The sequence below is a fragment of the Copidosoma floridanum genome, unplaced genomic scaffold, assembly GCF_036245765.1.
Source record: "Copidosoma floridanum isolate Cflo_tuat_1 unplaced genomic scaffold, Cflo_Japanese_pri ptg000020l, whole genome shotgun sequence".
Taxonomy (NCBI): Eukaryota; Metazoa; Arthropoda; class Insecta; order Hymenoptera; family Encyrtidae; genus Copidosoma; species Copidosoma floridanum.
Window position 1 is genome coordinate 28,489,758 of NW_028321897.1, and position 108,125 is coordinate 28,597,882.

Below are 108,125 nucleotides of genomic sequence, written 5' to 3' on the forward strand. Positions count from 1 at the left end.
GTCCCGCGCGCCAGGTACTTTGGGTGCGCCGCGCGCCCAAAACAGGCATGCGGCGCGACCAAGAAAGTGAGTGCACGGCGTGACTGTATTCGGTGGCGCAGGGCGCAGGGCGCAGGGCGCCCAACTTTTTTCCAGTGGCCTTTGTTGCCTGATGGAAAAAGAGGTATAGATAATAGGTCTGCTCACTTGCTCAGTCTGTTCACTCAATTTGAGTTTAGCGGAACAGTAGAGCCCCCTTTTCAATATGAACGTTCACATTGAATTAAGCAAAAAATGTCTATGTGAACAGCTCCTCTATTTTTTCATTCTTCCTTGCTCTCATTCCCGTTATTTCCTTATTCCCTGCTCTTATTGCGTGAAAAGGCCCATCCATAGGTCTTAACAAATCATAGATCATTTGAACTGGAACCTTTAATTTAATAATGCATCGAAATCTATATCCAACAAGAATACTTATACTTAATGAAATAAAATTAATAGAAAGATTAGTCATAAGTATTTAAATACTGTCTTTCGTAAAGATTAGTAATCTTATTAAAGTTTTACTGATTTCTATAACAGTTTGTCATATTGTTTTAACTTAGTGAAACGGACAATGAGTGTTAAATCAAATCAAGAATCATATGCAGGATTTCAAACTTTAAGAAATGAGCAACGTATCATGATAAGCAAAATATCCGAAATGGAAGCAGAGTTAAATGAACACAAGTACATTGTTTTACAATTTTGCCTAATTATATTGCTTTCTTAAGAATGTTACTTGTTGCACTGGGTCTATTCGCACCAAGGTCACTTCAATACGTAGACATTATGCAGTACAGATAACACCCAAATGGTGTGGAGAAAGCATCATTGTTATAAACGTAAATATTATAAATTGCAAGCCCTATATCTACGTAAACGCGGATATAGCTGTATTGATATCTACACATCAACGTTAACTTTATGCGAATAGACACAGGGCACTAGTTATTTATCCCAAGTACCAGGGTCCTTAGTGCTACCTTCTAACGTTCAGTTTTTTTACACGTGGGTATAAATATAGTAATTTTTATTATGGATATTTCATTCTGAGCTAAAGAATATTGCTTTTAGGTCATTTACATGCCATAAGTTTTTATGTAATAGTTGCTCTATTGAGTGGTGGCCTGCAAAAATAAAATAAAAACTAAATAATTTGCTTCTTGCAATCAATACAAATGATAAATATTTCAATATGCACAACCCATAAACTTCTTGAGTTGTTATTTTTTTGAATGTTAGCTGTAATGTTCTGGTAAAAGTGTAGCTTACGACTCCTTACAAGAAGTTATAGCTTCAGAACTTGCAGTGCTACCAATCTAATACAGCGCGAGAAATTCAAAATCACCAATGTGATAAATTTGAATGTTAATGACGAATCAAAAGAAAACTCCTTCTCCACCTGTAAAACTTTTTTTTCTTGTTCACCCATGGTTCACCTACAGTAATAGTTTGGTAATGACTCAGCTTCGCTTGCTCGAGAGCTGTGTTAAAAATAAACAAATCCTATTAAGTACTGACAGAATTACCGACCGCATATTTACATTCAAATTTACCGCCTTCATAATTTAGAATTTTCTGCGTTGTCATGTTGGCAGCACTGCGAGTTCTGTAGTCAACTTCTCGTAAGGAGTTGTTAAGTACACATCCGCCAATGTTCTCAACACTAACATAATTCAAAAAAACTTTTTGCTTTTTGATTACAATTTTCTTAATTATTTTCTTTGAATTTAAAAGCTTGTCGACAAAACGGTACTACTTATGGTTTTGGAATTGCATAGGTACACTTATTCAGCACCGTGCACTGTATACCATGAGCTATGCATGAAACAAAATTTCACATACAATGCATGTTGGAAAATTGTGTTATTAGTTGCAGAATGGCTTATTTTGACCCCAGATATTTTATCAATACCTCACATCGACAAAAATGGCTCCTGTGTGATAAAAAGTAAGCATTCACATCGACGGTTAGGTAAAAGACAGAGCCAACTCAGATACTTGGTGAAAAAGGAGCCAACTCGAAATTTGGGTTGAAAAAGGAGCCAACTCAGGTTCGGGTTGAAGAAGCAGCCAACTCGGGAGTAATTTTTTTTCATCAAGTTTTGTTGTGGTAGCACTGAAATTCACAGTAGGTATACCTATATAAACGAACAAAGATTTTCCATTAATCCAATGGTTGAGAAAAATAATTTATGTTATTGTAATAGAGCGTACTACACTTATTAAAATATGTGCTTTTTATACGTTATTTTTTTATCTGTTCTTATGTTCGCCTCTCAAATCTGATTTAATAATACCATGGTCATCCTTTATTTTATTTTAACAAAGCATACAATACAAAAATTCAATTAAATAATAAAAAAAAAATCTTAGAGATATGTGCCAGAGTGGTGTCATCCCACAAGAATATCACAGTTTTTATGAAAGTATTATGAAGTAGCGCGCCGCATTGACATACATTTAGTGTATTAATAGTAGAGACAAATTAAAGATTACAATAACTGTTCATGCTACAGTTCACAAAAAAAAACATTTGTATTGTTAACACAAGTTCTTTTTATTTAACACGATGTTTGAAAATAAAAAAGTATTTAAAAATTTTTTGAAGAACATTTAAAATGATTTACGTCCATAGTCTGATCATAGAATTACGTCTAATCGCAGCAGACTTGTAAAGTACATAATTTTATGAGTGTAGCACACTCTATTACAATAACATAAATTATTGTTCTGAACCATTGGATTGATGGAAAATCTTTGTTCGCTTATATAGGTATACCTATTTTGTGAATTTCAGTGCTACCACGACAAAACTTGATGAAAAAAAATTACTCCCGAGTTGGCTGCTTCTTCAATCCGAACCTGAGTTGGCTCCTTTTTCAACCCAAATTTCGAGTTGGCTCCTTTTTGACCAAGTATCTGAGTTGGCTCTGTCTTTTACCCAACCGTCGATATACACTAGACGGATAGATATTCGCGACCCCTACAACACAAGGTCCTTATGCTGTAAGGGTCATCGCGATTATCTGTCTTCTAGTACACATATCCTGTTCCGATTGTCATACATTAAGGGAGTTCTATCGGTAACAGAATTAACAATGAGAAATTTATAAAAATTTATTAACAAATAAATGAAGTCATAAAAATGACACTGTGAAAATTTGAAGGCACGAGGATTTCTAGGAGCCGAGTAATTGATATTTTTATATTAAGCTAATTTTTACCTGTAGACTTATGGGCTGTCGTCTTTTTCAGCACTTCTATTGCCTTTATCTCATCTATTAACGAAGAATATTTAATGAAAATTTTACCAATGATAAAAAAAGTATCTAATGATCGTATTTAATTTTATTGAACATCTTGAGGTTACTTACTAATGAGGAAAGAGATTAATTAATACGGAAGGTCAAAACTATAAAAGATTGTGTTATCACTGGAGAGTGAGAAAGACAGACGACACAAAACTATAGAGGGCTTCACAAGACTATAGCGAGGAATTGAACCTCCGTAAAGTGGCTCCAGCGCCTATTGCCGTATCAAAATAGGGAGACTGAAAATTAATCATTATTTTCTTTAAAATATGGTATAAAATTATCATAGAGACTGTTGTAAGCCATATTCTACATTTTATCTGTTACTTTAGTGAGTAAATATAAAAAAAAACAAAAAAGTTTTATGCTGCCCTAAATGATGAACTGTTACGGTACGCTCCTAAGTTCAAGAATGTGGCAACATTGCTCAGCTGTAGTCATACCTATATATAAATATGTACTCTGCAGAATGCAGACAGCTGAGAGCTGATTTGCACTCGCAACTGTATACTTAGTCTCCGATTATTTAAAGATTTTGTTCGATAACAAGACACTTTTTTTATTTCATCGAAAACTACGTAATAATATATACAAGATAGTATATTTTTTACACCTTACGGGTTCTTTATATAAGTGCAGCAGTAGGTTGTGTATCGCGTAAGCTTGCTTTTCCTATCTAACCCGTCTTGAAACTACGACTTTGTAAGCATGATTTCTTACAATTTTCATCGTCAACCTTAATTTTTTTTATACGAATAGAAAGATGGGAATTCAAAGAATATAATTCAATTTTATTAACCTCGGTTGGGTTGTTTATAATTTTAACATTCAGGCCACTGGAGCCACCTTAAGCACTATGGTGCGCGGTTATGTGTACCTGTAACCTCTCAGTCAAAAATTTATAGCTATTAACATGCCTATAATTTATAGCTATAATTATAGCTATAACTACCTATAAAACAGCTGTAATAATGTATAAAATTCAGCTATAAATATAGCTATAAATTACAGCTGTAATCTTTTCACAAATTTTGAATAAAAATTAGTTTAAAATCAGATTTTTTCAACATATATCGATCAGTACAAATGGTATCATCCGTTTGATAACAGTAAAACTGAGGGCCTGAAGTATTTTCAAATAAGTAGAAAAAAAAACAAGAAATCGTATACAATTTCAAGTTTTTTAAAAATTGCTTTAAAATAGTAAAGTAAAGTGAAAGAAAGTGGTGTATCTCATAAAATATAAGGATTTGTCATAAATTACAAGGTATTTTTTTTAACTTTGTTGTGCAATAAAATGCATTTTAAAAACCACGTGATTCAATTATAATGGTATGTTTTGAAGAAATACGCGATAATGTAAGTCGAAACCACTTGGTTTATACTGTAAGATCACACAGTTTTGTTTGCTTAACAAAGTTTTTTTGATAATCAATAATTTAAAATGTTTGGTACTGGGCATAAATACATTACATCTTACACTTTAACAAGTACGCAAATCTTATCGATGTCTTCTGTAAGAACGATTGCATCTGTTTCTTCAATTTGTTGTACTAATTGCATATCTACATACAACTTATTAAAATTTTTGTATTTACTTTATTGCACAGCATCACTTCTAAATGTCTTTCATGATCTACAGTGAAAGCAACTATTCGAATATATTCGCCATTTTTTAGTTTCGCAAAGAAGTTGTTAGACCTCTTTTAATTTTTAAATGTGACTCGTACAAACATTTTGTTTTTACCAAGATTTTGTTTGATAACAAGACACTTTTCTCATTTCATCGAAAACTACGTAATAATATATACAAGATAGTATATTTTTTACACCTTACGGGTTCTTTATATAAGTGCAGCAGTAGGTTGTGTATTGCGTAAGCTTGCTTTTCCTATCTAACCTGTCTTGAAACTACGACTTTGTAAGCATGATTTCTTACAATTTTCATCGTCAACCTTAATTTTTTTTATACGAATAGAAAGATGGGAATTCAAAGAATATAATTTAGTTTTATTAACCTCGGTTGGGTTGTTTATAATTTTAACATTCAGGCCACTGGAGCCACCTTAAGCACTATGGTGCGTGGTTATGTGTACCTGTAACCTCTCAGTCAAAAATTTATAGCTATTAACATGCCTATAATTTATAGCTATAATTATAGCTATAACTACCTATAAAACAGCTGTAATAATGTATAAAATTCAGCTATAAATATAGCTATAAATTACAGCTGTAATTTTTTCACAAATTTAGTAACAAATAAAAATTAGTTTAAAATCAGATTTTTTCAACATATACCGATCAGTACAAATGGTATCATCCATTTGATAACAGTAAAACTGAGGGCCTGAAGTATTTTCGAATAAGTAGAAAAAAAACAAGAAATCGTATACAATTTCAAGTTTTTAAAAAATTGTTTAAAAATACTTTAGGCCCTCAGTTTTACTGTTATCACACGGATGATACCGTCTATACTTTTCGATATATATTAAAAAAATCTGATTTTAAACTAATTATTAATTAAAAATTTGTGTAAAGAATACAGCTGTAATTTATAGCTATATTTATAGCTGAATTTTATACATTATTATAGCTGTTTTATAGGTAGTTATAGTTATAATTATAGCTATAATTTATAGATATAATTATAGCTATAAATTTTTAACAGAGCTAGCTGCCTCATACTTATTAACACTATTGTAGTCGAAGGTCCTACGCATACATGCCTAGTATTAACAATTATTTCAAATATTACCACTTGATTAGGGTAAAATGATTTTATTATAAAAATACTACAAAATTAAAGATTAAATAGTACATAATATATAAGATGTATGCAATGTGAGTCTTATTAAACCAGTTTAATTTATCCTACATAGTGTCAATTTGTACTAAATCCAGGTAATTACGTAAATAGTGTTAATAATTAAAGATATATTATGAGTTGCATTACGTAAAAATTAACAATGTTCATAAACATACTAACATGTTTTCTTACAAATACGTAATGATAAAAAATACGTCAAATTTGGTTTTTACCGACCAGTTAAAAATTTATAGCTATTATTACGCCTATATGTTGTAGCTTTAATTATACTTATAATGACTTAGAAAACAGCTTAAATTATCTGTAAAATACAACTATATTGGAGATATAAATTTTGCTCAAATGTTTAATAAATGTTGGTCTCAAATTTGATTTTTTAAAGATATATCGATCAGTACAGGTGCAATCATCCGTATGATAGCATAAAAACTGAGAGCCTGAAGTATTTTTGAATAAGTATAGAAAAAACAATTATTAACGATTTTAAGTTTTTTAAAAATTGTTTAAAAACACTCTACGCCATCATTTTTTATGTTTTCACATGCCTTATAAGAGCCGTATTGATTCGTATGCCTTAGAAAAAATCTGATTCAAAACCAACTTTTGTTTTAAGGGAATTCACTCGTACCCAACCTTTTTGGCGCATAAAATCAGCTGTGTATGTAACCTGTATGACTGTATAAACAGATATAACGTGACGTACTAACAGTAGCTGTCAAAGGAGAATTATTTTATTCACTAATTTATTGCTTATTCCATAAGCCATGAACGAAGATGAGACTGTAGCTACGTAATCACGAAATTTTTAGCTACTTTCAAAAAAATTTCCAATCAAATCTTGATGTCGATTATCCAGATATTGCAGGTTATGTATCAAAACAGTACTGATTCTTAGAAGACTGCACGTTAAAAGTTAAAAAATAAAATTATCAACATCTCACTTTATACGCTATAAAGAGACTTGAAATTTGAATCAAAGGTTTTTCTACACTAATTCATCTCTGTTAAAAGTATTATCAATACATTGACGTTAATTTTCTTAGCAAGTGAACTTCCTAAAAATTTGAAGATTTTTTTCTTACCGAGCACCAGGAGACGTTAAATAGTAAACGCACCACGTTCCGAGGTTAACAAATGCCCTATATTTCAAATTAACCATTTATTCATGTGAAAGCTGGGACACTCTTAACCTCACTCACTAGGTGCGTAATGTACTATTTATTGCTATATTTTACAAGCAGGAGAGAGCGGAGCGCTATCCATCACGCGGGTTACTCCATCATCCTGATTTTTTTTATTGATAAAGCTTATTTCAATGTCATTTCTTTAGGAAGTACCTTTCTACGATGTTGACTTCAAACGTTTTCAGAAGTTAGATGAAAAATCTTCATCAACTTTTTAAAATTTTGAGCCAGAAGTAATTGTTGGACAAAAGTGTTTATATACTGACCAAATAATATGGATTTTAATCCTATATTAACTGTCTCTAATACATCTGAAAGTTCAATCGTCAATACAAAATATTACTCAAGATTTCATTAGTCGATGTATAATTAAAGGATCAAGAAAGCATTGCCGTATGATTAATATTTCAATCGTTTGAAATCAAATAGGAAGTATAGGAAGAATTAGTGAGACTCGCTCGTCACAGTACTTGTATTTTTATGACATCGTGTTCAGAACTTGATGACTTATTAATGCTTATTCAGAAATAGGGCTTTCACCTTGAATATACATTTAATCACATAACAAAAAATTTTTTGGAACGTTGAAAGAGGGGCTTGCAAATATGGTTTAATAATACAGATAACTCATGAATAAATTTATTACTTTGTTTTCAAATAAATAACGAACGGTCATTACATAGTCCCATGTTTCGAACCCTAATTTTTTCACATATTATGTATTACATATATGATGTATCATGTAAATAACAATTTATACGGATTTCCTTACTATAACAAGCTAAGTGAAAGAAAGTGGTGTATCTCATAAAATATAAGGATTTGTCGTAAATTACAAGGTATTTTTTTTAAACTTTGTTGTGCAATAAAATGCATTTTAAAAACCACGTGATTCAATTATAATGGTATGTTTTGAAGAAATACGCGATAATGTAAGTCAAAACCACTTGGTTTATACTGTAAGATCACACAGTTTTGTTTGCTGTTGTAAGCCATATTCTACATTTTATCTGTTACTTTAGTGAGTAAATATAAAAAAAACAATAAAAATTCATGCTGCCCTAATTGATGGACTGTTACGGTACGCTCCTAAGTTCAAGAATGTGGCAACATTGCTCAGCTGTAGTCATACCTATATATATGTACTCTGCAGAATGCAGACAGCTGTGAGCTGATTTGCACTCGCAACTGTATACTTAGTCTCCGATTATTTAAAGATTTTGTTCGATAACAAGACACTTTTTTTATTTCATCGAAAACTACATAATAATATATACAAGATAGTATATTTTTTACACCTTACGGGTTCTTTATATAAGTGCAGCAGTAGGTTGTGTATCGCGTAAGCTTGCTTTTCCTATCTAACCCGTCTTAAAACTACGACTTTGTAAGCATGATTTCTTACAATTTTCATCGTCAACCTTAATTTTTTTTATACGAATAGAAAGATGGGAATTCAAAGAATATAATTTAATTTTATTAACCTCGGTTGGGTTATTTATAATTTTAACATTCAGGCCACTGGAGCCACCTTCAGCACAGTAACACTATGGTGCGCGGTTATGTGTACCTGTAACCTCTCAGTCAAAAATTTATAGCTATTAACATGCCTATAATTTATAGCTATAATTATTGCTATAACTACCTATAAAACAGCTGTAATAATGTATAAAATTCAGCTATAAATATAGCTATAAATTACAGCTGTAATCTTTTCACAAATTTTGAATAAAAATTAGTTTAAAATCAGATTTTTTCAACATATATCGATCAGTACAAATGGTATCATCCGTTTGATAACAGTAAAACTGAGGGCCTGAAGTATTTTCGAATAAGTAGAAAAGAAAACAAGAAATCGTATACAATTTCAAGTTTTTTAAAAATTGCTTAAAAATAGTAAAGTAAAGTGAAAGAAAGTGGTGTATCTCATAAAATATAAGGATTTGTCGTAAATTACAAGGTACTTTTTTTTTAACTTTGTTGTGCAATAAAATGCATTTTAAAAACCACGTGATTCAATTATAATGGTATGTTTTGAAGAAATACGCGATAATGTAAGTCGAAACCACTTGGTTTATACTGTAAGATCACACAGTTTTGTTTGCTTAACAAAGTTTTTTTGATAATCAATAATTTAAAATGTTTGGTACTGGGCATAAATACATTACATCTTACACTTTAACAAGTACGCAAATCTTATCGATGTCTTCTGTAAGAACGATTGCATCTGTTTCTTCAATTTGTTGTACTAATTGCATATCTACATACAACTTATTAAAATTTTTGTATTTACTTTATTGCACAGCATCACTTCTAAATGTCTTTCATGATCTACAGTGAAAGCAACTATTCGAATATATTCGCCATTTTTTAGTTTCGCAAAGAAGTTGTTAGACCTCTTTTAATTTTTAAATGTGACTCGTACAAACATTTTGTTTTTACCATTTTATATTAAATAGTAGCCTGACATGACAAATTTTAGTTGTTAGTATAAGGCACTTAGTTTTGTGTACTCCATTTTTTAAGCCCAACTATTTGACACCCATATTATGGGAGTCGCAAAAACATATGTAATTCACCGTTTTGTATTGACCACCACATTGAATGGACATTGGCGTTTTGCTTACTATCATCATTAAATATACTACATATTAAACCCATTTATTTAATACACATTTTTTGAGAGTGCATGAAGATGAAGCTTGTTTGCCATATTGTACCGACCGCTATATTATATTTCTAATGACGCCACACATTTTATTGTAGGAATAAGACAGCTCTAGATAATATCTGTAAAAGGATAGTTGCCATAAATTAGACAATATCCCCGTAGCTACGACAAAACTTATTAATAGATGATGTTTTTTTCCGATGCATATGGGGTTGAAAAATTAAAAAAAACATACAGCTCAAACGACTAGAAATTATTTGAAATGAAAAAATAACAAGCTTCTAGGAGAACTTTTTTCAAAAATCTCAGCTGAGATCTCAGGTGGTTTCTCAGCTGTGTTTTTGGCATGAGATTTCATATAAGAACTCAGCTGAGAATCATTGAAGACAGGGTGGTCATATCAGCACTATAGGTTACCATCTATATGGACATGATCAAAAAGTTGTTTTGCTGGTCTCATATATGTATATCTGCTTTGGCAGGATTAGTATTTTTTCTATATCGTGTAACACGTTAGCCGGGGATTACGACTAACGTGTGTTTGTTTTGTTTTATAACGTTATCGGAGATTTATAAAAGGGGATTGTGCAGCGCCGCGCCGCGTGCAGCAATAAGTAGCGCAGTGCAGCTATCGTGATTAAATAGCTTTTTTTTAATCATGAACACTCACTAACCGGACACTGGGGCACGACGCTATCACAGCTGCACTCGGCGCCGCCCAAGCCAAGGCACGACAACAAATCGTCCTTAGTGGCTAAATGCTCATTTATTAAAATTGAATCTTAACTGTTATTGAATTTACACTTGTAGTACACGGCACACCACAACGGCGACGATTCCGATGTTGTGGCTTGTTATTGCCACAGATTCGTAAACAAGGTGTCGTTCACCTAGTACTCGCGATAGGGGATTCGGGCTGACTCTATAATATGGTACAAGGGAAGGGTAATGAGGGACGACTACTCTCACGCACTCAATGCACTACACCAACACAGTATGCGTTCACCTACCGGGCTACTGCTGCAGTGAAGCACTTAGCGATGCTCCTGGCGATGCTATGAGCGTCGAGGGCACCGGGGAACTTGGATGACCGTGTGAGGCTGGCTCGTGTGTGAGTGTGTGGCGCTGAGGTCTCGGCTGTGCAACGTCACGGCAATTTGGTAGGCGAGAGTCTGCTGCCGCCATGTCGAGCTGCTCCGGTGCTAGCCCCGCAACGAGCTCAAGTGTCTGTCCTTGTCTCGCCGCGTAGGCGCACCGTATGCTATGCGGCCCAGCACACACTATCAGCCAACAAAGGACCACACATAGACCACCTCTATTACATTCCTGCTCCCGGAACACCAACACACCGATAGCTGCCATTCGCATATTCATTCCGTTAGTAGGTCACGCACACATCACCAAGGTACTGGTATAGGGTGATGGAAGGAGAGTCAGACCGAGCTCTATGGTCACTCTCAATGCTACGGCATACGTGCCTGATACCGGAATTTCGTCCGCTACAGCAAGCCACATGCAGGAGGGAAAGAGCTACCTCTAAGACTCTCACCATTTATTGTCGGTGACGAGGATTCCGTGACGTGTTTGGATGTACGTCCAATTTGCCACGTCACAATCTTTACTTATGTTTGGCCACCAGAAGTGCCCTTAAGCTAGACCTTCCATTTTTACGATTCCAAAATGACCGTTATGTAGTTCTTGCAAAATCATACTTCGTTATTCTTTCGGTATTACAACTTGATAGTTTCGCATCGGTACCCCCCTGTTCTAAAGTAAATTCACGCGGATTAATAACACTATGTTTCTTTCGCCGTAAAATTTTTTTTGTTTTTTAATATAGCCATTACATGTTGTCATTCGCGATCCTTATGAACTCTTTCTAACATGTTATTTGCATCAGCCGGTAGAGTTTCAAAGGTATTCACAAAGAAATCAATGGTATCGATGTCTTTTTTCGCGCTAATTACAGGTAGTCTAGATAGTCCATCTGCATTGCCATTGTTCTCCGATTTCTTGTACTTAATAGTGTATTCAAAACAATGTAGAAAAATTGCCTCATGTTGATTTTCATTGCACTGTAACGTAAAACAACTTTGTCTTTTGCAAAAATTTGTAAAAGTAAGTAGTTTGTGATCCGTAATTAATGTAAATTTGTTTTGGTAAAGGTATTAATGAAATTTTTCAATAGCATAAACAATGGCATACGCTTCTTTATTTATCTGAATATATTTTCTCTCTGTTGTATTAAACTTTTGAGAAATGTATTGTATTGGCGTTTCAGTCCTATCACGGAAACGTTGTGATAACACTGCCTCGACACGGTATGGGCTCGCATCCGTTGCCAGTACGAGAGATGAGTTTGGGTCATAATACGTGAAACATTGTTTACTGATGAAAGCTTTCTTTGCTTCAAGAGAAGCTTTTTCCTGGTGGTTTGGCCACGTAACTTTATTTTGTGTGTAAAAGTTCATACAAAGGTACTAAAATTAAGGTGGCTTAAGCGATTTTTATCGGCTTTATCAAAACCTCTGAAATTCTGGAATTACATTGATAAATAATGCCAAATTCATTTGCGATAAGAAAATACTGTGGTCAACGACTTAATTTTTTCGCAAATTGGTACTGGAAATTCACCAATATAACACCTACTCTTATGGACAGTAGTCACAAAATCTGGGCTTAAGAAAAACAGGTTTAACGTTTTTTTTAGTATCAATGACGCTTGAATATCTTGTATTGCGCTTCTTTTTTTGTTCGTAATTTTTTTGTATTTATTTAATAATTTCTCGATTAACATTTTTTTTGCGCTTCTTAAATATCTACTTGTAAAATTGAATCAAATAAAGTATTCGTCCCGTTTTCTCTAATAATTTTTAAAATCCATTCACGTCCTATCAGTGGCGTGTCTATAAAGCTAGCGTAGCCAAGTCATAAGGCCATAATTGATTTTTTTGCCATAGCCGTTTCCGAAACACAATAACAATGGTCCTGCTGACTTAAAACTTAAGTCAGCGCAGCTAACGCGATGTCTCTGGATCTGTTACACTTATCAAAACGGGCTTTAGGGCATAATTTTTTGCTAATTATTTGCTACATTTCTGGCAAAGAATTAATTTTGTTGCTGCTACGATCATCGAGTAACAATGGTCCTGCTGACTCGAGGCTGAAGCCAGCATAGCCACCGCTGTATTTCTTGACCTGTAGCATCAATTTAAATGAGATCTAAGGGATATTCTTTTGCTAGTTATTTAGAAACAGTTATAATAAAAAATGCATACTACTAAGTGGCTAAGAAGCTAATGAGGTTTAATTTTCAACAGAAAATCCAGCCATAAATAGCGTAATACAATTATTCTATAGTAAATGTTAATTATTTTAACAGTATGGTTAAACTCAAATCTGTTTTGACCCTCTAGCCCATCTATACTGTTTTGCACAAATGGCTCTTTGTTTCAGTTTCTAATTTAACTGCTTTATAAAATATGTATGTCAGACTCCTCCAAAACAGTATACCACTTTTAAAGGATATCAAAAATACAAAATTTCAGAAATTCATTTGATCTGATACTTAATTCGTGTATGCTTTTAAGACTGACAATGCCGTAGATCTGAAAATCGAGAATCTTGCAGTTACGTACATAAGCTAGTTCTTATAATTCATTAATTTATTGAACAAAATTTAATGCAAATTATGTGTACATAAAAATCTTGTTTCGTATGAATAAAATCGTGGAATTTCTCACTATTTGAAAGTAAATTTAATTACTTTGGTATAATTGTTTTATTATATGTATGTACAATAGTGTAAAAATAATATATACCGAAGAAAATAATCTTTTACTTTTATCATCTTCAAAAAAACATATGATTTTTTCAAATGTTTAAGTAGACAGAGATTTTTAAATCTTTTTATGGTTATTGTACAGTGCTTTTGAGAAAACACAGTCAATTAACGATATCATGAGTTACACTTTAAGATGAATATTTACATAAAAAATTGTAAGTTATATCGTCGTAAGTTTGATATTTATATCGTTAGAAAAGAGCTTAAGAAGCTATTTTTGCAAACTTTTATTTATCTTATTTTAAAAATAATTCATCATTATTTTAATTATTTACTTCAACCAAAAAAGTAACTCATTAAATATTTAATTTCGAAAAATGAGAGATACGATGCCATAACTGTTAATTTGTTTTTGTACTTATTTGATTAAGATAATAGCGTTAAAGCAGTGTTTGTACGTTTGTATAGTCTTTAAAATTATGAGTCAATGCTCTAATTAGTTATACACAAGTACTTATCACTATTTTTGTTACTTTTATACTTTCTCTAAAAAATTTAAAGGTGTTTAGGACCTTAATAAGTTTGAGATTGAGATTCAATGCATTTATAGTACATTATTTACCTAGGTAGTAAAAATACTTGTGATCTGGGACATTATTCATTTCTCTCTCTAAGTGAATAATATACTATTAAATAGGTTGGTTTGGCCGAAAAAAAGAAATTAGTTTTTGTTGTTTGTTAATGTAGTCTGATGTAGTGATTGGAGATGTTTTTTTACAAAATGCCATGAAAAGTATAATAATTTTAATAACCTTTTAATAACATTATAATGCTGATGCCTTTGCCGATTCGACTTAAGTACGAGTAAGTTGCTCGATACGTCAAAATTCTCTTCAATGTTAACATAAGGTAGTCTGCTATAATTTTTTTACTTTGTATAATGTTAAGACATTAATCATAATTTTTGATATTTTATTTATTTTTTAAATCAAGCCTAAAAAGATCGATGCACCTGTCGACGAAACGTTGCAAAAAAAAAAGGAAATGTGTTTTTCTCATTCAAACCTTGCCCCTAAAGATAGTACAAAAAAAAAAAAAAAAAAAAAAACAAAAAAATTAAACGTTACACAGTTGCTTTTAAATTCTTAACATTTATTAACAATCTTGGTACTATTTTAGAATTCTCAGATCTAAAAACTGAATGGTTCGCAGTATCATTAAATTCCATCCAACTAGTGTTACCTCTTCGGTAAGAAAAAGCCGTATAGTGCCCATAACGTCCATGTGAATTATTATTTACAAATCTTAACATCCTACCACTCGTACCACGATATGCATCTGCACCAACTAGTGATAGCTTTTCTTGCTTAATCAATGGATTTTTCAAAATTTTAGGAAACTCTGATAATTTTAATTCTTAATTGTCTTCATAATTATTGAAGACATAAAAAATAATTGTATTACCTGTAAAAATATAAATAAAATTGTTATTATATAATTCGTTGTATTTCAGATAGTTTAAAAATTGTTAATTAAAATTTATCAGTGGAGATTATTTGAGCTATCCCGGTTATCAAATTAATTATGGTTTAAGACTACACACTCTCATAATAAACTTATGTTACAAAGTATCTAATATATTGTAAATAACTTTTCTCTTTCGTAAAATTATAAGACATTTTGTATATCAAACATGCCTTAAAATAGTAGTGATCGCCCTGGATGAAATACGCACCAGTGACGAAAACGACTGTTATGTACCGTAGGCGCAAAGTACGATAAACGTGCCCGAAGGGCGAGGTTGCATATTCGTGCCCGAGTTGCAAACAATATTTTTCCTACCAAAGGTGCAAAGTGCTGTTTTGCACCTATCGGTATACTTTTTTTATATTATAGTGCTTCTTCTATCTCCGGCTACTATACAGGGCACTACTCTGGGCACTTAGCACTTGGGAGAAGAAAGGGGAGAAGGATGGGAGGCCTCCCATTACTGGGAGAGGGTAGGGGTAAATTAGGCAATTTCAAGGGCAATTTGCTGCGAGAGGTCGCCTAATCCCTCCTCAAGGAGCATTGCGTGGTGAAAAAGCACACGTAAAAATTTACAGAGTTACTTGTCCGAAAAAGTTGCACTGGCCGTGAATCAAACCGCGGTTTCCCGCGTTGCCGACCCACGACCTAGCCGACTGGACCACTGCGCGCTCCACCTATTGGTATACTTCAAGTCCACTTATCACTTGGTGCCCTGGGGCGGAAAGTACTTTAAGCCAGTAGGATCATAAAGTATGCAAAGTGCAGCCCTAGGTGGTAGAGGCCTTGAAACCTGAGCGTGACGGCTTGCCGTGTGTCGACTTCAAAGTTGACTTGTTTTCCGTTGACCAAGAGTGTTTTAAAAAAATTTTCTCGTCCGTCTTCTGTTTCAACACCCAGTACTTCTATGCAATCCGTACCCACCGCTGTCTCTTCTTCTTCCATTGTATGTAGTAAATTTTTTGTCTTGCAGTATACTTTTGCTAAATGTCCTTGTTTACCACAGAAATTGCATTAGATAGTCATTAGCAACTTGCACGTATTGGCTTAATGATTAAAACCGCACTGACAACATTTGAAATTCTTCGAATTAAAATCTCTACTTGTAGTTTTATTGTTGAGAGTGTAAACTTGCTTGCTCTTCAATCATGACTTTGACTCGACTTCAGTTGTCATGTACGCTGATTGTAATTACCTGTACTTGTGTTAGTGTTGTTAACTTTTATCGTATTTTGATGGAACGTGTTTGCTTCTTTTTCGGATAGTTTCATTGCTAATGCTATTTGTAAAGTCTTTGTAAAAGTTACCTTTTTTGTTTCTAAAAGTAGGCCTTGAATTCGGCGATTTGATTCGTACAGCGGTTTTTTGAAAACTTCCGAAATTGCATGTTAGACTCATCTTTGTAAGAGTATTTGCGTAACTTTTTGTATCTTCTCCTGGTAACTGCCTTCTGCTTGTAAATTTGAAATGTTCCGCGATCTCGAGTACTGCTGGGGTGTATATAACTCTTTTAATTTTTCTTTCAGGCTATCGTATGATTTTTCGTAACGATTTTCCGTGCCAATATTATTGCACGAATTATTGAATGCGGTTTCACCTATGTGATGTAGTAGATGCGGAACCTTTTCTTCTGGTGTTAGCTTCATGATTGTGAAAACTTCTTCCAGTCTCTGTAGCCATCAGCACAATCCTAAAGTTCCTGGGACGATAGGCTTTACGTGTAATTATAGGGACTGCATGTACGGATTTGGCCTTGAAGGCAATCCCGAAATCGTACCCCCACTGGGCACTTTTAGAACGATTGGTCATGATTAGAAAAGGTAATTATTATGAATTCAAGCTTCCGGCTCCATTCACCAGGTGGCCAACCCTTAAACGTCGCTTCTCTACAAGCATATGGAAATCAATTTATAGCACTGTCCTTTTCTAATCACGATCAATCGTTCTCAAAGCGCTCAGTGGGGGCGCGATTTCGGAATTGCTCTCACTAACGGAATTTTCCCTCATTTCTATATGGAGGAGATGTGGGGTGGCCAGCAGGGCTCAGTGGGCCTTGGGTTATTATTTTTTTTTGTTAAAATATCATTTACTGTATTCAAATTTTCCTTTATTTTTCAGGGTAGTGGTGGGGCTGCAGAGGGTGCATTAGGGGGGGGGGGTAGTGTGAAAAGCCCCGCCCTTACAACTTTACAATATAAGAAGTTATATATATAATAGTTTTCCCATAACCATCGAAAACAAAATGAGTAACGGTAGTGCCCCACCCTTTCCTAATTAGAGATGTTTTACAGGCAATGATAGCTATATATTATAAGTGTGATTATGGCTAGGAATTTTTTACTGAGGCAAGCCCTTCTAAGAGTCTGTATGCTTAGGGGTCTGTAATCTGATGTGCCTGCATAATTACGTAAGCATAAGCTAACGCGTAAGCGTGAATCAATGATTTTAATTCTCATTGTCCGTAAAACCTTTTCTTCCCCAGCCTTGAAAAGTACTCGAGTTAAAATAGTCAATAAAAATACCAGTGCGAGGGGAACGCGATCGACAAACGCGTGTCAGTTGCATAATATAACTTCTGGCACGTGTGGTGTACATAACTTCTCGAGACAACGTGCGCAGGTAAAGGGGTTTCAAATCATGTGATGTGGATCTAGGAAGACCCCGATCTTAACTGACACACGCACTCGCACAAGTGCACATCACGAGATTACGTAGTTTGTTTGAATTAAAACTTCACATATTTTGTAGATAAGCAGTCATGGGACTGTTGATAGAAGTTATGCTTTTTTGCCATAGTAAAAATATTAAATTAAATAAAAACAAAAGATAATTTCGTGCCAGTGAAAGGAATACGTGTATATTAGTCCGGTCGTTAATTTTTTTTTTCCCTCTGTAAGACTCGGGCCGAGAAAAAATTGGTTCTAAAGGTCTCAAAAGCTAATCGCGTACAGAATTTAAATTTTTCATCTGTCTTACAGCACTTGAAGTAGTACGAGTGAATTATCTTATTTGATAAAAAATAATCCCTCAAAATTACAAAAAGATTAGTTTTTCGAGTTTAAATTGGTTCACAACTTTCACAAAATAATAAAAACTGCCAAAATTGACCATTTTTGGACATATAATTACAGTGCTTCTAATAGTCCTAGAAACTGATTTTCGGAGCTTAAATTGCAGGTATTTGTAATACCTACATATATTGCTACTTGAACAATATTGCACAATAACATGTTGGTAAAAGCTCAATAAAATAAGCATTTAGTTTCATAAATTACGAAAACATTAAGTTCACGCGATGTATATACACATATGCTCGGTTTAAATTTATGATGTAGGAATCACCGGTAGAACCAACTAATATTGATTAGATATTGCAGAAATAAAAATAAAGGTAGGAAAAAAAATAATGGTAGAAGCTGAAGCATACAACCGTATCAAATATGGCTCTAAACTGTAAAGGATCAGTGGAGTTCCCTCCAACCGACAATTTCTCGCTACCACTAGAATCGTCGAGTTAGTGAACACATGCGTTGTAGTATTATGTATTTTGGGTAAACTTCGGCATAGTTTAGTGATCTCTAGAGTATTAAAAGTTTTGGCGCGTCATTCACGCATTTAAGAAACACAAAATCAAGACGATTGAAAAAGTGCGGATTATTTCGTTGCACTAGAATTCTGTATGTTGCCTTGAACACGATTAAAAAGCCACTGGATAGGTTAAACAGTATTGAAATGTATGAGAACGCTTTACTAACAACTAATAGATACTACACTTATTATACTTTCAAACGACAATAATAATAATATGGCTAGCCATCCAGCATCACGAAACTTCTTCATGTAGCTTTTCATATTTTTATTGTACACTCAACCTTCTCAGACAGTGACGCAAGAACACTAGTAAACAATTCTAACATTCTAAAAAACGAAATAGAATTTAATTTTAACATGCGATATTGTATCTATTACAAAGTTTCTGTAGGAGGACGCAAATTGAACGTGATCGCGTATTAATTGTATTGGGAAAATAGGCTGTTTGTTAATATTTTTTTGAGGTACCCCACATACATAGGGTAAAAAAAACATTAAAATCAAGCCCGTACTTTTCGAGTTATGTATTTTTTCATAGTACCGCCGATTTAAAGCCGCATATTCTCTTTCAAGCACTCGCTCGCTCGATTTTAGCCAGCTTAACAGAGAGGCTTCCCCCACCATGCGTCCTTTCTCTTTTACTGGCTCACCTCTGCGCCCAACGCCACAAACTTACCCTCTTTTACAATGCATTTTTGGAGGGCTTAAAATGATAGTTGTGTCGTACAAAAACATCTGCAGAATATATATCGCTTCGAAAAATTAATTTAGACCATTTTTGACGACTGCAATTTTTGAGAATTAATTTTTTTTACATTTTTGCAAATTGTAGCAGGATTTGAAAAAATTTGTTAACGAAATTTTTAATAAAGTTAGATATAACAAATACCTACAATTTCAGTCCCGAAATAGCTTCTAGGACTATTAGAAGGTCTGTAATTTAATATCCAAAAATGGCCATTTTCGGTGGTTTGTATTATTTCGTGAGGAAACTTGTAAACTGATTTGAACTAAAAAAAATTTATTTTTTGTCTTTTTAAGCGCTATTTCAGACTATTTTTTGTTATGCATCAAAAATTGCCAAAAACCATTTTTATGGACCTTTTTAACTGTTTTTCACATGGATTCCGTAAAAGTTTGCTCTTACGAAATATACTCAGCTATTTCTGCTAGTTGCTTCATAATTCTACCATAAAAAACGTGGATAGAGGATTGTGTTAACAGTATGGGGTAAAATACGTTAACTTGCCTGTACTTAAGTTTTTTTAAATTTATTTTAAAAAACAGCTTCAAATGTTTATCTTTTATGAAAGTCATAAATGTTGAAAAATTTTTATTTCAGAATTTTTTTTTTTTATGTATTTAAAGCTGCTGAGTCAAATGGTACCATTTGTTTTTAGGTTGGTATCGGAGAAAAATAGTTACAAGCAAAAATTTGCGAAAATCTCGAAGAAGTGTGTATTTTTTTCGCAATTTTTTAATTTAGACGCATAAAAAAGTGAAGAAAGCATTTTTTTCAGAAATATATTGTCTTATCTATTTTAAACCGCTTAATGGAAGGACACCAGTTTTAATTTGAATAGTGTGGAAAAAAGTTACACTTAAAAATAGACGAAAAATTTAAATATAAACGTGTTTTTCACGCAGAAAATAAATTAGTTAAGTTTCTAAAAATGTAAAATCACTGACTAATATTTATTAAATTGTATGATAGTTATTGATTTGAGATATAGTTTTAAAAGGAACCAAAGATTTATACGTAAAAAAATAAGACTGCATTTAAGAAAAAAAAACCGTCGACACAAATAATCCTAATTTGTTAAAAATAAAACAAGGTACATGTAATTACATATTAACTATAGAACGTATCTAATTGAATATTTACTAAAGTATAAGAATTTCGATGAGCTTATGCTCACGAAGACGTATAAAAATGACCACACTGTTAACTTTGACACTAAGTAACTAAATTCATACTATTCCCAGAGATAAGTAAAGAGATTGCTAACACCAATGCTACGAGGTGAGACAACTTTTGGCACTGATCGGGGCAACCCTCCATGGCCAGCCGTCGAACCGGGCGTCCATTTTACAAGAGTGTGAGACTCGTATCGAACAGCGTGCGCCTACAAGAAGAGGAGTAGATTCTCGTGGAAATTAGCATATAGGTGCACACTTTAGAGACACGTTGAAGGGGTGTACCGAATGTGTGTCTACGAGGAGAGGAGTGGAAATGTTGACTATAGCTATATATCTGATCGCACAGCCAAAGTAAGCGACGACACGAGTTTTTCTCTTTTAACTGCAACCGAGTAAATCGCATATATATTGAACTGACTCTTCCTCTCCCGCTCTTGCATCAATGTTGTCTTATCAGTAATTTGGTAAACTAATACTTATTGTTAGCAAGGACATTTCGTAATTTCATAATAATACAATCATTTCTAAGGATATGAGTGCAATTCTTACATTTTAAAACTCCCAAGAAATCATTAACATTCAACGTAAGAGAAAAAAAATCCGAAGGCACAAGAAAATTTACACATAACTCCCTGAACATTTATTTTCCTTTTTTTGTTATAAAAAAAGTCTAGGTATAGCAGCTATACTTATTGTATTAATTAAATATATAATTTCAATTTTAATTGTATTATGTTGATTCTAGACCAAAGTTTTTATTAGCGTATGTAGATATCAAAACTTAATACCTTTGAAAATTACTTAACAAAAATCTGAACGGTAATGAAAAACAGATCTTATAGATCGAGATTAATTTTTTGATTAGTAGTTAAAGCTGTTTTCTTGCTCTTGCCTACTGTGAAAAACTGCATGTTGAAATTTTTATTAGTAAAAACATTTAATAAGTACAATAAAAAATGTTTTTGTGAAATTAATAATTTTTTTAAAATCCTAAATCAGTTATTCAACTTATTTATAATTTCAGACTGAAAAAAGAATAATAAACAGCATTTCCATCAATAATTAAACAAAATCATTTGGCAAGTTTCTACAGCATAAAAATTTTTCCAATGTATTTTATTAATTTGTTAATAAAAAAAAGTTTATAGTAGTGCGCGAAAAAACGGCTTCAGCTAATAATCAAAAAATCAATCTCGATCTATAAGATCTGTTTTCCATTACTGTTCAGATTTTTGTTTAGTAATTCTCAAAGGTAGAAAGTTTTGATTTCTACATACGCTAATTAAAACTGTGGTCTAGAATCAACATAATACAATTAAAATTGAAATTATATATTTAATTAATACAATAAGTACAGCTGCTATATCTATACTTTTTTATGACAAAAGACGGAAAATAAATGTTTAGGGAGTTATGTGTAAGTTTTCTTGTGCCTTCGGATTTTTGTCTCTTACGTTGAATGTTAATGATTTCTGGGGAGTTTTAAAATGTAATAATTGCACTCATATCCTTAAAAATTATTGTATTATTATTAAACTACGAAATGCACGGAAAAAACTTTTGAACGTACAGAGCCCAGTTACGCAGGCTAGAGAAGTTCAAATCGCTTTGAACTCCTACTGCACAAGTGTACAGGCCGCCTTGACTCGAAGATCGAGTCACACGAGTTCAAAACAGCGTTCAACTGAGACTGCACAACCATGCGTTGGAGCAAGTTCCTTAATAGCGTTGTAGCGTTTTTTGCAACGGTTTTGTTGAGCTTCGTGGATTGATGTAGAATTTAATACTTACTAAATTGCGTGTATTATCGATACCACATGCTCCCTCTGAGGCCATTAACTAATGCATTCCATCTCTTTTGCTTATTTTACATTTTTTCAATAAAGTTGCCAGTTTTGCAGTGATAACTGGTTTAGTAGTCTTTTTAAAGTAAGTAAACTTTCACAGTCTTGAGATTCAAATTCTAGACCAGGAAACTCATTCAACTCTTTTATGAATAAAATACAATGTTAACTAGTAACAAACCATTCGTAAAAACTGGTATCTGCTGATAAATAGAATGTACGAACCTTTCGTCGCTATTTTATGAGGATTTATATTTTGTGATTTTGATGGAATATCGCCTGGTTTGTCCTTATGAGCGATAATCGAAGCTTTATCCTTTTTATAACTAACATGTTCACAGTCTACTTCCATTGGTGATTCCTCACTTGTGCGCGTGTCAGTTCTTAGAGTACTAGAGCTACTGGCATCAAAAGTATTTTGCAGACCTCAACAATTATGTGTATGCATTATTATAATCAAACTCTTTACAATAAAAATGACTAAAAAAAAGATCATACTTTAAGATTCATAATAAGACATAACAAGTGTATAATTCTTTGAAAAAAAAGGATTCATAGAAAACGTTTTTGTTACAGCAAAGGATGTTATTTATGAATATTTTAAAGATGAACAAAATTATTACCTCATTGATTAAGTAAAAACTGTTGTTGTATTGTATTCATCCATTATTGTTTCTAGTACGTCTGCGTGATCGATATTAAACAAAATTTTTATACTTTTATCGTACTTTTCTTCACTTATTATTTGGGTGTCTGATTTGCATTTTGCATTTTTGTATTTTCTTTATCTTTCATACTCAGTTTTCAATTTAGCAACAACACACTTTTTATCTTCTTGCGTAAGAATGCGAGCTTTTTTCCAAATAATGATGCACTTTCAAATAGTCAATTTCACACTTTCACATAAAGTCTTTCAGTACCTTCGTAGGTTACAGAATAATACAGCTAAAACTTGCTTATGACAAAAGAAATATGGGCCACAATGCGAAAGTCGATTTCAAAAGATTAATCATTTACGGGAATACCAGTGTTTAGAAGGAGGGAGCAGGCCTGGTTCCGGAGGATAAAGCTACGCGCTGCTCAAACTTTAACAGTAAGTTAAACAAAGATCATTTGCAAGGGACGCTTCCCAGCTACAAGACCCGAGTTCTCTCCCACGTTCAGGGCTGGTCTTGGCCAGCAGCACTTTCAGAGGGTGCGACGTGTTTAACACACAGACTCTATGGGCGGCCTGCTTGTATGATCTCACTCTCTCGGAGCGGCTTTGAGCTATCAACGCTTTGCTTTTCACCTAGAAATTACCAAACCAAGCCGCTCCCTGGCTGAGATGTTCGAAAACCTAGGTTTATTTGTGTTAAACAGAAGGAACCAGGCCAAGACTCAGAGTAACTTTACATATGTTGGAGGCTTAGGAGCCAGCACTGTTGACTTAATATGAGCTAGATGTGTAGATGTCTCTCCACTCGTTGACTTTAAGGTTCTAGGCATGGGATCCTCACATCATCTCCCGCTAGCGGTTCATTTACAGTCTGAAAGCACTCTGATAGGTACGGCTTCATCGACAAATGCTACAGCAAAAAGACTAAAATGGGATGCATCAAAAAGTATCGAGTTAAAAAACGCCCCATGCTCGAGAAGAGCCCCGGAGCTGCGAGGCATAAAAATTAACAACGAAACACTACTAAACGAGATCTGGAAAGTGGCACGCGAGCTAAGTATGGAACAGGTCTCCCGCGTTGGTGAAAGTGAACCCTACTACTTCAAAGATAAATCGTGGTATGACAATGAATGCAGAAGTTAAAAAAAGGAAAAAGAGGGCCTATCTAACGTGAAGACGGTCGCATGTAAAAAAAACTTGATTAATTCGTACTTCTTCGAACATTGCACACGTGCGGAATAGCTGGATAATGTTTTTGATTGTGCTGAGATACGTCTGATACGCAGGGCAACGCATGAGGCATTTTGGATGCCATTGGAGAATGTCTGACAAGTGCATGATTATCAAATCTGGCTAGGTGGAATTACTGGTCGTACGCAAATGATTAGAGACGTGTTCGGTAGTCTCGGTACGCATAGTCCATAACACAGGGGCACGTTAGATGGCACCTTAACATACCTGATGTATATGCATAATTATGAGATTAAAATGCAAGGCAGCTACGGTAGCGTAGTAATAGGCTTAATATCGCCAGATTATACTATCGTAACTAAGAATTGGTCCGCTTACAAGTGCATACACAAGTTAAGCAAGGCATCGCCCAAGATTTTCATGTTATAGGCGTGCCATATTCGGGGCTTATACGAGCTACGTTGACATGCCCTGCTTGGTTGTATGGGTGTAGTCCAGGTGATGATCGAGATCGTATTTCCTTTATCCCAGGACGAACTAGTAAAAATCCTAAATTCTCTAAAAAGTTTGACAGTGTGAATTGTCTACTCGATAGTGGTTTGCCAGGTAAAGCTAAGGTATACCAATGCACTGGTTTTTACGATAGGATCCGATACTATTAAAAAATAGCTGAGACTGCAAATAATCTTAAATATCACCTTAAATATTCTTAGCTATTCTAGAATCCTAAGAATTTTCTTAAAATACGAAATCACGATAGATGGCACTAGGGTTCGTCGGCGTTCAAGGGCACCAGAAAATTTTCTCACTGTGAACGCAGCCTATCGGCAGTGGTTGTACCACAGAAACTAAGAGCACCACTTAGTATTCAAGGAGTCTCTACTCAAACATAGGAAGCTAACAAAGAATAAGAAAAAAAACTTTATCCGTAACCAACACCTTTGTCTTGCTAGAATAAGAGACCCTCAAAGCTTTTGGTCTGCTGTTAAGCGGCTAAGGCCGCGAAGTTCGACTCCTTGCCAGCTGCAAATACAAAAATACAAAAGAGTGCTACAAAACCTGTACTCTAGAGCGCATATTCAAGTGAAGCTAAATTCCAGACCCAAATCAGATATGATTAAAGTCATGGAGGGTGTGCTGCAGGGGGATACTCTAAGCTCCACTCTCTTCTCACTACTCCTATATGACATCCTTGACTTTTTCAAACAGGCAAGGCATACGTCAATCGACAAAAACACCGAAATTCTGCTATTCGCCGACGATCTGATTATAACAGCAGCGAACCACTCTGACCTGCAAAGCAAACTTAACACACTGGCGCTATTCTGTAAAAATAACAGTCTGACTGTCAATACAAAGAAAATCTAAATACTAATATTCAAGAACACAGGCAAAATCAAAAGGAAAAAGCCCTTCAAGTTTATGGAGCAGCAGTTGGAAGAGGTCAAGGAATTCACATATTTGGGTGTAACATTCTCATCTTCGGGCTCCTTTGCAACCAGTAGAATGCTTACTAAAGAGAGAACTGCACTTGGCTCTGCCTGGCAGATTCTGTGCAATGGACACAAAAACAGCTGGTTGGCAAGTAGAAAGCTTTTTGACGCTCTTGTCACCTCTACTACACTGTACGGTTCTGGCATTTGGGGACTATTCCAGGCCAAGGAGGCGTATTCATGTACTATTCCTAAAAAAAATATTATTGCTCCAAAACAGCACACCAGAATACACCTTGCGCTTAGTGATAGGCAGTATCAGCCTCCAACCGAAAATAGTGAAGAGAGCGATGATGCTTTGGTCCAAACTTCTCGCATCTGACCCTACCAGCTACCTAAGAAGAGCCAACGAAAACTTAAGAGCTCTAGATACCCTGCATAATAACAAACTCAAACTCGATTAGTTTAGCCTTCTGAATCATGTCCTTCTCAGATGCAAATATGATTATCTAACCGATACGACTGATCACAAAGAAGTACTACTGGCCACCCCCACCGTCAAAACTGCGCTCTCATCAATGTGCTATCTAGAAGATGTCAATAGAGCATTGAAGTCCATGTACTGCCGTCCATTCAAAGAGCTCAAGAATCTAGAAAACGTTAATGTCGAAGTATACCTCTCTTCCAATGTACCAGGACAGTTTTTTAGGCTGTTTGCCTTCTGCCGTTTAGCTGTCAGCCACACGCTTCGCTTACATACAAAAAAAGCCAGAACCAAGTACATCAAAGTATTCAGTCTTATCAGCTTCCTTGGATATTATAGCACGTACAATGGGCCCAATTTGTATTATTTTCTCACTGAGGCTACAAAGTTAAGATCTCTGATGGATTGAAATCTTTCTAACTGTTATTCATATTTTTATGTCATTTTAGCGTATTGAATATACAGTAAACTTTAGATCAAATACTGTTTGACATGTATATGTGTAACTTTATAAAATTAGATTGTATACAACTATCATATCCTAGACTACTTCTTATGTATTTGAGCTCTGGTGGAATTGTAACGGGTCTTGACCTGGCTAAAGTTAGAAAATAACAAAAGTAATAATAATAATGATAACAATAACAATAATAATAGGAATAGTAATAATAATAATAATAATAATAATAATAATAATAATAATAATAATAATAATAATAATAATAAAGTATATTTACTGTTGACAACCAATTTTATCATCTGGATGGTAAAACTCACAGTCAATAGTACATAACGCATTACGTTATTCTACACTTATTTCTGGATGGCAAATTTTTTTTAGTTTGTAATTACTTTTCTTTCCGTACGGTATTACATATGACATTACAAATTCCAAACCTTGTACGTATTGTAATATATAAAACCATATGTAATACCATATGACTTTTCTAAACGAATTACTCAAAGAATTCTGTCATCCTTTTATCAGGTGGGTTAAAAACGACGTGATTCCTAGAGGACGCCCAAATCCATAAAAACAGTTGTCAGAAATCATTTTCTCAAACAATTTGGCCATCGTGCCCTAGATGAAATTTATTCTATAATATTTGACATAAGATTTATCACCTTTTTTGTGGATTGGTATAATATATAATAATTTTTAGTACTAAGGCATATAGCCCACTGATAATGAACAGTTTGAAAACAGTAGGAAAGACTCAGCAACAGCAGCTGCGCATTTCTTTACAAATGATGCCAAACAACGATTCGGGTTCTTATTGCTATCATTTTTAAAAGCATTTTTTGTCTTGCAGATGTTATCAATTGTCAGTGACAGGGAGCTGAAACACCTAAGATCCGGCGTGGCAATGTTGCCTGCAGGAGGCATACCATTATTTCTACTGTGGTAAATTAAATCAAAATAATTCGAAAACAAATTCGCTTTTTCTACCACAGCTGCAGCAGTGTGCCCCTATAATTAATGTTCGCTGGTAACCTATCACCACTTTTAAGATTATTTACATATTTCCGTAAGCATTGACCTCTGGCCAACTATCGCAAGCTCTATATTATAACTACACGAGTCACACTGCAGTACCTCCTTCTTCACAATCGTTACTGTAAACATCGACTATTACATATTCTAATAAGTTAAACCATTCTGTGTTTGCTTTTCTGTAGCCTTTTAGTTATATCTGCCAAATATATCAGTTTAAAACTTGACTAGCTTCTCCCTTGCATACGTTTTATTCTTATTTTATGCCCACAGAACATACAAAAACAAATTTAATTTTTAATATTGTAAGACAGTTTTTGTAAGGATACTTGTTCTGTCAATTATTTCAATATTAGCTAGTTTAACACGTCAAATTAGTCCATAAGTTGTATCATTCATACTATACCAGTTACATTTGTTACATCTTAGAGGACTCTAAAAACAAATATTATCTCTTAAGAATTAAAATATCTCAGTCGACACGAATTATATACCTTATGTATTAACTTCAGTGTCGAATTTAATGGTTAATATAAGAAACTAATACAAGATTATGACCTTATTTTCAGGATTGTGATCGACACATTGAAAAACATTAATCCTACAAGGAAGTGCTACAGAATGATTGGTGGAATCTTATGTGAACGGACAGTCGAAGAAATAATGCCTGCCTTAGTTTCAAATAAAGAACAGGTAAGTCTTGGTTCTACGGTTAAAGTAGTTTAAACAAAATAAATTTGTATGAGTCTAAAATCAATAGTCTTAGGAGTCTCAAATCGATCGTTACTTTCTGAAGTAGATGTCACGTATATACGTATATACCATAAATGTACATATTAATACATATTTGTATGATACTGATTTTTCTGTTTTTAAAAAATTATAGGATCAATTGACAATCAATAGTTCTATATTTAATAATAATCACGACGAAATTTATCTGTTAACTGAAATAGAAGCTTTGGTAAAACACATGATGACTCTGTTGGTGGCGTGCCTTCCTACAGATCTTGATGACCGGAGTTCAAATCATACTCTAGACAAAAATGTTCATAAAAAAATGAGATTCTTTTCTGGATGCGATTTCAGCTTCAATAATCCTACCGATTTATACCTCACCGTTTTGCCTACCGATATCAAACTAAGGCATAACTAAATATACTACATAAGGAGTGGTGTTGGCTCAGTGGTAAGCGTGCTTGTTACTGATACAACGCAGTTCTAGGGGTCGTGGGTTCGATTCCCGCTGAATGCAGATTTTTTCAAAAACTGTTTTCATCGGGAAAAGTTCCTATGTCACCCCGGCTGTTTCGGGGCGGGTTTTTCCGTGGGATTTTCCTTCAGAGTAATTTCAGGGTTTTTTCCTTGCCCCACAGGTTTTCGAGCCTGCATGAATGCGAAACAGTGTTAGGGCTATATGTAGGGATTAGTGGACCCGATGCCAGGCGTCGGGCAGGGATCGCCGGCCTTACCGGCGAGGAGTGGTCCCTGAAACATGGGGCTTCTCCGGGGATGCTAATTAGCCTGGATCTGATGCTTCGGCAAAGAGCACCGGCTTAACCGGCGAGGAGTGGACGTCCTGGAATAATGGAGTCTTCTCCGGGGAGAGGCTACACAGTGGCGAGTGGACCCGATGTACCATTGGTGCAGAGAGTGTCAGATTAACTGGCACGGTGTTCCACCGGAGATACTCACACATGCCCATGGATTTAGGTAGGATATGAGAAAAAGATTTGAAAATGGGTGTGGTAATACACCCCCACACATAGGTGGTGAGTGGATGGCCCCTGCGACTAGGCCAATAGGCTGTCGTGGTAATCTGGTAGAGAAAAAAAAAAATATATATACTACATGGTGTCAAAATAGCCATATATAATCCCCTGGGGCGATGATGAATATTCATATATAAAAAAAGGTTAGGTATGTTTAATGTGTTTAAAAAAAATTTTTTGTAAACTTTTAAAAGTTTCAGGAAATTAAAATAAATTATATTTTTTTCAATTAAAGAATTAGCCTTGTGAAGTTCTGAAATAAAAATCTAGAAAACGTCTGGTATTTTTCGGTACAGTATACTTTCAGTTTGATAATCGTACTATCACACTGTCTAGTACGCATGAATTAATAAAATAAAACTGAGCAACTTTTATTTTTAACTTGTACTGTATGAAAACCTCACATCATACTGACAAGTAAGTTTAAAAATGAAACATAAAATTTATCGAGTCATTGAAAGTAACTATGTGATACGTTGCAGATTTAAACTTCTAGTTGATGTTACACCAACGTTTTTACAAATTATTATAATATTTTGTCAGAAATTAACATATTTTATAATACGTACAAATGTCCGTAACTCAATGACCATAGTTTATTTTTCAAACGAAATTCTTACTTACGTTACATCCAATAAAATTTATTTGTCAATAATTCGTTCTTTAGCATGGATAAAACAATCTTGAGGACTAAGTTACAGTTACTAGTTAAACGCGTGTTTCTTAGTTGGTGAATGAAATCAAATATAAAAGAATAATCAACTGAAGTACTAAAAATAAACTCTAAAATTTTTTGATTTATAAAGTTTTAATAACTAAGTTTATTAAAAATAATTAAAAACTTTTGATTTGTTTCACTATTTATTTTTACTATAAGTAAGACTGACAACTGTTTTGGCAGTTAAGCAATCGTCAAAGATTTGACATTTATTGAATGTAAAAGTGGTGTAATCAACAATATGTATATATATATAAATGATAAGGCGAATATTAATAAATTATTTCTAGGGAACGGTATCATGAAGAATGTAAATGTCAGAAGCGTCGTACTAAATACAGTTACTAATGGCATTATCTATTGTCGATAAAAGAGAAAAGTTAAGTTGATCGTTAGTTATGAATTTATTTTGTCTCTGTGCTCTAACAATCTCTATCGTTTTTAATAAATTTAACTTAAGGCTTTTGAGTGCTTTATGTAACAGTTTTATATTATTTACATATGTAAAATGTGCTTGTGAGTTAAAATGTTCACTGAAACCAGTCGGGCTCGTATTATTGTAAATAGATTTAACATGTTCATCAATACGTGTAGACAGGGTGCACCCTGTTTGTCCTATGTACATAGCATCACAATCTGAGCATTTAATTGAATATACTCCACTTTTCTCCAAAATACCAGATTTGTCTTAATTATTAACTAAAATGGTTTTTATGTTGTGTTTATTGACTGAAATTGGATTTATTTTGTGTCTTTTTAATAATTTATCAGTTTTTTCCGAGTCCATGGGAACATAATTTAACATGTGGATTTTTTTGTTTTCCGGCAACATTGGATAAAAGTGTTTAAGTACGAGTATTTTGCGTGTTTTTTCAATTAGACTATCTATTATAGTTTTGCCGTATCCATTATTTGTTGCTAGGCATTTTGATTATTGTACCTCTCTCTTGTAGTGATCTTTTCGTAAAGGTATCGACAATAATGTATGTGTTACGTCGGCGCAACGTTTTATTCGAGTCTAAGCTTTCGCTTAATAACTCGGGACTCGCACTAGGTGCGTAGGTGGGATGAAGGTAGTTATATTTCTTGTCTGAGTACTTGAAAGGGGGCGAGGACGGCCGTTTTGGTTAAATCGACGCGGTTGTCGAGCAATAATCCGATGCACTCGTTCGCGGCGCGCCTCGGATTTATCGAGAATACCTGGTGTAATGTGTCGAATAGTATCGTGTTCGCGATCTAGAGGTTACCAGTACCGTAACGAGCTATGGTAGTTACACTCTAGAGGTTACGCAAGGGGGTAAAATGGTTTAAGTTCGCGACCGGTCTAGGATCCACCAGTACCATCCGGAGTAAATGTGATTGCCCTAGACTTTACATGAGGAATAATTCTTCTATTTCATTTCGTAGCGTGGTATTTACCGATACCAAATTTCGAACTCTAACAAAAACACGTCCACGTTGAAACCGAGAGGGAAAAAGAAAAGGACTTGCCACTTTAGTATTTAAATTTGACTTACTTTTATTTTCGGTATGAAACATACAGTGGAGTGAACCAGCGCGAGGTGTCCGAGATCGAAGATTTAAAACCGCACTCGTGGAGGACCGTAAGATAGTAGAGGTGGACTCTAGCTATCTAGTCAACCGTTTGAGGGTGAAATTGAACTGTGTCTGTTCTGTGCCTCCAGGCCCTTTTTATAAGGAGTAGCGGACCTCGACCACGCGCTGGCTGGAAAACGACGCAGAAAAGCTTGCCGCCGAAAATTTTGGGGGAAAAGACAGTAGCCCAAGATCTCATTGGCTGGAGTTGCTCTAGTTTAGTCATTCAAAATTGGCACTTCCCACCTCTGACTAGCTTTCCTACATGCGTCAAGAGAGGGGAAGGTGATTCACTCACTTGCACCCTTCCTTTCTCTTTTACATCAAGATCTTACAGATTTTCCATGTTATTTAATATTAACCTTAGTATAACATAATGCTAGAATTTACTTAGACTAATCATTGTTCGTTCATTCAATCAAATTTATTGCAAAAAGAGCGGTGAAAATCGCCCAATATTTCATGTAGGTATTGACTGAATAATCGTTCACTGCGTTGCTATATTAATAATAGGGTTAGTAATGATAATTTTTACACATTAATAACTATAATAGTTGCTAGAGTTACCAGATACATTTATCGAACAAGTTCGTAGTTGGAAAGAGTAATTGTTAACAGCGGTCCAACCATTCATCTCTGAAGCAGCTGTAGTTGTGTTCCAAACACTAATCAGGTGTTTGTCGTGACCCATTGTTTGTAAACTTAACTAAGCTTGTCGGACATTTTAATTTATTGTTAGCTACGAATATATTTTGAAATGTTAGTAGTGGGATCAATTCTAATTCCCCTTTTGTTTTCTCTTTGGAGAGCATATCGGCACGTGGTGCCCTAGGGATTTGAAAATTCCATTACTTATATTGGCTCGGTCGTACAACCTCTCTCTCTCGATATATCTAAATCAAGAAAAGAGGGAGGAGCTATTGTTGACTGATGGCTCAATTTTTCCGCTTTCCTTTACATATTGAAAAGTAGCAGCATTTGTCCGGATTACAAATATTAGGTTTTTGCGAATGGTATAAAAATTCTATGGTGCAAGAGGGTAGCTTGGCAACTCATGTATCAAAAATGAGCGAAAACTAATAATGTCGCTTTGTTAGGTTTATAGTAGTTAACATTATTATTTATATTGTGGTTGCTCATCAACTATACATTAGTTTAATCCACTTGTCTTAGTTCTTATCTGCCGGTGCATCTGTTTCTAGCTAATCTTTTGCATCTGTTAGTTCTTTAAAGTTATTTTATTATTTTACGCTTTGAAAAGTATTTTATTTAATTTCTTTTCGGGTCAGCATGGGCCAGCATGCATGTATGTGAGTCATGCATGGTCGTAGTACCTTAGCTACGAGCAGTCTTGTAGGTGATTTCCCTCTTTTCAGATGCACATTGGCCCCTGCGTTTAGTGTTCTAAAATCGGCACGGAAAGTTTTGAAGAAAGGGGAAAAAAATTAATGTGGGTACGCCGATGTTACATGTGTACAAAATAATAAAAAACACTTAATTCAACTTTGACGTACTGTTTTTAATCATGTAGCACTAGAGTGTCAGTAAACATTGATTTTTTATAATTTTGATATACTTATTCATCAATACTAAGTGTTATTTCTAAGTCGAAAAAATTCAAACTATTACCATTTCCTATTTCAATCGTAATATTAATACTGGGTATAAAATTATTTATGCAATTAAGAAATCTCTTCAACGCTCACTCTGTCCCTCTACAAACGCAGAAGACATCATCCACATATCGTGCCCAATGTAGAACACTATCTACGAGAGGTATGGCAGAATTGAAAATGAGATCCTCTATATGCGACATGAAGATTTCGCTAAGAAAAGGAGAGAGTGAGGAGTCCATTGGTAGACCATTAAGATGTTTATAAAATTTTTTATTAAATTTGAAGTATCTTTGTTTAAGACAAATGTTAACTAAATCTAAAATTTCTTGCTTAAAAGTTGAACATAAAAAACTGTTTTTACTGATCAAGTTTTCAACTATGGTTTTCAGTTGGTATGTGGAGATAGAAGGAAACAAATTCACAACATCGAATGAAATTAATTTTGTTCTATGTGGTATTCTGATGTTCTTCGTAGTATTAACTAACTGGCTTGTATTTTTAATACTGTATTTTGGTTGAAATTTGAAAAGAGAAGAAAGTACTTTATGAAGTTCTTTAGCGAGTAGATGTGATGGTGCATTAGTGTAAGATACGATGGGTTTCAAGGGTATATTTTCTTGGTGTATTTTTGGTAAGCTGTATCGTTTTTATGCCACAGGATTCATAACACTTGACATGTTTATACTGTTTTTACCTAAAACATTATGACACTTCTTTATACTAGACTTGCGCTGTGCAGTGGGGTGATGGCGGCTCACCTAAGTGGCTCATTATGGTGCGCCAAACGCGATGGACCGCTATTTTATTATTAATGTTTAACATGCTTGCTCATGGCTAATTGAAGCGGCATTTGAAAATCCTGTAGATAAACTCTTAACAAACAAAAGCGTTTTTGAAAAATGAAGCTACATTGCGCCAAAACTTTTTTATGGTCATTTTACGGAAGGACTTTTTTTTAGTTTTTGTAGCAAATCGCGAAGAGTTTACAACCGATCTTGATGAAATTTGGTATATATGTTGAGGGCTACAATACCTACCTTGTTTCTTAATTGGAGCTCTTCATATTCATTCAAATGCAAGTTGTTGAATTTTAAAAAATGGCCGAATATGACAGTTTTTGGCAATTTTGGAGAAAACGGCTTAACCGATTAGAGCTCAACATGACTTATTCTTTTTGTCTTGAAATTGCGCAACTTTTTTGTATTTAATAGTTTTTTGTACGATTTTTAGTTTTTTGTCTCAGAGCACAAAATTTGTTTTGGAAACTTTTACCATCTTTTTAGGGGCCTTTGCTGAACTTTTCAGGTGTTTTAAAGTAGTACAATTTGTCATAAACATAAAAAAATAGCGATAACAATTTTTTCATGATACCATTAATTTGCTGATCCAAAAAGCTAATTTTATCACTCTATATACGTTACTTATATGCGTGTGTATGTGTATTAGCTTTAAGGTTAATACTTCATAATATGCTGACACACACCGTGACCAGTCTCGTTGAAAGAATGCATGTATTGAAATTGTACGTTATATATATGTCTTCATAAATTGTATTGTATGTATGAATGAATATAGTTGACTTGCGCATTGATTGCCCATTTTTAATCATGTATACAAATTTAAAAATTGTATTTAACAAATCATTCTCATTCATTTAAAATTTATTGTAAAATCTCCAAAAAGATTATTTGCAGAATTTGTAAACTTATTTGCCACACGTAAACTTGTATTGTGTGTTTCTTTTATTAATGATGCAAGCTTGCACCATCGCTAATTCAAACATCTCAATCACGCTTGTCAGAAGAATGCGATTAGTACTGTTCTATTGTTATTTTCTAATGCATAAAATCATGACATGAAACATCGTGCAAGCCTGTTTTTTTGTCAACGCAGTCTGCAAGAATAGTACTCATTGGTTAACCTAATCCAACCAAAAGCCTCTTTTACTTGCTCTTACATTATAAAAAAGCACTATCAAGAGGAAAACTCGTTTTTTTAACGTCTGTCACCTGTCCTCCAAAGTTTTAGTCAACTCTTGACTCCCACAACTCGTGAGTATCTTTTACACGTAAGGCATAACGTGTTGGCTGAGGCAACTTAGGTCCATTTCCAGGACACCACTTGTCTCGGGCTACGCTAAGGAGTGAGGTACAGCGAAGGAGGCCCGCCGGAAGCAGTTCCGGCGATAGCAGAGAAAGCAGAAACCGCAACGTCTTTCTGACCACAAACTCATTCGTGTAGTTCAAGAGACCACTAAAAATTACTTTGCGAAGCATTAGGGAACTATGAAGCAATAGTGACATTAATCATCGATATATGTAAGTTAATCATCAGTAATGTAATAAATACCAAACCTTGTTAGAGTGACCTAAGTTAATTGTGTTTGAGTTGAGAGATTGCTTTTAAATTGTTTTAATAAAATAATACATTAATTAAAATGTCGTTAACAGTGAATTCGTTACTCATCTATCCCTTGGCAGAAGTATCAGACCTGAGTCTAATTGGTATTACCTAAGACTTTCCAACATACCTACCAGGCTTATCAGATACAGGTTGAATAGATCTTTCAGAAGTCTTGTATATTTAAGACACTTTCTAATCCTGTCAGATTCAGAGCGCATAGGTCTATCTGACGTCTGGTTTTTATAACAGACTTTTAAGATTTATCAGATCCAAATCTTATAGTGCTATCAAACGTCCTGTATTTGTAATATGCTTGATCTTATGGCATGTTATACAAAGTATACATCTGCTTCTACTACAAGATTTAAGTTTTAGTTTACTCTATACTTGTTTCTTAAATTGTGTTAGTCTGATTAGCTGACGAAAATTCTGCTGTGAAAGTTTTCGCAGCGTGCATTTTGTTACCTACCCTTACAAGGGTGGTATTCTGTAACTTCACTAACCCACTACCTCGTCAGATGTTACAGTTAATGTCACATGACAACCAATGAATAAGGAGCCATTAAATTAAGAAGTTGCATAGATATTTACTAAGGTATGTACTATACGTACTAATACACGTGAATATTTATCGTCATGAATATCAATTCTTTTTACGAAGAATAAGTTAAATTCCATTGATATATCTTCGTATATTATAAAGTGATTTAAGAGAGTCATTTTTCACAACTGACTCCCAAATCCCCTCCACCAATTCTCAGCCCCCCTCAGCCTCCCCTAAGCTCCCCTAGTGAGTAGGGTGAAATTATTACAGTTGTTACAAAATTTTTTTTAGGTTTAATTTTCAGTTAGCCCCCCTCCATTCCTTCACAACTACCCCTCAGCCCCCTGCTCATTTTTGATAAGCCCCTCAGCGCTCTCTAAATAAGGTCAAATTCTATCCCTTTCAACTATGTTTTTATTGGGTTAAATTTCCCCCCCCTCCCTCATGCCCTCATAATTTTATAATGCAATAACCCAATAACTTAATAAGACTTCCTTACAGATTAAAAAAAATTCCTTCAGCTATTAGCAAACTCTTTAAATAAAGAATATTATACCAGTAATCATGTCATTTTTAGTTTGATTACTTTTTGCACACCCGCGCTCAGCTCTCTTTACATTTTTTGAGGAAATCTCTTCTCACGATTTCTAAACAGCCACTTATTACCTCTCTGTGGCCCCAGATCATTATTTTTTATTTGAATGTAATAATTATTTTATCTGTATTATGTTAGCACATTTCCATATTGTCAGTCATTACTTAATTTTTATTAAGTTGAATTTTTGTTTAGTGCTTTTCCGCCCCCTCTCATAACGTTGTAACCTAATAACTGGGTAATCCAACACAATTAAAAAAAATTCCCTTTAGTCACTCTTTAACCGCCTCTCTAAATAAAGTAAAATTATCTCGGTTTTCATGTCATTTCTATTTATATGACTATTTGCTCCTTCTGTCTCAGCTCTTTCAATAGTTTTAAATAAGCTCCTAATTTCTAGCATGTAAGCACACTTCCACACCACCGTTAAGGTAAAGCTATGGCGTGCTGGTTTTCTTTTTTTCTTGAATTTTGTATAAGCTTATTAATTGCATTATTACACATGTACGAAAATATGATATTTAATTTTTATACTTGACCAATAACAACGAATGAACTTGCAGAATATTTAAACCGTGGGCCTTGCTGGAAGCCCTATTTACCACGGAAAGATAGAAATTGTTTTTGTTGAAATATGTCCATGGATGCGTAGTGTCATAAAACAATATTTAAATAATAATTCATTGATTTAAAACGTTTATTTATTTTTTCAATGATTTGTACAAGAATATTTCGTACAATTTCATACTTTTGCAAACGTAAAAAAATTTAATTTATTCTATCTACTTTAGATTAGTTAACGTCAAAAATCTCTTTCTAAACAATATTTTCTATTTCTTAATTATTTTCACGTTCTATTAAAATGTAAATTTCATTTTTATTTTGTATCTTAATTATGCGACGTATAACTGACCATGTGAAAACAGTGGTTTTTTCAAATATAATCTTATATTATTGAAACTTTGACCTTGAGATATTTTGATAGTCATTAAAAACGCTAAGACAAAAGGGAATTGTTTTCTGTATAAAATTAAATGTAATGATGAATTTCCTGTATAAATAGATATTTTTAATATAAAAACTCTCTTTCTCGTTTTTTATCTAGTTATAATTTTTGCGTCAATTTTGTATTTAAGTAATTTGATTATTTTAAATCTTGTACCGTTACATAAGCCATCAACTATACTTGAATTTCGTTTTAGCATAACAATTTTTCCAATTTTTAAAGTAAGCTCATATACGGTGGTAATTGGTATGGCCTTCACAAATATTGTTTAGAAATTCAATGGGTAAATTTATATAATTATTATTACCGGATTTGTTAACACTTATTAATTAGTAATTAACAAGTGTTTGTAAGTAGTATGATCTATGCTGTGATATGTGTTTATTTCTTCTTTTACATGATTTAGAATCTTATTATCTAAAATATAAGTATATTCGTTATAAGAAGTCAGTATAACGGTATTTATTAAAAACTTAATATCTTTATCAAAAATATTGGAACAAACATCATTTGTTTTCCATTTATTTAGTACTTAAAATGATTCAATTTTTTCTTCTCCAATGTCTTACAATAATTTTTAAAATGTTTAGTCAATTGAATGAATATTGATATTGAGTTTTAGAATACGAAACAATGACCAAAGGTGTAATGATTAAATACTGTCTTGTATAATTATGCTTCTATTACTATTTTTTTAAACTGGAAGAATCTGTCTGAAATCGCTTTCTAAAACAACGAATTTATGACTAAAACGAATAGTTGTACCACATAAATCACGTAATGTTCTTTTAACTATTTCTAAGGCTTTTTTGGGATCATAGAAGCCTAGTCCCATGTAATTAAATCAACTTCTTATTTTTTTTTTAATTCAAATTCTAAGAACGATTTTTTTACATTTTTTAAGTCTAATGGTAAACGAAATGTTCCATGATTGGTCATTCCTTTTAGAATTAATATTGATGCTGTACTAGTCCGTGCCATAGATAAAAAATTTTTTCCACTCGAAATTAAATAATAATTAAATGTTTTATATAGTAATATTTTTCCTGACTTTTGAGAAAAAGAAAAATAAAAAAAAATACAATAGGGATATTGGACACAGTATCATGAAAAAAACGCGAATTTCCCTTATTTTATAGGGGGGCTGCGAGGGAGGCTTTGAAAATTGTGTGGGGTGACTGCGGGGTGGTTCAGTGGGCCTACGGCTATCATCTTGTTGGGTTAAAATATTATACGTAGTAATCGTATTTTGCCTTATTTTGTGGGACGGTTGTGGGGGGGGGGGGGGGTTCCGCGTTGAGCGGAGCGCAGGGGGGCTGAGTATTGTGGAAATTCCCTCCTTTATAACTATACAATATAGGTATATATGTTATGACGTCCTTTCTAATACATGCCTACGTGCGTGCCTTTATATTTGAAGTAGAAATTCAAGTGGAACAGATAAACAAGTCTTCGATCCATCATAAGTTCACAAGGCCACATGCAAAATAAGGGAACATACGTTTGTTTTTTATATTTTATGTAAATCTGTATCCCCACTAAAACTTCTTTACCACCCCTTAGCCCTCCCACCAACCCAACCAATTATTGAGAACTCCACCACCAATTATGTCATGGTTTATAATGTACGGAATGCTTATACGAGCCAGATAATTTTTTTTCTTAATTTGTTACCTCATACAACTATTCAATTATCAATAGGGATTCCAAATTTATTAGCTGTTTTATAAATATTTTTAAAATGCATATTATTTTGCTTTTAATAATATCAATTTTTTTTTCTGTTGGTACAGCGTCAGTCAATATTATTTTTCTTCACAACACAAACATTCTCTTGTTCTTAATTTTATTCGTATGTACAACATAATAAAAGGAACCTTGTAGGTTAATATATTAGAATATAATTTAATTCATTGCCAGAACGTCAAACTAGGTTAAAAGAAGACAAGGTGTGCTCACTTAACAAACAAATTTCAAGAATTTCAATAGACATATAAAGGATAGATTTCTAGTTTCGAGTAGGCTTACCTTAAATTAAATTGAAGTAGAGAACAGAACTGTTTTTCTGCGTGAGCTTTATTACCTATATCTTAAATAAGCAGTCCACTCTACTCTTCAATTGTCCCTAAAAGCAGCATCTTAATGTTTCCTCAGCCTCCATCGCGGATCATCTCTTGCCGAGTATTATCGAGAAATTCAGTAGTTCTTCTAAACTGGTCACATTTACTTTCACATTTTTTTGCGTGCTTAACAATCAATGGCAGTATTTCAAGGTTTTGTAAAATAAAAATGCAAACTTTGTTCAGAAAAAATTTTATAGTTGTAGCATAATTTTTGAGTGGGTGATTGGCACGTGGAGCGTGCAGGGGTAGACCTACACTAATGTATGTGTATATATATACCTCCTATTTTATTGACTACAAGCATATCTCAGGTAGAGCTGCCAATGCCGGAGCTCAGTACCAAATTTTCCAGCGTAAAATCATGAAATCTGACGGAGATTTTTTTAAACCACATATTTGCTGTAAGAGTGACGACAGCCAGCGCTAGTCGGTAATTTTTTGCAACGCTGGCTAAATAAAAGACGGCTTCTGCGATACCAAATCTAGAAAATATATTTATTAATATTGATATAATTTATGTATGGTTGAGCAAAAGTTCTTAAAAAATGAATGGGCAATCTTCTTGACTACAAATAATATGTGAAGTGATTTAAGTGCATCTATATATCGTACGCCATGCAAAAATTCAAACAAGCTTACTTTTTGTATCATTTGGGCAGTCATACATCTAAAATTTGATGTCATGTTTTTTTCTGGTAGCAGCATCGAGACTGTTTTTCTCGACTTTGTTATGGGCTTATGTTATACACCTACTAAAATCACTTCATATATTCTTTGTAGTCAAGAAGATTGCCCACATCATCTTTTAATAACACTTGCTCATCTACATAGAAATGATATTATCATGAATATTTTTCTAGATTTGGCATCGCAGATGTTGTTCACTATCCAGCCAGCGTTGCAAAAAATTGCCGACTAAAGTGCTGGTTTCCTTCACTCTCACAGCGAATAGCTTTCCAACAGCCTGCCAACAAATAACGTAAAATTCGACCATTTTCACCATTAATTTGACATTTCTAATACTTTTGCGAAATCCCTCACAGCCCATCCTTAGTCCCCCCTGCAGCCCCCACACCATTTTTTTGTCCCCCCACAACCCCCTACGTACAAAATATTAATAATTCCTATTTTCTATCTAGTAATTTATACATAATTAAAAAAAATAATTCTTCTCACCTATTTTTACGCCGCCAAAGAGGCAAATAGAACTTTATTTACAAATAAATGAAATATTAATCTTTATTTTTATAATTATATTGATTAATAACATATTTAAAATTGTAATTTTATAATTGTCAAATTGTTTTGATATATTGATAAGTATAGAGTTCTCGGTGCATTTAACTTTTTTTGTGTAACTATTATTTTAAAATATTAAAACGTACATTATTTATTAAATGTATTTATATGATATGATACAGATGCATACACAAATAAAAACATAACATAAATGTTTAATAATATGAATCGTGGAAGAATCGCCCAAATTTAAAGAGGTTAAGTAAACAACCTATTAAATTCAGATGTATCATTACCACAAAGATGAAGAACTCCTCTTTTGAAATTTTAAACTAGGAAAATAATTTAAAGTGTATATACTTTTTTGTGTACGACAAATTTATAGGTTAAAATTAACGCTAAAGCATAAGCAGCAATTTTAATGATTTTAATTCGATAACGTAGCTTTTTGTAACTTTCTTGGAACAACGATTAGTTTTTCTCCTAATTTATAACCAAAAATTATTTTCTACGTAGAAAGATAACTCAGATATTTTTAATACTAGATAATCAAACTAAAAAGATGGTTATTTTCTACAAATGTATCAGGAGTTTACTATTGCACCATATTTTTTAAGCTTTTATATAAAAATTAGTACAGCGTCCACATTATTTATCATCCTAATTTAAAGAACCCGTCCGTCTCTTACCTATTTCCTCAACGTATACGTGTCATAAAATAATTGTTAATGATTTTCAATTTTATAAATGAATAAAAAAATATTAAATTCTACAACTGCAGTTTAAAACATTTTTTATAATAAAATAAATCAAAAGTAAAGACATTTTATTACGTAAACGTTTCTTTCCAAACAATATTTTTATATTTCTCTCTTTTTTTACTTGAATAAATATAGTATTCACGTCATTATGGAACAAAGTACTAACATGAGTGCTTGAAGGGTGAAGGTTTTGTTAAATATAAGTGTTGGAAATGAGAGCGACCGACAGTAGGCCCGGTTTTTGTATACATTGTGTACACTTGTAGTCTCTGTCGGCTCAACGCTCTGTGCGTGTGCGCTTGGTCGACTTGGCGCGCTGCAGGTGTGTGTGTGCGTATTCACGTGGCAAGCTTTGTATACTGTAAGCGCCAGATTATACTCAGCTCTCGTCGAAGAAAGACTCTCTTAATTTACGTTGCCAAACTCTAGCATTCAAAGGTGCATACATCACCTTAAATGCTAGTGTAAATCTTCTGATTAACTCTTGCAATACAGTGGACAAAACTCAGTTGTGCAGTGCAGTGCACTTAGTGCTTTGTTTAAGTTGCTTATTGCATAATTTGCAGACCGGCTCAAATAGTTAATCTCATCGAACTACCAGTGATTATCAACAGCAAGACTCAGTGAAACTCTTGTGTATTTCCACAGACAGTAATTGTGCATTTTTTAACAGACAGTGGTTTATAGTTAATCAATATTTCAATTAGTTATACTCTATCAGTGCTTTCATTTTCACATTTATTTCGTGTAACTTTCAAACTCTCTTGCGAGCTCAAGGCCAGTGCGTGTTTACATATTGTGTTATTCAACTTGACTCTTTTCTTTCTACATTCTTCACCTTTATATATTTCTATAGTTCGTTGCTTTAAGACTATAGACAGTATTTATTTTCTCCTGTATAATTTTGACCTTTACAATTTTTGTGAATATTAACTGTGTTTTCTTGGCCTTTGAGTGACATTAAAAGTTGTTATTTTTATGCTGTTTAATTTTATTGTGTTTTATTGTGTCTTCCCAATCACCCTATCCGAGCCTAGTGTGTGCTAACTCATACGCCTCGTACAATAAGCTTATATCAAAATTTTGACCTTGAGGTTTGTCTATTTTCATAGCAAATGCCATAATAATTGAAAACTGCTAACGATACAAAATAAAAAGTAATGTTGATGTGTTTCCTGCCTTAAAATTTTTTTTTTGAATGACGACTATTTGCAATTTTTTTTTTCGTTAATATTTCTCTTTCTATGTTATACTTTAATGATTTTGTGTTTAATAATCGTGTTCCATTACAAAGTCACATCTGATATATTTAAATTTTTGAGTAACATCACTATTATACCAATTTTTGGGTTTAGTTGAATAGGTGATAATCCTTTACGAATATTTTTTTAAATTTCCCTCTAGAAAATTTGTATGAATTTTTTCTTCTAACTTATCAACTCCTTTATAAGTTGCGTTACCCATACTATGGTAAGTTTTAATTCCTTCATGTAATTTTTCAAGAACTGTATTATTTAAATATCAGGTGTACTCGCTATGCGATATTAGTACAACACTGTTCATTGAACAATCGTTGACAGAAAATATGTGAGAACATACATCATTCAATACCCCTATTTTTCGTAGTATTAAAAGTTTCTATGTCGACTTTCCCTTCCCCCATTTCCAATAATAATTTTGAAAATCTTTTAACGTGAGAACAAATTTTCATTTCTAATTAAAAAATTTAAAATTAATTTAATTAAAAAGAAGATTTAATAGTTCTTGTGATTATACTTTTTCTGTTACTGTTTCCTATTGCAGGGAGAATTTGATAAAAATGGCCTCCTAAAATAAACAATTGATTCCCAAAATATTTTTTAGTATAACATGAATCTCTTAATGTTCTGCCGCCTACTATTTCCAATGGTTTTTTTAGAATTATTGAAGCATCATCCTAAATAATTAAATTAACTTATCTCAATTCTTTTATATCCAATTGGAATTTCCAAATGCATTTTCTGTAATATTATCATCTAAAGAAAATCTCAAAGTTCTAAGATTTGTCATCCCCGTTGAAAGAAAAATTGATGCCATGCTAATCTATCTCTTTAAATGTTTTCCGAAATTAATAACCAAGCAAAAAATTGTCTTAATTAATGTAGAAACATAATAATGGTTGCTTATTTAAAAATGTCATCTATTTTTTCATGATTATCTATTAAACTCATTGTAATTGCAGTATTTTTGAACGTTAAATATCGTATTCCTTTATTTGATGCAATATCTTTGAACGATGTTGAACCAGTTACTTCATTTAATACAAGTTTTTAATAATGTCTTTCCCAATCTTTTGGAGATACGATACTTTATCTACGTATGATAGCATTGTTTATTACGTTTTCGCTTATTTCCCAAAATTTTCAATTTATTATTGCAAATGCAGTATTATCAACTGTTCAGATTCTTTGTATATTTTGCAAAGTCATCATGTTAATTTAATTTAAGACAAGATGTTGACGGTGTTTCGCAGTTTTTTTGTAATAATTTCAACTTCAAATACATGTTTTCGTTTGTTTTCAAGGTGAAGAGCTAAATTTAAACTCTATGACTTCTACCTAAAATTGGAAATTCTTGCGATGTTTAAGCTATTTCTATCGTACCTACATGTCAATATGAGTATTTACTTTGTCAAATATTACTTCGTCTTCGTCTTTTCAGTTTTTTATTTTAATACATGCTCTGGCACGACCTTTATGTATGTAGTCACAAATGTATTTTATGATTTGAATAGATGAATGGAACAGGGCATTAATATGACATTGACATTTCGTTAACTAAAATTTATTGTGTGGATTGGTTCGTGAAGTGCGCAGAGAGACGAAGCTCCACTAGTATGTATGGGTCATTTCACAAAAACTGCGATATTCCATGAAGCCTATGTTAAAAAAGGATGGATTGAATTATTTTAATTTGGAATTTTTTTTAAATGCTGCAAATCAATTTTCCCTGAATATTTTTTCGCGATTAAGTCGAAACAATTTCTTACGTTTCCGTAAGATTAAAAAAAAACAGGCCCAAATGTCAGTACCGTAAAGTAAAGCATTTAAAATTTTTATTTTTTACGGCTTCTAGTGCCTAGACGTTGAGTTTTTAATTTTGTTACAATGTACTATCTCAAAGTTTGAGGTGTTGAGCCCCTAATCTAATAGCTTAGAACCTTTAAAAAATGTTTGCTTTTAAGAATGGGACGTTTTACTTGTAAAGCCTGCTTTTGACACTTTTGAATTGCGCGCTACCAATAATTTTTAGACATTTAAAATTAATTGTTTTTACTTAACTCATCAGAGTGTACGAAAACACTGTCAAACTTTTTTAGACCCAAATTTTAATGTGGCTATTTGGAGTGTCGTCAAAAATAAAGAGCGTTTTTCACGATAAAATCAGCGGTCATTACCATAATGCTCCTAATCTCGGAGGAATTTAAAATTATCTACTAGATGACTATAGCGTACGAAGAGGTCTACGGTGCAGATGTGACAATCGGAACTTCGTTGAATAGTTCGTACTCGGAGCTTTACAATCGCCAAAAAAGTACCGTTACGGCAATGACTGGTCTGTCATTACTGTAACGCTCTTTTGAAATTAAAAAAAATATGCATTTAAATTAACATACGTTTTTAATAAATGATTGTAGAAATAGGCCCATGAGTCTCTAATTATTTGGAACCTTACATAACTTGAAAAAAAAAAAAAATTTCTGTACCTTAAATTGAAAAAATCTTAATCAGGGCGTAAAAAAATCGCAGTTATTGTGAAAGATTCCGCACACATTTGTAAGGCTCCACCCCTATGCGCCCTCTGTGCTAACAACCTACTCCTTTAACCTAAAAAAAAGTTTGTGCATTTAATATGTGAAATAGAAATATGTATGAATTGGAATTGGATTTCAGACTAATGACTTGAAGAAAATGTGTAACAGAAGTAAATTTTATAAATAGTACCCAGTAGGTTAAATAACCGATTCGTCTGAGCGAAACTTTGCAAGGGGCCCGCCCCGTGCTCGCTGCACGTGCCAACCCTCCACTACTCTAACTTAAACAAGTAATCTTTCCATTTAATGTATAAAATAGAAGCATACACGAAATGACTTATGGATTATTAAAACTTATAATTTTCAAAACTGACTGTTATAAATTAATAATCCTGAGAAACTATGTAACTAAAGTAATTTATTTATTTTAATTTGCTGACCCCACCACCATACACCACACCACCAAAAAGATTTTTTTAGTTTCAATTCTTTATTTTACACTTAATTCTCCTGAAAAAAAAAAATTTTTTCCTTAAGAATGGAACCAGTGATTTTTTTGCTCACTAGCCGAGTACCTCACTCACTCTGCTCCAAGCAATCCCTGTCATATAAAAACTTTTTCTTTTATTTATAGCAGGGTTCGTAACGTATCTTTCATTTTTATATTTATTTACTATTTATTAATTCGTCAGGTTTGATTATATATTATATCAATTAATAAGTTATTCATTTTATTGATTTTTCTTTTATATTTCATTGAATCATTCTTTCTAAAATTTAAAAATGGACAATTTTTAGCTTTTCTGTATATTAATTAATATTTACTCAAGTCTTATTGATTTGTTACTTAGAAAAAATAAATGAACGTTTGTTGATACAATTTTTTTATTTTCTTTTGGACTTTTCAGAAAAATTTCTAGAAGTTTAAAAATTTTTTTTTCTAGTTGTGGTTTATTCATACAAGGTTTTAGTAATACATTAAGTTATTTTTATTTCATTTTATTCTTTCACAATCTGTCGTTCAAGACTAACGAGATTTTTTAAATCAAGGACTTCCCAACAGTTAGCAATGTAAATGTTTAGAGAGGTGAAAGGAGCGCAAAGATGCAGCAACTCTGACAATTACTTTCGTCTTTATGGATGCACCTTGTTGAAAGATTATGATTATCATTTAACCCTGCCTTTAATGTAGAACTGGAGGTTGTGGGCTGCAGTCTCACGCTGTTTTACAGGCTGCGGGACTAGCTAGCAGTCAAACTATTTGTTTGTTTATAGGAAAGAAAAGTTGAAAAGTTTAAAAAAATATGCGGGTCAATGCACCTTTCTTTCTTCTAGCAGCTTCGGGTAAATTGGGTTAATAGTTCAAATAGTTTTGACTTTCTTTGACTTGTTTTGAGTATATTTATTTCAAATTACTCTTACAAAAAGATTAAGGAAAGAAAGAAACAGTGAGTCACTCTTTAGCAAGTAACTGAAATAATTAAGTACTTCACTCGATGATTGGCAGCGAGCTTTTAATTAAAATGCTGTGCCAAGAAATGGGATTTGCTCAAAATTTTCGTTGAAACTTCTGTCTTACATATTATGGAGCTGGCATTTGCCATGTATTTAGTGTTAGTGGCTCGCTTCAAATGTCACTTACACTTCCGAGAGCCACGAAGAACACAGTCAGCTTTGTTAGGAGACAACTTTTGTTAAGGATGACTCTTTAAAAAGCCTTAAAATTTTACTATTAGGAAAGAGAAAAATAAATTTATTTATGTAAGTCATCACTTAACAGTCTTTTATTTTTAAAAATATCGGCGCGTCGTCCTTGGTAAATACATTTAAAAAAATAGTCTAAGTTGACGCAAGAAGTGCATCACGGTAAATTAAATACTTCAGATATTTTTTTAATGTATTCACTTTTATCCCTTCCTTTTTGGAACTATTTTTACCTTTTATGTGGATATCTATCAGAAATAATCCTTAGTAAACATATTAATGCTATAAAATCAAACATTTTTTAACAATTATTCATCACAGGTTACATCAATCTGTTTTCGTTCTCCGTATACGTATTAGTATTCGTGTTTTCTAATTTTTCTATCTTCAAATCTTTAGGTTGCTGAGTCATGCAAAATACTATTGTGCTTCGTATGTCTTCTGCCCATTTAGAATTTTCTTATGTTACATGAACGGGAATAACATCTTCTCGTTTTTGTTTTTTGGTTTGAAAATAGATATCCTCCATCGAATATAAAAGAATTTAAAAATATAATTGACACTGTCAGGTTTTCTTAATAATCACACTTATCGTCTATCCTTTATGATTTGCTCTTACAAATCGTAATGTTAGAGCAGTTTCTTCTTAATGACTATCTGCAGGGGCTTCTACAGTTGTGGTCAATTTATGGCACTATTCGAAGTTACTTTGCTGCTTTTTCGGTCTCTTTAAGTCAACTTAAGATCGCCTCGTTGCTCGAGTAACCCATAGCACAAGGTTCCTGTTCTATTGACTGAACTACTCCGTAGCTTTTAAGAATTTCTTTTAGCATTAGTTGGCTGTAACTTCCCCGCAATAATATGCTAAGTTGGCGTCCAGTAGCCATTGCTTTGACAATTTTTTGGTTTTGATTGTTTATAATAATTGTATTTCTCTAAGTGTAATTAATGCCCATTTTATGTGCTTGATTAAATAAGTGTGAGTTTAATGTGTAAGACATGCCGTTCAAGTTTATTCTGTACATGTTAGTGAATAAAAGTTGTGCTTGGGTTTTTGCCTCGGAAAACATGGTGATTTTATATAAATTGTTTTGAACTAAATCTATTACTTTAAAACTTGAGCGTTCATTACTCATTTAAATATTTAAAGTATTTACATAAAAATTAATATTTTAAAATACTATAAATCTAGATGTGTGATATTAGATATTGTTCCTTTTTTTTACGTGATGCTAATAATTGCACTGAATATAAATTTGGTCATATTTTTTATAAAGCTTGAAATTAAATCTTAAAACTGTGTCTTTTTTTGACGTAGGAGGAAGCTTGTTGACTGTTAGAGTTCTATTATTGGGTTCATTTTCTCCTACTGTTAATTTTGTCTCGTAAAGCGATGATTTTGTCAAAAGTCGGCCTTGTTTCTGAATTTGGTGTACATCGTTGTCTTTTGTATATAATAACATGTGTTTGATATGTCCTTAACTTAACTTTTCGTTGACAGAGTAAGTTAATTCTATGTTCATTTCGTATTTTGCGCTCCTTATAATAGGTTCGGCGTATTTCGTGCGATTTTTGGGTTTATCGTTTTGTTATGCTCGAATAGCCCCTTTAAAATCCAAATATTTTATACATCCTGGGAATAGTCTTTTTCTTCAATCCCTAACGATATAACAATATTTCAGTGTTCTAAATCAAAAGAAATTGTCAAAGAAATCTCTTTCACTTTTCTTTTTTTCTATATTTCATGGCAGAAGACACATAAGTCTTTCTAGATCAATGTTTGGTATATCATTTTTATCAGTTCTTCGGTGATGTTGGTAAAAAAATCTTTTTGGTTTGGCAAGAGTGAATTTCATCTTAAAAGTTCAAAGTGTCTGAATTTTTTTTTCTTTATGTAGTATTTTATCCGGCTTTTTAAAAAATGAGTAACCAGCGTAAGTAGTGGTTATTGTTCGATGTGTACGATTATGTCAATCCGAAAGTACGTACATTTCCTTGATGTTTCCTTTATTCTATGATTGTTCAATAACTTTATGTGACAAATGATCTATGTTGACTTGAGCCTTTAGTGTTATTTTATTGTCGAAGTTCATTTTAGAGCCTGAAAGAAAATTAGTATCAAATTACTATCGATTTATAATTCTATTTCCAACTTTTGGGGTGTAAAGCGTGGAAGTGTCAAACTTCGTGTCTTTATTATAAGTCGTGTTTCAAATGATTTAGATATTTTTGATTTCTTCTCAATTTTGACACAGAGTTCAGTTGATTCGTGTTCTTTTGGTTCTTATTTTACAGATACTCGGTGTTCTGTATTCAGTAGAGTGACAGTGTGTTTTACAAATTTTTCCGAGATACTTCGTTTAACAGTCTTAAAACAACTTCTTGCTGTGTTAATAGTTATTGCTATTATAATTTTGATGACAACAGCTTTATTGACATTACGTATTTAAATTGAAAGAGAAGTTTGATTTTTCTCCAATTTGTGGGTTTGTATTTTCTCCATTTGGTTTATTATGTCTTGTACATTTATTTTTTTATGTATCCATGCTTGTTAATTATAATTTAGTTCTCAAATCAAGTTTAGAGTGTCATTAAAGACACTGGAGTCTTTTAAGGATTTATGTAATACATTAAAGTTCAAGTTCACTTTTACCTGATAGGTACATTGCATCTGAGTGATGATCTTCTGTTCACTTGGTAAGGTTAGTTTGTGTGGTTTTTCCGTACACTTATCCTTTATTCGTAAAAGACCTATACCTTTTACTTTTTTTTTAAACCATTTTATTAGGACAGAGAATGCTTAACTATCCTTCATTAAGTGTCGAAAATAACCATACATTATCAGCTGGTACGTAAATACATTAATTTTTCATTTTTGGTGTAAATATAATTTCACAGTGCTCAAATACTTCTATTCTGCTTCAGATCATGATAGCATAAGAATTTCACGTTCGCTCATAGAATAGGGTTCTGTTTATTGTTCTAAAGCTAAGCATATAGAATCTTATACTGTTTTATCACATGTAATTAAACATAACTTAGTTTAATCGTTGTTGCGAAGTATGGTCTATCGCTATTGCTAAGTAAGGATGCGATGGTTTTATGTAGGGAAATCCATTTTGTCCGGGTTAAGGTATCATGACTAGATGTAGTGTTATGGAGTGCGCGTACGATGCAAATAGACGAGGCAGCATCTCTTCACTTTGACCAGGCCGGTGTTTCTCGGATATCCTTGGCGACACCACCTATAATCTAATGCTTAGGTCTCGTCTGTCGGAAATCGCTGGGACCGAGTGTCGTAGCGACCGTTGTCGTTGCTCCTTGTGACAACCGTAACACGCTGTATAAGGGGAAAAGGAACCAACTTAATGGAAGCACTAGATAGTAATTTTACACAAACAAGTAATATTTTCAAAGAAAGATAGAAAACACAAAAGGTCACTCGCGCGCGCGCGTGTGTGTCTGTATGTGTGTGTGTGTAAGAACGTTGATGGTGGATGCTTGGCGTGATCGCAGCGAAAAAATTGCGGTACAGGCTGATGCACGTGGGTTAACAAGGGCCGCTGCCCTCTACAACAATCTACCGGCTGGCACGTATATACAGTGTCATTAGTGTGAAGATGCTGTTTTTAAGACGCTCTCTCCCCTGGTAGCTGTGGCGTTATCAGAGAGCACTATTTCGAGTCAGCAGACGTCCTTACTGACCAAGATGTAGAACTGCTGCTATTGGCTCATCACCTTGCTGACCTTGAGCCTGACGTCACCTGATCTTTCAGCAAGGCCAGGAACAAAGAGACTAGACCCAGTACTGCACCTGAATGTCGCGCCAATTAACACGAGTGTTGCAAAAATCGCAATCGAAACAACAACGAAAAAACAAAATCGCAGAGAAAAGCCTCAGGCCTGCTTGCAGGCCCAAGCTAATCAGCCGCTCTCTTAGCCGTTTCTTCTTTTCCCCTCTTTTTTTCTAAACCCTTTCCTATCTATTCCTTTTAACTTTTTGCATCTGTTACCTACTTACCTACACTACTGGTGGTGGCCTCACAGTGTCTCACCGTGACAGTAGTCTTTATAGATCATAAAGAGTTCGATCTACGAGTGGCAAGTGTAATAGTACCATGTTTCCTTGATGCAAAACATCTAATTTGCTTAAAGTGCTTACTTTGCTAGCATAAAGATTCTTCATTAGTACTACAAATTATAGGTTTTATATATTGTATATTATATATTGTGCTAGGTTCTGTACATCCTGGACTACGATTATAAATATTTTTGGAGAAATTACGTTAGATGTGCTTGAAGCCTTGAAAGATTATGCAAGATGCCAACGCCAATCAGATCTTCGTGGAAACAAATAGGATAATCTAAGGTAGCCTTCGTTCTAAAAAAAGTTGATAATTGTATCAGCTATCTGTCGAAGGTAAAATTTTGTCCTGAAGTTAATGTGTTAGCAACTTGTTTTAAAATATACATATGGCGTTTTGTAGTGTTATATAGTACCTTAAAGGACAGGAATCACATGTAAAAATAGTGATTTTTGAAGTTATACTTCTGTAGGTGCGATATGCGTGTGAGTAAACCAACGATTTCAGATTGCTGGCCTTGAGAAAAAGTGTGACGGAAGTGGATTTTGTGTCTTACTCCCTCTCCGCCCTTTCCTCTTCACGTACTTTCGGTCTCCTGCGCAGAACACCACACCACATATTTTGAATTTAGTGAATTTTCTTTTTTTTTCTTTTATCCAATTAAAAAAAAAAAAATAATAAAAATTCTGACCTCCTGCACACTAATCGAGGCTCATACCCACTCTGCTACGAGTGGTCCCTACTATGAAAATACAATACAGCATTTTATCGTGTCGTTAGTAACTTATTTATCATGTGAATTCTTATTTATCATATGCTTGTTCATTTGATTTAATTTAAAATTACATTGATAAGCAATCAATTTAATAAATTAATATTTCTAGTTCAAAATTTTTTTGAAACTTACAAATTATTATATTTTAGCAGAGCAGCTTTCTTATGTATTGAAAATATATATTTATTTACTTATTATTAATTTCTTACTTTTATAATGAATAAATAATTGTTTATACAATTTTTCATATTTTTTCAAAGTTTTTAAAATCCGAAAAAAAATGTTTTGTACTGTATTAATACAGTAATTAATTTTTATTGCGTTTTATTTTTTCACAATTTTGCCATTTGTGATTAGGGTGGCTTTTTGACTTTACGGCGTTTTTCACATAGTTACCGGGGGAAAAGCTCAAAGCAGTGCGAGGAGAGCAAATATATGCAGCACGTTAGCAAACGTTTTTCTCATGTGAATATACTCATGTACATTCTTTTACACATATTTGATCCCTCCTTTCTAAGTTTATTTGAAAATCAATTTGTGGACCTATTTAAAATTTTAATATATTTATTTAAAAGTAATTTTTTATACCGAAGAGATAAAAAGATCTCTACAGATCATATAAATGCAATTTTACGTGATTTTTCTGTTAAGTTACATGTTAAATTGCGATTTTTAAAAATTAAACTTATAAAAAAGGGTACAATCTGAAATTTTTTTCGGGTAATTTTTATACTGTTTCGAAAATATGTTTGACGTAAATAATCTCTGTCCAAAAAACCTTTGTGTGATAAACGTCTTGAAGCGATATTTCTTAGCATGTAATACTACCCTATTGAAATAAGTAGTACTGCAGGATGATTAAAAAAATTTTAAGATACAATAATATTTTATGTATTTAATATGGACTAGGAATAAGAGTGTGATCGTATGTGACAGGTGTGGTGACATTAGAGATGTAATCAGTGTAAGCAGTAGAAAGTTGTTTTAAAATTATCGGAATATTAGTTAACAGTGCACAGTCTTGCACTGGCCAGCCTGTATTCGATGGCCCGGACGAAGAAAAGATTAGCTCAGATTTCTCTATGTTACTTTAAAAGGCAAAATCTGAGCTAAGCTTTTCTTCGTCTGGGCCGTCCATATTATTTATACTGTATTGTGCCGTAAATTATTGTTTCTGATAGTTAATTTAGTAAATATTAAAACATTAATTGAAACCATACCTAATCAACGTAGGTATACTTATTCTCAGTAGAATTGCACCACCTTCATACACAATATTGTTTCATAGAAGGTATTTTTACACTCATGGTTAGATTATTTGCCATGTAATTTCATGGAAGTACAACTGCATACTTGAGTACCCAAGCACCCACCTACCACTGGTTTCTCTCGATCATGAATTTTCGAAGCGTCAGAGTAAATGAAAGAGGCTGGTTAAATTAGGTCAAGCAATGAGCGATATTATTGCAAACTGCGTTAACAGCAAAACAGTAGGCTTGCACGATGAGGCTTTATGTTATGATTTTATGTATTACAAAATGGCAGTACAACTGTACCAATTGCATTTTTCTGACAGGTGCAATTAAGATTTTTGGATCCGTGACGATACAAGCTCGCATGAACAATAAAAGTAACACCAAATACATGGGTAAGTGAATGAATGTACTAAAATAATTCGTTGACTACAATTTTTAAATTGGTGTACATTATTAGAAATGGACAATTATCGCGTGAGTAAATTATTAATTTTGACATAGAATACAATTTATGGATTCAAACATATAACGTACAATTTCAATACAAACATGTATTTTTATATTATAAAACATTCACTTGGAAGCTAATACACACACATGCATATTACTGACGTATAAGCTCCACTTGTCAGATGATCTTATGTACACACACATTAGGTCTCGTATTGATTTGACGAATGAATTGCATTTCATAGTGTGATATGTCTCTGTAAACTTGGGATGAAACAAAGTAAAAGCTTAAAATTTAGCCAAATTGCATCTGTTGGTAACTTTAATGATTTACTAAAGTTAGGAAGTTGTAATATAGACTATTGATATAATTGGTCTTTAAGTATTTGAGAACTCTTATCTTGTACTTCGGTCCATTGAAATTTTTTGTCCTTTTTTAATAACTTTGACAGTGGCTCTGCTATTTTTGAAAAGTCTTTAATTTAATATCCGCAGTATTTTGAAGAATTGTCTAATATTTTTCATAGTTTTTTGTTGGGGAAGTTTCTGAACGACTTATTTTTTTTTTTTTTTATCTAGTTAAATTTTTCGTTGACCTACAGTATGCCCAAGGAATATTACTTTTTTTCGCAAAAACTAAACTTTATCTGGCTGGAGAACTATATTCGCTGTTCTCACCAAGTCGAAAAGTATCCTAACTCTACGGTTGTGATCTACTAAATCTTTTGCGTAAATAATAATTTCATCTCACTACACGAACTTTTTTACATTTAACAAGCCTCTTAATATGAGATCCATTAGTTGCTGGAACGTGGCAAGGGCATTTTTGGGCATTCGTCTGTATTGGTAATGTCCATGGGGTGTCGTAAATGATGTTTTATACTTATTATATTCAGCCATAGAAATTTTTTGGAATCTTCTTGCCAAGTTAAAAACTGAAAAATACACGTATCTTATCAACTGGTCCATAAAATCTGTAAGTAGGCAATTCGCTTTGAGCACAATTCTGAAATCACGCCCCCACTGGGCACTTTAAGAACGGTTGGTCGTGATTAGAAAATTTAATTATTATGAAATCAAGCTTTCGGCTCCATTCGACAGGTGGCCAATCCTTAAACGTCGCTTCCCTACAAGCTTATGGAAATCAATTCATAGTACTGTCCTTTTCTAATCACGACCAATCGTTCTCCAAGTGCCCAGTGGTGAAGCGACTTCGGAATTGCGCTCAAAGCAAATAGATACGCATTTCTTTTATCAAATTTTCGGAAATCAATTACTACCCCCCGTCTTGAATTTCTATGGCTATCAGTTTTCTGGTAATAATCCAGACCTTAATTATGCTGTGATGACGAAGGCTGAATTATTTCGTCATCAAGTTTTTCTGCTACGTGTTCTTTTGAAACTTTTATATGTACCGGTGGGTGACATTAATCGGCATGTTATTTTCAGTCAGAGTTTCGTATGCAACGAGATTGGTACAGGGTAAAGATTCTCCCGATAACAATAAGATATCTGGGAATTTAGAAATCAGTCGATAAACTCAGTCTTGTTTTTCTATTTTAAATTTACTGAGATGAACAAGTCTTAAGCTCTTTTATTCTATCTTGTTTGTTTTTAATTATTGGTCTCTCATTTTTGCTACTTGTATCAGGGTGAAAGTCAGATGCAGTGTATTCGAAAGGTATAACTTTTCTTGGATCTACTTTAAGGAGGTTTGGGAGTTTTATTCAGGGAGGCGAGAAACGGGGTGTCCCCCCTGCCCGCGCAGCTAGGCCCCCTTTATCGTGCGTCTCCTCTTGCACTCTAAAAACTTGAAACTGTACGACTGTAACTGATTACATTTTTGAAAAGTGCCTGGCAAGGCTTGATTTTTTTTGTCGAGTATCTTCCTTTTGTACCAAGGTATCTATGAAAACGTTTATTTTCAATTCCAACACATTTAGAATACACCTTAATTTCAATTAAAAGGTAAACCTAACCTTGCTCTCTCATAAGAGACCGTGTTAAACTGTCAGTATTTCATAATTTTTTTCTCGAAAATCTCCCCTGGTGAAAAATCTGAAAAAATTTATGGGCACTTCTAATATGCTCAAATTCAAGACATATTTTTTTTGGCACGTTTCTCCATTTTGAACTTTTCTCCCAAAACTCCTTAATAGTAACACCATCGTCTTTAGTGTTTATTGTCATAACATTACATTGGCAGTTCTCATTTCTTACTATTCCTTCCCTTTGATACACATCATCATGTCCTACTTTTACAAAAAGTTAGTGTCCTTCAATTGACATGGTATTTATTTAATTAATTCTTACTATTTGATGTGTCCGCTTCTGTATCGTATATTGACTTAATTTATTAATTTCTTTTTGTTCCTTATTAGGGAAATGTTATTCCACACTAAAAGTATTTTTACTTTGTTAACGGACATCAGGTTTGGAGTATATATTGGTCGTCTAATTTATTATTTTTGTTGTATATGCCACTTTCATTAATTTTATTATCAGCAGATTTCATAAAATTATGATCCCTCTCTGATAGAATCAATTTGTCATATTCATCTCGAAAATGAATATCGGTTTTAATGTCTCGAAATTTTTCTTATTTAGGTATATTTGACTTTTTGGGTCGGCCTACGATGTATTCGTCATAAAATTTTTGTTGGTCAATTTTATTCCTAAGACACTCTGTGTCTTTGTTAGTATTAAGGGTAGTAGCTAAAATTTTATCTTCCTGTGCTTGTTTCTTCAGTTTTATTGCCATCTGTTTTTTTTTTTCATTCCTTTCTAATTGCTCTATTTCTTCAAATATTTTGAAAAAGAAATGGGACTCATTACGTCATCATCTGATACTATAGCATCATGATCATACGATGATGTAGCTCGTCATCCTTTACAAAAGTTTTGACCTAACAGACCGCCATTTTTATTGGAAAAACAGTTAGGGATAGCAAAAAAAATTGTGGGTTTTGCTTGTATAGTTGTATACGCTGTTTCTTTAGTTAAATCTGGGTAAGGTGTAATTCCGGTGAGATTAATAATTTAACTAGTTTCTACACTTGAATATAGGCGCAACCGATCTTATGTAATCAAGTTTGTGGTAGAACCATTATCGAGCATAAATGTGAGAAAGCAATTTTTTACTTCCGGGACAGACAACCTTATGCTTGTAGGCTCATCGTCTCCGTCAAGTCCCTGTCATGTACCGATGTGGACGGTTTCGATTCTGTTGTGTTGTTTTCATGACTTGTGCTGAAACATTCAGTGCAGGGCTTGAATTTCATCTTTGGACTTTCATCTTCAAACAACGATTGGGGTAAGACGCCTAAAAGCTTAAATAATGTCACAAACGGTCATCTCCTGGTTAGTACTGATTTTAAAAACTCTGATTTTTATAAGTAGGTTAAAGACTCTGTGGGTTATAATTATTATTTTGGAAGTACCTATTATCATTTTAACCTCTGCTTCGACATTCTTATTGATTCCTAGGATTACAATCAGCATTTTTTTTTGTATAGTAATCGTTAGGTTTTTTATTATTATATCGTCCAAAATTATGGAGTTTCTTGCCTGATTTTGAAAACAGTTAATTAATCATCAAAATGGATATTTACATCACATAAATCACGTTATGTTCTTTCAACTATTTCTAAGGCTTTTTTTGGGTTTATAGAAGCCTCGACTCATATAATTAAATCTACTTTAATTTTTTTTTCAGATTCAAATTCCAAGAACAAACTTTCTTCATTGTTTTTTGTCTAATGGTAAACGAAATGTTCTATGACTGGTCATTCCTTTCGGAAGTAATATTGATACTATACCAGTCCATGCCATAGATAGAACTTTTTTTTCACGAGAAACGAAATAACAAAATAACGTTTTGTATAGAAATGTTTTTCTTGAACCTTCTAGGCCATTAATAAAACAATTTTTTACCTGTTTTTTTACATATAATTATGAAAATCGTGATTAAGTCTTCATTCAGTTCATTATTCATTAAATCAAACATTTAAGTACAAAAAAAACAATTTATTTTATGGTACCGTTTTCTTTTATATCAATTTTTGTTGGTGTGGGTAAATTGAAATTTTCACATAATTTGTCTTCTAATTATAAAATTTCATTTAGATGAAAAAGTGCACGATTTTGATTATTGTGTATAAAATATTCCATAAAATGATTTTGTATGTTTTCCAAATTTTCTCTCTTTGGATGTTTTCTGAAATTAGAAACCAAGCAATAAATTATTGTAACTGATATGGTTACATAACAATACTGGCTTCTTTGAAAATATCATCCATTTGGCTATCGTGTTCTATTGAACCCGTTGCTATTGCAGTATTCTTAAATGTTGGATATATTATCTTATTCAATGTTTTTAAATTCTTAGATAATCTTGATCCGTTTACTTTATTAAGTATAAATTTTAAATAAACCTTTCATGATCTTTAGGAGATACTATGTTTAATCTTCGTATTGGTGTATTTAATCTTGTATTTTTTCGTTTTTGACAAATTTTGAGTTACTTACTGTAAATATAATACTTTCGAATCTTAACATATTTTATTGATCTCGCAAAATCATCAACTTTGTTTCATTTAAACCATGCTGTGCGTGAGCTTTGCCATTTTTCTGTTGTCTTTCAATTTTATTTTCTTCAAAAATAAGTTTTTGTTTATTTTCTAAATAAATTGCCAAATTAAATACTTTGTAACTTTTACCACTAATTGGGAATCCTTGTAATCTTTAGGCAGCTTCCGTTAGACTTAAGTATCGACCATAAACATTATTTTTAATTTCATCTTAAATTTTTTGGATATTTTCTGTGATTAGAAATGAGGCGAAAAATTGTCTTATAAGTTTATAAAACGGTAGTTATTTAATTTACACTACTTCTGTTTTGACTCTTAAACTACTTTACAAGGATTTTTTTAGTTTTTAAGCAGATCCTTGATTCAAAATGTCCGCTATTGAAGCAGGACTAAGAAAACTTATCTCTTTGGTAAGCAAATTCAAGGTAGGAGTTAATAAACTGCTTCAGTTTGCAAATCTTTGGGGGTATATCTATATCTTTAGTCTAAGAAACTACTAATCTTCATTCTTTTACAATTATTTTATACATAATGTTATTTTATTGTTTTTATTTTATTTTGATGTCAGTAAAACTGTTTTTTTGTTCATTTTATCGTTTATTCATCAATGTATCATTTTTTTCATTTCTCATTTATGACGAAATACTGCATATACTATGCTTTTCGCAAAGGCACAGCATATACACGTTCGCGCACACTTCACTGTATAGGGTGTTCCATGTCATTCATTAACATGCCCATTCGGCATGTGTTTATTGTTCCTAAGAAAATAATAATAAAGCATAATAGAATAAACAAACAAACAGCTAAAGACAAGAACTACGATCTGCTACAAGTTATGTTGAATAATTATGATTACTATTTAACCCTGCGTTCAATTTAGAACTTAAAGTTGTAGACAGCTTGAGGTGAATTAAGTTAACATTTTCAATACCTTTGCTACCTTTGACTTGTTTTGAGTTGATTTATTTTAAATTACTTGTATAAGAACACAAACAAAGAAAAGAACAGTAAGTTACTCTTTAGCAAATTACTTTGGTAAGTAAGTACTTCACTCAATTAGTGACAGCGGGTTACTGACTAAAAATCTGCGCGAAGAATTGCGCCTTGCTTGAAGCTTTTGTCAAAAATTCTTTGTCTCACATATTATGGAGCAAGCACTTGCTGACTTCATGTATTCAGGCTTAGCAGCTCGCTTCGGTTGTTATTGATACTTTCAAGAGCCACGAAGTACACAATCAACTTTGTTAGAGGACGACTTTTGTTAAGGATGACTCTGTTAAGAGCCTTGAAATATTATAATGGAGGAAGTGAAAAATACGTTTATTTGTGCAAATTTTTTCTCAACTTACTTATATACAAGTATTTATGCATACTCTACCTCTTCTTTCCTATTTAATTAAACTAACTACTTGTGCATCGATTTGAAAATTTTATTAGTTTATCTTATAGTGGTCTATCATATAAAAAAAATAAGAGAATTATTACAGATTATTTCCTTATAATTACAACTTTGTATGATTCTTCCGTAATGTTTCATGTTGAATTGAAATTTTTTTAAATTTAACGTACAAAAAACAGTACAGTTTAACGATCTGAAATTTTTTTAAGATCTTTACGCTACAACGAATATAAGTAAGAATAATATCTATAAATAACTTTTGTGTGATAAGCATCCTTTAGCGTCATTCACTGGTATGTAAAACTATTCTATCAAAGATATAGCGATACTTAAAATTTTTTTTCCAAGACTTTTACATATGTACAATCGAACTCTCAAATTCTATCAAATGACTTATTGGACCCAAATATCATAGGCGTTTTTAAAATGTCTACGTACTATAGGGCATAAATCTTTCTTTATTAGCATACATCTCAGATGGGTGGCGAAAAACAATAAGAAATGCTGCAAGGCAGCTTTTACTAAATTTTTTTTTTCCAGATCACGTAGAAAGGAGTAGCATTTAACGCAAATTTGTGTGATAGGACAGTGGGATGTCACGGGGTGGCGAGGGGTAGGGCAAGGCGACTAGTATGCATAGACCCAAAAAAACTGTATAACATAAGAATATATATATATATATATAGAGCTTCGATGGCTCAGTGGTGAGCGTGCTAGCTTCCTAGCTGGAGGTACTCTCGACAGGTCACACAGTGGGATAAGCTGATATTTTTTGCTTCAAAACTACTTGTGAACTCTAGTCTACTGTCTGTATTACACATACTTATGGCAGAATTTTAGGATACGTGCCAAATAGATTTGGAGAACTCTCAAAAGGTTTTGTTTTATCAAACGTAAGAAGAAAAAAGTATTCCCGTAGGACAGTTATGTAATGTGTTTGCTAAGTAGAAGAGTTTTTATCGTAAATATAAGTGATTAGTAAATATTGGCAAGTAAGTATTGTGTAGTTTCTTGGTGCTTGTAACATACAGTTGCTGCCGATAGGTTCAACAATTATTTAAAATATCGTAGGAAACTTGACAATTCAAATTTATTGCATGAAGAGTGAACGTTTTTATCCGTCTATTAAATTCAGAAAAGTACATTCATTCTTTGATTTTTCTAATGCTTAAAGTTATAAAGCTACAGTTACAAGTAAAAAAGAACCTTAACCGCGACGTTATCCTGGTGAAACATTAATTGTAATGACAATTAGTCTCGTCATAACCTTACTTGTGCAAATTTGGGCTTACGAAAACGTATATAACTTAAATAAACATAAGTATACTTCAAATATTTGTAGTTTAAAGACTAAATAACAATATTCTATTTGATTCCATTTGTATTCCTTACACATCGATATTTTGTGAATAAGAAAAAATATGAGCTAAACAGAATCGCTGTTAAATGTGTTTATAGATTTTCATTTTAGTAATTACGATTTGTACTTTGTGTGACTTCGCACTGGAAATGTTTGAGCTTACATTAATGTTAGCTGCAGTATGTACTATTAGTATGTAAGAAATTTTTACTTTTGTTGATTTAAGTCAAAGCTGCATGTCATCAAAATATCTTGCGACTCCTTATATCGATGTTGATTTTTTTAAAACTTAAATGATCTATAAATAATTCTATTAATCAACAGTTTGATGTGTGTTTTAACGAAAAAAATTGCAAATGCTCAATAAAAATGCTTTATAAAATAAAATTAATCAGGACAAAATTTATTGCAATCACTTTTAATTGTATAACGAAAGGTAACGTTTCATGCCTATGAAATAAAACTTAAATGTTCATAAATAGTTTGAGAAAATTCAGTACATCATTTACATTTTTTGATCCACCGACTACTTCATTCCAATGATTTATTGAACAGCTATTTTCACGTGATGAAATGAGCTTATAAACAAAGCTGGTAATTAGAAAAACTAAGCAAGCACAACTTTATTTCGATGACATGCGTATAGTGAGGGAAAAATAAATGTAAGAATTAGATTATATTACGATAAAGATTTTTAGTTGAAACTGTGTTCTCTTAATTTGTATTCAATTAATATTGTTATTAACGTAAATAACATGAAAATTGATTATTAATTAACATATACCGAAGTGAGATAGTCTGTAAATTAGTCGGTACATTAACTTTATATGTCATACTGAATGGGCGTTCACAATTGCTGTTTTTTTTACCTATATGAAATCACTGTCTTTCATTTCGTATACGTCAATAATTGTAGAGCAACTTTCAAATTTCTCTTACAAATAGAATGCCAAGCTACCCAACTAACCAAAAAAGTAGACAGAAAAAAGTTTTAAAAGGACGTCCCCCTACAGCGAAGAAGGGTACTGGTAAAGGAGGACGACCACGTATCAAAATAGAAAAGGCCAGTTCGAGCACATTATAAAGGCGAGCCTACGAAGTGTTAGATTATGTCAAATATAATATCGAATTGTTAAAATTAGTTGTAAAGTTATGCCAAATTCATCTTGCTAAAAATGATACTCATGAAGAAATGAGTAGAACAGATTACTATATAGAAGAGATGGAAGTTAAAGATCATGCTGTGCAGCCAAGTACTGAAATTGCTGAATACAGGCATTCTCCTAAATCGGCTCTTGCGTTTTACTGCGAACATGATTTTAGTGAGAAGTCGTATGTAGCTCTAGTCAGGGATTTGCGTATCAGAAAATGTAATATTTACCCTTCTTACTCTATGATACAAAAAGAGATGAAGAATTGCCTCGTATTACCCTATGATGTACATACAGAAGTTGAAATTCGCGTTTCTCTCCAGAATATTTTAAATAAAACAGTGCAACAACTATGTTCTGCAGTAGCAACTTCTTGGAGCAAACAGGACTTACAACACTTGCAGCTAACTGTGACACTTGGGTTTAATAGCTCTGCTGGTCATTGTAACCCACAGCAAAGCTATACCGATTCAAATGTAATTAATCAAGATCCTCTGCAATCTTGGTTTGTTTCTAGTATGCTCATTGTTCAACTACAAAGTAGATCTAATGGTAAGCAAATTGACTGTTTATCGTTTGTATCGTTTGCACAATGAAAAATGTGTCATAACAAATTTCATGATTTAAAGAAGGCCTTATTTAGAGTAATTTTAGTTGGAAATATAAATATTCCTACACAAGTAGTAAATTTTATATAATCGATAATGTCTGCGTAAACAATGCAAAAAATTTTGTACGAAAAGAATTTCTTGGGTCTTCAAAACTATACTCGTATCTTAATATCTGCCTTATCACTTTGTCATTTGATCTCTTCGAATGTATGTTTTATACTATTTTAAGTGAGGGCAACGTCTAATCATCGGGCGCCCTTAATATATTATGATGCTTGGTCAATAAAAACCGTTGTCTCAGCATAAAATTTAGGAATTATCGTAGAAATTATTTTGGTAATATAAATACTAAATTATTTTGTTACAGCTAATTGCACATGAAAGAATCCGAGCCCACAGAGTTATAGATTCTGTAGACCAGTACGAATTGCATTAGAGAAGAAAACGCTGGAGTCTATACTTAGAGAGTAACCGAGAAATATCCACACTTACATCATATGCATTTCAGTTAGATAATAGACAAGAAGCAGAAGTGTCATTTCAAGTTTTTGTTATATTACTAGACGGAAAATGTGTAAACGCAATCGTAGGAAACAAAGCTACATGTAGATGCAATATTTGCTTTTGCACTAATTCTCAATTCGATAAAGATGCATCAACCGATTTATCCCATTGATGAATCATTTACGGAGCTTGGCCTTGGTCTTCCACATGCTGAATTAAAAGCTTTTGAAAATCTTATCCACATATCATACAGACTTCCTTTGCAAACATGAACGATTAATGCTAATATTAAAGGTGAAATATAAATTGAAAAACTCTTCTTTTCGCTAGTCCGTAGCACATGCAGTGACTGTAGTTAATGTGTATCTTTCGTGTGTAACTAAATAAAGGATACGAGATATTACTTTCTAATGAAAATTGCAAGACGTAATTAGAATAATAAGGCCACGTTATCGCACTGGAAATTTCAACAAAAAAACTTTACTTTTTTCAGACCTTACACAGCAAGGCTTATTACTTTTTTAAGTGACGCAATACAATTTTCAATTTTAAATAAAAATCCAAACAATTGGACGAGTCTGTCACTTAGTTGCATTTGATGTGTCCTTAAGGTTGTACCTTCCAAGTTTGACCAATCGTTTAAATGTTAATAACTATCATTTACTCATAGATATTTATGTAAAAACACACATACCATCGTTTTGAGTAATTTAGTTAGCATGCACATACGATTGGGTTTTCCACATGAAGTCCGAAATTGATTGCTATTAGATATTTTAATGAATAACTGTGTTAGAAAACTCAAATTTACAATGTTTCTTCAGAAATATAATTGTATATCTAAATTGTACGAAATAGAATTTACGAAAAGTTGAAGGTTCGTGTTGACCAAGTCCTTCAAGAGCATGGTACCAATGCAAACGGTAAAGTTGCTCGAAAATGCTTCGCGGAACCAGAAAAATTTGCTGAAGTTCTTGAACTAGATGAAACGCTGGTGAAAAACATTTCTCTTGTAATATCATTATTTAAATGTAAGCACGCACTAGTTCTGAGCAAAATGAGTACACTGTGTATTGAAACTTATAAAAAGTATTATGAATGTTATCTCTGGGTGAAAATGAGCCCTACATTACACAAATTGCTTGCTCATAGTTGTGAGATCGCGAAAAAGTTCCCTTTACCTTTAGCATATTTTTCCGAAGATTGTAGTGAAAGCTGGCACAAGTATTATCGCAAAAATTGGACTGGACACGCACGACAAATAAGCAGGAAGCTTAGAATTCTGGACGTTTTTAATAGAGCAGTTTAATGACAGACCCTATAATTTCATTAGAGTACATTGAACAAACACAACGGCTAAAGGCGAATCATAAAAACGTTCAAGACTTAAGTGGATTCACACGATCACAGTAAGTAAAAGCACTTATATAGTCTCTTAAAAGTTATTTTTAAACTTGTGAATTTCAGTGTAATATTGAATAAAATTAGAGACAGTCAACAAGTAATAGATTTCAAAAATCAATACAGGCACAATATTGTATATTACCATTGTTAAAAAATCATAATATCCTATTTCTCCTTGTAAATGTAGTAATTACATCGGAAACTCTAATTACAGTTGTTTGTATTATACGCTGGGGGAAAAAAAAGATTACATAATGAATTTGTCATTTTATGTGCAGTATCTTAAACTTGTTATATTCACTAAGCAAAACAATTATTTTATTTTTTGATCAAAAGTTAGATTCAGTTGTACTAATTATTTAGTTTAAACTAAACAATTTTATCTTGTTTCAAACCGAGAATACAGTTGCAATTCATTTACCGGCTTCTTAAAAATACTTTTAAGCATTTGTGTACATCATCACGAAACTTGAATGATATCTTACATTTGATTAAAATTACGTCTTGGATTGTAGAGAAGTAAATTATATCATACTTTCTTGATCACTTTAATTACAAAAGCGATGAATACTTTTCAATAAAATGTTGACACTTAGTACAAATTATATGGCTATTATTTTGAATACCTAATGTAAAGTAAAAAATAGACTGTTTTGTCTCTTTACTATGGTGTTAAAGCAATATTTGAGAATTTAGTATAACTCTGTTTAATGAATTTTAATACCCGTAATGGTGAGATGAGACTGATTATTATGCGAATGTAATCAAAATAAATAATAGAATTAATTTTTGCAAGGTTATTGGAGAATGAAATTATGTTAGAAATAAACGAAAATAGTCATGAAAAGTATTTTCATGTAAAAGTATTACTTATGATAATTATTAACTGATGACAATCATGAAATTATAAACATTTACAGGAAGAACGACGATGATATAAGTGACATGGAAACGGAATCCGATTGAGAGTGAAACAAGCACGTAATAATTTAAAAGCATCCATGACATCATCGCAATTCATCGTTTCTCTATTATTATATGATTATAATTATCAAAGGCATCAATTTGATCAAGCTACTTTATATTCCTGAAAAATCTAATATTAGGAGAATGAATAAAGAGAACAAGAAAGAATTTTTAAAACACGAAAAAAATTTCCAAATACCACATGAGTATATAGGTTAATTTTTTTTTATATCATTGAGTAGTTATTAATCACTTCCAGCCACAACACTTACACTTCTAAAAACTTTCTGAAGAAAATAATTTTTTTTTTGGAATTATGCTTGATTTTGACAAATAAGTCACTTGTTAGACGCAATTTTGATACCTTATTTTAAAAAATGAAGAATGTATGTAAAATAAATATGAAGCTATAATACCAGCTCTATAAATTTATTTTCCAACAGAAAAAAAAAAAAAAATTAAATTGAAAAATTTCTGAAATAATAAAAAATTTGTAGGCTAGGATCTCATTTTTTACATTTCTCCTTAATTTTCTGTTATTCCTTGTCATCATACCTATAAGATCCAAAAACTTTCATGAAAAAATATTCCTTCTAAGAAAGTTTACATAGTTTTGAAACGAAAAATATCAGTTTATCCCACTGTGGATCGTGGGTTCGAATCCTGTCGAAAATTATCGAGAATTTTTGCTTGATCTTTTCTGATGGGATGAGTTTCTGGGATGCTGAACCACCACTTACTTGATATTTAAGACAAATAATCGATTTTACTTGTTATAATTGGACCTCCAGAGGCTTTCTTCTCAAAAGAAAACCAACACCTGACCGACTCATCGGGTAAAGTCATTGCCGGTCATTCAAAGGTTGTTACAGTGAGTTTAATGGCTTATTGAAAAATATCTTTCCATTAAACTTGTCAATATCTAGGGTGTGATAAAGACAATTGCTGCGCCTTGTAAATAGTACCCAGTACGATGGATGACTGAGTCGTCTGAGGCGAACTTTGCAAGGGGCCCACTCCCTGCGCGCTGCGTGTACCAACCCTTCACTACTCTCGCTTGAACGAAGTCTTTCTACTTGATATGTAAAATAGAAGCATACAATTAAATTGTAATTTAAAATTTTTTAAACTGACGAATATAAATTAACGATCTTGAAAAAATGTATAACTAAAGTGAATTTTTTTGTTTATTTTGCTGATCACACCGCGCTACACCACTTCACTGAAGCGCATATGAGAAAAAAGAACATTTTTTAATTTTTATTCTTCACTCAGCACCGAGTTCTTCCTTTAGAACCAAACTCTGGATTTTTTGCACGCTGACTAACTACCCCATCAACTTTGCTACGAGCGGCATCTATTATAGATCAATCTTTTTCTCATTTTTGTAGTGTGGTTTGTACCTTACTTCTAATTTGATATTAATTTACTGTATATCAATTAATTAAGTTCGATTCCACACTATATTAATTAAGACCTCATTAATTGAATAAACTATTTTGTGAGAAAACTAAATCTTTTTTTTTCATAACTGAGAAATAAATAATTTTTATGTTACCCGATCCTTCAACGTACAAGTGTTATAAATCGATTATTCATAAACAATTCATGGTAAAACCAAATTTAGTTCCTTACTATTTTAATTTCAGTACTATTGCTATATTCCAAGTTGATACAGACGAATCATATGTAAGTAAAAACAAAATTTATTCGTCAAATTCATTCAAGACGTAATGTGTAATGAACACAAGCTCATATGTCACTTGTATCTATCAGTGTCTATTAGCTTCGAAGTAAAAAATTTTATAATATGCTGACATATTGTGCGACTAGCCTTGTCGTAAGAATGCATGTATGTATTAAAATTGTACGTTATATGTATGTATATATGCATGCGTAATTTGTATTGTATAAATGAATAGCATGCTCATTGATTTTCCGTTTCTAGTAGTGTTTACCAGTTTAAAAATTGTAACTGACAAATTACTTCATTATATTCAAAATTGATTGTAAAATATTCGAAAGAATTAATTGCGGGATTTTTAAGCTTATAAAAACACGTAACTTGTATTTGGTGCTTCTTTTATTGCTGATGCGAGCTTGCATCATCACTGATTCACAATCTCGACCACATTTATCAGAAAAATGCGATTGGTAATGTTACATTGTTAATTACTAATACATAAAATCATGAAATATAACATTATCGTGCGAGCCTACTGTTATACTATCAATGCAGTCTGCAAGAACATTACTCATTGGTTAACCTATTTTAACTAAATGCCTCTTTTACTTGCTCTTACGCTATAAAAACGCACTATCAAGATAAAAAATCGTTTTTTTTACGTTTGTCACCTGTCCTCTGAGGTCTTAGGTAACTCTTGATTCCCACGACTTGCGAGTACCTTATACACGTAAGGCATAACGTGTTGGCTAAGGCTACTCGGGTGCATTTCCAGGACACCCATAGTCTCGGACTACGCTAAGGAGCGAGGTACAGCGAATAGGCCCGCCGGAAGTAGTTCCGTTGATAGCAGAGAAAGCAGAAGCCGCAACGTCTTTCTGGCCACGAACTCATTCGTGTAGTTTGAGAGACCATTAAAAAATACTGCTCAAATAATTGGGGAACTCTGAAGCAGCAGTAACAACTATTAGTGATAGATGTAAGTTATTTATTAGTGACACAACTAGTATCAAACTTTGCTACAGTGATTTTAATACATAGTATTAAATAATAGATTATTTTTAATTGTTTTAATACAGTAATACTGTTGAGGATTCGAGAAAATTCTCGAAGGCTCTTGCCAACCCGGCGTTGTACAGTTGTCTGCTGACTACTGTACGAGTGAGAGAGAGTATGTATGTGTGTGTGCGTGCGACTATTCCGGCCCTTTGTGTAGCGCCGAGCCGCTAGTCCACGTCCGTCCGCTCAAGTAGTCGCAACGCTTATAGTTCAACCGCTTCTAGTTAAAACGCTAATAGTTACACTGCTTATAGTTAAACCGCTTATAGTTAAAACGCTAATAGTTAAACCGCTTATAGTTAAAACGCTAATAGTTAAACCGCTTATAGTTAAAACGCTAATAGTTACACCGCTTATAGTTAAACCGCTTAAAGTTAATTTGACTTTGTAAAGTACCCGTGCGATGGGACTCCGCATTAACTTTTCATTTCTTTGTTAAATTCATTATTAATGTTTTCCTCTTTTCTTTATTATAATATAGTTCTTTAATAGTTAAAAGTGTAGTGTTTTGTTATTACGAGAAGTTCCTTCCATGTGCTGCGCACCTGCAACTTCCATCTTCCTCTCTCCTTTCGCTACAAGTCCGGCTACAATTTAAATTATACAGTCCACTTAATTGACACACAAGTCAATCCGCAACAAATACATTTACTTTAATTGTCCATATCATTTAAATGAATATTTTTGTCTAACTAAAAGTACGAATAAACCTCAGGAGCTAATTTCTACAACAACCATGAACGACACAAAAAAAACGGTTAAGACCATACTCTAAACCAGTCTGATCAAAACCCTAAAATACTTTAAACAATAAAATACCATGATGAGATCGGTATATTCAAATTTTTTATAAATAATCTGATCAAAACCCTAAAATACTTTAAACAATAAAATACCATGATGAGATCGGTACATTCAAATTTTTTATAAATAATTTTTTTCAACATGTATACAAAGCTATTATATTAACACAGAATTTTGTTATTTCGTATTGTATTACCTTAAATCTTTTCTGCATTTGAAAACCAGTCAGAAAATTGTCTCAATTGATTAGAAAACCTTGAAGTTACTGTTTTTTCGAAAGTATTATCGATCAAACATATTGCGGTCTCGGTATTTTGAAACGGTTGGTATTTCATTTTCTTTTATGTTACAAAGTCTCTGAAGGATGTTGCACCATTCATTCTATTAAAAATAAGTTTTAAAAACCGTTCGCGGTTCTTTGGAGATATTTTATTTGATCTACTTTTTTCCATGTAATGATTGATCTGCTTTTTGAAATGTGATACCCTGAAATGCTTACATGCTTAATTAATTTTGCAAAATAATTATAATTGTTTAATTACATCAAAGCTATTAGTTGTGTTTCATAGTTTTATACTGTTTTAAAAATTAGTTTCATCGATTATAAGTGTTACGTGGTAAAGAGGTTGATAAGGAGGTGCGTTGCGAGAATAATCAATACTTATATTCTTGAAGACTTACATTAAAAATACCACATTGGACTGAGTTCTCCAAGCTGAGCTTAAACACTATTCGTGTCACAATACTACTTCTCGCTCCATGAGAATCTCTGTGTGCGGTTCTTATGGACGCAATTTTGCATGAGCAGCTCGCGTGCACTGTTGCGCAATGTCGTTATGTAACTAAGAGTTTTTGTGCTTGCAAGTGCCTTTAATTTATTTCAGTAAAGCATGCAGGTTGTTGTAGATTTGTATGCCTTCTCTCCAGTACTGATGCCCCTGTTTAAACTTGGGTGATCTGGTAACATTGTCCTTCGTTGGCCAAGTCCTCAAAAAACACTGTCGCACACTGGGTATGGTCGATTATTCCTCTCGATAGTTGACCGGTGATCCGAGTGCGTTACTAATTGTTTCCCTGAGACGGACGATTAAGTACTGGTCCATGTATTTTTTACAAAATCATGATTCCTTTAAGGTGGATGGTAACAGTCAGTTCGTTGCCTTAGACGTAGCAGTTGATTCGATATCCCATGACGACTGTGTGTCATCTCAAGCGTTCTGGTTGTCAGCAAATCATGATGAATGGAGTATGATTTATCTGATAGAGGACAACGGAAAGGGGAAAGAAAAGAAGATACAGCCTCTTGTACTCGACGGGCTCGTGGGCCTGTGATTAAATAAATCTAATTTTTCTGCGATTGCTTAATTGATTTTACTTTTATCCCTCTGTACTCCTCTGCACCTAGCAATAATTGCTAAAATCAGTTTTTCTTATACAATAATGATGTCAGTGGGTTACAAAAAGAAATTGTTATTTGTTCATACTCTATTCAATCACTAATTTCACATTAACTTTTTTGTATACCTCTTGCATAAATTTATTTTAATTTATATATGCATCTCAGCCTATATACACACGCGCGCGCGTGTGTGTGTGTGTGTGTGTGTGTGTAGTGTGTATGTATTACTGTAACATCTTACTACTATATAAAACAAAGTCGCTAAAGTCGTTGTAATAGCTAACCGCGAAAACTACTTAACCAATCTAGCTGAAATTTCGCATACCGATTCTTGACCCTTACTAGATGGCTTAAGTATAGTTTTTATCTTGAAAAAGTTTATTAAAATAGCAACAAATAAGCTAAAAGTTTTGCAAAAATACGCTAGCTTTTCACGTTAGTTCAGTAGAATCCGCTAGATGGCGTTGACATCAAATCGAAGCTACCTGCAACAAAGTAAATAAGTGTGATTATAATAAGCTAGAGCGTCTCGAAAAATTCTGCAGTCTACTGGCAGTACATCAGACTGCATCGAGAATGTAGATGTTAGTCGTGTAGCTGGGTACATCCAGGTTACCGTTGACGCTCTTCTCCAATGGGCAAGTGACCTAGGTCTACTTTCACCCTGAACCTCCAGGACTGACGAGTGCCACCAATAAAAATAATTTGTGATCGATAACGTCTCCGGTGGAATAGCAGGAGACGTGTCTAGCCAGAGCACAACCTGCTCCAACTATTCAGAGTAATGTGGCCGTTCCACCATCCAGACTGATACCGTCAGAGAATTTTTTACTACAAACGCAAGCCAGGGAAGACAGCCCTAAGGAGCACAGGGAGCCACATTGGCTTCTTTCTCAGTGGTCGTCCTAACGGCATACTCACAGAGAAGGTCTGGTTTTCTCTAGCTCTACTTTCCAGACTAACGATGAGCGGTTGGTTATCCGGGAAACGACCTAAAGACGAGATATACTTTGGTCAGCGGCGTACCTCTCTCCATCACAGTCTCCATACACAGAGACTTTAAGAGTGAGAGTCAAGCTACCTGCAGCCAGCTCTTCATCATCAAAAATAATAATAAGGATAGCTAGAAGTTTCACCACTGGCCCTTTTCAGGGCATTATAAGTATCGTTCCCTACGTAACCATCAATCTCATTGGTTCTTTCAAGAGTCATCTAAATTTAAACTACCTTGCCAACAAATACATTTTTACTACCATTTCCGGAATCGATTGGTCGACTAAAAGACTATGTTAACTAAATATGGCCACTATTTAACCAAGTCAGTCATTCACCGGCAGTCGTCACGATCGGAGTTGTTTGTCGCAAGGCTAGGAACTCCGGTGACCAACGACCCTATATTACCCTCTCGACTCCAAGCATTCAATCAGAAATCACCGATCCTTTCCAACGTCTGCGCTGGGCAAACCTAATAGTTATGAAGGAAAAAAAATCTTGAGCCAACAAAACAGTACCAACGGGCAAGCATCATAAACCAATATCCCCACTTCAGATCACCAAAACAACTGAGTTTGCAAGAAATAGATAGTGCTTCAGACACGAACGTTTTTGACATTATACCAGGAGACCTTGAAAAAGACCTCTACAACTAGCTTCGAAGGCTCCGACTTTGTAATTTTTCTTCCGATTTGTGTGAAGCTTCAACAGCAGACCAGAGAAGATCACCCTAAGGTATCCAAGCAGTCACGTTTTCTGGAAACTTTAGTCAAGAAAGAGTTTACTTAAAAAGCTCACCAGTCTTTTTTAGGGCAATCGGACATCAAACTACCTTGCCAACAAATATATTAAAACTTGATAAATTTGACAAAAAACAGCCTTTAGGGCTCACAAAAGTCTTAACCATGCCAAAAGTTGCAAGAGGTCAAATTAAAAAAAAATCGTCATGTGCATCTAATAAATATAATTTTAGGCGTCAAGATACTGTCGCAGAACATTTATCGAGATTAAAACAGCAGCTTCAAAATTGACAAATAAAGAATCCATAACGTGAGAGATCAGATTTTTAATTAGTATTTATTAATAAGATTTTTGTTCTGAAAAGTGTCAGGAATAGACGTAAAATTTTTAACTGAAAACATTTTACATATGTCAACACACTACGGTGTTCCATTTAGTAAGTCTCGGGCGAAGCCTTGACGTGGGGCCGCTAGTCTATAATATGAACATTTGGCCTGCGAATTAATTCTACGCTTATTAAAGTATGTCCCCTTATTATAGAGTGCCTCACGCACCCCTCATTAGCTTTGTTTATTTTTCCATTCATTTTATACAAGTTCTACTATTGATTGATGTTCTTAATGCTTTGTTCATGCGTACTGTTAGGTACGATAGCATATAGCTATGCGTGCGTGCGCCTCTGCTGGCTTGGGCCTAAAAGGTAGGGGAATAGAGAAAACAGGTAATAGGAAAGGTAGAGAGAAGGGACAAGGAGATCAGCTAGAGATGCGAGAGGGTAAGGACGAAGTCCGCGAAACGGGAATACACGCACAACTTCCCTCAATGATAAGTAATTCTAATAAAGCATAAGTAACAACAAGTCACGCTTCTATTCATTCCCACACCGAGAATCCCACGTAACAGTACCTTCTCATTATAGTTTTTTTTTTTCTGTGAGCTTGCGTATTTGAGTTTCATATATGTATATTTCTAGTTTGCGGTACGTCTGGAGATTTTATCGTAAATTTCGCTGCAAAGATTGATCTCTTCTTTCTGTCATATTTTAGCGCCGTGTCCGGGGGCCACAAAAATTATAAGCGAAATCGAATGTTCAAGTCTGTACCTTTGCGTCTCTCACCATGTTCGCATTCTCTGGCAGTGCCTTTACTATACACGCTTTTTTGATTTCATGTACGTGTGGTACTCTTATTTCGTCGCCTCTCTGTAGTGTTACATTTTTGTTGATATAATCAATACCTGTAATTTCATACGGGCCTTCGTATTGTGAATCGTATTTACTCTTCGATGGCTCTTTCAGCATATAAACCATTTCTTACCTTAAGAAATATCTTGTATTCAGTTGGCGGTCATAGTAATACTTTGATCGGTATTTCGCCTGAACTTGGTTCATAACTGCGATAGTTCTCATTTCTATCAGGGTCTAAACTAACTATTTGAAATACTGGTCTGAAGTTTGACCTTTGAGAGGCTGTTAAATACAAAATGGTGTTCTAGCTCTTTGTTTGGAAACTAGTTCGTGTGGTGAGTATCCCATACTGTAATGGTTAGTGGTATTATATGAGTGCATGCACATAGGTAAATGTTTGTCCCAGTGATCTCTTAGTTCTACGTATGCCTTGATGTACTCCGTGAGAGTATGATGCATACGTTCGATGGCCCCGTTTATTTGTGGGTGAAATGCTGTGCTGTCCATTTCGTCTATTTTAAGGTAGTACTGTCGTATATTGATTGACCTACAATAATTTCGATAAAATTAAATACACGAGATTATAAGTACCTGAAAATGATCTAGTTAAATTTTTATGGACCTAAGGTGTATTGAATAAAAATCATGAGCGTGTTACTACTCATCAGATAACCACATAATCTGATGGAAGAAGGTGATTTATTTCGTACTTCTAAACACTGACCAGCAAGACATTTATAAACGTCTACAAAGAAAATGCTTTAAACGTAAATTACATTTTGGTCACTTCAAAATATTTTTTAGGTGCCTAGGAGATTTTTAATTAGCGATTAAATGAATAAAAATAAGAGGTTGAGCACGGATATTATATTTATACACAAAATAAATGTAGATATACTAACACGTTGCCATCGAAATTGAGTTCCGGTGGCCCAAAGTATGCTATAAATTTATTTGTAATCGTTCTTAACGTTTCTTCAGCTGATGTTCTTTTCACAGGAGCGAGGACGATAAATTTCGTTAGCCAGTCTTGCATAGATAGTATGTGTGTGTGTACTGATTTGCTGAGGGTTTACTAATGGGCCCGTAGAAGTCTATAGAAATCTTTTTGAACGGTCCACTCGGTGTGTCGGTGATAAGCATGGCTTGTTTCGTTTTAATTCTGACGAGTTTTTTGTTTAGCATGATATGCATCCCAAGATGACTTGTCTCACATCTGGGCGCATATTTTTCCAGTAGTAATCTTTGGCGATCCTGTTATATGTCTTATTAATTCTCCTATGTCAATCTATTGCCGCTTTGTGGTATTCTCTAATGATTTTAAATCTTTGATCTGCTGGTGGGATTACCAGAGTGTTCATGTAGAAAACTGCTGCTAGTCTAATATCTTTGAATATTTCCTCAAAGTTATTGAAAAAGTATCCCCACTGGGTCAGATTGAGGATCGCTAGGTCCCTAACGATACCAATGGTTTTCAGTTCATTTGCTACCATTACCTCTTTCAGGCCCCTAATACACTTTTTTATGTTTGATGTAAGCATGGTTTCTTCGAAATGCTGCTTTCCATATATGTGCATGATTTTCATTTTTCTTGCATTTATCATTTTAGTTTCTCCTACGCTTCTTTCTTCGTTGTTCATGCGTGCAGCGTATGTATGACCTCTGTGTTAAGTACTGCTTCTGTTATTGTCATGAACGCCAGATTGTCTAAGTTCTTCAATGGGTGATCCTTGATCCTGTTTAGTTTTTGTAGTAGGGGTGGGTCTTCCCTCTTTTCTGGTGCCCATGGTGGCTTTTCCGTTGGTAGCCGTGTTCTATACACTCCATATTTTTCCATCCATGGTGAGTGTGTGACTGTTTTGACTTCGTTCTTGCTCTCTATTTTGCATAGCGCATCATTTACATCGTTGGATTGTTTTCTTTTTTTCTTTGCTGTTCTTTCATTGCTGCCGTCATCGCTGCTCGTTTGCCGTCTGTTCTCTCCCCGTTTGTCCGCAAGCATCCGCTGCTCTTTCAGGGGGGGGGGTTTGCTCCTTTTCTGAGTGGCTTTTGTCTTTCTTTCTTCGCTTGCCTCTGTCTACTCTTTCGTCTAGCTCGGACCCATGCTTACGCTCTTCACTTCCCTCACTACTGCTGCGGTCTCTTTGTGGGGTCTCTATTCCTGACCCAAGTTCTGTATTTATCGCGCTGGAAACTTGTATGAAAGGCGTATAATATGCATTTTCATTTACACCTTCTAAATGTAAATGGCCAAATTCACCATCTGTCGTAGCAATATAATGAGTGTAAATATAATTTCCATTGGTTTATGCAAACTGTAAACAAATATTTTTCTTGAACTCTTGAGAGAACAGATAAGTAAAATCGCTGTTCCTATACATTGTTTGTGCTCCATAATTTATTTTGTTTCTTCTGGCTCTCTGCATTTTTAATATAATTTAGAGTTGCGCAGAATCGTTCGTAACTCAGTAGTTGAGATATTGAGTTCGCACAACCATATAAGGCTGTGAAACAAACAGTTTCCGGATGAGTTGGATGGTATTTCCGATATTTTTACCAGGGTACTACCAAGTTGTGTGCATTCACAAGTTTTCCTTCGCGTTTCGTCTTTTAAATATACTAGCCACTCATCTGTGGGTGCAACTTTCTCCAGCTCGTACAGCGTTTCGTACCTTTTTCTCATTTTTCTCTGATTCAGCCATACTCTTCCCGTTATGTGTGTTTTTGTTTACTTCTTCTCTTGTCTGTAGCGTGTCTTTGTATGTCGTTATTATCTCGCTAGGCTCCCACATATCTATCCTCATTCTTTGTCTACATTCTACATCTCGCTCTTTAATGTCAATCATTACTAGAGCCCGCAATTCATCGGACCTTCCCTTTAATAAGTCATGGCTCTTCTTGTTTATCTGTTAAAAATTCCTTCGCTTGTTTTATGTTTCCTCTTTTTTTTCTATATCAGTTCCCTATTCTTTTGTAATTTACTCTTGATTTTTGTTTGTAACGGTAGGTAATGGTGTATCACAATCTACTATTATTATTTCTTTCGACGGGTTCGTCGTCAGTTACGTAGCTGAGAAACACAGTTTCTGTCTATGCAAAGTGTCAAGTGGTCAATTATTTGCTTTACGTAAGTTTTCTTTTTGTTCTAATATTGCTGGCGTGCTTGTAGCTGTTACACCTTTTCGAAAGACTGGTTCTTTCACAATGTAGCCTAATTTTTCGTTTTCTGGCCCCTATAAAATAAATTCTCCTTTCTCTGCAACATTTTGTATTTTCTTCTCATTTTGATTCTTTAGTGATTGCTGTGGCGGCGAATTTTTTTTGTAAGGCTCCTTTGAATTAGAGTCCGCGTCGCCGTCTTCTTGACCTTCCATACTTATGCCTGAACCTTTTTCAATATTCTCACCGCAATATCGTTTCTTTTTCTGTATTACGACGTTTGAGTTTTCTGATTCGGTACAATGGATTTTTATTTTCTTCGAATCATCTTGGATTCTCTTCTTAAAAGTTGCCCGTATTTTAAATATGCGTGCCGGTGATCCGTTGCTATCAAACAGTTCTTCATTCTCTTGTTCGTCCGCTAGCTGATATAGCTCTTGGCGTGGCCGTTCGGGATTTACTTCAGCCTCTCGTAGTATTAGGTTTCGTGATAATGCGTCAGGTAGTCTGTTGTTTACGCCTGCGTAGTATGACTTTGAACTCATACCCTTTCAGTTACGCTTTGAGCCTGTTAAAATGAATGCCTGGTTTTTTAGATAAATAAAAGTGCTTAATTTGCTCGTGGTCTGTACTCACCGTGAACTTGCGTCCGCATAAATATGGTCTAAATTGCTCTTTTGCAAATACAATCGCTAACAATTTCTTGTGGTACGTTGGGTAGCGGAGTTCGCTTCTTTGAAGGCAGCGAGACGCGTACTCACACGGTCTATATTTTCCAATCTCTCCCTGACTAAGATTCGCTCCAATCGCGTAATCTAATGCGCCCGTCGTGACGATAAAGGGTTTTTCCAAATCAGGAGCGATAAGTGTATCCCCGAGTATTTTGAACGCCTGTTCTTCTTGATCGCTCTATTTGAATGCAGTGCCCGCTTTTAAGAGTCTTGACATAGGTTAGGCAATTTGTGCATAATTTTTGACAAATTGCCTGTAGTGGCCTACGATTCCTAAAAACCGTTTTACTTTCTTTACGTTTGTCGGTCAAGGGTAATTTCTGGCTGCTTCAAGTTTCTTCCGGTCAGTCATTATCTGTCTATTGTCTACAATGTGACCGAGCACTTTCGCCTCTTTTTTCAAGAATTGATATTTTCTAGGTTCAATCGTGAGATTTTCAGCTACCAGCCGTTTCAACAGTCGCGTGAATCGTCTCTTATGTTCCTAAATGTCAGGGGCAAAGACCATTATGTCTTCAAGATATACTTTTATTTCATGGCCTTGTATTCCTGTGAGTGCTGGTGCGATAGCCCTTAGAAATATGTTTAGCGAGTCCTTGCACCCTACTGTTTCTCTTTTGTATTGATAGTGCCTATCTGAGCCTAAAAATGCTGTCTTATGTGCATCGTTTTCATGTATTTCCACCTGAAAAAATTTCGATTCGAGATGCACTACCGTGATTTAACGAGATGACGCTAGATTCTCTAAGATATCACTTTGAAACGGTAGCGATAACTAAGCCTACTGTAAATTTCTTAAGTAGACTAAAATCTATGACCACTCACCGTTTTTTCATTGTTTGGCCCCGATTATCCAGGTATTCAGGCTATATGGCGAGGTGAAGGATTCAATTATCCGTTGTTTGAGCATCTTCTTTATTTGGATTTTCATTTGATCCCTTATCGCTGAATCTTTCTGCCAAGATGGGCTTATCTGACGTCGTTGTAATTCGATGTTTTCACAGGTGTGTTGCCTTGAAAGGGTTTGACCCGATCAGTCTTCTCTCGTGTTCTATTTCTTCGTGGTGGCAACCGACTGTGTCTACAAGTTGCATTATCTTGTCCGCCCCTTTTTGCTTATGTAGCTCCTCGTGGTCTTTCGTAAAATTCTCCGTTTTTTCTTTACTTACATTAAACTTTTTCCTTTATTAAATAACATTATCACTGCTTCCCCCACGCTTTTGTCATTGTCCCCTTCAACGTCTTCTGAGAGCTCCCGGTAAGTTTTTTCGTAATCTAGCAGCTCTACTTCTGGAACAGGCACGTATTCTAACTCGTCACTCACATCAATACATTCTGCGATTATTTTGCCGTTAATATTTCTGGCTATAAGGTTTCCTAGATATAGATATATGCAGCCATTTTCTGATTCATTTCTGCTTTTTATTATTTGTGCATAAATAATTTGTCTTAATTTTGCAGGTATTTCAAAACACTCCGGCTTTAACAGTGGTATCTCTACGTCATATAATCTAATTATATCCTTGGCGGTACTTATTTGGCTCCAGTATCGCTTAAAAGTATTCCATTTTATGATTCCTTCTGCGTCAGCTTAGAAGTCATGGGGGATGACATGTAATATGCGCTGCAATCCGTACAACTGAGCCTGTACTGTGCCCAATGTTTTGCGTTCTCTCTGAGTCACGCCGATAATAGCTACTCGATACTTACTGTCAATTAGCATGTCTGTGCTAAGAAAATTGTCCTTTATAATCGAAATCTCTTTGCCTGTATGCGCATGAAAAGTCGCTTTCCCATTCTTTAACTGCAGTCCCCTTAACTCGACCGATGGTGGCATATGCCCTGTTCCCGCGAGTTTTATAGTTATTTTGGAAAACTGCTCTATTTTTTTATCACGCTTTAAAAGCTTGGGTTCGTCATTCTCTAGATTAATATACGGCGCCTTTATCCAATTATTGTTTCTGCGGGCCCTTCTGCCTTTCGTCGTGCGTCTACCCCCTCCGTTATGTAGGAGTGTCTTCGCACTCTGCAGTCTTACATTCTATTCTTCCCTGCACTGCGTAAGTACTTGGGCTGTTGATGTGCGTTTCTGCCTCCACTAATTTTTGCTCCGCTTTCTGCGGTCTCTCTCGCACATTTTCCCTCACCAGGCACGCTTCTCTCCATCTCTTTCTCTAATTCATGTTCGACATTTGGGGACCACGCCGAACATCTTGCAAGTTTTAAGCTGCGGGTGTGTCTCTTCTACTGTCAGGGGCGTATACGCTGGTTTCTCGCCGCTATGTTCCACTATCATGTGACGGTCCGTTCCCAACTAAATCCCTGTTGTAGCCGTCCCTGCTATCTTGATTCTTGTAGCCCTTTTCATAACGGTTGAATGTATCCCTGCTGTAATTATTATACGAGTCACCGTAGCCGTGGTTGCCGTAATGATTATAACCTCTTGGGTTGTAATTATTGTACCTGTCATTGTATTCATTATTCCTGTTACTTTAATTATTATTCCTATCATTGTAATTATTATTCCTATTATTGTAATTATCATTCCTGTTATTGTGATTGCTATTTCTGTTATCAGGCTCTGTTGGGCCATTGTTACAGCTCCTGTTATAAGTATTGTTATGAAAATTATCATTTCCGCCCGCATAATTTTAGGTATTGCTGTTGGTATAGGGATTATTTATGGGTTGTTTATGCCCCTCGTTTCGCCGTCTCTCCTCTTCCTCCCTGTCTTGCTTGCGTGAGTGGCAGTCTCTCGCATAGTGTCCCAGTTTCTAAGAATAGTTACAATTTCCCTTTAGTTCTCTTTCGTTATCCCTCGAAGCTTGTTATTTCCGTTGCTTTTTCTCCTTTTCTTGCCAGGTTTACTAGTGGCCGCCACTTGGTTGTTGCCTTATTGTACGCGAGCAGTGCACTTAGTGGTATTGCGTGCCGTAAACTAAGGTCGCTGTCGATTTTTAATGCTTCTATGATGCTTCCCCTAGTGTTACTGGGTTAGAGCTAGCCATTTTCCAACTAAAAGTTATAAGTAATCTATATATAAATTGTTTTACTGACTCGGATTCAAATTTTTCTTTCAGCGTCTGTTATTGAATTAGGGAAAAGTATGGGTTCAAATCATACAATATCGTTAATCTATTAAGGTAAATTTTAAATCTATTAAATAAATGTCCCTATTCGTGGAATAAGTCCCTCTTTATGGAATATGAAAATTCATGTATTTGTCATACAACTTACTTGATAAAAAAATTGTGGTAGTTGTATATTTTATGTATCTTTATGAATTCACGAAAAAAATTTCATTTTACATACAATAAATGATGAATTTTAAAGATAATTCCATAAATAGGGACAAAGTAGTACATAACCTATCTTTGAACTGTACGTATTATGACACCAAACTTCAACAAGGAATTCATATACTTCTAGTAAACAAATAAACGATATAATTATTTTTATTAAATAAAATAGTGTTATGCAAAAAAAAACTTTAATTGTCTTGAAATATTATACTAAATTTACGTTTCTTGAAAGGTTTCATAAATAGGGACATAATATGAAACAATAGGTACAACGTTTTTATAATCATATACATTTTGGTCTTATAATCTTTATGTAAAATATTGTTATTATATTCCACACTTAGCACCAAAACTATTACGTGGGAAAGAGGTTGGTAAAAAGGTGCTTCGCAAGAATGATCAATATTTATTTCCTCAAAGACTTTTATTAAAAATACTACATTTATAAAGCAAAGTAGCGTCTGTGTTCCCGTTCTAGGCTCGTCGTGTCCTCCCGTAAATATCGCCTGGTGTCTTGGTTTGATAACGCTCGTGTCCCTTGGTAACTCCCGAACATCTTGATAGCGCTTGACTGCTTGCCTGCCCGACTTCCACGATTTTTGAGGTTCGCTGGGCCTTATATTACCTTGTTCCCCTCCTGTCGATGCTCTTTTGCCAAAGTAGCCCCGCTGTTACCAGGGAGAGTCAGTATGATATGCTTTGTACATCATACGTTACATAAGTTATTATTTGTTTTTAATGTGGACAGCTAAATTTACAACTGTATGACTTCTAGCACAGGTCGAAAATTCTTGTAGTTTCTAAGCTGCTTTAATTAGAGCTAGGTATTTAGCATTAATGTTACTACCTATTCCATTAAATATTTTAGTTCCTTTGTTTTTTTATTTTTGAATTTTAATATTTGCTCTGTCACCACCTCTATGAATGTAGCCATAAATCTATTTTATTCGTTGGATTAATACACATTATTCAACGTTCATATGAGATTTATATTTCATGAATAAAAATTGATTATAAGGTATAACCATTTAATCATATATTAAAGTTTCATTTGTTTTCAAAGTTTTGGAAATATGTTATTTGTTCTTTTATATTCCGGGTAACTGGTCCTTTGGAATGTAGTTTAAAATGTGATACGTTTGTTAAAGGTATTGAGAAATTTTTTAACACTTCTGATTAGAATAAACCATACGAAGATTGGGTTCTGTATTAGGACCGTGGAGCATGTGTTTAATGACTCATTTTGTAAGTTCATTATTAACCGGAGAAATTTTAGTAGAAATAAGTGTATTAATATGTTCAGGCGTTACATTTTTCAACAAGATGTAGAGTTATTGACATGTGTATATGAGGTAGACCACCTTTCTAATATTTAATTGTATAAACGTGTGGTAATTTCAAATTAAATAATCGAACTTAAATATTCAAAATATCATTTGATGTTGTTTTTTTTAACTTACATAAAATTTCTTTTAACTTTTGTCGATGTATGATAACGTGTTACTATAATGAATTATTCTGGTCTAGTACATTTTTTTTATTATAGCTGTTGCATCCTGATAGTGCTGCTGCATACATCTTGAACATTTGACATATTTAGATGGCAGTTTCAAGAGATTTGTAATTTTTTTTTCGTTCTTAAATTTTTAGAAATATTACATGCTTTATTAGTAACTGCATCTATTAACCCTTCAAGAAATTTTTTTGTATTTCAAATAATTGAAACGAATATACCCTCATCATAGTGGACTAAAATTTTTGTAATCTGATCTGTAAGACAGTTTGCATACACGATATTAAAATATAATAAATTTTTTATTTTGTGTTAAATTTTATTCAATGTAACCAGTATTCCAGCTAAAATCTTCTAAAGGAAAAAATAATGGACTTACCATCCGATCCATAAAACATGGTAATTCACTTTAAAATGTTTTCTTAGGATAGTTGTCTGGTGATTCCTTGGGGTATACACATGAATCAAAATTCCGAAGTCCTGAGCTTAACGCTATAACAGCAACACATCCTGCTATTAATTTATCATTATATGCATGTTTTTGTTACCAATTTTTCGAAAAAAAATCATTTTATCATTAAGTAGTCTTATTAACTTATGTAATTCGATGTAAATATTTTTACTTTTTGGCTGTTAGATTTTTTTTTTTCATAATTTATGATAAAAGTTTTGATAGATGCTTTGATGAAAATATAGTTGTTTCTAAAATCAATCTTTAATCATTAGCAATATTTGCATATATATCCACCTGTATTAGATAGTTGTTTGTGTAGGGCAGTTTACACAAACCTTGCTGCAACCCCACAAGCCCCTTTCCTCCCCAATTCCTCACTAACGGCCGTTGGCCCCCAACGCCTGCCCACAAAATAAGATAAAATTTCACAGTTTTCTCCCTAATTTCGACTTAGCCTACTTTAGATAAAATTTCGATGAGGATCAGCGAACATTTTTTAAATTAACCTACTGCTTTAAGCTTTATTTACACATTCCTAATTTCTTAACCTCTAAAAGAAAAGGCTATTTTGGTTTTATATTAGTTTACTCAAAATACAGATAACTGCAAAACTTTCTTTCAAACACGTATACATTTAACAGCACAATAAATATTAATCAAATAACTAGACTGGTTCTGTAAGCTGACTAATTACGATGAGCCTCCCTAATAGGACAAAAATTCCACGGTTTGCATTTTTTTATAATAAAGTATTATTCGAATTCTTGCATGTTATAGTATTATATCATACAAAAACAATTAAAAAGTAGTTAAATACAAATTAAAATTTCTTTCATAGCTCATTACCAATATTGCAAAAAAAAGCTTAGCGCACCAAAAACTTCATTCTTATTTAAATTTGAAATAAAATTATAATAAATTAAGTTGTAATCCTACTCCCAATTATATAAATGAATAAATTATGCATTTATTTTGCGCATTAAGTTCGTTATGCTGAACAATCTGGGAAAGTATATAAAAATATATATTAAAAATTAAATACTTGAAGATTCAGAAAGCGGCTACAGGCTGGTCTGGTAACTTGGTAAAAAAAAACATACGAGTCAAAATAACTAAAATGACATTTGCGTATACTTACAATGTTATAACTATATATTTCACCATCAAATTATATTAACTAACATTTATACATGTATGTATAAGTTCGTTCTTAAAGTTTATGTCTCATCGTTGTTTGTTACTAAAATTATACGTATACATGTACGTATCTAAGTAGGTGTCAGGGTCCGCGAAAGTTAGTAGAATTTCACAAAAATGATGTGGTGGGATGTGGGTGTAGGCGTTAAAGGTTAAGAAAAATTTATCGGACTTATGCTGACATCCTACAAATCAATAGGCTTACTTTTACTGACTTATGGCGATTGTTTGCATAAGTTCTTAATGTTATAATCATGTATCTTAATAGCACGTATGGTCTGCATAAATCAGATTTTACGTATATATGCACACTTAGAGCTGCATACCTTATACGGGCAGAGGTTAAGACAGTTATTCCAAAGCTTCAATGGCTAATTCTCTATGTTGTAATTTTGGATCTGCATTACGCGTGACTGTTTAGATCCACGAGCTGGGGTGAAGAAGCGTGAAGTCATTCGACGAAAGATCGCGGTATTGAAAGCGCTATCCATGGCTAGGAGGGAATGCTCAGATAGGCGCAGTTGACAGGAGATTTAATGTACGACATCCTCGAGTAGCACGAGTGAGAGTAGTCGCTTCCATGGGACTTACTTTTAAGACTTCTTCAGTAGCCACAGCTAGAGTTATGTGGCCCTAACGTGTGAGTATACCAGGGGTATATCCATTTTCTCTTTTGTCTCCAACGGTAGCTGTAATTGTTTCGGAAAACGTGATTAAGTCCATGGACAGTGTCAGCGAATTAATTTCAAATCCCTTGCTAGAAAGATGATAAAGACAGAACAGTTATCTTGCAGGCGTGCTTTGTTTCGTGACTTATCACATTTCTTCTTTTTTTCTTCTTTGATTTTCCAATTGTTCAAGTGTACCAGTTAGTGAGATGTCCCGCTGTTTTTTCATTGTGTCCCTAAGTTACCAACTGGCATAAGAATGCCAATATTATATGTTTAAAGGTTGTTAGAGTTTCTATTACGGTTTATTTGCGAATTACTGATATGGATTTTGTTCATTGGATTTGAGAATTTTGTTAGATCTATATAGATATTGCTTTCAGTACATGGGTTAGGGCTTTATAAGATTGATCAGTCGCAAAGTAACACACAGACCATAATCATGTTATTAATTTTCATTCGAAATCAGTTGTTTCATCTGTATTTACACTCGATTAGTTTATGATTGATACAAGATACATTTGTTTATTATTTCATTGTTTGCTAATTTTTCATGATTACAAATTAAAAGATACTCTAGTAATTAGACATTACCATCTGATTTTATTACTATTTTTTTTTCATATTTTAATAGCTTTCCAGATGAACCGTAAGAATCTTAGAAGTGTAAATGATAGCCACAATGATTTTTTTTGCAGCATGGGAAATGTAAAACTTCATTTAAATTCGCAATATTAGCCTGATGGCAATATTATTCATAATATAACAAATAGTCAGTGTGAATTTTTTCTATACGATCGCATCAATACAGTTTGATAAGTGGAGTTGCCAAGTAACTCATATAGACAGGTGATAAGGGGTGTAGTTATAAAGGCTGACGCATGGCTTTGTTAGCACCATTTGTCTTTAAACTAATATCTTTGTGGAAAAAATTTATGGAAATATTTTTAAAAAATCAAAAATCTGCTTCTAAACATAAACGTTGTAAGGAACTGAAATGAATGGATAACGCAATAATCCGGTGCTCAAAGAAAAAATTCAATTTATTTTTCCGACAACTATGACAATACGTAATTTTTCGTAGACGAATAAATTGCTTTTTGTCCCATTAGACAATGTCACTTAGTTCTTGTTTAAATAACCTTTCGAATTTAAAACGTCAAATGGCACCGTTACAATAGAAAACTTCTCTTTTATATTTAAAACAAAATACGCTATTTAATGTAAATATTTGTACAAAATAGATACTTATAAGAAAAATTTTTTTGAATTCTCAATCGAAAAAAATAATCTTGCAATATAAACAAATCCAAGTATCTGAGCTGTTTTTTTATCTTATTGATAAAAATGAAGTGCAATAGTTTTGGTATAAGGAAACACGAGTAAAAAAAATAAAAAAGTAAAAGTTTGAAAATGTTAAGTATAACCAGAATTATAACTATTTATTGATTTTTTTTTAATACAGCGAAACTGGCAGATTTTAAATGTGAAAAAATAGAGTTTTTGGCTTTAAACGCAATTTATTAATCACCAAAAGCTGATAGTGACTCTTAAACAGACTCATTCTGTAGAGAAGTACAAAAGGAACATTTAAATCATAGACATATACGTTAAAATATGCACTGTGGTGGAGACACTCTACAAAAAGTGAAAGGAACTCCTTATTTTTAGTCATTGTTGAATTAAAAATTTTTTGTCGACAACTCAGAATGTGTGTTTTGAAAAAAGCTTTTTCAGCGCAAAAATGTCGATCATTTTGATTCATTAACTAAGCCTTAAAAAAAATTAAGCTTTTCAGTACTGAAGCGTGACGCCACCACAGTGGGAAAAACCGTGTTTTTATTATTATTCAATTAATAAGATAGTGGCTATAAAATATGGCTCTAAGAGATGTACGATCAATATTGATACAGTAATCATCGTATTGATTGGCGCACATGTGGATGGCGGCACTTCTAGATAAGCACTCTTAATCCTATTCATGCCCTTTTTGATGGCAAACTCAAGATATATAATCACAATTCACAAATTTTCTTAAAAAATTAATAAGGTTAAAAAAAATACCCCCCCCCCCCCGGGTGCGGATCGAACATATAACCTCCTGTTAACGAGACAGTTGTTCTTGCACCTGAACTACCGAGGAGCCGTGCATTCACTTGCACCGTATGTTTAGATAAGTTCCCACTCTTAATTTTTGAGCTATTTCACCTCAAGCTGGATTTTAATAGGTATATTAAAAAATGATTCTAATGCTTGTTAATAAGTCAGAAATCTTATATGACTCTAAGAGGTATACAAGCAAAATTGATACATTTATCATCGTATCAACTAGCACATATGTGGATGGCGGCACTTCTTGATAAGCACTCTTAAACCCATTCATGCCCTTTTCGATGAAAAATGTACTAAAAATACATAGTCAAAGTTCACGATTTTTCTTAAGAAAAAAATAAGAATATGAAAAATATCCTCTCTGGGTGCGGATCGAACATACAACCTTCTGTTTACTAGACAGTTGCTCTAGCAATTGAACTACCGTAGAACCGTGCATTCACTCGCACCGTAGGTTTAGTTACGTTATCACTCGTACTTTTTAGCTGTTTGACCTCAAGCTCAATTTTAATAGGTATATTGGAAAGTAATTTTAATGCTAGTTAATGAGTCAGAAATCTAATAAAACTCTAAGAGGTGTACGAGCAATATTGATACACCAGTGGCCCTCTATCTCGGCTTCGCCCTAGACTTACTAAATGGAACCGTAGTTAGATGACATGTAATGTGACACGTTTTCAGTTAAAAATTTACAGCTATTCCTGACATTTCTCAGAACAAAAATCTTCTTATTAAAAACATTTGTTCGTAATCTATACAGCTTATTTGGTCTAATAATAAACTGTAAAAAGTGAAAAAAATAAAATTATCCTAAAAAGTACCGTGCGTTCCTTATGCCATAAAATAATCGTAGGCCGTACAGGGCCGTTAATTTGCAGCTTCTTCCGTATAATCTGCGAAAAAGTTTTTTTTTAAGCTGTGAAGATTTAAAACTCACAAAAAATATGAAATTAAAAACTTTTTTCTTTTATCTTACAATTTTAATATCCGAACAGCTAAGTCCTGGAATTTAGTCTTTACAATTCTTGTCGCCACAAAAATACAAATACATATTCTATCTATTTAAAAATCTGGAAAATTTAAGAGATTACAGTAAAGGTTATAATAAAAGGCTGATCTCTCACTCAATAAATTCTTAATTTGTCAACTTTGTTAAGTTCTGATATATTTTTTGGTAAGGTAGTTCGACGTCCGATGGCCCTACAAACGACCGGTGAGCTGAACTCTTCATTGACTGAAGCTTCCAGCTAATGTGACTGCCTCAATACCTTAAGTTGATCTTCTCTGGCCTGTTATTGTAGCATCTGACTGATTAGAAGAAAAACTACAACGTCTAAAGCTTTAGAGCTAGTTTATTTTTCCTTCATAGCTATTGGGTTCGCCCAGCGCAGACCTCAGAGATTGGTGATTCCTAGTTGAATGCTGAGGCTAAAATCACATGAAGCGGAATAGGTTGGCGTAATAAAAAGAGCGGTATTGAAACAGCTAATGAGAGCTATTGCGCTTTTTTCTATCTAGCGAGCTAAGAAGCTTCTGTCCACATAAAGCGCAATAGAGCGAGCGTGATACATAAGCCACCGTAAGAGTGAGAGAGGTGCGCAGATAATACTTCTCTCTCACTCTCAGAGTGGCTTACATATCCTCCTTGCTCTATTGCACTTCATGTAAACATAAGCCCTCTGACTCAGCGTAATAGACTGCAGTGATAGATTCTTCGTCTGCTAAAAGCCTAGAAGTAGTTCGGTAATAAGACTTCCACCAGGATGGCAAGCATAGAATTTGTGTGAAAATACTTAATAATAAAATAAAATATTTTTAAATGTATACACTTTTAACCGTTTCGTATAAATACTCAAAGCTCGTATCAGTTTCACTTATAACTTTACTCATCTTGATGCGCTTTGTTTACACTTTCTATTACGCGGTACTCTTAGTGGCAACATGTAAAAACAAAAACAGTGGAAACAGCGCAATAGCTCTCATTCGCTGTTTTTATGCTACTCGTTCTATTGCGTCGATCTATTCCGCTCCATGTGATTTCAGCCTTAGAGTCAAAAGGGTAATGTAGGGTCGTGGGTCGCCGAGATTTCCAGCCTTGTGACGAACAACTCTGCTCATGACGTCTGCCAGTGAAAGACTGACTTAGTTTAGTAGTGGCTGACTTTATACACTCTTTAAGTCAACGAATCATTGCCGAAAATAGTAGTAAAAATGTATTTGTTCGCTAGATAGTTCAACGTTAGGTGGCTGTAAAAAGAACCGATAAAATCAATGGTTAGTGAGAAAATGTTAATACTTATAATGGCCCTGAAAAGAGCCTGTGGTGATACTTCTAGTCCTTCCTTATTATTATTCTTGATGACAGAGAGCCGGCTGCGTGTTGCTTAATTCTAACCCTCGGAGTCTTTCTGTATGGAGATCGTGCTTAAGGAAGATACGCCACAGGCCGAAGAATACGTTGTCTTCAAGTCCTTCCCCGGATCATCAACCGTTCATCGTGAGTCGGGAAAGTGGGCCTGAAGCATACCTTCTATGTGGGTATGCCGTTGGAACGAACCACTGAGAACGAAACTGTTCTGGCTGCCTGAACTCCTAAAGGGTTGTCTTCTCAGGCTGTGGTAGAAAAATCTGCTCTGGTAGCCCCAGAACGATTACAAGAATGACCATCAAATCTCCAAAATGCTAGAGCAGATTGTGCTTTAGCTAGACACGCCTCCTGGTAGTACATCAGAGATTTTAGCACTTAGAACACCTTTTCATTGAAGACACTCGTCAATCTTGGTGGTTTGGGATGGACTTATACGTAAGTCTCTTGTCAGGTGGAGAATAGTTTTATTAGTAGCCGGGATACCTAGCTGCACGACTCCCAGCTCTACACTTCATGCACTGCCGGTAAACGACTGTGTTATTTAGTCATTTTCTCGGGGATATTATAACCAGACTTACTCAATTCTATCGCAGGTAGCTCTTATTTTACTTCTTCGCCACCTAGCGCATCCTACTGAACTGAAGTGAAAAGCTTGCGTATTTTTTACAAAACTTTGAACTCATTTATTGCTATTGTTATGAATTTCTTCAATATAAAAACTATACTAAAACCATCTAGGAAGTGTCATGAATCACTATGAAACATTTTAGCAAGATCGGTTGAGTAGTTTTCGTGGTTAGCAGTTACAACGATTTTAGTGACTTTGCTTCATACATTACTAAGATTTATCATCGAATCAATTGGCGCATATATAGATGGCGGCAATTCTAAATAAGCATTCAAAATGGTGAATCCAATACGGTGGCCAAAAAAAAAGTTAGCAAAAGTCTATGTATATATATTTATACATAGGGTTTTTAGGGTGAGAATTACTTATACTGTATCAAAAATCAATATTCTAAAGTATGTATCCAATATGGTGGCTAAGAGAATAAATAATTGTCAAAAGTCTCTTAAAATATGCACGTATGGGGTTATCGTGGTACTTTTTACGAATTTTTTTACTAAAAATAAGAAATTAAAAATACCGCATTTATGATCTTCTAGAGAAAAACAGTAAGAATTTATTTGTACGGCAAGAAAGAATACATTTTGTGCTGGTCGTAGTCAAATAATTTTTTTAATAAATACTAAGCATACTAAGAAACTACAATGTTAAGAAAGAGTACACATCATAAAATTATGAGTCTCAAATAAAACTTTTCGTTGTGAAGAAGAGTTTATTAACATTAAATTACAGCAGTTGGTCTACAAATGACAGCATAAATTTAAGCAAGTCTAGTGTTTCTATAATTATCTATTTAAATAAACCTAAAGTTGTGAGTTTGCATTATAAATTAGTCTATAAATTTTTTTAATCATTCCAATTGGATTTCATCTAGTCTTATCTACTTTCGTAAGTACTTACTCCCTGACACTTTTATCTTCAATATGATCTAACTCGTCACTTATCTTATAGTAGTTGTCGTTTTCTTTGTTACATTATAGTGTTTCAATTTTATGTGGATGATAAAGTATAAGAAATTAAATAAATATTAAAGTTAACATATTATTACTATTATTTAAATGAAAACTTGGCATAATAAGACCTTAAGAGGACTCTTATTGTAATATTTTTAATAACAAAATACAGTTACAAACAAATAAGAAATATACTTTACGTACAAAATAGAATAAGGTTAAAAAAACATACTAAAAGAAAAGTGATTCCAAATATTGCATGCATATTTACAAAAATTGTTTTACATAAGAGTGTTCCATGTTTTTTGTGTTCTTTAATAGGTTTCTTAAATAAGAAAAAATCGTATGATTCAAGTATACACCCAAATACTTCACTATACACTCGTATAAAAAAGAAACATATGGCTAATTTATGTAAAACTACAAATTTATCGAGAGTAATATTTAAAACGAATTCGATTGCCACACAAATATTTCTTAACAATTTATTTCCTCGTCTTAGTTATATCTACTTAAACAAACGTTTGTAATTCGTAAGATCATGGCTCAAACAAGAATTTAAGCAATTTCCAAAATTTTTGTTAGCTTAGTTTTATTACAACAAAATAAAAATAACTTTAAATAATATTTTAAGAAGTGTGTTGTTCTTTCACAGATCTTATACACTTAATACAAGCAATTGTTTACATGTATATACACAGTGAAGTAGTGAACAATGTAAAATTTTTTATAAGTTCTACATTTTTCAAGTCACTAAAACTATAACATTTTGGAACTCTAGCTAAAAATACATGTGTTTATGTAATAGAATTACGGTTAGAAATTTTATATTTTTTGGCCTCTGTCGTCAACTTAAGTCTTTCTTTTGCTTTTATGCGCTTCTGAAGATTCACCATTCATATAATCGGATGATTCATGCATATTGCTCTGTCAAATAAATCCTGCAGTCGAGATTTCCTGCTAACTTTTCTAGAATGCATAATCAGATTTCTTCGATGACATCGATGCCATGATTCCTAAACATTTTCTGCGTAGAAGGACATAGCTAGAGAAAATTTTACAGCTATGTGGCAACTGATCCAGCAATTTGTGCACGGTTGGACTCATCCTAGCTCATGGAAATTCTTGACAGTATATTTTGTATATGTCTGCAGTATTTCTCCATTTCTTTCAAATAGCGTTTTTTTTTTTTTTACTTGAATAATTTTAAATCAGTAAATATTCTAACGATGAGATCAAGGTAGTATAATATCACTTAATATCCGCTATGTGTAATCGCCTGTGCCACCACCCTTGTGGCTACCTACAGAAATTACTTAATGTATGTAAACAAAACCGAGCCGTATTGCAGAGGTAGGAACAACTTTTTTTTGGCCACCATATTGGATCCACGATTTTAAATGCTTATTTAGAAGTACCGCCATCTATGTATGCGCCAATTGATTTGATGATAAATCTTACTAATGTATGAAGCAAAGTCGCTAAAATCGTTGTAATCGCTAACCGTGAAAGCTACTCAACCGATCTTGCTGAAATTTTTCATATTGATTCTTTTAGTATAGTTTTTATATTGAAGAAATTCATAACAATAGCAATAAATGAGTTCAAAGTTTTGTAAAAAATACGCAAGCTTTTCACTTCAGTTCAGTAGGATGCGCTAGGTGGCGAAGAAGTAAAATAAGAGCTACCTGCGATAGAATTGAGTAAGTCTGGTTATAATATCCCCGAGAAAATTACTAAATACCACAGTCGTTTACCGGCAGTGCATGAAGTGTAGAGCTGGGAGTCGTGCAGCTAGGTATCCCGGCTACTAATAACACTATTCTCCACCTGACAAGAGACTTACGTATAAGTTCATCCTAAACTACCAAGATTGACGAGTGCCTTGATAAAAAAGGTGTTCTTAATGCTAATGTCTCTAGTGAAATGCTAGGACTTGAGCTAAACCAGCTAACCAGTTAGGTTAATAACAAAGATTGAAGTCGGAATTATTGCAATTAAAAAAAAATTATTAACTTAGAGATTTAGTTAATACATAGAGCTTTACAACTGTATTTAGTCGTAATTTTAGTAACGTTTGAGCTTAAGCTCGTAAATGAAGAACATATGACTTGTGCATGTTTCCTTTATGATTATTTAAATAATAAAGAGCTTCTATCATAAATGTAGTTGCCACGTAATAATAAAAAGCATCCCCTGCTTTATAAATAAGTGAAAGGTTAAAAAAACGTTGTAATAAACTCGTTAAATTCTGAAGTTGATACCTGTAGCCCTTATTGCACTGGTACTAAAGATAGTACGATTGAAAATATTCTAGGAATCCTAAGTCGACAGACTTTTTATATTTACTTGATTTTTCATTCTTTACATCCCCGTTTTTTTTGTTTTTTTTATAAATATGATGTTAATTTTTTTTTTTCTATATCTTTCTTCATCACAGGCCCAAAGTGATATCTAAGGCACTATATACAACAGGATCGTCGACATGTACCAGGGTAGCCCTCTTCATTAGCTTAAATAATTTCATATATATCTCTTACAAGACGGAGAAATTGCCTCAAGTTTGACTTCTTCAATTAAAGATATTTTTACCCTTCATAAAACTAAAGATTTTTACGAAGTCATCATCATGATAGAAGTATAATAGAATTTGCCTATTCTCCATTGCACCAACCTCTTAACCACAGGCCACTTGGATAGTAGAAGGCAATAATCTACGTTTTTTTATGAGCTGACAATAGTGATATCCAATCACTTTAGGATTATTATTAAAAAATGCTACTTCTACTGATTAAACCTGTTTTGAATCTCATCATTTAATCCACAGATATCAAAGCTATACTTTTTTAATCCATCGTGGCCATCAAAGAACCGTAAAAAATTTAGATCCGTGATTGCATACATTCTTCTTCACTCTACATCTTTGCCGCTGAAAAACTCGTTACAGGTATAGTTCGTTCAAACTTTTTAACACCGTTTTCTATGTAACTTGTGAATTGTACATCTTTTTTTACCTTAGCTACATAATTTTGTACCCTCTTTCCACTTTCTTTGAGCTCTATAACAATAGATATACATATTTGTCTCAAATTTTTATGAATATTATTCCTATTTAAATTATTCTTTCTTCGGATTCTAGATAAAGTTAGCATTGTATGAGAATGTTCCTTTTCAAAATACTTTTTTATTTGTTTAACACCAAATAAAGCAATCATGCTAACCTATACATCAAGTACTTGCAAAACATAAATAATTGAAAAAAAATTTTATTACATAACTTTTTTACATTGTCTTTTAATCTTTATGTATATATTATCATTGTAAAAAGTTTTTTTTTAATGTCGATGACAATAATAAAAACAAAAGATAAAACTACAAATTATGTAAATCATTGACTGTTTAGAATTCAAGTTAATTTAAGTCACATTAATTCGTTTTACTATACACTTTGAAATTCTCATTACTAATCACGACATTTTATCTGTAAATAAATAGTTTGTTACTTTTTTACTTAATTAAAGATTCGTATCCTTTTTTGTTACTGCTGCTTCGTGTAATTTCGGGCGCACGAAGGGCAGTTATTCACTGACCCTATCCAAAATCACTGTTCCGAGCTGAATCAATTAATTATGTTGCATTTTCCTGATTAAGTATTGGGATCTGGACTAATCGAGTATTGGTTGTAAATGAAAATTTGCACTTTTAGACTTATTTTTTTCATTTGCTAAGAAGGCAAACATGTACCTCGATAGAACCCGTTTTAGGTGATGGATTTATTAGGTAAGAAAGCTCCGTTCGTAAAACCTGTAAAGTAATTAAATTGCAGACGACAATCGTTTTTTATTTGTATTATTAAGAAGTTGAGTAGTTTTTTTATGCTGTTGAACAGTTGCAATGTTAAATTTTCATAATAACTTTACTTCCTTGGTCAAAACAACTTTAAAATTGTGTAGAGTGGTTGTGTATTTTGTTTTCTACCTTACTCAGAGACGATTCGAATAAGGTGCCATTTTTGTTGCGTCTATATAAACGTGTAAAAAGAGGATGAATTCTGATTTTTAAGCTTAATTTTTCGATGTAATTTAAATTTTTATACTACATGTATTCTAACAGAATTATTGAATACAGGGAAACACGTTTTTTGTCTAAAGTATTTGAAATTTGTTTGAGATTGTCAGGATAACAGAGTTTGTATTAGTTCAATCAATACAGTGCTTGTTTTTAAATTTGTTAGATCTAGCTTAAATTTCTTGACAGAACGCGTTCTAAATAAATATTAGAATAAAATAATAATATTTGTCAGTATTATATTAAAAGACTGTGATTTTTGGTGCTATTATTAATGGAAATAAGCAAAGACAATGATTTGTTTTTAATTCTTAATTCATTTAAGAAAATGTTCTAGGTTTTAAATTAGTTTCTTTTACTGTTTCAACGTTACTACTTCTAATGTACAAATGTAGTAGGCACCAATAAAAAGTGTTACTTTGTAAACGCACATATTTTAGTGGTCAATAGAGCACAATGCTCTATTGGCAAATATCAAAATAGGTGTTATGTATTGAACTTTCTTGTTTAATGTATTTCATACATACCAACAGATGCCATTTTGTATAAATTGTCAGTTAGTCTGAGTTTCTAACAATAATTCTGTTATACTTTGAAATTTAACCGAGTGCAAAGACCAACATAACTAAAATATGTAAATATTTCTATTGATTTTTATACATTAGAATAAAGATATATGTACATCTCTGATTACTTTATACTTAAAACCATAGTACGTTTTTCTATGATTATTTTTAAATATCGTTTCTTTTTTTCAGTTGACTAAAGTCATTAAAAGCTTAAACGATCAATTATCAAAAAAGGGTACAGAAATAAATGAGTACAAAGAAAAACACCACATTTGTATCAAAGGCCAAGATATCATCGGTAAACAAGAAGGAACAAATGAATCTAAGAGAAATGCTATTGTTGTAAATCCAATCTAACATTTAATAAAAATACGATTTATAAAGTAATTTGAATAATATATTTGTTTTGATTAACTGCAAAATATGGCTGTAATAGTTAACGTACTCTAGTCCTTAAAAGATGATTATTACGCTATGTATGCACGTTTGAAAAATACCTTCAAAAAATCTTCCAGGAGTTATAATTATTTACTAGTACTGAAATTTAGTAACAATATAGCTGAAATACAGTATACAAAAGTGTCGTAAAGTAACTTTATAAAAACAACTCTAGTTATAGTATTATAATAATTGGTTTTAAATCTTTAATCATCTACAGACATTTGTCAAGAGCTTTGGAAAATTAAATTCTTATACCAGTACACTGTAGAACGTTCTACATTCAATTTCTCTCTCTCTCTCTCTCTCTTTTTCCGTTTCTCTGTCTATTAACATTGTATATCAAGTTAAGGAGAGAATCGTGAATAAGTCGCTGAAGCACTTTCACGCTGGAAAACTGCTCACAACACTCATACCAATCAAGTTGTTATGTACAAGTTTATGTCCGATTTACATTGTTAAAATTGTTATGATTTTTTTTTTATTGTAGTTTTCCATCCGTATCCTGTCTAAGTCGTTTTTTCTGGTACCCTATATTACTTCTGTGTATTTATTACCACATCCATATCCAAAACCCCAGTCCGGTTTTTCCCGACTAGTCCTGCACCTTATATTCCAGCCTAATGCTTTACCTCTCCTATAATATCCTTACAACCTATAAATTTATTATTCACACAACATCTTCAATTAATGATTAAATTTCAAATCAGTGAATTTTATCAAACATCAGCTTATGCAAATTACCAGGGTCACTGATGGATCTGCTGTCATATTTAGTACATCAAAAATGTCGGATCAAAAATAGCGGACAGAATTTTGAAAAAATTGAATTTTGGCCTATAGAAAAATCATCCGCATCCAAAGGATTTTGAAGTAGATGATAACGCTACTAAATTCTATTAATCAAAAATTATGGATACCAAATAGAGGAAAAAATTTGAAGAAAAATAAGAAGTCGTTTTACAATATTCGTTACGTAATGTCATATATTTCAAGAGTTTACAATTGCTGGTCTAACATAGCCAACAAATATATCAAAAAAACTATGATTGTAGTACGATTTTACATATGAGCATTTTAAAGATCTTTAATCATCAAATAATCTTAGATTTTGAATTGTGGAGACTCTAAATTTTTTTTTCTTTCAATCAAAGAACAAAAATATCAAACTCAAAAACACAAACTGTTTGTCCAATCTCGAAAGTCTAAAAAAATTAAAATACAAGCTAGCTTATGCGCATTCAGAACTCTGAACGACGAAATCCTACAAGACAAAATCACGTATTTCGATCAAGCCAAATCAGAAAAACTACTGAGTGCACCCAAATTGACGCTAAATGAAGTCTCCAGTATTTGCTATGCAAGCAAATAAGCAACAAAACAGTCAGGTAAGATTGAAAATTATGCAGACAAACAAGTGCTCGTAATGATAACAAAAAAAAAAAAAAAGAAAAAGAAAAGAAGATGAATAAAGAGTTCAACTCCAATAGATGCAGCATAAAGTATGGGACTCGTGAGTGTCTCGCTTATAAGAATGATTGTAATAGGTATCGTAGGCTTAGGCACTTTACACAAATGTGCAAAAACAAAAGATACAACAAAATTAGAAAGTAAGTGTTGTTAGACGGGAAAAAGGATAAATTCAAAGTACTTATTATAGAAGAAATAAAGAAAGGCACATGTTCACCACGTTAAATTAGGCAAAAACTAAGACTAGTCCAAGAATACAGAAGCTAGAAATTTAAAATTGTGAGCAAAGAAAAATAAGAGGCCCTCAATACAACTTACTCTTAAGTAGCATAGCAGAAAAGAGTGGCATCCTGCTACAAACTTCGAATACCAAATGCCTCATAAGCTATTCCAAGAATAAAATAAAAGTAGTAAAAATAAAACTGCTTTAAAAAGCAATAAAAATAAATGCATAACTGGTCTTCCAAGCGGTTAACAAAACTGTTGCACCACTTCTAGACCGCAAAACATTAAAAGCTTGACTTAACAGCAAGTGGACAAAGTATTGGGAGTGTGCAAAATAATGCAACTTTTTGTGATTTTTCAACTTTATTCATACAAAAATAACTGACCACGCTTAATAATCAAAGTATTTTCCGTTATTGTCTAATACTTTCTGCCAATGAATTGGTATTTCATGGATCCCCTTACAAAACAATTTTTTTGGCTTTTTGACACGAAAAAATTATCAGCCCACTTTTGCACTTCTTCAAATGTTTAAATTGTTCACCCTGAAACGCGTTGTTTATATATCTGAAAAGACGTTAATCAGTTGGCGCGAGGTCTAGAGAGAATGCCGGATGCTGCAAAACTCCCCAGCCAAGAGAGATTGAAGTTTGACAGACAGGTTTTGCAATGTGTGGTCCAATATATTATTTAACTAACGTTATGGCTTGTCCGGGATTAACGTATGATTTTTCCGTTTCGGATTATTAAAATAAATCCGCTTTTGATTTCACGTTATCAATTTCTATAAAAATAACTTCTTTTTATGTTTAACAAGGAGAAAATAGCAATTATCAATTCTTTCATTTTTGTTTTTTTGACTTAACTGGCGTGGAGCCCACTTTCCTGTTTTTGTAATTTTTTCCATCGCTTTTAAACTGACTTTCTGGCAATCGCTGTTTGGTCAACTTCAAGCACTTCTGCTACTTCTTGTCAATTCAGAAGTCCCTAAACACTTTTCTAGACGACTTTCACGTTCATGGTTACCCTATCTCAAATCGTCACTTTTGAACCGTTTGTACTATCTGGTAACTGTTGGATATGTTACCAAATTATAACCGTAAACTTTCTTTAATGATTCATAGATGTCTTTCGCTTTATCCCTTATTGATATTCATAAAGAATACAGAGGTGAAAATTTTCCTTACTGCTAAATTGAACGAGGAATATTTTCCTTAATATCAAAGAATAAATAGTTGTTAATTTTTACGTATATATACATATCGTCCGAGAGGGTAGGACTCCAGGGGCGAGTCGCCCTCTTAATTTTTTATGTTTTGCAATTGAAGTTAGATGCAATTGTATGAGTTGATTTTAATTCATACAATAAAAAACTCGATATTATAAAAAGTAGAAATTTTAAATATGCAAACTCAATTCATTAAAATATATTCACAAAATGTTTGATACATAGAACGAATAGTAAAACACGAGTTACAATTTGGAAATATAATGTGTCACGTGTACATAAACGAATAAGATGTACTTGCGTACATATCGATGAACTGTGAAGAAAAGTATGCCAAGGAATGGTGTATTGCGAGCAATCCTGCTCAACTTTCAGGACAACGTATGTCCTACGGCTAGGCTGGCCAAGCTGACCGCATCCTCCTCTATACGAGTTACGAATTATGCTTGTTGTTACGAGCAGAAGAAAAAGAAAAAGTTTTCTTCCTAGTACATTCGACCAGCAAGGTAGGAGAGACCAAACAGAAGGGTGTGGAGCTTCGTTGCCACCGTCAACGGTGGGGCAACCGAGACTGCGTTTGCGGAATATGAAGTAAATCAAAGTTGTTCACCAAACGTGGCTTAAATTTGGATTGTGAGACAATATTTGTATATGTAAATGTGTCAACAAATAATTGAAACTAATGATTAATTAACTAATCAACAAATAATCTATTTTCAAGAAAAATCTTTTGGCATATTTTAGCTAATCTTGATGTTAATGAATCTTCATTTGGTAGTGGACAGAGCAAAGTGATGTTTCGCTTGTAGATTCTGCTTGCAGTATTCGCGGTAGCCACACGTACTACGCCGTTGTCTCCCCTGTGTACCTTTATGACCACGCCCAGTCTCCAGTTAGTGCAAGGTATATTTTTGTCTATGAGCAAAACAAGGGAATTAATTTCTATTTTTCCCGTCTCTACTTGTCATTTTCGTCTATTTTGAAGCTCGTGTAAATATTCGAGATACCATCTTTTCCAAAAATCCTTTCCCACTTTTGAGATAAAATTTCAGAAGGATAACCGATTTTCTGAAACGTTAGAAAAGTATGTGTTGGTAACAAAATTATAGGCCTGCATATCAATAGGTTAGCAGGCATGGAAACTGACGGATCATTGGGATACGATGATAATGAGCAAATAGGTCGTGAATGCAGTATGCCTTGAATCTTGATAGCTAGCGTACTATACATCCGTAAGTTGGAAGTTGTTTGCTGATTACGCGGTTCAAGTGATGCTTGAAAAATTTGACGATGTCTTTCTGAATGCCACCAAAATGCGGCGACAGCGGAGGGGTGGAGTGCCAGACTGTGTTTTTCTGCACGGAGTATTTGCTCGAATCACTCTCAAAGCTTAGAGATTCTAAAAATTTGTATAGATGAACTAACTTTGTTGGTGCCATTATCAGAAAAAACGTGTTCAGGGATTCCTTAACGTGCTACGAAGTGACGCAAACCGCCGAAAAACTCCTGTGTTTTCAAAATGTTTATAATCTCGATACGCACGACGTTCGAGCTCATACATAGAAAAACACAACCGTAGGTTTTAACTCGGTTTCAATTGCGAAGCTTTTTTTGTTTAAGGTAAATTACATCTAAAAAATCAATGCCGACCCTACTGAACGCCGGTGAAGCGTTAACCCTTGACTCTGGTAAATCGCCCGTCTCAGCATAGATTAACTTAGGATTCTAGTAAAGACAGACTACGCAACACCTGACGATTCTACGCACTTAATTTTGTCTGTCCAATACCGTGTACTTATGTTGAAAAAAAACTTGAAATAGATTGAATGCCACTATGACCATGTATCGTATGCAATCGACGTAATAGTAAGTCTGTGATCGGGAGTTTTAACGGTAGAAGAACAGGATGCTTTTGGTCACCAGGAATATCAGAGGTTCACAAGTGTCTGGCCACGCGAAGTAGTCCCTCTTGATCAATAAAAGGGTTAAGCGATTTCCAACTACACTCTTTTCCCTGCTTTGTTAAATTTACTTCTATCGCGAAAAACTTGGCTTGCAGCAAACGCAAAATTGTTTTCTTTGCCTCGAGCTTCTCTTCCATACCAATGTTCTTACTGCTGTATCTTTTGTTCGATTTTTTAAAACGTAAACAGTGCTTAAAGAATTTTGTTGAGAGCGTTCAATCCCTTGCTATAGTCCATGAGACGCTCTCTATAGTTCAGTATATCGTCTGTCTTTGTCGCTCTCCTGTGATAACATAACCTTCTGTAAGTTTTACCTCGCTTATCAGTTAATTTTTTCTCTCACAAGGACTCTCGAGATGTTCAATAAAATTAAATACGATTATTAGACATTTTTTTATCATGGATAAAATTTTTATCTTAAGTTCATCGTTCATAAGCTAGGTAAATACAGTAGAAGCGCTTAAAAGAACGATATCCCATAAGCCTACACGTAAAAGTTAGCTAAGTATAAATAATAATTACTCGGCTCCTAGGAACCCTCGTGCCTTCAAATTTTGACAGCGCCATTTTCATGACTTTATTTATTTGTAAATAAATTTTCAATTCCTCATCGTTAATTCTGTAACCGATAGAACTCCCTTAAGCGATTAAAATTAGAATATCGAGCAAATAAATCACAATGAAAAACTGTTAATAAACAATAACCATGAAGTGAAAGCTCGAAGTAGGTAATTTTGACGCCCCTTGGCCAACACGACTAGTGATGTATCAGCCACAACGGACTTGAAAGCCAAGTTGGATTTTGCAAAAACTTGGCAGAAGTTTGGCCACGTGATAGGACATCGGTGGAATTGTGCGCTGATCGTACGTGCCGTCATACTACTTCGCCATTGAACACTCAAATTTTTCCTACTCCATTTGCGTCAAAAACTTCTAAATTACGAGATTATTTTTTGAGTTTATAAAGCATGATGATAAAATCACAAAAAAAAAAAATTACATTTTTACATTTTGCAGGCTCCGTAATCTAGCTGACTGGCGTTGCAAAAACCGATAAGGTTGACTTCTGAATGATCGATGACTAATTTTCTTCTTATTCGAAAGTTTTGTATTGAGTTAATTTGAGTAGCAAACGTGATCCAGACACTGCAGTTTAGCAGAAACTGATTCGTCCCAGTCTCTTTTTGCACGCCAGCACTTTTGCATGATAACTTTTGCTTAGAAAACTACAGGACCTAAAAGCCCTAAGGAATCGACAATTTTCGCTATTTCCGGAAAAATGAACCGCTTTGGAAGAGTAGGAGTCAGTACACGTTTAACCGAGAAAATGAAGTTGTCATGCCTTTGATTCCAAGAAACTCCAAGAATCTTTGAACTCGCGTTGTTCTCATTGCCGTGAGCCTCTGGAAATGTTTTCTCTTTTAATTCATGAAGAGCCAAAGGATCGTTTGAAAGCCATTTTCTCATGGTAAAGCCACCGATGGCAAGCAAGTTAGTCGTTTTTTCTCGTGTCTGTCGTATTTCCTGCAGAAAGTTCGAACCGGTGATGAAGTCGTCAACATAAAAATGACGTTTAACACTACTTGAGCTAGAGGAAATTTCATGCGCTCATCATTGGCCACCTTTTGAATCATTCTTATGGCCAAAAACGAGGTCAATGCATTACCAAAGGTCACGGTATTCACCTCGTAAGTTTTAATTTGATTATTGATGTCGTACCAAAAAATACGCTGATACTTTCTATCCTTCGGATGCACTAAAGCTTGCCTATACATCTCGGTGATGTAAGCCGTCATTACGAAAGCGTATAAGCGAAATCTTAATAAATAATCATAAAGCTTATTCCGTATAACAGGCCTAACTATTAAACAATAGTTAAGAGAAATACCTTTGTCGGATTTGCAGGAAGTTTAAAATATAGCTCCAACTTTTGTCGTTGAGTTAGATGGTTTAAAAACGGGTTATTGAGGCTTATAGCCTTCGTCGCTCTCATTATTGACTGCTGGCATGTGCCCTTGATCAATTTAGTCCTGAAATCGTCGCTCTAACAAATGAAATTGAGGCAAAGCTATGTTCTTAGAGTTAATGAAGTCAGATGCTTCTTCGTGAAACGGTAAACGGACTACGTAACGACCGTCCGCGGTTCGTGAAGTATTTTTTAAATAAGAAAATTCGAATAAAGTATCCTCCTCGTGCTTTTTGTCTCTTTTAAGAGGATGATTTTTAACTTCCTAAAACTAATTTATAACCCGAGTCAACTCATCAAGTTTGTCTGCTAACCCAGCAAGGTTTTTTGGAAGTATAGGTCGCAGGGATAGAAACCAAGCTTGATTTGACCTATTGAAAGCAAAGTAAGAGTGACACCTGAACCAATCAACAAGTCAACACACTGGGGCATGTAAAATTGTGGGTCCGCGAGCTTGATGCCACGAGGAAATGCAACCAAATCACGCGAAAATTTGTCTGTTAGTATTAAACCGAAAGTATGAGGTATAACTACGCAAGAAAGATTTTTAGAAAAATCGCTATATTGTGATTTAAAGTTTATCTTCATGCTTTGATTACATTTAGCATTAAAATCATTTATCTCTCCCAAAGTTACCGAGCAGTTTTCTGTGAGAAGATCCAAAGACGAAGATAAATGCGTTGAAATTAAGTGTACTGTCGTACAGGTGTCGATCAAAGCGCGTGCGTGCATGTACTTTCCTTGAGAATTTAAGACGTAAACGACAGTAGCAGTCATAAGTTCAAAACGCGTGCCATCAGCAATTGTGCTCAACATTTGCCCAGCTGGTTTATAAGCGGTTCCTGCCGGTGCAGGATCTTTATAGAATCAAGTCGCGTTCGACTTTTTCTGTGCGGTTATAGTCTGATTGGCCTTAGGATCTTTATGCAGTAAAGTGCTCCTTTACCAGACCTCAACGCTGATTGACCGTAAGTTTATTGAAAGCCGGACATCTGTAAAGCAGATGCTCGGCATTACAACTCACGCAAGAGCTTTTAACGCTAAGAGTAAACACACGTGAGACTACCTCCTTACGCGACTGCTTATCTGCACGAACATCAGCAGGTTCCGAAGCCTTTATATGACGAGTCTCAACAATTCTAGGAGTCGATTCTAACACGCTAACTCTAAACAATTATTCACGTATAAAGGTGATAAGCTGATCGAGCAAGGGAAACTTGTCGAGATCAAGATTCTCTTCCCATCTATTACCTGTTGAAGTGGGTAAAGCTCTCTCAATAGTACGTATCATCTGCCTTGTCCTAGTATCTATCTTAAGAGCGTCCAAAGCCACTAAACGCCTCTCGACTACGTCTGTTAAATTAGAGAGATCAAGCAAGCGTGGGCTCTATCAAATCAATAAGCGCATCTAAATGCCGTGACATGAGAACGCGCCTTTTCTCGTAGCAATTAAGTTTTGCAACGTCATCAAGATCTGTTTGTAAACGTATTATAGATTTAAAGGTACTTTTGAAGATTAGCCAGTCTGCGATATCGCCACTAAATCTAGGTATCTGCTGCACCGGTAGCTTTGGAAGGTTGGGACGATCCGCGAACATAAAGTTTAAGAGGTTAGCAAAAGACGCATCACCCACATGATGTGATCGTAATGCCTCAAGCTGGCAGGGAACTTAAAAAAATTGCGTACACCAATCGACTAGTTCGCCCAAGTGACCGTGATTGGGTTGCAAAGTAACGAGCTCGTCGTGAAAATCCTCATATTTTTTAAGTCCATCAGTTAACAGGCTCAAACACTCAGACACATTATTCATGCTTACAGTACCTGCGTCAAGCGCTACTTCAACTTCGGCCAGCTGCTCACTGAGAGTCTGACCTTCTTGCAAAATCAGTGCAAGGCATTTGGCCTATGACATTTCACTCATTATAATATTTTGAATCGAGGGCATAAAATAAAATCGCAAATCCCTGCAATAAAGCAGATAGCCTTTATTCAAAACCTCGAATTTGGAATATAATAAACAAAAGCTATATGTAATTGCGATGTGTTAAGCAACGAGCTCCATTTAAAATGCACATCGTCTAATAAACAAACTGCGTGCATAGTGGCTTTCGCCGCTCCTATTAAAAACTTCGTCAACGCATCACGTATCACGAATTAGTTCTATGTGCCTTACAACAGATAAAGAATCATTAAATTTTACCATCTAACCTCTTTATCACGTGCCGTAAAGTCTACGAAGTTTCTTATGGGATTTATTTATAAAAAATCACTAAAATTGTTTATCATATAGAAAAACTATGAAAACGATCGAATCTAATGATTTAACGTATGTATTTCTGTGTATTTTTTCCTCCTAAATCCGATGAAGTCATTAGTTTTGGTCTATTTTTGATGCGTAAAGAGGTATGGCAAATAATTGCGATAAACGCCAAAAAAATCCTAAAAAAGACAAAACAAAGGTGAAAGAATCCTCACTGGTGATAGACCAGGCTTTAAGATGTAGCTTAAGTACCATTATTCAATAGTAAAGTTGAAAACCTACAATTTGACGTCCAGTTAATGTCCGTTAGTGTTCTCAAGCCAGAATGACGATTGCTTTAGTTACAATAAATATTAAAATAAAAATTATATTTTGAGTTATAAAAAGTCGCTCGTATTGAATCTTCAAACATTTTTTATCGTCCTAATTTTTTCTTCATATTTTGGTATGACTTTATAGTGTCAATCATTTTTCGTTTTTCTTCGATTGAAATACTCTTATCGAAAAACGATAGAGCTGCCAACTCTGGTATTAAATACCATAGATGCCGAATACATTTTTTTACATTATTAGTAGATGTATTCTCATCAATAGATTTATAATTATAAAAATTTTTCAAAAATTTAAATCTTGACAAGAAGCTTTAGCCACAAGCGACGCTTCTAACCAAGCTTTAACGTAAACTCTTATGATACATAAACAAATACTTCTCTATTTTCAACAATTAGTTTTTAATAATTTTATTAATATTTCAAACAAATAATTCTATATTTTATGTATTCATCCTCCTGATTTCCCGAAAAAAATTTCTGGAACAAAAAAATTTTTAAGCAATAAATAACTTTTGTCATCCACATAGCATGATGTACTGGCCCAGGTGGATAAAAATTATAGTTATTGGATGATTTCCCGCCAAAAAAAAACAACCACAAGCTCTAGGAATTCTTGGTAGTTGTTTCTGAAGTGTTTAGTTTTTGATAACGTTATACTACGTATTATTAGCGCTTTTTCGAAAGTTTTCGACTTTTAAAAAAATTTGGAGTATTAGGCCCTGAAGTCCCACCAAATTTTTCTTCAAAAGCACATCTCAAGATGAGCTCGTACATATGGTGCCTGCAGATCAAATAAAGGAGATATCTATCCATAAGATGCTCTTATAAAATACAAGCACCATTAAATCGACCAGTATTACTGGAGGTAGAGTAACAGCATAGAGCTTATGTCATTTTTCAGGGACCAGTCGATAAGAGTTTTGGAATAAGCTTGAACTAGATTCCTTCCCAAACTTGACTCAATTATTAGTACTCCCAAAAGCTACTCTTTGTTAGAATTGGTTATTATGATGGCTAATCTATCCGTGATCTCTGTACGAGTGAGACCTGGTAGTAATTTACCATCTCAGTGAATGGTATTTGCTGTGCTTAAGAAGCGTTGTGGAAAGAATTTTTTTTATGGCCTTATATCGGCGTTTTTCTAGAGGTGTGTGTTGAGATGGCTGAGACCCTGACTCTGGTCCAAATAAATCATCAAGCTCCTCTATAAATTAAGAAATAAAATTTTTATGATTTCACGCTTTTCGAATAAAGATGAGTAATATGATCATGAACATTTTTTAATATAAACAAGTTAAAACAACTATGAAGATCATAGACTGCTATTGACTGGAAGATGTATAACCCTTTTGTTTCTGATACACATTCTTCTTTTAATGTTTGTGATTTTGTTTGTTCCGTCGCTGATTTTTTTTAAAGAATATTTCTTTATTACTTATAAATATAAACCCAGAATTTTTGACCCTGGAAAAATAATTTGATGTCATCAGCGAAGCATATTTATCTCGTTCTCATTTTTTAATTTTTTCGTTTGAAGTTATTTGACTCTACGAAAAACTCAAAAATTACCTTTGATTTTCATTTAAGAATAATAGTTAATTTTCAAGTTAATATTACCTTTTGCTGTTAAGAGACAATAGTAAAACTTTACGGTTTAATCATCAAAGATTTTTTGCACAGTTTTGAGAACATGAATAGAAATTATGTCAACTGTTCGTTGAAATTCAAAACATTCTATACAATTTACCTCTTTGTTGTGATAAAAACTGTTTACCATATTTATCTATTCTATTTCTAATAGCGACTGCTCTGGCAATGTCGAACAATTTGTTCAAGCTTGCTTCATATTCTTCTTCTTTCTGTTTTTGCGCATCAGACTTATGGGAACTACTCTTTTGGATATTTCGCCACTTTTCATATTTTTTTAATCTTAGCACACATTTTTTAATTTCTTGAGTTGTAATGAGAGCCTTCTTCCAAAAAATTATACATTCTTCGATTGATAATTGTGCGCTTTCATCTACATTATTTTTAAGTCTCCAAATGTTACAAAATAAATCTCCTAGTTCTTGTTTTGTTGATGGTAAACTATTTTTCACAACTATTTGGTTAGATGTATATATCTTATGTAATTAATTTCCTCTCGTAGATTATATGCCATGATTAACTATCTATATTACCACTGGAAAATGAAAAAAAAAGTACATAATATGTATTAGTACATAATTGTTGTTAACATAACAAATTATAAGTTTTAGAGATATAATAGTATGTATAGCTGTGGAA

The 108,125-nt window shown here is 33.6% G+C and overlaps 1 protein-coding gene across 3 annotated transcripts; it reads left to right on the plus strand.

Annotated features, from left to right (window-relative positions):
- Positions 1 to 336: 336 nt before the first annotated feature.
- Pfdn2 (prefoldin 2) lies at positions 337 to 96,454 on the plus strand. 3 transcript variants are annotated; one of them, XM_089593894.1, is made up of 3 exons: positions 337 to 708; positions 28,514 to 28,637; positions 54,251 to 54,310. In XM_089593894.1, the coding sequence occupies exons 1-3, from the start codon at positions 596 to 598 to the stop codon at positions 54,275 to 54,277; spliced, it is 264 nt and encodes an 87-aa protein (XP_089450020.1). In that variant the 5' UTR covers positions 337 to 595; the 3' UTR covers positions 54,278 to 54,310. The 3 variants fall into 3 exon arrangements, with proteins under 3 accessions (XP_089450020.1, XP_014211922.2, XP_089450019.1); XM_014356436.2 differs by lacking the exon at positions 54,251 to 54,310 and adding an exon at positions 96,145 to 96,454 and having other exon boundaries at positions 341 to 708; XM_089593893.1 differs by lacking the exons at positions 337 to 708; positions 54,251 to 54,310 and adding exons at positions 27,766 to 27,854; positions 96,145 to 96,454.
- The last annotated feature ends 11,671 nt before the right edge of the window (positions 96,455 to 108,125 follow it).

Excerpts from the sequence above, each read along its gene's own strand:
- Pfdn2 (XM_014356436.2), top strand. The coding sequence starts at position 596 with ATGAGTGTTAAATCAAATCAAGAATCATATGCAGGATTTCAAACTTTA. Across the intron at positions 709-28,513 it reads GCAGAGTTAAATGAACACAA|GATTGTGATCGACACATTGA; the intron begins GTACATTGTTTT and ends CCTTATTTTCAG. Across the intron at positions 28,638-96,144 it reads TAGTTTCAAATAAAGAACAG|TTGACTAAAGTCATTAAAAG; the intron begins GTAAGTCTTGGT and ends TCTTTTTTTCAG.